Source organism: Notolepis coatsorum (genome assembly GCF_963971535.1).
Source record: "Notolepis coatsorum genome assembly, chromosome: 15".
Classification (NCBI taxonomy): Eukaryota; Metazoa; Chordata; class Actinopteri; order Aulopiformes; family Paralepididae; genus Notolepis; species Notolepis coatsorum.
In genome coordinates, this window is record NC_140179.1 from 85,812,103 (window position 1) to 85,956,281 (window position 144,179).

General features: G+C 42.3%; 2 protein-coding genes and 1 pseudogene across 5 annotated transcripts; all 3 read right to left on the reverse strand.

Moving 5' to 3' along the window:
• Nucleotides 1–27,950: 27,950 nt before the first annotated feature.
• LOC311242126 (thyroxine 5-deiodinase-like) lies at nt 27,951–31,285 on the reverse strand (annotated as a pseudogene). The gene is made up of 2 exons: nt 31,176–31,285; nt 27,951–28,745 (listed from the first exon to the last, which is right to left on the reverse strand). The product of its transcript is annotated as a thyroxine 5-deiodinase-like (transcript).
• Nucleotides 31,286–45,430: 14,145 nt separating this feature from the next.
• On the reverse strand, nt 45,431–58,070 carry slc35e3 (solute carrier family 35 member E3). The gene is made up of 7 exons (XM_084330761.1): nt 56,930–58,070; nt 55,845–55,955; nt 54,673–54,732; nt 54,494–54,592; nt 52,505–52,587; nt 49,652–49,736; nt 45,431–46,280 (listed from the first exon to the last, which is right to left on the reverse strand). Exons 1-7 carry the CDS (start codon nt 57,329–57,331, stop codon nt 46,179–46,181), a joined length of 942 nt encoding a protein of 313 aa, XP_084186887.1. The 5' UTR covers nt 57,332–58,070; the 3' UTR covers nt 45,431–46,178.
• An 8,073-nt stretch (nt 58,071–66,143) lies between these two features.
• On the reverse strand, nt 66,144–115,447 carry nup107 (nucleoporin 107). 3 transcript variants are annotated; one of them, XM_084330092.1, is made up of 28 exons: nt 115,428–115,447; nt 115,231–115,325; nt 112,495–112,580; nt 110,266–110,367; nt 110,046–110,152; nt 109,304–109,439; nt 107,589–107,692; nt 107,039–107,154; nt 106,771–106,819; nt 104,079–104,150; nt 103,535–103,623; nt 101,327–101,402; nt 101,021–101,134; nt 97,794–97,884; nt 94,536–94,615; nt 94,071–94,130; nt 87,746–87,891; nt 84,227–84,275; nt 82,821–82,890; nt 81,965–82,080; nt 77,072–77,261; nt 75,822–75,928; nt 75,318–75,420; nt 74,968–75,128; nt 70,269–70,394; nt 68,574–68,687; nt 67,976–68,143; nt 66,144–66,384 (listed from the first exon to the last, which is right to left on the reverse strand). In XM_084330092.1, exons 2-28 carry the CDS (start codon nt 115,236–115,238, stop codon nt 66,277–66,279), a joined length of 2,748 nt encoding a protein of 915 aa, XP_084186218.1. In that variant the 5' UTR covers nt 115,239–115,325; nt 115,428–115,447; the 3' UTR covers nt 66,144–66,276. The 3 variants fall into 3 exon arrangements, with proteins under 3 accessions (XP_084186218.1, XP_084186216.1, XP_084186217.1); XM_084330090.1 differs by having other exon boundaries at nt 94,536–94,618; nt 115,428–115,446; XM_084330091.1 differs by lacking the exon at nt 115,428–115,447 and having other exon boundaries at nt 94,536–94,618; nt 115,231–115,332.
• Between the last annotated feature and the right edge of the window lie 28,732 nt (nt 115,448–144,179).

Here is a 144,179-nt window from a genome sequence, read left to right on the forward strand (position 1 = left end):
AATGCTTTGAGTGACAGCCACCCACCAAATAGCTCCGCCCATCTCGCCGTCAGAGATTAGGTTTCAGGTTACATACAAATATGGTATGTCATAAATATAGAGATGTAGCAGTACTGTCTATCTATATATATATAATATGTTACCATGAATTGAAATTGGGGGACCCTGATGTAAACAAGACGAAAGTCTTTCTCTGGTCTCCATCATAGCAGTACTGAAGCAATACAAATATGGTATGTCATAAATATAGAGATGTAGCAGTACTGTCTATCTATATATATGTTACCACTATTTGTAAAAGCCACAACCACGTTACCATATTTGTAATAATGTAAATCATTGTGTCGTTGTACATATTGTGTATACACCGTTAGAAGCTAACATAGCTTAGCTTGGTAGCTATTGTGCTAACAACATATCCCAACGTCCGGCTCGCTGGCCGGCATGCACGCCCGACACAAAATGGTTCTCTCCTCTCTGTACACCCCCGTCCCCACGGGTACCCTGCCGGGGAGCCCATGGACGCGACAACGGCGGCAGCCGTAGGGTGCTCGAGCCCGCCGTAACGCTAGTGGTACACAATAGCTATGAGCTAACTAACGCTACGGCCGCCGCTGTTGTCGCGTCCACAAGCTCCCCGGCAGGACACCCGCGAGAACGGGGGCACACAAGGAGGAGAGAACCACCCCAAATCGAGCACTCATGCCGGCCGACAAGCCGGACACCGCGGTTGTTGTTAGCACAATAGTAGCCCACTGTGATGCACCGAGTGGGCCACCATTGATCAACATGCAGCGATGTGTAGCTTGCATGATGCGTGTGCAGTGCTTTGCCACACAGGTCTGAGAAGAGGACCTGCACATGATAGCAACCGGGAGCGTCGCGGAGCATTCAGCCTGCTGGCTACCTAGATCCACTTCAACCAGCCGAGCGTCGGGAGCTCCAGCAGCTTGTCGATGTGCTAATAGCCTGGAGCCAGCTACCGTTAGCTTGCAGAGGCTCCAGCACACCGACAAGCTGTGTAGCCAGCAGGCTGAATGCTCCGCGACGCTGGTTGAAGTGGATATAGGTAGCCAGCAGGCTGAATGCTCAACGACGCTCCCGGTTGCTAACGCCGGCCCCGGCTGGTGCTAAGTAGCTAGCGATCGCTCCCGAGTCCCGAGAGCTAACGCCGGTCTGTCTGTCGAAGACCGAGGGAACCGCATCAGGCTTCAGCTGATTAGTGATCTTCTGGACAAACCTTCCACCCTGCAGGTAGCAAGAATGGAGGCGGGCATTACTAAAACCACAGAGCCAATCACATCACCGTGCGCTATAAACAGCGCCCTGTGACGTGCACCAGGTCGTCAAATCAACATGACCTGATTTACTAGAGGCAAAGAGGGGATGGGCTGTAGCTGAGGAATTCGCCAATATAGTATTTAGGCCCAAAAACACATTGATACGAACTCCTATTACTATAATACAATGCTAGAGACTGAAAAATGACATTTATAATGCATAGCACCTTTAAGTATGTTTAGCATGGTTACTTTCACAAAGTGGATTTATACTTTACTCCCAGAAATGACAATAAAAAGCACAACTTCACTGATGTGTTCTTACAACCAAAATAACCATAGAAGCGGCAATTTAAACCCCCATTTGAAATGTTATATTGTCATTTAGCTGACGCTTTTATCCAAAGCGACTTACGAGTTCTGTACGACAAGTCAGACCAAAGTCGTACAAGTCAAAACAAAGTATTTTTGTTTTGTTCTTGATTTATTGTGATGTTTCTTCTTGACTTGCTTAAAAGACGTGTCCGGCCCATGGGGACATTAAGGTGTGTTGTCAGGCCGTATAACTTTGATTTAGTTATACGGAGGTAACGTTAGGCTACAACCGAACACCCGACACTGAGTCCGATAACCTCTTTATGCCCTAATATTGACTCCCTTTTCATTGTTTGTCTTTTCTCAGTTTTACGCTGCCCTGCAACCTTTCTGAAGTTCCCACCTTGGCCCCAGCTCTATTGAGCTCTACAGACAGACCTACGAGTCCCTCTCGTACCCTGACAAGGACTGGTGAGAGACCACACGTCTTCTTCCTCTCACTCAGCACCGGTCCAAGATTCAATTCAAGATTCAAGAGATTTATTTGTCACATGCACATCTAGACATGTATTGAAATGAAGGTGGCCATGCCCGCCTTGATTGTGCAAAAATAAAATAATAAGATAGAATAGATAATAAAATAGATATGATAAAGTAATGAGAATAAAATACAATAAAATACAATACAGTGCTAAGCTAAGAAGCATTGTAACCAGGCATGTGCACACATAGAGCCCAACGGGTGCGCAAGCACCTGCCCTTTTGTGCCTCATAAAAAAGTGCCTTTTTATGCCAATTATTTTTACCATATTTTCTTTTTTACCTCCATATATAGAGAGTGATCTGCAATCTTTTTTTTTTTTTTTTTTTTTTTATTATTGCAAAACAAAAATTATTAAAAGTCAGTACTCAACACATAATGCATAATGAAACTAACAGTCAAGGTGGTTAAAATTACATGCAAGTACAGAAACAAGACAAAAAAAAAAGTCTATAATAATATTTTAACCGTATACAGTGTATATCCAGCGAAATTAACAATTATACAAATGCTTATATAGGACATACCCCTAATACCTATTTTCTAAAACCCTACATACAGCTCGAACCCCCCCCCTCCCGGACCCCTCCTTGGATAGTACTTCCATTATCCCTCACTCCTAACCAGACACTACCATTATAAGCTCGCTTTTATTCTCTCCACCACTTCTACCCACATTGACATTTTGGATTCGTTGAGACCCAGAATTCTTGCTGTAGATATTTCTTGATATATCACATCGAGATATGTAAGAGACCAAACTTTCCGGCACATTTTTTCCGGTTGAAACCAGCGTGATGCGATCAGTTTTTTAGCTACTGTGATACCCGATAAGACCAATCTCTTTAGCTGTGGATTTACTGCAAACTCAAAAACATCATTTAAAAGCAATACAGAGGGGTGTACTGGTATATTCCAAGATACGAGTTTTGATAATTGATGGGTCACATCTTTCCAGAATGCCTTAACTGGTGGGCAGTCCCAATACATGTGCATAAATGTCCCTTCGTCTCCATTTGTACATTGGGAGCATTTTGAGTCCTGTTTCAGGCCCATTCTGTTCAGTCTTATAGGAGTCAAGTATGTCCTGTGAATATAGTTAAGATTGATTTGTTGATGGTCCGGGTTCCTTGATGTAAGACGGACATTTGCCCATGCTTCTTGCCAATCAAAGTCACTTTCCAGGTCTGGAATATCCCTCCTCCAGACAGTGTCTAGTTGAAGGGTTTCATACGAGGACGTTAGTAATTGATAATAAAAACCTGATACAAAACCTCACAATGTTTCTCTTTCATAGAAAAATTTGTGGTATCTGTGGTGTTCAACTGGTATGTGTAATGGAACACCGTGAGACTTCAAACATAGGCGTAACTGTATGTAAAAAAGCCATGTGGACTCGGTGAGGTTAAACTTTGTGCATATTTCTCCATAACTACAGAAGCCCTGGTTATTAAAAATATCCCCTAATGAGTGTATGCCTTGCTCTTCCCATATAGGGAATCTTATAGGACGTTTTCCCATTAAGAGTGCATTGTTATTGAATATGGGAGTGTGATTATGCCATTTTTGAGGGTTAGGATATTTTTTTTGTGTTTCCCGCCATGTTCGGATTGCATGGGTAATTATGGGGCCAAATTTCCGCTCACAGTGCTTGATTGGAAGTTTAGTGTGTGCTATGTCCTTCAGTCTCTGTGGGGCTACTATGTTTTCTTCCAATTCTCTCCAAGATACCAAAGCCTGGGGATCAAACCATATTGTCAATGGTCTTAATGTGAAAGCCTTAAAATATTGTAAAAAATCTGGAACTGCCATGCCACCGTCTGCTTTATTTCTCTGTGCGGTGGATCTTTTTATGCGAGGTGGTTTGTTATTCCAAATAAATTTGTATGTGGAGGAGTGTAATCTTTTCCAGTAGCCCTCTGGAGGGGGTAACGGTAGCATTGAGCTGATGAAGTTGATTCTTGGTAATACATCCATCTTAACTATTGATACCCTTGCCTGTACTGAGTTTTTAAGTTTTGCCCACCTGTCCAGGTCGTCTTTGATTTTGTTCTGTATTTTTGTGTAATTGTGCTTCACCGTTTGTCTTATGGTGGGAAATATTTCCACACCCAAGCATCTAAAATGTTTTACCATGGGTATCGCACCTGGGAGGGTTGTGTCTTTTTTTGCATGGATGTTAAGTGGAAGGAAAGCCGACTTCGGCCAATTTATTTTAAATCCCGATAAATCACCAAAGTTCTCTATCAACTTGAGTAGATGAGGCAATGTGGTGTTGGGGCTTTGCATGAACAATATTACGTCGTCCGCATATAAACTAATTTTATGTTGTGTGCCCTTGATTACGATTGGTTCTATGTATTGGGATTGTCTTATATATTGTGCTAAAGGCTCTAATGATAGATCGAATAGTCCGGGACTAAGAGGGCAACCCTGTCTGGCTGAGCGTGATACCGGAAAGATTTCAGAGATGAATGTGCCTGTTGTAATCATGGCCGATGGGTCCTTGTATAATACTTTAATCATATCAATGAACCCTTTTCCTAACCCCATCCTTTCTAATACTGCCCATAGAAACGACCATTCCAGCCTGTCAAATGCTTTCATAGCATCCAGGGATAGCATCGCCTTAGGTGTGGTGTCCTCTTTGTCTGCATCTAGTACGTGCAGTATTCGTCTTATGTTATCATTGATCAGGCGACCTCTTATGAAGCCAGTTTGGTCCGGATGAACTAAAGACGTCATATGCTTTTGCAATCTGATGGCTAATACCTTAGAGTACAGTTTGACATCGGTTCCGAGGAGGCTTAAAGGTCTGTAACTACCGCACTCGGTGGGGTCTTTGTCTTTTTTGAGAAGGACTGAAATGAGTGCGATATTGTGGTGTTTATGGAAGCTCCCCTCCTTGACTGAGTATAAGATCATATTTAGTAATAAGGGTCCAAATATGTCCCAACAAGAAAGGTACATTTCTGATGGGATACCGTCTCTTCCAGGAGCCTTACCATTTTTCATTTCGGATATGGCCTTCTTGAGTTCCTCTAATGTGATCGGTGCTTCTAACTGTTTAGCGTCGTCCTCCGAAAGTTTAGGGAGAATAATTTGATTAAGATATGTGTCCAATTTGTTTTGATCAAAGGTCGTTTCTGAATTATATAAATCGGAGTAGAATTCTTTGAATGTATCGTTTATTATTTTGGGGTCTGTTACAAGTACTTGTTGTTTTCTAATGGCAGTTATATCTGCACATTTTGCATTTATTCTTAATCGCATGGCTAATAGGTGACTAGGTTTAGAACCTTGGAAATACTGCTGTTGTCTTGTGCTGCGTATTTGCATTTCCGATTTTTGTCTGTATATTGCATTGATCTCTGTTTTTAGAACGTTAACTTGATTTTCTAGTCTAGTTGAGTTGTTGTATTTTAAAGAATTAAATAACGTTGAGTAAAGCGTTTCCAGTTCAGACAGTTTTGTGCATTGATTTTTGCGCAATATGGAGGAAAATCTATCCGTGAAATCCTTGATCATACCCTTTACCGACATCCATATTATTCTGGGGTCTTGCACCGCGTTTGCATTCTCCCGTAGGAATACTGTGAGAGCTTCTTTGAGTTGTGTAATGAATTCCTTGTTGTTAAGCAGCATAGTATTAAAACGCCATCTTGGGGCCCGGGAAGATAGTATACCAAATGTTGCTTTTAGGATTAAATAACAGTGATCTGAAAGCGCATTGGGTATCATTTCCACTTCATATTTATCAAATAGTCTCGGGGATGCAAAGACATAATCAATTCTGGATAATGTGTTATGTCTCGCCGATCGACAGGAGTACTTTCGGGTCGTGGGATTAAGTGAACGCCATAAATCAATTACCCCTGTAGTCTTTGACCAATCTTTTAATGCTTTAGATGAATTTTTTTTGTTCGCTGGAAAAGGCGAGGTAAGATTTGTCCATCCTTGGATTCCAAATGGCATTAAAATCCGCACCTATTATAAATGAGTGCTCGGGATGGTTTAACATTTCATTGGTTAGTGAAGTGAAGAAACCCACTTCGTACAAATTTGGGGCATATACCGCTGCCAGCGCTATTTTCCTGTTATTATATACAATCCTAGCTATAGTTATACGCCCCTCAGCATCCGACCATACCCCTTTTAATTCGATATTTAATTTACGTCTGACGACTATGGCTACACCTCGAGTTCTCGTACCAAAAGAAGAGTGACTAATATTATGGTATGTGTTATCTGCTAACGTATCTATGTCTTCCTCTAAAATGTGCGTTTCGCTTAGTAGAGCCACGTCCACATGTTCTTTTTTCATCAGTGTGAGCACGCTTTTGCGTTTGTGTTGTTTGTTTATCCCACCAGTGTTCCATATCATTATATTCAAACTAGCCATAATCTATGCATGTTTTTGTGTAGTTTTTGGTAATGCTTCTGGAGTGCGAAGCTACAATAGATGTACATCCAATTATTGAGGTCCCATTGAGAGCCGAGCTTAAAAACATATATATATATACAAATAAAAATCCCCTATTTTCCCCTCACCCAGAGAGTCGTACAGGCCTGTGTTCCAAAAACACATCCTCCGTGTATGACTTTCTCCCTTAGTCCACCGGATTGCCCAAACTGAGCATTGTAATCCTAATCTTCCTATGCTAATTGCCATAGGATCTAACATTTTCATTCTAATACAATAGAATGTCGCTTTTGGTCTTGCACCTTCCCTTACTGTAATGAAATATTGTGAAAAATGAAAAAAAAAGAGAATAAACTTTCATCGACATATTCATTTGAACCCTCTACTTGTAGGAAACATCAGGAAAAAGGAAAAGATTGTAGAGAAATATTGACACCTTAATGTGAAGAACAATGGAAAAGAACAATGTAAGATAAAAGAAAGAGAGAAAAAATAGAAATAATAAAAAAAAAGATAAAGATAAGGAGTGAGAGATAGAATAATACTCAACGTGGAGAAGCCACTAGAACCGAATTGAGTGATTAGATAAAATAGAAAAACAGCCTTTTAGAGCTTCAATGTGCCAGTCTCTTCATCAGTGGAGTGATTACTTAAATTGTTAGAATAACCTTGTTGTGTTCATACGTTTAGGTGTGGTTGATTTTTTAAAGTATTATTAAGGTCTGAATGAACTTCAGTCAATTGATTATATGCTATGTTTATACACACCGGATGTTTAATGTTAGAATTGCAAGCCTTCGTTGTCATGGTGCTTTATATTCTAGAAGGTTGTAGAATACACTAGTACTAATAGACTGTTGTTGTGTTCCAGAATGTTCTAAGTGACCCAGGGCAGTCGAGCGATAAACCCAGAATATTCCAGATTGTTCTTATTGCCAATGATATGTTCTTGTCTCCCCGGAGACCAGAGGTCTGAAATTATAATGTATTACGAATCGTATTATACACAATACGTATTGGTGTAGACGGCCTGCATATCATCTGCTACTTTTGATGAACACAATAAAAGTCATTCTAATACTGATATACACAGAGAAAGAGGGAGATGAATCGGCTTATCTGTTTTCAGACAGTGTCGTTCTGCCTTGGGGGATCTGCTCCATATCGAATCCAATATTCCTCAGCCTCTTTAGGTGTGTGTAATCCAATCCTACGGCCGTCCCTGCCCACGATCGATAACAGCGCCGGGTATGTTAGCCTTGGTCTGAGGCCAGACTTGAACAATTTTTGCATCACCTCCTTGTATGGTAGACGTCGAGCGATGGCGTCTTTGCTTAGATCTTCGTAGATAAATATTGAATGATCACCATGTTTCAGCTTCCCACGTTGGATGCGAGCAATTTTGATGATGTCATCTCTTATTGATGTCTTCCGCAGAGTAACAATGATGACTCTTGGCCCGTTGTTTCTTTGCTCCCGAGAACCGATTCTGTAAGCTTGGTCCACTTTCGGCACTGTGTTTGGAAAGTTGTTACCCAAAATCACTGATAGCACTGTTGGAAAGTTGTCGTCTGCGCAATTGACTGCTTCATCAAGTCCTACAATGCGGATGTTATTTCGCCTGTGGTAGCGTTGGGTTTCGAGTAGCCTCTCCATCGCTTCATCTTTAACCTCTTGTATTTTCCTCCGGCATGCTTCTTCCACCCTTTCTATCTCTTTTGTCACCTCTGTCATGCCAATGCAGATGGTGTTCTCGTTCACTTTGACTGCCCGTGTAATATCTGTCACCGTATTCTCCACTGTCGTGATTCGCTCGGACTGTACAGCGACCGCTTTCTTAACTTCTTCTAATTTAGCATCGATGTGTTCGAGTTTAGCATCGACGTGTGCTTTGAATTCATCTTTGAGTTCCTCGATGTGTAATCTGAAAGCGACCATCTGTTCTTTCATCAGGTTAGTCAGTGAGTTGAAATCGGGTGGTGTGATTGTACTGCTTGTGTCAGTTGGTGGTATAGGTGCAGTGACGATGCCGATGGATTTGTCTGCTATTATCTTCTCAAAATCAACTGCTATATCTCTCACGGAGCTTGTTCCTGTCGCTCCTGTTATGTTGACAACTATTGTCTCCCTGTCGGGGACAATAGTCGATGGTCTCGGTGTATTCTCCTCTTTATTCGCCTCGTCGGGGCTTGTCGCCAACGGATCTTTATCCGCGTCGCCTTGAACGTTTCTTCTTGATCGTGTTTCAATCTGCGCCGCTGAAGTTGCCGTTTCTTGTTTCTTTCCCGTCCTTTCCTTATCCTTAACCATGTTGTCTTTTGATATAGTTAGTAGAAGGTCTTATCAATACATACGATGTGGTCTAATCTCTTTTGGTATTGTCCAAATAAGGTTTTTAAACTAAATTAACGTTGACGGGAGCGGAGCTATTGCCAAATGCGTGCGCTACATGTTGCAGCTAAACCGGAAGTCAAGTGATCTGCAATCTGCTTGGGTTGGAGGTGCAATTCCTAACAGCCTCAACCATATGGATAAAAGTTCCCATATTATGTGCAGTACACAAACTAAAAACAGATATTACATTACACAAACTAAAAACAGATATTACATTACATTACACAAACTAAAAACAGACATTACACAAACTAAAAACAGATATTACATTACATTACACAAACTAAAAACAGATATTACATTACATTACGCAAACTAAAAACAGATATTGTCTGAATTACTAGAAGAAAGAAATGCACCACCTTTGGCTGATAGTAATTTATAAATTTCTTAGGATTTCTTTTGGTCTAATAAATGTTTTTTTGTATTTAATTTTTTTATTATTTTTTAAACACAACATAAAATTAGACATACAAGCATTAACATTAAACATCCAGTGAAATCACCATTTTAAATAAATGTAGTATACGAGATATACACCTAATACTTGCTATCTAATACCCTACATACATATGCTCTCGCTCGCCCACCCCCCCCGGACCCCCACTTGGATAATCCATCCATTATCATTCGTTCCTAACCAGGCACTACAATTCATATGCTAGCTTTTATTCTCTCCACCACTTCTAACCAGATTGCAATTTTGGCTTCACTGACACCTAAAATTCTTGCTGTAGATATTTCTAGATAGATCACATCGAGATATGTAAGAACCCATACCTTCCGACACATTTTTTCCGGTTGAAACCATCGTGATGCTATCAGCTTTTTAGCCGCTGTGAGACCAGATCAAATTAATCTCTTTAGCTGTATAAGGGCTCCATACTGAAAAACATCATTCAACAGCAATACAGAGGGGTGTACAGGTATGTTCAGAAATAAGAAATTTGATAATTGCTGTGCCACTTCTTTCCAGAATATCTTAACTGGTGGGCAATCCCAATACATGTGCATAAATGTACCCTCATCCCCATTATTATTATAGGAGTCAAGTATGTCCTATGAATATAATTAAGATTAATTTGTTGATGGTCCGGGTTACGTGACGCAATTCGAACGTTTGCCCAGACTTCTTGCCAATCAAAATTTATTTCCAGGTCTGGTATATCCCTCCTCCAGACTGAGTCTAGGGAGAGGATTCCATACGAGGACGTTAGTAAGTGATGATAAAAATCTGATACGAAACCTCTCGATGTCTCTCTTTCATAGAAGAATTTGTGATATCTGTGGTGCTCAATTGGTATCCTTAATGGGACTCCATGAGCCTTCAAACAAACCAATAACTGTGCGTAAAAATAATATGTGGAACTGGTGAGATTAAATTTTGTATGTATGTCTTTATAGCTACAAAAACCCTGTTTGTTGAAAACATCTCCTAATGTGTGTATCAAATCAAATCAAATTTATTTATAAGGCCCGACAACACACGTTAATGTCCCCATGGGCCGTACAAGTCTTCTTTAAACAAGTCAAGAAGAAAACATAACAATAAGTCAAGAACAGAACAAGAACACCATAAGGTCCAACAAATTTAAAATAAATGCAAATAAATGAAAGAATGCAAGCACTCCCAGACATACCCCACGCGAAGGTAAGGAAAAACTCACTAAAACCTAACAATAGGGAAAAATGGAGAGGTTGCTCGAATTCGAACGTCACTCTCGTAGATTTAATATCCGTATAGTGGGATTGGATGAATCAGTTAAATGCACAGACGACTCATTTCCATCAGTGTTAGTTGAAATTCTAGGCAAAGAAATCCTCCCTACAATACCGATGGTGGATCATTGTAACAGAATCGGCACCCGAGACCCCAGCGGCAATAAAGTAAGAGTGATTATTGCTACTCTGCGTACAACTGAAGTGAGAGACGCGATCATCAGGGATGCACGTAAGCAATGGGGGAAACTGAAATATAAAGATAAACCAGTGTCGTTCTACGAAGATTTGTGCAGGGAGGCTATAAACCGACGAGCCCATTACAAGGATGTGATGCAGAAGCTCTATAAGAAAAATCTCCATCCCAGCCTACGCTATCCAGCGTTTCTTTCCATTATGGGGGAACATGGAAAAAGGATCGGGATACGCTCGCCTGAAGAGGCCGAAGATTACATGAAGGGGCCGTGCGCATCACCGACCCGTCTCGGATGACAAGCTTATTCATCCTTTTTTTTATTTTTTATTTAAATTTTTATTTGGTCTAATAAATGTTTAAGGTTCTTAGATGGATCCCCTGCTGCCTCCTCCTCCTCCTCTTCCTCCTCCTAATCCTCCTACTCTTCCTCATCTTCCTCCTCCTCTTCCTCGACTTCCTCCTCCTCCTGCTCCTAATCCTCCTCTTCCTGCTCCTCCTCTTCCTCCTCCTCCTCCTCCTCCTCCTCCTAATCCTCCTCTTCCTCCTCCTCCTCCTGCTCCTAATCCTCCTCTTCCTAATCCTCCTCTTCCTCTTCCTCCTCCTCCTCCTCCTCCTCCTCCTCCTCCTCCTAATGCTCCTGCTCCTCCTCCTGCTCCTCCTCCTGCTCCTCCTGCTCCTAATCATCTTCCTCCTCCTCCTCCTCCTCCTCCTCCTCCTCCGCAGCGTACTGGCTCATATTAAATGGCAGGCCATGCATTATGCAGCAGCTTAGGCCACAGCGCTGGGTCTTCATGTCCTCGGCTACAGTCCACCTGTCGCTGCTCCGGTCGTAGTGCTCCACGTTGGCGATGGTGTGGTTCCGGTCATTGTAGCCTCCGACCACGAAGAGGAGGTCGTCCATCACCCCGATGCCAAAGATGCTGCGGGGGGTGAGCATGGTGGGCAGGGCGCACCAGGAGTCAGTCAAGGGGCTGTAGGCCTCCGCGCTACGCAGGGTGTTTTCATGGTCCCACCCTCCCACCTGAGGACAGGACACATGAGAGGAATGTTTTAGTGTGTGGTTAAGGCAGGCAGGCAGGCAGACACTGTATTAATCCATTTAGGGAAATGAGGGCATCACAGAAGCATTGAAAGTCAAATGATACATATCTATCAAAATATCTAGTATAAAGGATTTGTCTCTGTGTGCACCTACCGCATAGACTTGTCCTCCGTACGCAGCGACTCCCACTCCGCCACGCTTGCTGCTCATGGGGGCGATCAGAGTCCACTGGTTAGTGTCTGGGCTGTAGCACTCAGCTGTGAACAGACACCCTGTCCCGTTGAAGCCACCACAGATGTAAACCTGTAATAAGAAAGAATATTCTAATTTAGTTTATATATTCCATTTGATTTCATTCTACTTTAATTGTCTGTTAATGTTGATGCACCAAAGGACCCAGACACATCTTTTGTATGTGCAAGCTTACTTGGCAATAAAGACATTTATGATTTCTGATCTAACGTTCCTTGAGTTCATCTACCACCCTGTGTTCCTCAGTTCCACTCACCTTGCCCTGGAGGGCTGCGGCGCCGGTGAAGCTCCTGTCCTTCAGCATGGGTGAAATCATTGTCCACTGGTCGGTTTCAGGCTTGTAGCGCTCGGCGGCGTTCAGTACCATGTGTTTGTCGTACCCTCCCATGGCATAGATACAGCCGCCCAACGCGACCACGCTGAGGTGACAGCGGCGTGAGTGCATGGGAGCCACCTGCAGCCAGCTGCGAGTGACGGGGTTGAACGTGCACACACTGCTGAGAAACTCTCCGCCGCCTACGCCGCCGACGTAGTAGACCAGACCGTGGAGATAAGAGGTGCCGTGGTTGGTCCGGGGACTCTCCGCCTCAACACTCACGTCTATCCATCCACCGGCTAGGATATCGTAAGCCTCCATGGTCGTGCTGCCGCAACTCCAGCCTCCAATGGCCAATAGGACCTCCTGTGGCAGGCGTGGGCGGGTCAGGGGGTTTGGGAGCCTGTCGGAGCCAGGGGTTTTCAGGACGCTGAGGATGAGGGCCCTGCAGTTGTGGCTGTCTCTCACCATAGGGTTGTTCTGGACATTGTTCAGCAAGTAGTCAGGCCTCATCAAGCCCATGCGAACCTGGGAAGAGACAAGCAGACAGCGGGTACAACTTAGACATCGGTTGTAGACGGTTTCTGTTGCTAGGGAACAGTTTGGACCCAAATGTTTGAGAACCACTGTACTAGGGAACCTAGTGTTGTTTTAATGTAATGCACAGTAATACAATTAGTTACCTTGGACAACAGCAAAGGGATGTGTGTTTTACGATCCTCACAGGAGTGGTCGATCCAACGGAGGATGGCCTCGAACACCGTCTCCTCATTCTTCACGTTCAGGTCATCCCTCTCGATGATGTCCACCATTTGCTGCAGGGACAGCTCCACAAACTCCTGTGAGACGTGCAACATCTCCTCAAAGTGGCACACGATCATGAGATGGGCCTTGCGCCTCAGGTCAGGGCAGCAGTAGCAGTCCGGCAACCTCCAGATGCCGACACAGTTTTCCAGAGACAGCTGGCCTTCTAGGAAGTCAGAGCACGCTTCTACTATGCCAGTGACTTGAAGCTGGTCTGCAGCCACCAGAAGCTCTTCCACGTTCTCTGCTGTCACCGGCACAACGCGTGTGTAGGCGTACTCTATGATGATCTGCATCATACCCGGGGACACCCCAGGGATAGTGTGGACTGCTTTCTCTGAGTCACTCCAGCGATTGAAGAGGGCTCTGTGGGATGCAGAATATAGAGATATCTGATGAGTAAACAGTAAGCAACATTCTGTCCTGTGTAGTAATATATTTTCACTGTAGAAGTATAGGGTCTTAGCACAGTAGAAGTATAGTATCTTTTTACAGTAGAAGTACAGTATAGTATCTGTTTACAGTAGAAGTACAGTATAGTATCTGTTTACAGTAGAAGTACAGTATAGTATTTGTTTACAGTAGAAGTACAGTATAGTATCGTTTTACAGTAGAAGTACAGGATAGTATATTTTTACAGTAGACGTACAGTATAGTATCTGTTTACAGTAGAAGTACAGTATAGTATCTGTTTACAGTAAAAGTACAGTATAATATCTGTTTACTAACCAAGCTAACCTGAACCAAGCTAACCTGAACCAAGATAAACTTACATGAAATAGTGACTGCATTCACCCAGGATTTTCTTGTGGGCGTTAAACTCAGTGCTGTTGACTTTAATAACCACATCACATAAGATTCCCTCCAGACACAGTTCATTCATTGTACGGGACATTGTTTCCTTTTCCATGTGGGGAAAATTAAATTGTATCTACAAAATATATTCAAGCTTACAGACAAGTAGCCGGAAACAACAAGTGATATCTTCACTTGTCTTCTGAGATCTGAGAACTTCTGAGAGAATTGTTGAACACAAATGTTCTAGAATGTTCTATTATGACATCATACTGTGACATCACAAATGTCTAGAATGTTCTAATATGACATCATACTGATGTCATATTAGAAACAGATGTTTCTAGAATGTTCACAAATGTTCTAGAATGTTTGATTATGACATCATACTGTGACATCACAAATGTTCTAGAATGTTTGATTATGACATCATACTGTGACATCACAAATATTCTAGAATGTTTGATTATGTCATCATACTGTGACATCCAGTGATGGGAATAATGGCATTATAAATAACGGCGTTACTAACAGCGTTAGTTTTTTCAGTAACGAGTAATCTAACGGATTACTCTTCCAATCTTAATAACGGCGTTACCGTTACTGCCAAAAAATGCGCCGCGTTACTATGATTGAAGCTGTTTTTTTCATCAGACAGATCTCTGCGCAGAGAAGCAATACTTTTTTTCCTTGGTTAGTGGGCAGTGCGCGATTGGCTGAGGTTGAGTAAAATGTCATGGTAAGCCAATCAGAGGTAGAGGTGGGCGGGTGTTCGAAAGAATCCAGAGTCTGACACACAGCGACAACACAAGCGACTCAGTCAACGACAGACCGCGGTTCTGTGTACGTTTTGATAGTTTGTTTAGCGAGCCCAAATAATCCAAAACTAATCCAACGAACAACGAGCAGTCAACGACAGACTTCACTCTTGTGTTAGTTGTGTTGCAGCGCAGGACACTACAGTAGTGGAGGCTACAGCCTTATCAACAGTGCTGCACTTCCTGGTTTAATAGCACAGTCTTCAGGTGGTCAGAGATATATATCTGTATGTCATGCATGTCTTAAATGTCATGATTAGATTAGTAGATGATTAGATTAGATTCTTATAACTGTATGTTGTGTATGTCATAAATGTCATGGATTGAAAATGGGGGACCCTGATGTAAACAAGACGAAAGTCTCTCTGGTCTGCATCCCCTTAACAATTGTGTGTATTGAGCTGTACTGTACTGTACCCATTCTGCAATCTGTTAATTAAAATGTTCAATCAATCAGTATATATTTGTTATTTATTTTTGGTATAGTGCTTAACAAGCATAATTTAATGTTGCCCAGTTGTTTCCTGTTGAGCGGCAATACATATCAAAAGTTCCAAAATATCTATTGTGTTTGTATTTGTATATCTACATGGCATTTGATTGGAGGCTAGTCTCACTTTGTCCCACAGCAACATTAAAATAGTTTAGATTTGTGTATGTTGTTTATGTAACAAATGTACTTGAAAGTAACACAATAGTTACTTTCTGAAGTAACTAGTTACTTTTATCATTTGTAACTGAGTAAGTAATTGAGTTACTTTTTGGAAGAAGTAACTAGTAACTGTAACTAGTTACTTTTTAAAAGTAACTTGCCCAACACTGGTGACATCACAACGGAACATGTTTGAGTTGCATTTGAATAATTTAAATAATATGTTGACATTAAAAAAGAACAAATAAAATGATAAAAAAAAACTACATAAAACAATGATACAAATTATAATAAAATATTTAAGTAAAATGTATAGAAATAAAGAAAAATAAGACAATGAAATAAAGATAATAATTCATTTAAAAGCTATTTTAAAAAGGTACGTTTTGAGCAGTGCCAACCGAGTCTGCTGTCCTAACAGACTTGGGGTCTGTAGGGTAAGCACTTATTCCCTCCGCCCTGAACATTTATGGAGATGTATGGGCATTTTAAGTCAGTGATAAAAGTGTCTTTCAAGGATAAGTGAGCTACCGCACTGATTATTATAGTTTAATATTCAATATTTGATCACCAAAACCCCCCAAAAAGCATAAAAAGGCCCCTCCCCACCCAAAAAGGCCCCCCAAAAATAGCACAGGCCCAGTGCCCTTTTCAGCCTTTGAGCACCTGCCCCTCTAAAGTCCTGTGTACGTCCCTGAGCCACTGTGTAAACAACTGTATCATCTATCACAAAATGTTACGTTATTGGCATAGATTGGAGCACAGTTAGTGTGTCTACCTTCTGTGAACATTTAGCAACAATCCCTGTTGCAATCCGATCCAAAATGGCGGAGCCATCCATTAAAAGAATGGAACTGCACATACAGTAGATTTCATTCACGGTTCTTCCTGCACTATCCTGAGATACTAAATCCAAATTGAACTCTGCCATTTGAAAGAGGAGATTTGGCCCGATCCATAGATGTGCAAGTTGGCTATAATAAGGTCATTTATAGGCCTGGTATTCTATATTCTATAATAATATTTCAAATGGCATGTGTCCGGATGGCATAATTCAGTACTGTATCTACAAAACATTATGTTTCATCATCTTCCCTTTATTTATTTGCTTAGATTTCTTGTAAACATGATCTCAAGAAGGTGCTGAATGAGCTTAGTGGCCGTTTTTCATGTCTGGTCATTTTTAGCATGGTGTTATTTAATGTCAAAGTGTCCCACCCAGGGCCGCCTGGGAGAAATCCGAGGCCCTGTGCGAGATTTAAACAGTCAACATATTCATAAATAATAGCGCTGCCCGAGGCTGGGCATGATACAGTCAACATATAGCAAGAGAGAGAGCGCGAGAGAGCTCCCGTTCTACAGTCAATATACAGTGTTATCGCTGTAGACCCGGCAATGCCCCTGACCCTCCACCAGAGCAAGGCCAGAGAGAGAGAGATAGAGAGAGAGCATGTCTGTTTGTGTGTGTGTGTTAGAGAGAGAGCATGTATATGTGTGTTAGAAAGAGAGAGAAATATATAGAGAGAGAGCATGTCATTTTGTGTGTTAGAGAGAGATATAGAGCATGTCTGTGTGTTAGAAAGAGAGAGAGAGAGAGAGAGCATGTGTGTTTGTGTGTTAGAGAGAGAGAGCATGTCTGTGTGTGTGTGTTAGAGAGAGAGCATGTATGAGAGAGATAAGCAAAGATGAGCCCCTAAAGGATATTCAACTTTTAATGGAATAACAAAACAGAAGGAAAAGATAACTTCACAAAGGCAACATGAATATACATAGATCCAAAAGGACAAAGATCAACACTTAAATCCAAAGAGAAGAGGGTCTATACCAGAGAAAACAAAGTAGCAAGGAGCCAATGGCCGACATCAGCTAAATAGGCTAACTGCAAATAGAGTAGCCAGGTACTGACACCAGGCCACACACAGCTTTGGCCAACGCTACCCAAGCTACACAAAGAACCAAGACAATTCACACACAGCACATGTCGTATCACCAAATGTTGTGAAGTAACATATGTTTTGCCTGGAAAAAAACATTGTTATTAACAAAACATTCGGGAGGGGAAGGAAGGAAGAGTGGGGTAATGTCCAATGGACATCTTACCTGCACCAAGGAACACGCAGGGCGAAAGGCCGCAACACAGGTCTCCACGTTGACGAAAGGCCTCTCGCTGGCGGGACAAAAAGAAGCTATGGCCGGAGCCTTGTCATGGTGCAGGCCCGACTACATCTTCTGTCAAAGATGATGTCGTAGTCAGAGTGCCAGGGTCTGCTATTCTCACGGCTAATGTCAATGGTCGTAGCACAAGCTAACAGCTAACTCTAGGCTAACTGATAGCATCAAGCTAACGTTCCCAGCCAAGCGAAAACGAGCAGCTAACGTCGTAGCTAAACAGCTAACTGGCTAACAGTTAGCTCAACCCGGCTATCGCTAACCACTAGCTAACGCAGAAGCAAGCTATGCGGCTACCACTGAAAAACTGTACAACGTGAGAAAAGCAATACAGGCCAACACTTCAGACAGCCGCTGTGTTTTCCTCTTCTCATCCGAAGAGGGAAGGGAAAAAGAAGGCAATACACGTCCCACTACAGAGTGGTGTTTATCATTACACATGGGCAAAACAGAGTCCATTCTCTTCGGTTCAAATAACAAACTCAGCAAGACCGACGGCTTCTCAGTTACAGTGGGTGACAATATTGTCACAAGGAAAGAAGATATTATCTACCTGGGTTCCATCCTAGAGGCAAATCTTTCCTGTGACAAAATGGCATCCAATGTAATAAAAAAAGTCAACCAACGAACACGATTCTTGTACCGGATCTCCTCACTGGTAAACAAGAATACCCTGAAGACTCTAGCAGGAGCACTCATTCAAGGGTACTACGACTATGCTTGCACCTCATGGTACCAAAGCACCTCAAAGGCGCTAAAAACAAAATTACAAACATCTCAAAACAAACTGGTCAGACTACTGCTTGACCTTACTCCTAGAACCCACCTCACCCCTGCCCACTTTGACAACCTAGGATGGCTTAGAGTAGACGACAGAGTACAGCAACTTGCAATGGGCCTGGTCTACAAGATACACTACACGACCAAGGTACCCATGTACATGACAAAATACTTCCCAAAGGTCAGTGAATACCACGATCACAACACCAGAGGGAGCTCCACAAATCATGTTAAACCCAGATTCGGCTCAAACAAGGGACTAAACACGTTTCGCAATTATGCCACATCAATGTGGAACGCCCTACCCAAAGCTGTAAAGGAATGTGAATCACTACCCACTTTCAAAAACACTCTCAAAAAACACCTAAGGGAGACTGCAACTCGAAACTGGCCCCTGTAAATGTCCGAACACAACCCCCTCCAATGTACAGTAAATTACCAAGTATGGTCTTGTCAATAATCCAATGTACAGTGTTGTTTGTACAGTTGTACAGTGTCCCCCACCCACCCCTCCTACCCAACCCCCCCCCCCACCCACCCAACCACCTCCAATGTACAGTCCCCCCCCACCCCCACCTACCCAATCCAATGTACAGTTTCTACGCCTAATGTATATACTCTTTTCTTTCTGGACTCTTTTTGTATCACAAACAGTACTGTAATTGCAAATCTGGTATGTCATAAATGTATAGATGTAGCAGTACTGTCTATCTGTATGTCATGTATGTCATATATGTTACGATGAATTGAAAATGGGGGACCCTGATGTAAACAAGACGAAAGTCTTTCTCTGGTCTGCATCCCCTTAACAATTGTATGTATTGAGCTGTACTGTACTGTACCCATTCTGCAATCTGTTAATAAAGTTTTCATTCATTCATCATTCATTCATTCATTCATTCATAGCGGTGCCGGCAACAAGTCCCTCGCAGACTATAGCCGACTTGAGCATGGAGATATTCTCATAATGAATCACCAAGCTCACCTCCCTCGCACCAGGTGCTGACACCAGGCCACACACCGTTAGCTACTACAACAGCTAGCCGGCCCGTTTGGCTCCAGAGAGAGAGAGAGAGATATATCCACGGCGGGAATAGAATAGAGTGCATTAAAAACTCACCAAACGTCCAATTGTCTCGACGAGTTCCTTGAACCCCTGGCGGAGGGAGAGGGTGTTGCCTTGCGGATCAGCTGCTCCATTAGCTGCGCTTGTAACTTGTCGCGCTCGACTTCGCGCTTGGTGAGATCTACTTCTCTTTGGGCACCGGCAGCGGCGCGCTGGGCGTCGGCCCGGTCTCTTGCCATATTCTCTTCCGTCTGAAGGCGTCTCATCTCCAGGCGTGTGCGCTCTTCTTCGCTCCGTTGTTGCGCTTGGAGTTGTTCGCGCTTGCTAAGCGCCTGTGCTTGGAGTTGTTCGCGCTCGCTAAGCGCCTGTGCTTGGAGACGATCGCGTTCACCCTGAAGTCGATCGCGTTCGGTAGAGGCTGTCAGGCTGACGAGGAACGCCTGTTGTAGCATCCTCTCCGCTTCGCTGGGGGAAGGCGGTTGTGGAGGTGAGCCGCTCCGGCGTGAGCCGCTCCTGGGGGTACTCGTTGGGGAGTCCTGGAGCTCTATTTCCTCGGCGCTCTCCTCCTCTTCTTCCGTGCAGAGTTCTCTCTCTGTAGGGTTGTCTTCCTCCCGGGGCTGGTCGGGGACTACTTCTTCGGTAGTGGCGGGGGGTAAAGGCATGTCAGCTCCCTCCTGGTCCCCACCGTGAGCTTGGTCAGTTACATTAGAACCTACTAGGGCCTCTGTGGTCGGGGAAACCTGGTCGTTAAGGTCAGACATAATTTTACTTTCTACTTTTACCGCGTTTACCGTTTGTCGAAGGCTAGGTAGTTGACTGACAGTGTAATCCTCTAAGTACTGAGGTGGCTGTCGTCTGCGCCGCGGGCGTTCTAGGTTAGGAGGACCGTTTCGTGGAGTGTTCATCATAGGCCATTTCAATATTAATAACACTATATTAATATTACACTAGTTACCCTCCGGCTCGAAGGACCAATTGTAACTGAGGGGTACAATTCCCTGACTGTATTGTTAGATATGGTATTTAATACCACTACCTCTTGTACTTTAACTTCTGGCCATCCAGTACATGATATAAATATGATGAACACTTTCCCACCTGATGAAACGAAGTCCACACAAATGTACAAATCGAATATTTAATATAGCAAAAGGTATATACAACGTTCACTTGTTTACACTTATGATTTGAAATGCACTTGTATGGCAAATGAGTATTCGTAGGTAAATCAACATTGAATGTCCAATCTCTGGTTACGCAGGGAGTAAGTATACAACCTGTTTCTTTAGGAAACTATAGCGATGGTACTTAAATGATTATAGCTGGATACACTAAGGGGGGGGGGGGTCCCGCTGGTTGTAAGACAGTAGGAGGGGGGGGTTAGAGAAGCCGCTGGCGGTATCCCATCTGGCCGACAGTTTCTTGGGAGAATTCAAAGTCTTGAACACGGTGCCCACAGAACCTCGGTCCGCAGACGAATACAGCTGGACCCTCTGGTGGACGGTAGCTGCCAGTCCACAACGGAGAGACGTGAGGCGACCTCACTGGTGTAGAGCACCGTCTCACCTTGACTCCTCTCCGGGGGGTAGTTCCAACACTCCGCAGTGTTGGCCGTTATCCATGGAATAATCAAAGCACCCAAAGCATAATCCAAGCCGTGGAAGGCTCGCCGTCGTCCGGGTAGAGTAATCCAATATACAGGTCCAGTCGCCCTGGCCCGGAGCTCCTCGGATGCAAGCACCACTAGTGGTCTGCCCAGCCTGGTTAAGCGTCCAGATAACGTCAGGAACGATGGGGGTACTGATAACTTTATAACTCTAACCGAACGATGCACCATACATAAATAGACTATTATTAGCTTAATAGAATACGTCCAACTCGACGGTATAGTGCCAAACTATGACTATTCAACTATTAATCCACACGATATCTCAATGCCTATTCTGAGGCCAAGTAGGCCTTACTACACCACACGTGCGTCGTGGGTGAGGCTTCGCGTCTGTTACTCTGTTGGAGGGTAAAGAACTGGACTAAAAGAAAGTTCTACTTTACTTGCGCCATATATATATGCGCTATGAACAAATAGTACCATTCGTATTTCACCAGACGTATTCCTACGCGGAACCGGGGCTTGCCACGACATGTTGGGCGGCACGATTGAACTTGAACCTAGGGGTATGGCTGATGGCGCCAGGTTCTCGTCCAATGGTGGAATGAAACTATTATGGGCTGTTTAGTAGACTAAAGGGATATTCAGTGCATATTGTACAAGGAATATACAGGGGATATCAAACGATATACAAATACTATTTAAATATATATAAATAAATACATATATTCGGTTTAATCTGATCCTTCACAACACATACCTTATTCACAGCTGAAGTATTCAAATATTAAAGCAGACTATCCAGAATAAGAGGGCACACAATACGAACTGTAATACCTTGATACATGAATCTTTATGTTTAACATATTAATCCTACCTGTTTACATTGCCTGGTCCTGACACAGGTAACGCACTTGTTATTGTTTACAAAGAAACTCTTACAGAGTATTGCACAACCATTCCTAATTTCAATTTTGTTCATAGCTTATTAAGCTTTCTCTAAAAGAAGGAGGATGTAATATTCATGCTTTGAATATATCTTTACTATATTATTCATGCTGTGAATATATCATTTACGACAGGCGCGCCAGGCGCACCTTGCTTATGTATACATGACCCTGGAGTAATTCACTTCATGTATTTCAAATCACGAAAACGACTGTGCTATGTTTATTCACATCTGTAGCAGTAGGCTATGCTATTGTATAAAATAGGCTACAGTTTATTAAAAATGATTAACACCATTGATCATCTATTGTGTGTCTAAATGCAATATGCAGACATGGGCTGTAGACAGGTAATAATTCTCTCAGTAGTTAAGTGTTGTTGTAGTACCACTTTGTCACACACGAGGGAGCACTTCTCCATATAAACTAGCATGGTGCTAGTAGGACTGGGGTCGGTCTGTCCTTCATCAGGTAGGTAGGTAAATATATCCACATTTAAATACATATATAAACATTGCCAAGAGAGGCGGGAGGCAGTCATGTGTTGTATTGTTTAATTTTCTACCTAAAATCACAGGGATTGTGTTAAAACTGCTGTGGGTATCAAATAAGGAGGAGTAGATAGGAAGGCTGAGAGGGAGACACAGGAGAGAAGGTTCTTTATTGAGACAGTAGGAAGGCTGAGAGGAACTGGAGTGCTAAAACTCAAACTTGTGATGCCATCAAGTATAAACTCTGGAGCTATAGACAATGCATTTGGAAATATGGTATAGGTGACACTGAGAGCACCCAGGGGAATGTTCTGAGTATACACATACATTTTCTGTTTCAGAAGTGAAAACACTACCATAGAATAAAGCATATTTGAGTATAAAAACTCAAACAAACATTATGTGGGTCCACAAAATCATTCTCTCATTCGTTGTCTATAGGAGCAGCTCCAGACTTTAGACCTGATAACATCAAAAGTTTGTTCGCCTTGGGAGAGAGTAGCTCATGTTCACAAATCTTGATTGAACTTTCTATAGGCCATGGAAATAACATAATGGAATTCTTAATTCTGGTGATGTTCCCCTTTAAAGACAAATACAGTGGATGTTTAGCACCATTTGTTTTTCACAACTGGATTTAGCTTAAATGTAAATGTTCAGGTTAGGCCTTTCTTCTTACTTCTGCTTAGGCTACAAGTGACTTTCACACTTGACACAAACCACATCAGAATAGAAAATACAGTGGGTTGTGAATAGGCTTAGAGACTTGCACTGGAAGAAATATAAGAGGGAGCTGAGTTCAGGGGCGTCGTTCTGGTATGGCAAGGTATGGCACTCGCCATACGGCTCAATACACACAATTGTTAAGGGGATGCAGACCTGAGAAAGATGTTTGTCTTGTTTACATCAGGGTCCCCCATTTTCAATTCATATCGACATACAGGTATTTAGTACCGATACATGTTAGTCTTAGACAAAGTTAAATTATGCCCTTCGCATATCTTTTCTGGATATACATTTTAAATAACCAGAGGCAACACTAAAGCAGCACTGTAATGTATCGTACCCGAGGCAGCCCAAATCTTCTCAAAGATTTTATCATAAGTGTGCCTCGACTTCATTTCAGTAGATAGTCTCAGAAGGAGGTCAGTGCGTGACCCAGAGGAATCCAATTTACATTCTTTACACAGCTTCCGTATCACAGAAACCTAAGACATGAAAAATATATAAGAAATAGCCAGTGTTTTAAGTTGTAAAATGTTAATCAATGCACAGAAATAAATCTTCATTAGGCTAATACTATATAGTTTACACTTAAAAAGAATATCAACCTTCTGTTTGTAGAGCTCGTTTCTGAGCCTGTCTTCCGAGACTGTGATTTCCTGCCCCTCTACTTGTTTTTGAGGACGGACTTTCTCAAATTCAGTGTTGATTACTATGTTGGACCGGCGGGTATTTTTGCCTATCCATGGTGCCCAAAAGTGATAGCTGGGGGGAACTGCAAATGGGGTTTTTTTTTTTACCTTTGCAATGAAAAGAAAATAATAATGTCAGGAATAGAAGTTGCTTAACAAATTGATAAAAGGAGATGTCGACTAAGCGCTGTGCGTTACCCGTTACTTTATTTTATTTTTATTTTTTATTTATCCTTTATTTATCCAGGAATGTCCCATTGAGATACAATATCTCTTCTTCCAGGGAGTCCTGACCAACACGGCACACAACAAGTTTCAACATAAAACAGGGCATTAAACAAAAAACATACAATTCAAATATAAATACAGAAGGCCATTTGTGCAGTGGCAAGGAGCATAATCAGATCAGCAATAGCATCAGGTAAAACAGTTACATGTTTCATAAAGGGCTAATCGTAGCATACCTTTAAAAGCATTCACAGTAGGAAGTGCCTCTAGACAAAGTTTTACTTGCAGCGTATTCCATAAAAAGGGAGCATAGTGGGAGAATGCAGCTTTACCAAGCTCTGACTGCATCAGAGGAACATTTAAAAGCATCCCATTTGCTGCTCGTCTGGTATTAAAAAAGCAAGTATAAAAGGACAGAAGTCTGGAGATATATAAGGGCAGCTTACCTAGCAATGACTTAAGGATAAAAATCAACATGTGTGATTGTCTTCTTTGGTTACAAAACCATGACCAATCATATCCATAGACAGTGTCTTCCAGAAGTACATACTTGTCCACGCCACGAAGCCCCGCCTCAAACCCGTCCACGCCACGAAGCCCCGCCCAGACGTTGGGCTCTGTGGCTCTGCAGATATACCCTACTCAGCCAGCTAGCGTTGATGCTATTCAATGCTCTATCATACCCAACTAACGTTAATGCCATTCAGAATTTATTAACATAGCTACAACAACACACAGTAACGTTAATATAATTACATGCATCATTGTTTACAATGAACGTAGGGCAGTTCGAAAGGACTGGACACGGACAAGTTGTTAAACAGCAATCAATTTAATATAACAGGTAGTTCGAGCTGCATTTTCGTGCTCTCTCTCCTCCTGCCGATTAAATTCAGCAGCTCTTCCTCGACCTCGAGTGCCTGTAGCTGCCTGTATTTGCACAAAGGCGTCCATCCCTGCTGCTAGCTAACGTTAAAACGAACCTAAAGTTACACAAGCAGAATACATCACAAATACTTCCGGTCGGGGGATTTCAAAATAAAAGAGCGACGTCTAAAAGCACCGTAAATACGTTTATTTTGTACATTATCTAACGTTAACACGAACCTAAACTAACTTTAGATTAGTTTAGGTTCGTGTTAACGTTAGATAATGTACAAAATAAACGTATTTACGGTGCTTTTAGACTTCGCTCTTTTATTTTGAAATCCCCCGACCGGAAGTAAAAATAATGCTTCTTTTTCAGCTCGTTATCAATGGGTTGGTTGAGAAGGGAAATTTCATCTATCTAGGGAACCTAGCTACATCCGGGGTACAATTTTGCATAGGCTGCACATCGATGTTGCAGAAGCATAAAGGCAGAGTGTCTGCAACACCGTTGCTTTGTCGATGTTGTGTTGCAGTTGCTTTGCAGTTTCTGTAGCATGCAGAGGCCAACCCATACTTTTTGTGAATGTGTTTTTGATACATTCTGTTGAACACACACCTCAAAACCGTATCTAAGGAAAATTGGCTCAATTGCAAGAAAAGTAATAGACAGTTATGATATTACATTCTGCATAATTCGTATGCAAAATATTGTGGTTCCCTGCTTTAGTCTGTTGACACATTTCTATAAAAAAATGCTTGTGTAGTCCTGTGTCATACCTAAATGTCATATAACTGAATTGTATAGAAACAACTCACCAAGCGGTTAGGTGGCCGAGCGGAGATTGCGTTCGTCACCAACCCCGGAGCTGTGAGCTGGATTCGCCTGTTCGAATCCAGCTCACAGCTCCGGGGTTGTCACCAGCTTGGCTGGCCGTCTGCACTAATACAATTGGCTGTATTAGAGGGTGGGAGAAGCTGGCGGGGTGGGTCCGGGTCGTTGTAAACAGCGACTCCTACAGTTCGGTCGGGGCGCCTGCTAAGCGCGGATAGGACTTGAGGGGGATAGTGTGATCCTTCCACACGCTACGCCCTCTCGATGAGAATCCGCGCTGCCAGGTGAAAAGAAGCGGTGATTGGCTGGACGTGTGTCGGAGGAAGCACGTGGTAGCCTCCACTCTCCCAGATGATCTGACTGTGGGGGGTAAGTGCGCAGCGACCAGGAAGGGACTGGGAATTGGCATACGACTAACATTGGGATGGGAGAAAATCGGAGGAAAATGGAGGGGGAAAAAGATCAATAAAAAAAAAAAAAAAAAAGAAACAACTCACCAAAAGTGACTATTGCACAACTGATTTGACAAATAAAATCCACCAAGGGAGGGAATCCACCAAGGGAGGGAAACCACCCCTTCACCCCCCCCCTCCCTCCTCGCCATACCTTGCCTTTTACTGAAACGACGCCACAGGCTGAGTTGCTCTGCTTGTACATCATGCATATAGAAAATGACCACCATATCACAATGATGCTAGATTGGAATTGTGGACCTTATTTAACCTGCAGCTCAAACATGGCTTACACCCAAGAGTCTTTTGTTTTGATGCACGAGCAAGTCCTGAAATGATCTTCAACTCACACTAAAAATCAATACTCCACTGTCACATGGACAATTTAAAAACATGATCACAAACCTCCCCACCTCATATGTAAGCGTTTAAATGTCTCTTTCTTTGCTTATTTTTTTCTTTTCACCTGTGTTTGTCCTATTCATGCTAATCTTTTTTCCCTTGTATATGTATTTTTAACTGTTTGAACTTGTAATCTCGAAGGCATTGAAAATGAGGGTAAAACCTCAATGTCCCATTTGAGAATTAAAAGGTTTCAATCAATTATATATTGATCATGCAAACCAATTTCGATTCCATAAGCCTATATTGCATTGGTGATTTTGTCACACTTGTGCACAGTAGGCTACTACAGTTGTGAATTTGTGATATTTTGTCTTTTTTGGTCAGCCAACTTTCCTTACGGCGAGACACTACAGGTGAATAGGGTAAAAGATTTAAGATATCACAATGAAACTTCCCCAGTTGATTACTTATATTAAGACAAGACTTTTTTGTATTACAAGTTTTCTGAAATTGTATGTTTAAATATGCAAATGAGGCAAACATATTTGAATAGATATCACTATGAAACTTTACCAGTTTGTTATATAAACTAAGAAAAAATATATTGCAAGTTTTCTGAATTTTATGTTTATATATGCAAATGAGGCACTTCCCCATTAAATATGTGCACATTTATGGATGCAATAAGGCAAAATGAAGTCAAATAAACAACTAAATGTGTGTTATTGACGTTTTTTTAAGACATGTTTAGGAAGCAAAATATAACAATCTCAAAATCAACAAAAAAAATTACCAACTGATAAATAATGAACGAATGAATGAATTTAAATCAATCGATCAGGTTAGCAGTGTGGAATTGCTTATGGTGGAAGTGCAAGCAAATAACTGCAACTAAAGAAGAACAAGAGACAAGAAGAACTTTCACATTGTGTTCCATCGCAGAGACGTGATTCAATCGTTGTGTACCTCACATTTATTAAACAAAACATTTGTTCAATGAAACATACCACCGTTTACAAGGTTTGGCAATTGATCATTGAGGAAAACCTCGTGCCAACAGTATCCTACTCCCGTGTCAGAACATCAGTATCGGTTTCCTGGTCTTACCCTTTAAAAACAGAACTTCACAAGAACACTAGAGTAAAATATATGACAAGAACAACATATAACAGTCCAACTCAATCGTTTTTAATATTGAATCATTTTTGTTTTCCTTTATTTTTTTTCTTCTTTTTCTTTTTCCCTTCGCTCCTGTTTAATTGCTCGAGCCAGTCTCGAAGCTCGGAGATTCGGTAGAACTCTGGACCCCTGCCCCCTTGATACACCACCCTCTTGTCCCTCAAAATGTAAAGCCTCTCTGAATAGGCTCCATACGCCTCCAACGCGTCGTTGTCCATATTATCCACCACAACGTTGCTCCCAGGCACTACTGAGAGCCACAGCTGAGCGGCTTTCAGTCTGTCCTCCAAACAGAGGTGTTTGCGGATCTGATGAGGAGCGTCCGAGGTCACCCACCCGTCCGTCGGATGCGCCTCTTCAATATATACAAGTAAAGAGTCTGCGATGTCTGCGTACTGGCTGGCGACGCCGTGAAATGCAGCTAAGCGCTCCATGAACGGTGGTCAGGAGCAACTACCAAAGTTCAGGATGAGTGGTCTTCTCCCTTTCATATAGTCTAGAATCCGAACCCTCCTCTGCGCCTGGAGGAGGATCACCTCGGTGTTGGGTGCCGTGTACCCGAGGTGCGCGGATTTGAAAAAGTCTATTGTTTGACCGTACCACACGGACCGGAGAGACTCCAGGGTAAACATTTTGTTGGCGTCGGACACGCACAGCGGCGGATCGTCGGGACCGTCCTCCTTGCCCATTTTTAGCAGCACTTTTTTCCTAATCCACAGGAAATCCATGAGCCACAGCATGAGTGCCGTCCAGAAGAAGCGCGGCAGCAGCAGCAGAGCCCGCACCATTTGGACACCGCGCATCTCGCTCCCAGCCTGGTGAGGGATGAGACAATTGTAGTTTATCAGTCACCTCAGTTGGGTCATTCTCATGAAATCAATGATTTACCATGGCCGTGATCTTTTCTAAATAAAGGTTAGCATTTATTCAAGTAAACAAAACATAATATTACAGATAAAAATTTGCTCTTTCTTGTACAATGAGTTGTTTACTCATAACAATTAATTATTTTAATATTTTAGTACATTTTGTGATTAAATTCTCATTAGCGCAATGCGTCCACATTGATTTCTATGGACCATTGACTTAATTTTATATTTAATAAACTCAAAATGTTTCTCTAAAACTTTATTAATATTGTTTATTTATTTGTGTCATCAAGGAAATTCTGATGAATTATACAATTCATAAAAAAAATGATTTTTTTGTGGAAAACATAATGTCCATGGATGCAGTTCTCATTCTCCGCAACAGTTTTCACCTTCCTGTTAAGACTACAGTATTTTTTTAAATAAAGTTTTATTGTCCCATGATGCATCACAAAGAAGACAAGCTAGAAGATGGCTACAAGGTAAGTGAAGTCACCTCAATGGTTAACACTTAAAAGTTCTAACTTCCCGCTTCAGCCCTTGTACACGACAAAATTGATTCTCATTGCTGAAACATGAAGTATTACTTGTTTGAAAAAAGTTTTTATCATCAATATTTGATCAATACAAAGGTTAATACATTCCTAACATGTGCCATGACATTTTTTTGCCGATGTCATCATGGCTTCTCCATTGTTAGCTAAAAATGCTAACTCCTCTCATCCTTCTCATATACCGCAACATTTTAATTAATGGGTGTTTCGGTAATGAGAACTTCTCTTTCGGCAATGAGAATTTGGTAACACATCACATAACTTTGTCATTAAAATTCGAACAGGCATTATGCTAAATAGAAAACACTGAATGCCATCTTGGATTTGACCCCTCCCTCCATCAATGAGCCAGATGCTGCACAGGTACCGGAGCAAGAGGGAGGCCTACCGGTACCACCAAGCCCTCCAGAACTGCCATCACACTGCCCAACACCAGAGCAGACGTCCACCCCCCAAGCAAGAAGAAAAAGGAGGATGCAGGATGTCCAGGTAGTACCAAGCCCTCCCGAGCCACCTTTGAACTGCCCAACACTAGAGCAGACCTCCACCCCCAAAGCAGGAAGAAAAAGGAAGGCAACTATAACCTCACTGATGTCAAAACTGAGGGCGACAAAAGATCAACTGGAAATCCAGTCCCGAAAATACTCTAACCTAACGAAGCAGCTTAGAAGGCTACAAGAAAAAACAAAAAAGGACCAGCACCTTTGATAGGCACCATTGAGAAGAGAGCCACCCACCGGAGAGAGCCCAAGACCCTGCCCAAGAAAAAGTGGAGTAAAAAGAAAAAAAACGCCCGGCTTGGTCCAACTCGAGTTGCTATAACTTTTTGGAAAGTTCGACTTTAAACAAGAAATGTTGGTCATAAGGAATGCATGGCAGAACATTCTAGAACATTTGTGATGTCACAGTATGATGTCACAATAGCACATTCTAAAACATTTGTGATGTCACAGTATGATGTCATAATAGAACATTCTAGACCATTTGTGATGTCACAGTATGATGTCATAATAGACATTCTAGAACATTTGTGTATCTATTCAATAATTCATAGATCCTCTCCCGTTGGCGTGTAGCTTATTGCCAGCGGAAGAGTGCGTCGCGTGCTTCCGCGTTTTCCCTGATTGGCTGCGACGCCCATGTGACCGCGGCAGCGCGAGAGAGCGGCAGTGCGGAAATAGGCTGTCTATTGACATTCTCTAAGACAAACTCTAACCTTAACCAGCTCCTTAACAGCACCTAAACTTAACCCTTCTAACCTTAAGCAACTCCGAAACAATGCCTAACCTTAACCTTAACCTTAACCATAACCAACTCCAAAAGAATATTGCCATTCTCTAAGACAAACTCTAACCTTAACCAGCTCCTTAACAGCGCCTAAACTTAACCCTTCTAACCAACCAACTCCGAAACAATGCCTAACCTTAACCATAACCAACTCCTAAACAATGCTTAAAGTTAACATGCCTAAACTTAACCGGCGAAAGAATGCATGTTAAAAAAAATAATAATTGAAGGGAATCGAACTTGGACCGCAGGATCCACAGCACGGCGGCATAGCAAGTGAGCTAAGCGTCGAATGAAAATCATCAGGGATTACGGCTACATAATGCCGCAAGCTCTGCCGCTCCGCTCCGCTCTGCGGCTGCCGCGCTGGCGCGGGGCGTGTCGCAGCCAATCAGGGAAAACGCGGAAGCACTCGGGAGCACTCTTCCGCTGGCAATAAGCTATAGGCCTCCCGTTGGCCGGCGGTGCACAGGCATCACCCACACCTTCACAATTTCCCCGCGCGGACAGCTAGCTAGCCGTTGTGGACACTCACCTTGGGCATCTTGTTTGAGAAATGCAGGCTTCAGTCTATGTGTTGTTTAGTCCATCTGTCTGAACAGGACTGATTAGTCCTGTTTCAAGATGCACAATGAGATCTTCTTCTTCTTCTTCTTCTTCTTTAGAATTTCCGGCAGTGTAGACGCATCGTGGCGTATTACTGCCCTCCGCAATTCTTTTGATGGTCTCTTCTTCTTCTTCTTCTTTCTTGGCGTATTTCTTCCCTCCTCAGTTCTTATACTACACTAGTGGTGTGCCATATTTAGGCCTCTTCAACACACACTTTCTCCTTCTTCTCTGCTCCTCTTGCCTGTCCAATACTAATAAATACACTAACGCTATATCCTCTGGTACAACTCTGAAGCATGCAGAAATGTCAGCACTGCCTACACTACAGGCTACAGGGACTTCTGCATAATTTCATCAAATTCAGACAAAATAAGTTGTTTACACGGATTATATAAATTAAGCACCGTTATGGGACTATGGCTCTGATTACTCCAAACTTCCACTGCCACACACTCAAGGTTAGATGTTATGTCCAATGCCCTATACTGGATCCCTTCTCTAACGAAAGTTGCACACCCTCCGCCTTTTCTATCAACTCTGTCTTTTCTTAAACACTCATATCCTGGAATAACAAACTCAAGGCAAGGTTTCAGCCACGTCTCCTGAATGCAAATTAACTCAGGTTTCACTATGACTTCCTCCACAAATCTTTTTAACTCCTGTCCATTAGCGATCAGGCTCCGGGCATTCCACTGAAGAATAAAGAACATCAGTGATCTAATCCACTTTCTTCTTCCTCCATGCTGCTGGCCCCCTCACTCTCCCTGTCTGTTGTCCGCCCCCTCCTGCCTCCTGGCCGCTCCTTCCGCTGCCCACTCTTGCCTATCTGCCCACTTTTCTTCTCATTCTCCTTTGCCCCTAGTGCACACCACTGTTCACCCCCACTTTTCTTCTCATTCTCCTTCTTCTCCTTCTCCTTTGCCCCTAGTGCACCACTCCTGCATATCTGCTGTTCACCCCCACATTTCTTCTCATTCTCCTTTGCCCCTAGTGCACCACTCTTGCCTGGCTGCTGTTCACCCCCACTTTGCACCTCACTCTCCTTTAGTACAGTATGGATTTCTTCTCCACTTATCCCTACCCCCAAAAACCTCCCAGCTGCATCAGCCACCGCTCGGCAGGCGTCAGACTTTGTGTCACTGTCCTTCACTCTCACCAGCACCTCTACCATGAAAGCCAGAAACGCTGACTTGGTCATTATCACCACATCAGCCTGAGACGCGGCTGGCAGACCAGGTCCAGACCGAGGAGCGGCGGGTATAATAGGAGGCGCGGCTGGCAGAGTTGGAACAGATTGCTGACTCCCCTGCTGCACCCTGTTCACCCCCTGTCTCCTTTCCTTCTCTCTCGCAGTCGCAACTGACTTAACTGCCTCGGCATATGACACCTTGTTCTGATCCCTCACAGTTTGCACTTCCTTGGCCTGAGCAACATGTGCACACCCACGAAACGCTACATGGTGTTCCCCTCCACAGTTACAGCATTTGGGAACCTCTGCCTTGCACGCCTGGATCTCATGATCATCGCCACACTTCGCACACCTCTGTTTCGCCCTGCAAGCCCCTGCAATATGCCCGAACCTCTGGCACTTATAGCAGCGCAGGCTGCGCAGCGGTGGTCTTACATACTCTCTCACGCCGTACGACATGCTCCCTATATACACCCTGACTGGTAACACAGCGTCTGCAAATGTTACCACTACTGGCGCTCCTGAGCTCCCCTCCCTTGCCTTGAATCTATAGACACCAATGACCTTTCCTCCCTTGATATGACCCTTAATGTCCTCCTCGGACAACTCACCGCAAACCCCATAAATGACTCCTTTTAGCCCCTGCTGTCTCTCTCTAGGGATAATTGTCTCCACCCCCACCTTCATCACCGTTGTCAACTTCCCAGCTGCTTTGAACTGTTCTGAATCCTTGCAACATACTCTCAGTACGCCGTTTGACAATATTTTTGTCTCATATCCTTGTCCTATCTGTACATCCAAACTTTCTGCTAGCTTTATTGGATTCAGTGCGCTAAATCCAGCTGTGTCCGCCCCTGCCTGACTTTTTAATCTCAACAAGACCACAAACTCTTCACTGCTACCCATTTTCACAAATGTTCTAGAATGTTTGATTATGACATCATACTGTGACATCACAACGGAACATGTTTGCGTTCCATTTGAATAATATAAATAATACTGTTTGGTAAGGCTGTCCCCGAAGCCTGTTTTTGGGATTCAAAGTTCGTCAGGGTTTTTCGAACGGACGTTCAAACCTTCGTTTTTAATAAAAAAAAAATATATATATATATAATTTTCTTTTATATCCTCAAATAAAGTGATTCATCTGATTAAATGAGTCTTTTTTCATTCAGTATTCAATATTGTCTGATTCAATATTAACATTCAGTATTCAATAGTGTCTGATTCAATATTAACATTCAGTATTCAAGTAGAACAGCTAGCTAGCCGTTGTGGACACACCTTAGGCATCTTGTTTGAGCAATGCAGGCTTCAGTCTGTCAGTCGTGAATCTTCTGAGATTTTTTTTTAATTGTTCTATATATATAGAACACAAATGTTCTAGAATGTTCTATTATGACATCATAATCAGTAGGGATATCATCTTTTATTGGTCTATGTTGACCACGCCCCCATGGTTCGGCTCCTCCCCTTCAGAATGTGATCCTTAGGCCGCGCCCCCTCTTTGTATCTTTTGAACCGCTTGTCGTAGAGTTGACTGAACCACACTTGTAATTGGTGTGGGTGACACTAATGTTCTAGAATGTTCTATTATGACATCATACTGCGATATTAACAAATGTTCTAGAATGTTCAAATATGACATCATACTATGACATCACAAATGTTCTAGAATGTTCTATTATGACATCATACTGTGACATCACAAATGTTCTAGAATGGTCTGCCATTCATTCTTTATGGACCAAAAGTTCCCGTTTAAAGTCGATTTGTAGCCAAACGGTGCGGTGAAACTTTCCAAAAAGTAATAGCAACTCGAGTTGGACCGAAAAAAGCTCTGGCAGGAGTTACTGGACAAAAATCGGGGGAATAAATAAATAAATAAATAAATAATATAGATTACAATAGTGTGGGTCACCCACACTAACTATAGCCAGGGGCGTAGCTGGGGGGGGGGGGTAGGTTAGGATGATTCCAAGGGCCCAGCACTGAGGGGGGCCTCAAAAAAAAAAAAAAAAAAAAAATTTACAAGACATCACTCAGGTGTATTATTGATGCTCTCATTGATACTATGTTTGTTTCTGAAGTGTGTGTGTGTGTGTGTGTGTGTGTGTGTGTGTGTGTGTGTATGTGTGTGTGTGTGTGTGTGTGTGTGTGTGTGAGATATATATAGAGAGAGGGGGGGCTTTGGTAGACTATTGCATTGGTCCATTCATTGAAGATGAACGCAATGCGACATCCTTTACTAGGCTCACCCACCAACAGTGCAGGTGCTGAACTGCTGATCCGAATGTATAGGTAAAAACCATATTATGCGTTTTCATCAATAAAAAAATTGCCAAAAAAAATTCCGCTTGCGCGCTTACGCGCGCTCGCATTCACCGGGGGCCTACTAATACATTCTTTCATGGGGCCCAGAATCTGGAGCTACACCCCTGACTATAGCTGTAAGTACACCAGGGAAGTGAAAGACACCCACTTTGGTGGCGGGAACCAGCAAGTGACGCTTCATACTGGGGTCAAATACCTGAGTGGGGGACGTGTGGAGTCTTTTGCCTCTCTGTCAGCGTCCCTAAAGCATGATGCTGTTGCAACGTGGGCTCATCTTAATCCAGTGCTCAAGTCCATCCGGGAGGAACATCCAGAAGTGAAGCACATCCATTTTATTTCGGATGGACCCACCTCCCAGTACCGCAACAAGACAGTGTTCTATCCGGCCTTGACAGTGCCTTTCATGAGAGGGTTTGAATATGTCACCTGGAACTTCTCAGAGGCATCTCATGGCAAGGGTGCCCCTGATGGGGTAGGGGGTGCACTCAAGAACCTAGCAGACCGGCTTGTTGCTTATGGAACTAGCATCCCAGACACCAACACACTGCATGAGCAACTGGCAACACACTCATCTGTAAGGCTATACATGGTAACAGAGGATGAGATCATTTCGGCCCAGGATTTGATTCCTCCATCCCTGAATACAGTGCCCGGGACTATGAAGATTCACCAGGTAAGTCAATGTGACATGAGGTTGAACAAGTTTGATTGATTGATTGAACACAATAGATTGTAGAATGGGTACAATACAGTACAGCTCAATACACACAATTGTTAAGGGGATAAGGGGATGCAGACCAGAGAAAGACTTTCGTCTTGTTTACATCAGGGTCCCCCATTTTCAATTAATAATGACATTTATGACATACACAACATACAGATAGATATATCATGGCATTTATGACATACATGACATACAGATATACTGTTACAATTGTGACATACACAATATGCAAATATACAGTACTGTTAAACAAAAATATATACATACGAGGGGAAGGAGACTGTACATTGGGAGGTGGTGGGTGGGGGGGACGGGGTGGGATGGGATGGGAGGGTTTGGACATTTAAGGGAGCCAGTTTCAAATTGCAGCCTCCTGTAAGTGCTTTTGAGAACGGTTTTGAAGGTGGGTAGGGATTCAAATTGTTTTACGGCTGTGGGTAGGGCATTCCACATTGATGTGGCATAATTGCGAAACGTGTTTAAACCCTTGTTTGTGCCGAATCTGGGTTTGTTACATTCAAGCCTACAATATGGCTTGTCAAGGCCTTGAATGCGACGTGGTGGACACAGGACACTGGACAAAAGTGTATCAAAAATAACTATTTATTTACACAGCAATTTACTAATAGAACAAAATAATAGGGGAGCTGGGTGCTCCAGACTCCATAGTTCAGGATATAAATGAAGCAAAGCACATGGTCAAAAATAGCACAGCAAAAATTGCCAAAAGGGTGGAAAGGTCTCAGAGCACAGATGAAGGAGCACTTCTGGTGAGGTTCTGGAGACCAAGTGATGAGCGACACCTGCAGACTGCACTCTGGCCTGCTTACATAGGGCGTGGTGCCTCAATCACCACACCTGTGACAAATACAAGAAGCGGCCATTTTAAACACATGGAAATGACAACAGAAGTGTGTATCAATTAAACCACCAATTAGTGACAGCACACTTAACCACAATGTGAATATGCACCACAGACAGTAAGTATCCCTCCACCATGTGAAAGTAATACGTAACAGGGTTGAACATGATTTGTGGAACTCCCTCTGGTGTTGTGGTCGTGGTATTCACTGACCTTTGGGAAGTATTTTGACATGTACATGGGTACCTTAGTGGTGTAGTCAGTGTATCTTGTAGACCAGGCCCATTGCAAGTTGCTGTACTCTGTCGTCTACTCTAAGCCATCCTAGGTTGTCAAAGTGGGCAGGGGTGAGGTCAAGTAGTAGTCTGACCAGTTTGTTTTGTAATGTTTGTAATTTGGTTTTTAGTGCCTTTGAGGTGCTTTGGTACCATGAGGTGCAAGCATAGTCGTAGTACCCTTGAATGAGTGCTCCTGTTAAGAGTGTTTTAATTAATTAATTAATTGTCATAAGTTGGCTTAACTTGATTGATTCATATGCTTTTTTAATAAATTTATTATTTAATTTCTGCTTATAGCTGACATCTACAAAACCAGGGGTAATCCAGACCCGCAGCGTATCCTGCTTTTGCGGCAGTGCATGCGGATGCTTTCTCCCAAAAGAGTGCTCCTTCATAGGAGCGAATGTCGAGTCAGATACGGAGAATGCAGAGCCAGGACCAGTTTTGGAAGTGGGAAAGTGGGTCCTTGTGGAGTATGATGCAGAGTTGTTCCCTGGCACCATCACACCGGTATATGTAGAACTAGTTTTAGATATGGACACTAGGTTACTTGTTAATGGTAAATCCTGAGTCCTGTTTTGTACTTTTTCTTTTACCTATGTCCTTTACAGATTGTGGATGATCAATATGAGGTTGACACGATGAATTGTGCTGGAGAGAACAAATTCTACATTCCATCTCGGAGGTTCGATGGAGAGAAAGTGTGGTATTACTTGGACGACATCAAATGTGTCATCCCGGAGCCACTACCTGTCACATCCTCTGCACGTTATTTTAGTGTTTCAGCTGAGATCTGGGCTAAATACACAAAGAAGTGTGTCTAAAACACTGGTGTGTGTAAATGCGTGTTGTGGGGTGGGGGGTTCTACAGGTCTAAGCATGTTTTATACATGAATGAATGAATGAATGAATGAATGAATGAATGAATGAATGAATGAATGAATGAATGAATGAATGAAAACTTTATTTAACAGATTGCAGAATGGGTACAATACAGTACGGCTCAATACACACAATTGTTAAGGGGATGCAGACCTGATTGTTTGAGTTATTTTTTGGTATTTAAAGCATTTTTTGAAGTATATGACCTGAACCAATGATTGTTCTATGGAAAAGGTTTTATTTGTTTTTGTTATTATTCTCTGTATATTGATTGCATTTTATTGTATTTTTAAACAGAATGTTGTTAAACAGAATAAAGTTGTGAGTTGAACAAATGCATTTTTTCTTAATTTGATTGAGAGGATATGCAAATGCCTTAGTTGCAATTTTATGAAAGCATCCAGTCACTGTAGTCAGTGAGCGTTGGCAAGCCCTGAAATAATCTCTCGTTAAAAAGGTTAACTTGACAAATAAGATAAGATAAGATAAGATATTCCTTTATTGATCCCCTTGGGGAAATGCAGGCATCATAGCAGCATGGGGGAAGGGGGGGGGGGGGGATGGTACAGGTAGTAAAAACAACACAGGCAGTTTAAACATTGTGATGTTAACTAGTACTGAACCCAGGCTCTATTTAAACATTGTGATGTTAACTAGTACTGAACCCAGGCTCCATTTAAACATTGTGATGTTAACTAGTACTGAACCCAGGCTCCATTTAAACATTGTGATGTTAACTAGTACTGAACCCAGGCTCTATTTAAACATTGTGATGTTAACTAGTACTGAACCCAGGCTCTATTTAAACATTATCTAGCATGATGTTAACTAGTACTGAACCCAGGCTCTATTTAAACATTGTGATGTTAACTAGTACTGAACCCAGGCTCTATTTAAACATTGTGATGTTAACTAGTACTGAACCCAGGCTCTATTTAAACATTATCTAGCATGATGTTAACTAGTACTGAACCCAGGCTCTATTTAAACATTGTGATGTTAACTAGTACTGAACCCAGGCTCTATTTAAACATTGTGATGTTAACTAGTACTGAACCCAGGCTCTATTTAAACATTGTGATGTTAACTAGTACTGAACCCAGGCTCTATTTAAACATTATCTAGCATGATGTTAACTAGTACTGAACCCAGGCTCTATCAGGCAGTCACTGCAGTCAGTGAGCGTTGGCAAGCCCTGAAATAATCTCTCGTTAAAAAGGTTAACTTGACAAATAAGATAAGATAAGATAAGATATTCCTTTATTGATCCCCTTGGGGAAATGCAGGCATCATAGCAGCATGGGGGAAGGGGGGGGGGGGGTGGTACAGGTAGTAAAAACAACACAGGCAGTTTAAACATTGTGATGTTAACTAGTACTGAACCCAGGCTCTATTTAAACATTGTGATGTTAACTAGTACTGAACCCAGGCTCCATTTAAACATTGTGATGTTAACTAGTACTGAACCCAGGCTCCATTTAAACATTGTGATGTTAACTAGTACTGAACCCAGGCTCTATTTAAACATTGTGATGTTAACTAGTACTGAACCCAGGCTCTATTTAAACATTGTGATGTTAACTAGTACTGAACCCAGGCTCTATTTAAACATTGTGATGTTAACTAGTACTGAACCCAGGCTCTATTTAAACATTATCTAGCATAATGTTAACTAGTACTGAACCCAGGCTCTATTTAAACATTGTGATGTTAACTAGTACTGAACCCAGGCTCTATTTAAACATTGTGATGTTAACTAGTACTGAACCCAGGCTCTATTTAAACATTGTGATGTTAACTAGTACTGAACCCAGGCTCGATTTAAACATTGTCTGGCATTAGAGTTGGGTACCGTTCACATTTGAACCAATACCGGTACCTGTACCAGTTCCTGGAATTTGGTATCGGTACCCAACAGTACCTTTCTTCGGTATTTAACTCTGAAAAATATATATTTCTCAATTTCAACATTTTGTTATTTATTGTTGTAATACACACAAAATAATTGCATGACCATGTATTATGTTTTTAAATGTTTAAATATCAACATTATCTGGCCATTCTCAGTAAATATGATCAAACTTCTCTGACCTTGTCTGGTCTTCCCAAAGATCCAAGAGATGGGACAGTAATATATATATTTGTGGGAAAAGGCTCCCTCTCGTCTATATTACACTATTATACTAAACATGTAAATGTACCGAAATTTGGTACCGATTGATCTAGCATGAATCGGTACTCTGTAGTACCGATGTGATTTTGTCAGTACCCTTAAAGTTCGGTACCCAACCCATGATGTTGACTATAGTACAGGCCATCATTGCACTGATCTCTTTAGTATTGAGGAACTTAGCACTGTGCTGCATCCTCTCACCAGGCTCCAGTACAATCCAATGCGTCAAGTGTTTTAGCTTCAAACGACCATGATGTAATTTTCTAAAACAGGAAGCTCACAGTATAATCAGATGTGTCCTGTTATGTTCTACTGAGGATTCTCTATGGTTGTCAATCATATTATCGTATCAAACATGAGTTTCATAGATCAGTACCTGGTAACTACCGTAACACAAGACCTCCTAAGACCCACCCCCTCTTAATGTACAGTCCCCTCCCCATCATATGTATACTCTGTCAGGATCTATGGGTAACAGTACTGTATATTTGAATACTGTATATGTCACAAATGTATCAGTACTATACCTGTATGTCCCTATGCCATAAATGTCATGTATGTTGTGTATGTCATAAATGTCGATATGAATTGAAAATGGGGGACCCTGATGTAAACAAGACGAAAGTCTTTCTCTGGTCTGCATCCCCTTAACAATTGTGTGTATTGAGCCGTACTGTATTGTACCCATTCTGCAATCTGTTAAATAAAGTTTTTCATTCATTCACCTATGGAACTCATTATGTTTGATACAATGTCAACAGTAGTTACTGTGGGTGAGGGGAGATTAACAGGCAACCTCCTCATCACAAGCCTGAAACCTCAGGTCTCCATCACTCCCATGAAGATGTTATGTTATTAATAGACTGGAATCGCCGAGTTGCAAACACTCACACATACTTATAATAGTGTCTCTGTTAGTCACTGGTATAGCAGGCTTGTTGGGTGGGGAGAGATACTCAATGGCAGGTCTGTGTGTGTGTGTGTGTGTGTGTGTGTGTGTGTGTGTGTGTGTGTGTGTGTGTGTGTGTGTGTGTGTGTGTATGTGTGTGTGTGTGAGAGAGAGAGAGAGAGAGAGAGAGAGAGAGAGAGAGAGAGAGAGAGAGAGAGAGAGAGAGAGAGAGAGAGATGGAGCGACAGAGAGAGAGAGAGAGAGAGAGAGAGAGAGAGAGAGAGAGAGAGAGAGAGAGAGAGAGAGAGAGAGAATGTGTTTACAGTACAGACCAGTATGAGAACACTAGCTCCTCTCACCTGGGCTGAGGAGGATTATCTAAAAACACACTTCTGTTACACTTTAATTTACATTAAATTATTAGTTATCGGTTATCTCTGATAACAATCAAATGTAGAGGTAATTATGTAAGACTAGACCGTCAAACATGATACTTGGTTATATCTGTACTAAGGCTGTCAAAATGAATGCTTTAACTCTGGAGATTAATTTAAATTTATTAAAGCATTAAAATGAATTAATCTAGATTAATCTATGGAGTGAAAAATCTTCAATCTTAGCGCAGCGGAAAGAGGTTAGCTGAGTCAATGTTGATGGTTTTTGTAAAGGCCATATGAGTGTTTTGGTTATTATTATTATTTCAAATAGAAGGATATGATTTATGGGAATGTTATGATTTATCTGTGAGCCAAAGCTATATATATTTCGGTTATTGTATTACATGAATGTTTAATATTGATCGGATTTAGATAAAGTCATTGAACCGTCGTATTTGTCATAATAGGGCATTCTGGAACCTAGAACCTTCTAGAGCAGTGGTCACCAACCCGTCGATCTTGATCGACTGGTCGATCTCTGAGACCTTCCCTGTAGATCTTTCCCTGAAAAAAATAAATAAAATTTAGATCTTACCCTGAGAGTCCACATTACAGTTCTACGTTTGTTTTGATGTGAAAAGTGATGCTGCACTTAGCACTGACTGAGAAAGTACACATTACAGTTCTACTTTTGTTTTGATGTGAAAAGTGATGCTGCACTTAGCACTGACTGAGAAAGTACACATTACAGTTCTACTTTATAAAATGCTAATTGTAAATATGTTTGTCAATGTTAATAATATGAGAAAGTCCACATTACAGTTCTACTTTTGTTTTGATGTGAAAAGTGATGCTGCATAAGATGACTGCACTTCGCACTGACTGAGAAAGTACATAATAGTTCTACTTTGACGTTTTAATGTTGGACCAAAGCATTGCATGTAATTAGAATACAGGCAAATAAAAGTCATTTAGTTTTAAAGTACAATCTTGGCTGTCTTTTTCTCTCAACGCTTCAATAGGTAGATCTGGACTTTCTGAGTGAAAGACCCCAGGCGGTCAGGGTGGGGGGTCAGACCTCCAACACCATCACCCTGAGCATCGGGTCCCCCCAGGGCTGTGTTCTAAGCCCCCTGCTGTACTCACTCTACACACACGACTGTGCGGCCAAGTTCAGCTCCAACTCCATTGTGAAGTTCGCCGACGACACGGTGGTGGTGGGGCTGATCTCGGACAACGACGAGAAGGCCTACCGAGAGGAGGTTGAGGTACTGGAACGTTGGTGCCAGGACAACAGCCTGCTCCTGAACATTGGTAAAACCAAGGAGCTGATCGTGGATTATAGGAGAGGACAGCAGGAGACACACACACCACTGACGATTAACGGGGCTACCGTGGACAGGGTGAGCAGCTTCAAGTACCTGGGGGTCCACATCTCAGAGGACCTGACATGGTCAACACACATAGACACAGTAGTAAAGAAAGCGAAGCAGCGCCTCTACCACCTGAGACAGTTAAGGAAGTTCAGAGTATCGGGGAAGATACTCCAGTCCTTCTACTCAGGAGCTGTAGAGAGCATCTTGACCGGAAACATCACTGCCTGGTATGGGAACAGCACGGCACAGGACAAGAAGGCCCTACAGAGAGTGGTGCGCTCAGCCGAGCGTACCACGGGTATTGCGCTACCTCCCCTGCAGGCTCTATACAACAAGAGGTGCAAATCCAGAGCCTGCAGGATAATGAAAGACCCCCACCACCCCAATAACAGCCTGTTCCAGCTGCTGAGGTCAGGCAGACGCCTGCGAACTCCAGCTACTAGGACGGAGAGGCTTAGGCTAAGCTTCTTCCCCCAGGCCATCAGAGCCTTGAACAATGAACATTGAGAGACACAGAAACTGAACTATCCACACACAAGCACATACACGACACGCACGCTGAGCACGCTCACACACTAGCAGCCACTTTAACACTCATGCCGCACACACGCACACTTATGGCCAGAGGAAAGGCCACTTAAAGTAGTATAGCATCAGGAACAGTGTATTGCACTACTAAAGCTACCTAGCATGTCCTATATGCTCTGTAAATACTAATGTACAGATACAGAGATGGCACACCATGTACCTGTTTATTGCACTGTTTTATTGGATTCTATTAATATGTTGTACCACTGTATTTTATTGGATTCTATTATATGTTGTACCACTGTATTGCACATCGTCGCGGGCAAGACCAGCCGCATTTCATTGTATACCTGTATGCCGTGACAATTAAAACTCTTGACTTGACTTGACTACTCACGAGTAAGTAATTTGACCAGTGGAGTGGAGCCCCGGCCCGCAGTTTTGTTGAACATTTGTATTTCACAGGAGAGAAACTATTCAAAGAAAGCTATTAAAATAGTATTTGAATCTAAATATACTTTCTTTGTGTTGATTTTACATTAATTCCATGATTCTACTCAAGTAAATATCTGTTACAAGCTTCAGTTTTATGTAGAAACATGCTATTTTTAATCTAGATTAATTACAGAAAATTGTGAGATTAAATTTTTTTTAATCTATTGACAGCACTAATCTGTACATGATAGCCATGTACAATAACTATTATACTTTATATATATATGTATATAACCGTTGGATACATCTGCATATATCCCTGTATATTATATCTATATCTGTATATATCCCATAACTACGTTTACTAGTTATACCACTGGCCAGCATGGCGACTACCATAGTATATTTATACCCCTTTCACTTTTTATATATGCGTCACTGTTTAGCACGTATTACTAGTAGTTTGTTATATATATCACATTTAATCATTTGTATATTGTTGATGCTCTTTACTGTTACATTTGCACTCTGGTTAGATGCAAAGTTATTTTATTTGTACTGTACCTGTGCTGTACGATGACAATACATTTGAAACTAATCAAATTTAATTTAATTTAATATCTCAACCACAATGCCTGCTAAAATAATCACAATATATTTTAGGAACACAATCTCTCTCTACTAATAAAGCAGTGATGACTATCTATACAAAAAAAGAATCAGTTCTTCAATAGAATATATTTTATTTTATTTTAATATATTTAATTGAATGGCACATAGTATTAAAAAAATTACAATCAAAAACAAGTAAAAAAAAACAAGCTAAAACAGTTTGTTGACGTGTTCAGATCAATTCCCTTCACATCGAGTCGATTTCCTTTAACATTCAAATGCTAAAAACACCTGACGCCTAACAACCTAAACAGGAGATGAAAAACAACACTATTTGTGATTGATCTTCCAAGATAGTGATTTTTGATAATCACATGCCCGGGCAATGTGCCTAACAGCAACTAAAGGCAAAATCAAAATGTATCTGAGTAAGAAGTTACTATGTCATAAATCTACAGCAAGTAACTATACTTACTATGTAATAAGTCTACAGCAGAATGTCTCTGGGTAACTAGTTACTATGTAATAAGTCTACAGCAGAATGTCTCTGGGTAACTAGTTACTATGTAATACATCTACAGCAGAATGTATCCGAGTGTAATAAACACCAGTGTTGAGTCATGCTGATGCCCTTTATAAACCACCATGTATCATCATGTCTGAGAAACATCTTCATTGTCTTGTAAGTTTTGCTGCCTGTGTATCATCAACTTCAGTGGTGATCAACCAATCAACTATTTGGGTCAATGTAGCCAGGCAACGCTCCTAGCAACAGGCAACACTCCTAGCACCAGGTAACGCTCCTAGCAACAGGCAACGCTCCTAGCAACAGGCAACACTGCTAGCACCAGGCAACACTCCTAGTAACAGGCAACGCTCCCATCAACAAGCAACACTCCTAGCACCAGGCAATGCTCCTAGCACCAGGCAACTCACTCTGGATTGTCTTTACAGTCAGCAGATCATCTGATCTGGGCTTCAAACGGTTAACAATCATCACATGTCTGATTCCTGTATGAAATGTATCCAACCGCTTTAATACTAAACTAAATGCTAAGCTCCTCGCCCCTACTGAGATCAGGTCTGGTAGTAGTCTGGTCTGGTAGTATTCAATGTGTTTGTACAGTAGGACCCATGTCAGGTCTGATGTCTCTAGTCCAGTGAGGTCTGATGTCTCTAGTCCAGTGAGGTCTGATGTCTCTAGTCCAGTCAGGTCTGATGTCTCTAGTCCAGTAGGTTATAAATGGTCTTGACAGGACATGACAGAGAACCTGCTGGTCCAGATCTATTCTAATACTACCAATCTTCTAGCTGTTCTCATATGAACATGTAAAACTCTATTTTATACATGAACTTAATCAACTGAGTAAAGCTTGTCCCAGTTTGAAATGAATCACAATGCTTCAGTGCAGCAAGAAACACAAGAGCATCTAAGCACCAAGAGAGATGTCTCCATCCCTCCACCCCCAACTTCCCCCTCTCTCCTCTCCATCCCTCCCCTCCTTCCCCCTCTCCTCCCTTCTTCATCCATTATCTTGTTATTTAAAACAGAAGCTTGTTCCATCTCAGGTCTGGAGTGTTTCTACATCACCAACAGAGTAGTTTTAATAATGTGGTTTCAGTTCACATTGTGCTGTTCTGTCTGTTGTTCTGTCGGCTGTGTTTTGTCCGTTTGTTGTTCAGTCTGTTTGTTGTTCAGTCTGTTGTGTTGTTCAGTCTGTTGTGTTGTTCAGTCTGTTGTGTTGTTCAGTCTGTTTGTTGCTCAGTCTGTTGTGTTGTTCAGTCTGTTGTGTTGTTCAGTCTGTTTGTTGCTCAGTCTGTTGTGTTGTTCAGTCTGTTGTGTTGTCTGTCAGTTGTGTTGTTTCGTCTATTGTGTTATCCGTTATGTCTCTTCTGGACCATGACATCATCGTCTAGTCCTCTTCTGATCAATTTGTACCGTATGAAAAAATTATAATAATAATAAGTTGTACCGTATGATGATGTCATGGTTTAGTCCCATTCTTATTGGTTAAAGGCTGACCCCGCCCACAGGGAGTCATATGACCATAATGACATAAAAAGAATAACAATAATAAATAAAGGAGCAGGAAATCAGGTATAGATGTGAAACGATCTGCATCGACACCAGTCTGACTCCATTCAAAATCAATGGCAGCCGTGAGTCTACCAAAAACCTCCAAAACATCCCAATGCTGTAACCAGTGACCTTCTGTGGTAAAACCAGCTAATGGCAGGAATCCCTGGAGCTGATTGGCAGGTGGATGGGCCTATGGCCTCTGAATCAGGCGGCTTTTCCCCTCCTCCTGTTCTGCCAGTTTGAAGTGGGTGTAGGCCAGGATGCCTGCTAGTGTACAGAGGATGCCCACCGCCTGGGGGGAGGGGGGGTAAGAGAGAGAGAGAGAGAGAGTCAAGTCAAGTCAAGAGTTTTAATTGTCACGGCATACAAGTATACAATGAAATGCGGGTGGTCTTGCCCGCAACGATGTGCAATACAGTGGTACAACATATAATAGAATCCAATAAAAAAACAACATTGTGCAATAAACAGGTAACAGGTAACATGGTGTGACATCTCGGTATCTGTACATAGTTATTTACAGAGCATATAGGACATGCTAGGTAGCTTTGGTAGTGCAATACACTGTTCCTGTTATTCTAATTTAAAGTGGCCTTTCCTTTTGGCCATAAGTGTGCGGCATGAGTGTGTGCCCGCTCATGTTAAAGTGTTAAGTGGCTGCTAGTGTGTGAGCGTGCACAGCGTGCGTGTCGTGTGTGTGTTCATGTGTGCTTGTGTGTGGATAGTTCAGTGTTCTGTGGCACTAAATGTTCATTGTTCAGGGCTCTGATGGCCTGGGGGAAGAAGCTGAGCCTAAGCCGCTCTGTCCTAGTAGCTGGGGTTCGCAGGCGTCTGCCTGACCTCAGCAGCTGGAACAGGCTGTTATTGGGGTGGTGAGGGTCTTTCATTATCCTGCAGGCTCTGGATTTGCACCTCTTGTTGTATAGAACCTGCAGGGGAGGTAGTGCAATACCCGTGGTACGCTCGGCTGAGCGCACCACTCTCTGTAGGGCCTTCTTGTCTTGTGCCGTGCTGTTTCCATACCAGGCAGTGATGTTTCCGGTCAAGATGCTCTCTACAGCTCCTGAGTAGAAGGACTGGAGTATCTTCCTCGATACTCTGAACTTCCTTAACTGTCTCAGGTGGTAGAGGCGCTGTTTCGCCTTCTTTACTACTGTGTCTATGTGTGTTGACCATGTCAGATCCTCTGAGATGTAGACCCCCAGGTACTTAAAGCTGCTCACCCTGTCCACGGTAGCCCCGTTAATCATCAGTGGTGTGTGTGTCTCCTGCTGTCCTCTCCTATAATCCACGATCAGCTCCTTGGTTTTACCAATGTTCAGGAGCAGGCTGTTGTCCTGGCACCAGCGTTCCAGTACCTCAACCTCCTCCCGGTAGGCCTTCTCGTCGTTGTCCGAGATCAGCCCCACCACCACCGTGTCGTCTGCGAACTTCACTATAGAGTTGGAGCTGAACTTGGCCACACAGTCGTGTGTGTAGAGTGAGTACAGCAGGGGGCTTAGAACACAGCCCTGGGGGGACCCGATGCTCAGGGTGATGGTGTTGGAGGTCTGACCCCCCACCCTGACCGCCTGGGGTCTTTCACTCAGAAAGTCCAGTACCCAGGCGCTCAGGGCGGAGCTCAGACCCAGCTCGATCAGCTTGTCCACCAGTCTGGTGGGGACTATGGTGTTGAACGCTGAGCTGTAGTCAATGAACAACAGTCTCACATAGCCCCCCTTCTGACGGTCAAGGTGGGAGAGGGTGCTGTGCAGTACCTGGGAGACCGCGTAGTCAGTGGACCTGTTTGTCCTGTATGCAAATTGCATAGGGTCCATATCACTGGGGAGGGAGGCACAAATGTGGTCCTTGACCAGCCTCTCAAAACATTTCATGACCACAGAGGTGAGTGCCACCGGTCTGTAGTCATTTGGACATGTTGGGGAGGGTTTCTTCGGTACAGGGATGATGGTAGACATCTTGAAGCAGGCAGGGACCACTGACTCCGCCAGGGATTGATTAAATATGGCGGTGAACACCGGGGCAAGCTGGTTGGCACAGGACTTAAGTATGCGTCCTGTTATACCATCTGGGCCAGCAGCCTTCCTGGTGTTCACCTGCATAAATGCTCTTCTCACACTGTGTACCGTCAATGAGAGAGCGTCCCCGCCCCCCCACGGATACCCCCCCCTCCACAACAGCCGGCGCACCAGTGACGTCACTAGCCGTTGGGCTAGCAGTGCCACTGTTTGCACCAAACCGCGCGTAGAAGGTGTTGAGCTGGTCCGCAAGGGAGGGGGCGCTGACTTTGTAGTCAGTTATAGCCCTCAGTCCCTGCCATAAGCCTCGTGTGTCATTCTGTGCCATTTGTGCCTCCATCTTGTCGGCATACGTCCTCTTAGCAAGTTTGACAGCCTTGCGCAGAGTGTAGACTGTTGTCTTGTACTCTTCCATGTTTCCTGACTCTCTGCCCCGGTTATAAGCAGTGGTGCGAGAGTTCAGGGCTGCTCTGATTGTACTGTCCACCCATGGTTTCTGGTTTGGGAACACCCTCGCCTTCTTTGTGGGGACGATACTATCAGCCAGTGTTGTTATGAATGACACCACAGCGTCTGTGTAATCGCTGACGTCACTGTTACTCCTCCTGAACATTCCCCAGTCGGCGATGTCTAGTGCGTCCTGAAGCGTGGCCTCTGATTGGTCGTCCCATTTTTTTTACCTCACGTGACACGACGGCGTCACGTGATCTCTGTTTATATGCTGGGACCAGCAAGATGGCGGCATGATCCGACGTGTTTGTTGCTCCCGCTAATGGTGGAGCCGGTACAGCCTTGTATCCGGCTCTGAACGGGGTGTAACAGTGGTCGAGTGTATTTCCTCCCCTTGTGGAGCAGACGATGTGCTGGAAGAAAGACGGCATGACTTTCTTCAGATTCGCCTGATTGAAGTCCCCGGCTACGATCATGGCTGCGTCCGGATGCTTGATCTGGTGTGTGTTCAGATGTTCGTGTAGTTCCCCTAGCGCCCTGCCGACGTTCGCCTGGGGGTGGATGTACACTGCAGTCATGATCACTGCAGTGAATTCGCACGGAAGATAGAACGGGCGACATTGGATCGTGAGGTGTTCCATGTCGGGAGAGCATGAACGGGAGAGTATCTTCACCTCCCCGGGGCTAGTCCAGCCGTTGTTGGTCATAAGGCATAGCCCCCCGCCGATGCTCTTCCCGGAGGCTTCTGTACGGTCCGCTCTGAAGATGGTGAAGGAGTTGGAGGGAGAGATGCTGTGATCGGGAGTCACTGTTTTCAGCCAGGTCTCCGTGAAGCACAGGATATTGCATTCCTTCATCTCTCTCTGGAATCGGACCCGCGCTCGTAAATCATCCATCTTACTCTCTAGCGAAGAGTAAGAGAGTGAGAGAGAGAGAGAGAGAGACAGACAGACAGACAGACAGGTAGACAGAGAGAGAGAGACACATACAGAGACAAATACAGAGAGACTAAATGTCTGGTGAGATCACAGCTGATAGTCAGAGGTTCTACTTCTAGAGGATACTTCTAAAAGCAGAGGGGGCGGGGCCATAGAGACAATACTTATAATAAGCAGAGAGGGGGCGGGGCCATAGAGACAATACTTCTCGAAGCAGAGAGGGGGCGGGCCTGTAACCAGAGGGGGTGGAGTCTCACCTGGTTGAGTGAGATAGGGTCCTGGAACAGAATGTATCCACCTATTAGAGTGAAGCAAAACTTAAAATGACCAAACATATTATACCTGGACACATAGTTAAGGATCTATAATATAATATATTATAATATAATACAATACAATACCATATAATATAATAATAGTGCCGTCAATAGATTAAAACAAATTAACTAATTAATCTCACAATTTTCTGTGATTAATCTAGATAAAAAATTGCATTTTTCTATTTAAGACCGAAGCTTATAACTAGGGATGCTCGATATTGGGTTTTTTACCGATACCGATATACCGATATTGTCCAACTCTTAATTTCCGATACCGATATCAACCGATACCGATATATGCAGGGTTTCCCCCCCAAAAAACTGAATAATTTCATGTAATTAACATTACATATCTCTTGTTGTGGAATTAACACAACATTATGCATACTTTTGACAATAAATAAAATCAGAATTTGTTCTTACTTGCTTGCCTGGGTAAATAAAGGTTCTAGAAATGTAAACATTTTATATATTATATATATTTTCCGATATCACATTTTAATGCCGATATCGGCCGATAATATCGGTAGGCCGATAATATCGGATATCCCTACTTGTAACAGATATTTACTTGAATAAAATCATGGAATTAATGTAAAATCAACACAAAGAAAGTATATTTAGATTCAAAGACTATTTTAATAGCTTTCTTTGAATACAGTTTATCTCCTGTGAAATACAAATGTTCAACAAAACCATCAACATTGACTCAGCTAGACCTCTTTCTTATATCCGCGGCGCTAACAGAAATAAAAACAACCCAGGCCTATGTTAAAGTGCAGATTGGCTTAGAGGACGATAATGTCTTGTATGAACTACCAGTAATGTCTGGGAGTGTTGCTTTTATTTACATTTTATTTTTTGGGACCTTGTGGTGTTCTTGTTTTGTTCTCGATTTGATGTGATGTTTCTTCTTGACTTGTTTGGGGAGGACGTGTACGGCCCATGGGGACATTGACGTGTGTTGTCAGGCCTTATAAATAAATTTGATTTGATTTAATATAAATCATATTAACAACAAAAATGTGTTCCATCTTCAGTCAGATGATTTTCAAAAAGGTGCATGAGTCAATGCAAAAAAAAAACAAGCAAAGATTCTGCTGAAAGTTCAGAATGTTGAACATTTTTCACTCCATAGATTAATCTAGATACATTTTCTTTAACGCTTTAAAGAATTTAAATTAATCTCCAAAGTTAAAGCATTAACATTGACAGCCCTAATAATAATATATAATGTAAAATAATAGCTAAGAATTAGGGATGCACCGATCCGATATTGATATCGGCCCGGATGTCACTAAAATAGCTGGATCGGGTATCGGTAAAAATATATATATAAATATCGGAGTTCTTTTTAAATATTTATAATAAGAAATAAAATAAGAAATAACAATTCAGTACATTTATATCTACGTGTGTTAATTTGTTACATTTAGTTTCACCAAGTTAGGAAAGTAATGTTTTAAGTCAAGCCTGATGTTGCCTTGCACAAAAGAATGATCCCAGTCTCTTCCACACAGTGAGACATAGTTTATTAATTGAACAATGGGTATTTACATTTATTTACCCATGTAAACCCATACATTTACAGCGACTTACACGTTCTGCACGATCAGGACGGGCACAACTCTATCAGCCGAGTGACGATGTTCATCAAAGTGTTGAGTGCTACAGTGTAGTTTAGGGCAGCGGGCCGTGCACCCCCTGTCACCTCCCGACCTAGCTGACGCACCCCCCAATGGGTTTCCGTTAGAAAAAAGTGTTGCTGGTCTCCGTGCACAGATGAAGCACACCTGTGTCAGACACGCCCGAGACATTATTGTTTATTATTATTATTATTATTATAACGTATGTTTTTTATTCAAACGTTTCTTGAATTTCACGATTTACACAGTGAAAATCCCCATTTGAAATAATGTATATTAGTTATATTTATTAGTAAAATAACAACATAGCACCGCCATTAGCCTTTTCATGGCACGCACCACCTAGAGGGCGCTCGCGCACCACAAGGGGTGCGCGCACCACAAGGGGTGCGCGCACCACAGTTTGGGAACCACTGGTAGTATATTAGGACAGGACAAGTGCATGACAGTAAGGTTAGTTAGGGTTAGATTTCTTTTCATTTCAGATAATGGTATGGGTATCGGATCGGTACTCGGAATAATATTATATCATCAGCATTATGTTATATCTGGGATACATACACTAATATTAACACAATCTCTCTCTAAAGATGAAAGGATACATATACACTAAAATTAACACAATCTATCTCTTTCTAAAGATAAAAGGATACATATACACTAATATTAACACAATCTATCTCTTTCTTTTTTTTTATCCACTTTTTCTCCTTATTTTTTCTATTTTTCTCCCATCCCAATTTCGTGCATCCAATTCTCCCCTCCCCTGTCTTGAACGTTGCTCGACTATGCCCCCCACTGGTCGGTTGTAGAGAGGATAGAAGCCTTGCATCACGTGTTCCCTCCGGCACACGAGGAGGCAGCCTGTCACATCTTTTCACCTGCCAGCGCGGACTCTCATTGGCGAGGAGTAACGCGTGGGAGGCTCACACTACCCTCGCCATTTCCTGTCTCTGCTATGCAGGCGTCGTCTCCCAACCGACCTGTAGGGGTCGCTGTCCACAACGTCCAATCCCCACCCATCGACTTCCACCCGCTGACTCTGCCAAATGAGCCAGTACGACGGCCGGCCCAAGCCGAAGGCAACGCTGAGACTGGGATTCGATACCGGACAATCTATCTCTTTCTAAAGATGAAAGGATACGTGACAGCAGACGTGGTGCCGATGATCCAGTAGATCGACAGGTTGACGAGGAACGCTATGACACCCGATAACAGCACCATCAACTAGGAAACAATAAATAACAACAAATAACAGTAATTAACATTAATAACAGGTTGGTGGACTTGGATTCATCAGCTGCTCTGAGGCCTGACGCTGGTGTTACATTATCATCTTTAAAACATCAAAGTGTGTGTGTGTGTGTGTGCATGGGTGTGCATGGGTGTGTGTGTGGGTGTGTGCGTGTGTGTGTGCGCGCATGGGTGTGTGCAGGGACCGAAACTAAAGCCCGCCGCCCGCTAGGGGCGCTCAGTTTTTACCTTTGGCGCTTGACACTTAGAGGGCTGCCCGCCGTGTGGCGTGTAATCAATCAAGTTCATAGCGATACTCTTATTTTGAAAATCTGTGCGGGTCTCATTTCCGCTCCAAGCGCATCTCCAGTCATAATATCGATGGCTCCGGCAGTTAGCAACATTAGGTTCGTATGATACTCTTATTTTGAAAGAAACCGTGGCAACGAGTCATATCCGCCCAGCCCCTGCAGCGGGATACTATTGGCTAAGGGCTTCTGCTCGCAGTGCTCGTGTCAACAACACAGAGGCAGTCTGCTCTAGTCTAGAAGAGCGGACCTCCATGAGCTACCGTTACTGTTTAAACAATGACCCAGTCAACTATTCACTTTTAGTTTAATACATGACGAGGCATTGTCTAACGGTATCTAGCTGGCTAGCTACTGATAGCTGCTGATATCAACAAATGCTCCAGCAATAGTCGACTCGAGTGCATAATACCTCCGTTCCCTCGTTAGCTAGCTCACGTTAGCTAGCTCACGTTAGATATATCTGTCCCAGTAAACTAAATTGTCTTAACGTTATCTACCGGGCTAGCAGTAGCTACAGATAGCTCCTGATATCAATGTCTTATAACATTGATTGAATGCGTATTCTAGCTGAGGGCATGTTGAATGTGAGTTTACAAAAGGACCGTAACGTTATACCAATAGGGTCCAGCTGCATCGCCGGAGAATCCTTGCATGCTGAATGTAGGGTCTAGCTGAATATAGGGTCTAGCTGCAGGGCCGGAGAATCCTTGCTGGAGCTGGAGGCTACTCAAGTATACACACAGACAGTGGAGCTGTTTGCAGATAGCGAGCATTTTGACTTATTGCGTGGTGGTGATGTCTCGCAGATAATACAACTACAAGTATGATTGTATAATATATATTTTATTTAAAAAAAATGTTTTATATAAAATATATATATTTTTTTTTAATAAAAAAAAATTTGGCAGGTAAGAAATATGCTTGGCGGGTAGATTCTTCCCATCTACCCGCCACTGGCCGGTGAGTCAGGGCCCGCGTCCACTTGGCGCATATTTCTGACCGCACGCATCTGTTTTCAATGTATTCCAATGGGGAGGGAGCGCATGCGGCCGCATGCGGTCGCCTCTAGGAAGTGCGCTGCCGTCGGCTTCTTTTCTCAGCTTTTTTGTGCGGTCGAAAGTTGAAACTTTCTCAACTTTCAGAGCGATGCGCTGGGCTCATTTTCAGACAACCAATCACAGCCATTCATCTACCACTCTGTAACCTGACACCGGAGCTGCCTGCCTGTCTGGCTGTCTCCCACAGACCATTGAGATTCGCGACAAAACTAATAATAATAACTACACGAATACACTACTAAAAAGCTAATAAAAAGCAAAGGGCGAACTGTGGTGTCAGGCAATAACTATATATATAATTAATATACAATAAAGTTATTCAAATATGCTATAATATGTGCAAAACCGCGGCATGGCTGTAGATTTCGTTCTGTCATCTACAAGATGCGCTGCATGCCAGCGCTGCCGGCGCACTCCCAGCATGTTTCACGGAGAAATATGCACTAGGTGGACGCGGCCCCTCAAAAGGTTAATTTCGCTCCCTGGGTGTGTGGGTGGGTGTGTGTGTGTGTGTGGGTGTGTGTGTGTTACCAGTGCAGTCGGGGACCAGGGTCCAAATATTCCTCCGTCTCCGGTGAGCGGCTCAAAGCAGGGAACCAGACACAAGAGGAAGGCTGAAGACAGAGGAGCCTGGAGGAGGAGAATACTATTAATACTATTATTACTATTAGTAGTATTATAAGTAGAAAGGACACTAGGTAAAGACTCACCTGGTAGAACAGCAGCTGCATGGAGTTCACCTGAAGCTCATGTTGCTTAGCACCTACCCACTGAGAGACATATAGACATAGAGAGAGAGAGCGAGAGAGAGAGACACAGAAAGAGAGAGACACAGACAGACAGAGAGACGGAGAGTCGTTTTTAGAGTATTTGGTTTCATAGATTTCAGAGTCATTCTTTCTTGAGATTTTAACCATTACTTAACCAGGCAAGTTTGACTGACTACACATTCCCAACTGGGAGCCGCCCAGTGCAACCAGTCTGACACTGTTGACCACTAGGAGCTGCCCAGTGCAACCAGTCTGACACTGTTAGGAGCTGCCCAGTACAACCAGTCTGACACTGTTGACCACTAGGAGCTGCCCAGTACAACCACAGTCTGACACTGTTGACCACTAGGAGCTGCCCAGTACAACCACAGTCTGACACTGTTGACCACTAGGAGCTGCCCAGTACAACCACAGTCTGACACTGTTGACCACTAGGAGCTGCCCAGTACAACCACAGTCTGGCACTGTTGGCCACTAGGAGCTGCCCAGTACAACCACAGTCTGACACTGTTGACCACTAGGAGCTGCCCAGTACAACCACAGTCTGACACTGTTGACCACTAGGAGCTGCCCAGTACAACCACAGTCTGACACTGTTGACCACTAGGAGCTGCCCAGTACAACCACAGTCTGACTCTGTTGACCACTAGGAGCTGCCCAGTACAACCACAGTCTGACACTGTTGACCACTAGGAGCTGCCCAGTACAACCACAGTCTAACACTGTTGACCACTAGGAGCTGCCCAGTACAACCACAGTCTAACACTGTTGACCACTAGGAGCTGCCCAGTACAACCACAGTCTAACACTGTTGACCACTAGGAGCTGCCCAGTACAACCACAGTCTGGCACGGTTGGCCACTAGGAGCTGCCCAGTACAACCAATTGACTGCTGGCACCTGGTTATAGTAGTTGATGAAGGAACAGGGCACCTTGGTTCAGGGATTTGAACCAGCAACCTTCAAGTCACCCGTCTCCTCTCTGACCCGCGGGTTCCAATAGGCCTACCGGGAGGAGGTTGATGTACTGGCACGCTGGTGCCGGGATAACAGCCTACTCCTGAACATTGATAGAGGCTAGAGAACAGGACTGAGACAGAGAGGTATTCTCACCACTTGGTAAAGTGAGGTGACCAGGACTCCCAGCGAGGCGAACACAGTTCCCAACAGGTTAAACCGCACATCGTAGTAAGAGTTCAATATCACTCCTATGGTTATAGGAACCTAGAGAGACAAAGAGCGGTAGAGAGAAAGAGATAGAGGGTTGACAGATGTAGCCGGTGTGATCTTAACTGCGTTGTGTTTAGTCGATTCGACCCCTGTTAAGGGATCGCCCTGAGTGGGAGTTGAACCCGGATCTCCCGCGTCGCGGGCGGCATCACAGACCACTATACCAAGAAGTGAATTCACGGGTCTGGATGCCTCTGGGGAGTGAGTTTACTTGCAGCACCGCTTACCATCCACAGCCACTGAACTACTTGTACCATCGTGACTGTGGATATACTGCGGCACCTCCGTTACACTCACCCCCCTAAACTCACTCCACCCAGGGCATCCGGGTCACGGCACCACATGTAGCCGGTGTGATCTTGTTGCGTTGTGTTTAGTCGATTCGACCCCTGTTAGGGGATCGCCCTGAGTGGGAGTTGAACCCCGATCTCCCGCGTCGCGGGCGGCATCACAGACCACTATACCAAGAAGTGAATTCACTTCTTGCGTCCGGGTCTGGATGCCTCTGGGGAGTGAGTTTACTTGCAGTATCGCTTACCATCCACAGTCACGATGGTACAAGTAGTTCAGTGGCTGTGGATGGTAAGCGGTACTGCAAGTAAACTCACTCCCCAGAGGCATCCAGACCCGGAAGCAAGAAGTGAATTCACTTCTTGGTATAGTGGTCTGTGATGCCGCCCGCGACGCGGGAGATCAGGGTTCAACTCCCACTCAGGGCGATCCCTTAACAGGGGTCGAATCGACTAAACACAACGCAACAAGATCACACCGGCTACACAGAGTATTTGTATAGAGTTCACGTCTTGATTTAAACATGGTGAGGTGAATAGTAACCATCTCTCTCTCACACACACATCTCTCCCTCTCACACACACACACACACACACGGACTCATAGACAGAGGTATCAGCACACAGATAATATGTTTGTCTGTGTAAATATATATATATAAACAGGCATACACCTACCAGTGTTAGTTTAATCTTGGTGGAGAAGGTCTTCTTATAGAAGCCAGTCTGTATGATAATAATGACTGGAGTGGTCATGGCTTTGGCGAGCTGATAGGTCCCTATGGAGTTATTCTGGAGAGACAGGTTGGTGAACGCCACGAAACCACAGAAGCTCAACGCCAGCCAGATGATCTTCCTGGGCTGCAGGCTCTTAGGCGAGAAGATGTCCATCTGATAGCAGTAATACAGGCCCAGCCAGGTCATCACGAAGTGGACAAGGGTCAGGGTCATGTTGGGGAAGCCATAGTGGACGTAGATCCACTTATTGATGAACACGATGCATATGGACGAGAAGAGGTTCACCAGCAAACCAGTGATGATTCGACCGTTGGAGAATAAATCTGATAGGCGGCCTGCCATGATTATGTTAACTTAGATATACCTATCACAGATATCTAGATACGGATATATATAATCAGATTATATAGATATGAATAAATATACATATCAGATATCTAGATACGGATATATATATAATCAGATTATAGATATGAATAAATATCAGATATCAAGAGAAGTAACCAACAGTACCTGCTACTTCCTCTATAAATCAGCCAGTCTGTTGCTAAACTCTGCTAAAGTTTGCCGAGAGTCTAAACTGGGTTAAAAATCTTAAATTAGTCTTAGTCTAAACAGCTGCTAACTAGCAACTAGATGCTAACCTGTTAGAGAGACTAGTTAACTAGAAGCTAAACTATCAAACCAATGTTTACTTTGAAGTAAAACCTCCCGAGAACTTAGTTTGCTGAGAGAATAACTGGTCAAGTCTTAGTTAGTATTAAGAGTCTAAACATCTAACTAGTAGTAGCTATAGATGCTTAACGTGTTAAGATACGAGTGGAGACTAGTTAACTAGACTAACTAGCAGCATTAACTAACTCGGCTGGTGAAACTATCTCTCTCTAGTTAACCGTGATGACATGTCCTGTGTGTGTGTGTCTCTGCCACGCCACCAGGATCCTCTGTCTCCGGGCTGTTCGAGTCCAGGGGTCCGGGGGGGAACGTCCGTTTCTCGGCTCGTCGCAAAGTCAGGTCAGCAGCACCGATGGGGTCCTGAACCTGGTTCTGCGGCTGCGCTGTCGCGGGTCGGGGGTGCGTCTTCGTCTGCTCTGGTCTCTCTGCCGTCTGTTGATATGAATGAGACAGAAGAGCTCTTCTGCTCTGATCGGAAACATCTGCTGTGGTTCCCTGCAGCGCCCTCCTGTGGCTACAGCTCGTCATTAAGATATTAGTCTCTAGTCTAGATAGACTGATTGATTGATTGATTGATTGAAAACTTTATTAACAGATTGCAGAATGGGTACAATACAGTACAGCTCAATACACACAATTGTTAAGGGGATGCAGACCAGAGAAAGACTTTCGTCTTGTTTACATCAGGGTCCCCCATTTTCAATTCATCAGGACATAATGACATACATGACATACAGATATTCAGTACTGCTACATCTATACATTTATGACATACCAGATTTGCAAATACAGTACTGTTTGTGATACAGAAGGAGTCAAGAAAAGGGAGTATATACATTTAAAGTAGAAACTGTACATTGGAGGAGGTTGGGTGGGGTTGTGTGGGGGGGGGTTGGGTACATTGGGATATTGTCAACCATACTGGGTAATTTACATTGGAGGTGGTAGGGGGGGGGGGGGAAACACTGTATAAACAAGCAAAACTGTACATTGAGGGGGGGGGGGGGGAACACTGTACAAACAAGCACAATTGTACATTGGACTAGGGGTTCACAAACGTTTTCCAGCTCCAGACCCAAAAGAGAAATTTGGTGTTTCCCCGCCGGGACGCGTGCACCCAAACTTACAAAAATACATCATGGATTGCCATAACATACATTTATAAACGACTGATAAAGAACACAACAAACCCATGAATTTCAAATGTCTATGAAATGTATTTATTTAATTATAAAAGTGCATCACGGCAATAATCAGAGTGTAATGTTAAGTTGCTCACCACCTCATAACGTATGTACATACAATTTTGTAACACTTTTCAATTAACAAACATGTTCTACTCTCCTTTCTATTTATCACCCCTCTCCATTTCTTACCCCCTCCCTCAGTCCCTTGACCTTAAACCCCGCGACCCATTTTGGGAAACGCTGGTCTAGACAAATAATGTTTTCTAATGTCTTGATGTCTCAGAATAATATGCTTTATGTTTTCTAATGTCGATGTCTCAGAGAATAATAGGATTAGATAAGATTCAAATGTAGTCATCATACAGCACAAGTACAGTACAACAAAAAATAAGTTTGGCATCCAACCAGAGTGCAAAATGTAACAGCAAAGTGCAATAGTAATAGTTCAAGTTTCTTTAATAGTTGTCATACGGAAGTACAGAATACTTTTATACAAAATGCTTCTTACTGTTACGCTCCAGAGACTGTGCTAGACAAGATAAGTATGAAATAAAATAAAGTAGCATGTAAAAAGAAGTAAAAATAGAGGTCAGTGGTCAGTATCTGCATCGTTCGATGCAGACTAGAAGTAACTGAGTTACCATACATACAATATACAATATACTATGCAATATACTAATATACAATACTATAGTGCAAAGCAGAAATGGGATGAGGTACAATTTACAGTAAGGTGTACGAGTTGTAGTGCAAATCCTTTACCAATAAATATAAAGTGTGTTTATGTAGCAGTCTGGAAAATATGGTATATTATTCAGAACTTCTGACTGTGTTTATATCCCTTTTTGTACACAAAGACATTCTAACTAGTGTCATTGATTCACACGAGCAATGACACAAACGTCCCCTTCCGAAGAGCATTGGAATACGGATTATAAATGACAGTACTGATTCATATTCTACAATGCGTCTCCCCTTGTGACTGGCAGGCGGGACCTGCAGGGGGCAGTAGCAGGCTGAGAGTGGCGGAGAGAGCTGGGAGATGATAAAGGGAGGAGTCCAGCGGAAGTCGCTCTCTTCGGCAGTGAACTTGACAACGAGTAGTCGCTGCTAACGGGGCTCTGGATAGCCCTCTTGCTGACGTTATGCCAGGGGGCCCCGTAAGAGGACAACGGGTGATAACGAGTACTGGCTAGTGGACACGATATCCTAGCAGTACCAGCGGTATTATATGAACAATGAGTGCAGAGCCAGGCACTAGCAATCGAGTTATAGCAGTTACAGTGTGCGGTATAGGTAACGTGCGGTTAAACAATTATCCAAGTCTTTAAGTACCGAGTTATAGTAGCTACAGTGTGCAGTATAGAGCGCGCGCCCCAGGACGAACGTGGGCCAACAACCAGTCTGCTCCGGCTGACTTCGACCAGACCTGCGATCGGCTGCCTGCGTTCAGCCTGCCCCGGAGGACTTCACTCAGATCTGCACCAGGCTGCCTGCGGCCGACGGGAGTTCCGCCCATCCAACAGGGGTCGCCATCACTCAGTACATGCTCTCAGCCGGCGCTGCCTCTCTGCCTAGCTCCGCCTGCTGACATCCTCGCGAGAGCGTTCGACGCCATCTTGCCTCCCGGACAACAGTGGAGTGGCGAGGCGGCCATTTCAGATGAGTACAAATGAGCATTGATGCTCCCGATTCCATATACAGTACACAGTGTGGTGCAGCCCGCGGGCGAAAGTAACGTTGCTACTACCAGTTCATAGGGGTACCCCGAACAATATATGCCGGCATTAAGATAGGACTTTATAGGTATTTTGTGGGCTCACTCTTTTATTTCATTCCTTTTCTTTGAGCGTGATAAGGCGTGTATTTCATAAATAATTCCCGTTCAGTGAATCCCTTTATTCTCTTCCCTATGCTCCCCCTTCCTTCCCCATATTCTCAACCGGGGACAGTATGAGTGTAATTCCTTAGAGAAGGTAAATACTGTGTTCCGCCCAGACGTGGGCAGCGTTTAGTCTGGGTACCTGAGAGCACTTGGTGCCTGGGTGTAATACGATAATTGATTCATGTCATTGATTCATGCCAGTGTAATTATTGTATGGATACCCATGGTGCAGTAATCACCAGACGTAGCATTGTTGTAACTAGGCTGAGTTACAATACATTCATCCAGAACGGGAGCACTGTGTGCGTGTCTTTTATTATTCCTAACCCTAACCTTAACCCTTTGATGCGGGTAATATATTTAACCTTAACCCCTTCCTATTCTACCTTCCATTTCTATTGTAAGGTTTCTGGTGTCACTAAGGGAGGGTACTGCTTGCGGGGGGAACCAAGTTATTTCTCTACCATCCGGTCATTAGGTGTGGGAGGGCAAAAGAGACAATCGTGGAGGGTGAGGGTGTGTTGGGGAGTACTGCTGACTGCTCCAGAGAGAGGGAGGAAGACCAGAGTACCGGACCAGGTTTGTAAATCCTGGGCCTCATACATCCCCACTGCCAGCCTCCAGTTGACGCTCCGGACCCCAAAGACGGAGGTGCAGCTGGCCAGAGTGCAGACCCGGCGCCATGGGCGGGCATTGGGGGGCCTGGCCCGCCCACTGAGTCAGCTGTGCCCACCCTGATTTTTATTTTTTTTCAATCAAAGTCGACTATCCAAATGCTTAGTCGGGGACAGCCCTAGTGGGCACTGATGTCAACAACACTACTGAAGCTAGCACGGCACTCTGTGAGAATTGGTTTTCTACCCTCAAGAACATCTTTACAGAACATCGCCTTAGTATGCTTCATCGACGCAAGGCCAATTTAATTCAGTTGGCATTTGAGAAGGACTTAACAAAAAAGTTCAGGAATGAGTGGAGGGGCAGTGTTTTAAGAAGATTTCACTCTGTCCCCAAACGCCGCTTGCCGCTCTACTAATGATGGTGAGTAGCCTGTGGAGGAATTTTGTTTGCTTTTTTATGCACTTTATTTTGTCAGTTCAGTTTGTCAGTGAATTCAGAAGTGTTGAATAAATGGAGACTTTTCAAAGATATAGAATAGAATAGAATAGAAATGTATTATCCTGAGGGGAATTTGACACTCCAAATCACTCAACATTAAACATTTAGACAGAACAAGTCACAAATAAGAATAACAAAACAAGGCGGTTAGGTGGCCGAGCGGAGATTGCATTCGTCACCAACCCCGGAGCTGTGGGCTGGATTCGCCTGTTCGAATCCAGCTCACAGCTCCGGGGTTGTCACCAGCTTGGCTGGCCGTCTGCACTAATACAATTGGCTGTATTAGAGGGTGGGAGAAGCTGGCGGGGTGGGTCCGGGTCGTTGTAAACAGCGACTCCTACAGTTCGGTCGGGGCGCCTGCTAAGCGCGGATAGGACTTGAGGGGGATAGTGTGATCCTCCCACACGGCGCTACGCCCTCTCGATGAGAATCCGCGCTGCCAGGTGAAAAGAAGCGGTGATTGGCTGGACGTGTGTCGGAGGAAGCACGTGGTAGCCTCCACTCTCCCAGATGATCTGACTGTGGGGGGTAAGTGCGCAGCGACCAGGAAGGGACTGGGAATTGGCATACGACTAACATTGGGATGGGAGAAAATCGGAGGAAAATGGAGGGGGAAAAAGATCAATAAAAAAAAATAATAATAATAACAAAACAAATGGCCTAAGAATAGAATAAAATGAAATAGAATAAAAATAGAATAAAAGATACAGTAAATAAATACAGTAAAAATATACTGAAGTCTACAGTAGGTGTAATATTGCACAGTGCTGTTTAAAAAGTAAGAGTCCAGGAAGATGGTAACTGTCACTCTGTGCTCAGTGATACAGTGAGGCACAGTGATGTATTGTATAGTCTGATGGCTGTCGGAATGAAGGACTTCCTGTGCCGTTCAGGGCTGCATTTAGGTAGTGTGAGCCTATAACATGCTCCTCCTGTCAGCCAAGTCTGTGTATAGTGGGTGGGAGGGGTTTTCCCTGATGGCCTGGAGCTTAGCAAGGTTCCTCCTCTCCGCCACCCTCGCTAGAGTCCAGCTCCACCCCAACCACGCTACTGGCCTTCGTGACCATCTTATCCAGCCTGTTTGTGTCCCCTGCTCTCAGTCCGCTGCCCCAGCAGGTCTGTTATCCGTTCAGTCTGTTTTTGTATAAGTGAATGTTCTTAAGATAGAGAAATTAGATTTTTCAATTGCCTCTCTGCTGTTTAGTTCAGCACTGTGGGCAACGCCAAGCAAGCCACAGCACTGTTGTCCCAGCTGAAACGTATAAAAGGGAACCTGTGTTGAAAAACCATTGTGCCCCCCCGAGAACATTTTATGCCCCCCCACTAATTTGTTTCTGCAGCCTGGTCTGCCAGAGTGCTACTGTGTCTCGCTACCTATTGACCGCACACCACAGTTCCCACGAAGCAGGGATAATCCACCCTGCTACATTTAGGTGATCTAAAGTGTGGAGAGTGGGTGCTGCAGTGTGTTGTTTGTTTAAAGTGAGTGTGTGCGTGTGGATGCGTGTGCCGTGTGCATTTGATGGTTGTTGCATAGTGTTTATTGTTCGTTGAGCAGCCTGATGGCCTGGGGACAGAAGCTTCTTCTGAGTCTTTCTGTGCTCGCCTTGAGACTCCGGTATCGCTTGCCTGACCGCAGCAGTTCATAGAGGCAGTTGTTCGGGTGGCTGGAGTCCTTGATGATTCTCTTAGCCTTGCCCCTGCACCGCTTGTTGTAAATGTTCTGGAGGGTGGGAAGCCCCCCTCCAATTGTGCGTTCCGCTGAACGTGTCACTCTTTGTAGTCTGCTTCGGTCTTGTGCAGTGCTATTCCCAAACCAGGAGGTGATGTTGCCAGTCAGGATGCTCTCTATTGTACATGAGTAGAAGTTATTAAGGATCTTCTGACTGACTTGGAACTTCCTTAGGCGCCTGAGGAAGTAGAGGCGTTGTCGTGCCTTCTTCACAACACTGTCAATGTGTGTGGTCCATGTCAAGTCCTCGGATATGTGGGCTCCGAGGCAGGGTGCGAATCATGGGGGAGCTGGGGTAGCCATGGCTCCCTTAGATCAGACTTCAGCTCCCCTGAAAACATGATTTGTGAATTTTTGGGGGGTCTCTAAAATACTGACAATAAATGCTATTTTTGCCATGCATTTCAAATTTTTCTGTAATTTTCTGTATCGTCATCATCGTGTATAATAATAAAATTCGGCTATTTTGATGTATTAATGATTTGCGCACAAATTCACCGTAATAGACAATAGCATAAATCTGGTTGCGGGCGGCACTGCAGATATACCCTACTCGTAATACGCATGCAACATGCATGCTATTCTTGCGTTTACCATTCGGAGCGTGGCGGCGCTGCACTGCAGTCTGCACTCTGCAGGCACAAATAGACGCATCCGGGATAATGTCAAAAGTTAAACGGAATATCAAAGAAGTTCTAACCAATTTTGATTTTACAAAGGCGGCGAAGCAACCTGCTGCGGGGACTACTTCTGTGACATGCAGATTTTGAGAATTGGGCAGACCATCAGGGCAGGTAGGTGGCGATAATGTTGCATTTTTTTACTACTGGAGATGAGGAGTGACTTTTAATAAAACTGCAAGAAAAACAAATGTAATTCTCTCAGCGGCAGTGAGCTGGAGTCTCTCACTCTCTCTCTCCCCGCGGGCGTCTCTCTCTCTCCTCTCTCTCTCATTTCTAAGCGACAGGCGCTCCTTTTCCCAGCGCCGCGCCTCGGCGGCAGCGTTTGGGGCATAAAGTTGAAACTAGTTCAACTTTTGGAGAGGGGCGCGCTCATCAGGTAACTCTTTTCGACTGACTAATCAACATTGAGGAAGTGGCAGTTGCCGCGGCAGTTGCGAGTTTGCGCCCCCCCCCCCCGCTCCCCCAAAGATCCTGCTATGGTTCGCACACTGCTCCGAGGTACTTAAAACTGTTCACTCTCTCAACCGGTGCCCCGTCGATGCTGAGGGGGCTGTAGTCCTTGACCCCCGACCTCCTAAAGTCCACAATCATCTCCTTTGTTTTGCTGACGTTCAGGGAGTCTGTTCTCCTGGCACCATCCCGCCAGGACCTTGACCTCTTCCAGGTAGGCCCTCTCGTCGTTTGCAGAGATCAGGCCCACCACTACGGTGTAGTCAAATTTGATGATTGTGTTGTTGCTCCACTGAGCCACACAGTCATGTGTGCACAGGGAGTAGAGGAGGGGACTCAGAACACAGCCCTGTGGGGCCCCTATGTTGAGGGTGATGGATGAGGAGGTGCAGTTGCCTGCTCTCACCACCTGGGGTCTGCCCGTCAGGAAGTCCAAGACCCACTGGCAGAGGTCATAGTTCAAGCCCAGGTCCCTGAGCTTGGCTATGAGTTTGGAGGAGACTATGGTATTGAATGCTGAGCTGTAGTCGATGAATAGCATTCTCTAATATACAATGTACAGGTGATTACAATGGAATATATATATATATATAAATGAGTACTACTGAGTAATAATACTAATAAGAGTTAGTATTATGTAATGAGAACAAAACGGAAATTCAAATAATCTGCCCCAAAACAAAAAAATAAACATTCATTAAGAAAGTTGAAACAACATATTACTGAGAACTCTACAGTTAATGTCATAATACGGAGGTTAAATTCCCGCTCCTCCCGGGCAGCATGTCGAAGCGTCCTTGAGCAAGACACTTAACCCCTTGCTGCTCCCGATGAGCAGGTTGGCACCTTGCATGGTCGCCTCCGCCGTCAGTGTGAGAATGTGCGAGTGAACGGGTCAAATGTGAGGAACAAATAGTAAAAAAGCTTTGGATAAAATCGCTATATAAATGCACCATTTTACAGCGACTCCTACAGGTCGGTTGGTGCGCCTGCGCAGTAGAATCAGGAAGTGTCGGGGGCAGCGTGAGCCTCCCACGCGTTACTCCTCGCCACTGAGAGATCGAGCTGCGCAGGTGAAAAGATGCGACTGCTGTTACCTCAAGTACCGGAGGGGACTTGTGCTATGTATGACTTAGTCCACATTGCAGCCGGCTTGTGGGAGGCAAGAAACAGCGTTCGTGACAGGGGTGGGTTGAATTGGATGATACGAAATTGCGATGGGAGAAAAATATAGAAAATGGGAGAAAAAGTGGATAAAAAAAAACAAAACAAAATGCACCATTTTACCATTACTAAGAACTCTACAGTTAAACACCATATTACTATTATTAACACCACATTTAAACACCATATTACTATTAACTATACAGTTAAACACCATACTGAGAACAGTGAACAGTTAAAACACTCAAACAGGACATAAACAATAGTCTTTTATTAGGTAAAAAAAAAGAAATGGAGAAAGTGTGTGACAAATATGCTTACAAAAGTATTAAAGAAGTACAAATTAAATTATTTGTGTATGTGTGTCGTGCTGTGTATGTCTCTCTGTGTGTGTATCATGGCTGTAGCTCGTAGCCCAGGGGGTCCAGGCCTTTATCCAGCAATAGCAGAGAACATTCTCTGATCTTCAGAAGTAACTTCCTCAACTCATCTTTAGAAAACACCTGAGAGATAGAGAGACAATATATATATATATATATATATATATATATATAGAGAGAGAGAGAGAGAGAGAGAGAGAGAGAGAGAGAGAGAGAGAGAGAGAGAGAGAGAGAGAGAGAGAGAGAGAGGGAGAGAGGAGAGGAGAGGAGAGAGGGAGGGAGGGAGAAGAAGAGGATGAGTGTCAAATCAACATTCCTTGAGAGAGCTTGGCAGAGGCTGCTGACGCCCCGTCTGGTAACTCCCTACACTCATGTCAACACAGTCTCTCTCCAGAGATGCACAACTGGCATCATACAAGGTTGCATACAGAATCGCCAAGTGTAAGAAACCACACGATAGCTGAGGATCTCATCCCCTCCCCGCTGCTCTTGATATGGTGTCCACAATGATTGATGAGACAACCGCTGCAAAATTTTATTGTATCCCCCCCCCCCCTAACCCTGTCCAATGACACCATTGCAAGACGTATATGTGACATTTCGAATGATCTGGAAGAACAACTCACGGAGTCACTGAAAGACAAACGTTTTGCAATACAAGTGAATGACAGCAATAAAGACTGTTTGCTTATTTCCCATGTGTTCGCTTTGTAAATTCCCAGTCACTGAGTGAAGATCTGCTGTTTTGCAAATATGTCAAAAACAGAGCGACAGCTGATGAGCTCTTCAAAATTATTGACAGTTACCTGACAGAACATGGACTGAAATAGGAGAACTGTGTGGGCTTTTGCTCTGACGGTGCGCAGGCCATGGCAGGGAAAAGGAGGGGGCTACAGCACTCATCAAGGGGGTCTCGCCAAACGCGTAATGGACGCACTGTGTCCTTCACAGAGAGGCGCTAGAGTCAAGACAGCTTAGCCCTGAGCTGAATGAGGTTGACAGAAGTTATAAACGTGGTAAATTTCATCAAAACCCGACCCCTGAAAGCGCGCCTGTTCTCTGCGCTGTGTGAGGAGATGGGAGCTGACGATTCTGCGGTGCCGTTTCACAGCGAGGCAAGGTGGCTCTCGCGAGGGAAGGTGTCGCGAGTCTTTGAACTACGAGAGGAGATTCTGGTGTTCTTGGAGGAGGAGAGCATGCACCTGAATTTCCCCAAGGGGATCAATAAAGGAATATCTTATCTTATGCAAGAAGCTGCAAGCAAGTTCAATGATGAACCATTTCTGATGAAACTGGCCTATCTCAGCGATGTCTTTGGAAAGCTGAATGAATTAAACCTTCAACTTCAAGGTATGTTGATATTTTTTGTCTTCTAGTATCCGTCATGTCTACTCTAAACTGTATGCTGTTCTGTTTAGTAGTGTCTGTCTGTTTGTCACTAAATGTAACTATGAATTGATTACAAAAGGACCCCAATTGAAACAAGCCATTGGCTTTCTTGGGTTTTTTAATCCTATTTAGTTGACCCTGTACTGTCATGTGATTTTTTTCTTGCAAACATCTAAAAGATATTTTGGTCCGCCAAAGGGGGGCCCGACAGAAAAAGTTTGAGAAGCACTGCTGTACAGCCTGTACAGGAAGAGGAGTCTGTACAGTTCGGTACGCAGCCCTAACCTCATACAGTCTGTAGTGGTGTGACACAGACCACCCGTACCTCATATAGTCTGTACTGGTCAGAGGCGATGATGTCAGCCAGTCTGACGGCCTCCTGGTAGCGCTGGCTGGTTTGAAGAACAGAGAGCAACAAGAAACTCATCCTGGGAAGACATAGAGAGCGCAACACTGCCATCTGGTGGCCACGGTCACTGTCCTCCACTGCATCCTGAGAGGAGAGAGGAAGTGGGAGAGGAGGGGGAGGAGGAGGAGGAGAGGAGAGGGGAAGGGGGGAGGAGAAAGGAAGAAAGGGGAAAAGAAGAGAGGAAGAGGGGGAGGAGAGAAAATGAGGGGAAGAGAAGATAGGAAAAGGAGAGAGGAAGAAGGAGAGGAAAAGGAGAGAGGAAGAAGGAGAGGAGAAAAGAAGAAAGGGGAAGAGGGAGAGGAGAGAGGAATATAGGAGAGAAGAGAGGAAAAGAGGGAGAGAGGAGAGGGGAAAATGGAAGAGAAGAGGCGAGGAGAGGAAGAAAGAGAGGAAAGGAGAAGAGAGAGGAGAAGAGAAGAGAATTTATTCAGTCTACCAAAGGACCTTACCCGCGCGCACACACACACACACACACACACACACACACAGACACACACACACACACAGTACAGACCTCCCTGGTGTCGACCATCCATCCTCCATCTACAAACAGCAGCACGTTGTAGATCCTCTCTTTGACATCTTCAGTCAGCGCTGAGAGACGACCCAGCCAGTTGTCATAGTCCAGCTGTCATATAGAGACCAGTTATATATAGTTATAATATATACACCCAACCAGTTGTCCTAGTCCAGCTGTTATAGTTATATAACTAGTTATAATACAGTTATAATATATAGACCCAACCAGTTATCCTAGTGCAGCTCCTATGACAAAGACAGAGACCAAGTATAGCTATAATATATAGACCAAAGCAGTTCTGTAAAAACAATGCAAAACACAGGAAAAGTATGTTGCTGCTGTTAGGCTGAGGAGCCAAGAACAAAGAATTGCACTCCTCTATGCTGTTGTAACGGAATAGGGATGTGACAATAAAGCCGATTCTGACAATATATTAGGGCTGGGCGATATGGCTTCTAAATGATATCGCGATACATGATATATATATATCGCGATATTTTGACATTTCCTCTAAAGCACTTAAAATGCTTGATTTAACCCTTTGATGCATACAGTCATGCCAATATGATGATTATAATAAGTCCCTGCAACATATGTTTGCATTATTAAACCATGAAGATGCTTTAAAAAATAATTAAATGAAAATGTACTGACACACTAATAAAAAAATGTATTTACATCTAAGACAATTTATTGGGTGCCTAAGACTTTTGCACAGTACTGTGTTTTCTATCCACTTTAGCCAAACACACACACACATATATATATATATATACACACACACACTACTGTGAGAAAATAATAATCACACACAAAGGGATAATGGCTTATAGCAGACTTAATGATTTTAGAATATTTCAGATAATGAAATTAAATGTTTATATCATCAACTATCCAGTTAGTATTTATACTGTAATGTTTGGCTACTTTAAATCATTGAATGTAGAGAGAGAGAGAGAGAGAGAGAGAGAGAGAGAGAGAGAGAGAGAGAGAGAGAGAGAGAGAGAGCCCCCAGGTTTTGTTCTAGGTTTGCGTCTTGATCGTCTAAGCTGCCGTAGGTGATGTCACACTCGAATGTAAACAGGAAGTGCTTAACACACGGAGATGGAAACTGGATGATATACAGAAACGAATAACCAATACATATGAAGTTATGTTTAAACTTCTGTTGTCAAGCGTCGTCAATATAACCCACCCCCTTTCCTCACGAATGGAACTAGTGTTGTGGAGTCCGCTTTGAGCGTTTTCCAGGGGTAGCAGCTAACGCTAGGTAGCTTAGCCTAGTCATCATGGATAACTTGGTTAGCAGCTAACGTTAGCCCATTGCTTGCGTCAATTAAATTGCATGTTATTAAAGGTCCGCGCTGGTCTGTCTAATGAAATTACAATTGCATGTCATTTAAGGTCCGCGCTGGTCATGTGTCTATAATGAAATGAGAGGACAGCTCTGCGCTAAAGCTAAAGTCTCATCAGCCGTGACAACATATACTCGATGTTCACGATATACAAATGTACTACATCTCATGTAGAACAAGCCACGATACATCGAGTATACTCAATATATCGCCCAGCCCTACAATATATATATATTTATAGATTATATGTTATATATTTAGATTAGATTATTTTAATCCAGCTAAAGTCATACATACCTGGTATAAATAAATACAACTGGGCGGAGCTACATACCTGATATTCCTTCTCTTTCATCTCATGAGCCACCAGTTCTGTGAACTTGGCCTGGGGGGCGGGACTTGGCTTCTGGGGGGTGGAGCTATTGTGGCTGAACCAATCACTGAAGGCCTCGTGTGCCTCCTGCAACACAGAACACACATGATCAGAACTGTCTGAATGCATTCTTTACTGTTTAACAAGCTCAATAAAACAGAACAAACATGATCAGAACTGTCTGAATGCATTCTTTACGGTTTATCAAACTCAATAAAAAAAAGATTTATTGGATTCTTTCCAAACTCAATAAAACAGAACATGATCAGAACCGTCTGACAAACTGCTACAATACATCTTTATCAAAATAAATAAATAAAATGTGGTTTAATTAAGAGGTTAACCTATTAAGCCCTAACCAACGATTTGTTATGTCCATTTATGTAGCATTTATCAACATGTGCGCCGCCATTTTGTTGCTGACGTCACAGAGATGGTTTCGCCCGCAGCCTCCCACGTACCTAGCTACTACTACTACCTGCAGCACGCTGTAGCAATATTATTAGGCTCATCAAATATAGTTATTCATAAAAACACATTTATGTAATATTTTACAGCATTGAGCAACCCCAACAGGGGGATGCTGCATGCTCTGTCATCTTTGAGATGGCGAGACCTGCAGTTGGCACCGGAGATGGCGAGACCTGCAGTTGGCACTGTGTGAGGCCACGACATTTGAGCAAATTAATAAGCAAAACAGAATTGCTCCACCTGCCGGCCAAATCCTCCCCCCTGACCGACCTTTCCATCACAGTCGAGAATGCAGCTGTGACCGCGTCCCCGACCGCCAAGAACCTTGGTGTTGTCCTCGACGACCAGTTGAACTTCTCTGCTCACATCGCAGCCTCCCCCCAGCCACTGCCACTAAGCCTCTTCAACTCATTCAGAACGCAGCGGCCCGCCTGATCTCAAACCTACCGAAGTCAGCCCATGTCACCCCACTTCTTAGGGACCTGCACTGGCTCCCCATTGCTGCACGTATCCGCTTCAAGGCCCTCGACCTAGCATACCGTGCGGCAAAGGGAACCGCTCCCGCCTACCTCCGGTCAATGGTCTCTGACTACACACCCTCAAGACCCCTACGCTCTGCATCTTCTGGCCGCCTCAGACCTACTCCTATCCAAGCTCCGGGAGGGTCATCAAAGAGAAGTCGCCTATTCTCAGTCCTTGCCCCACAATGGTGGAATGAACTACCCACCCCAGTTAGGACAGCCGAAACCCGTACAATCTTTCGCCGTCGACTAAAGACGCACTTCTTCAACCATTATCTGAATAAAAAATAAAAAATAAATAAAAAATCTAACCCTAACTAACCTTACTGTCATGCACTTGTCCTAATAAACTAACCTACACTGTAACACGCAACACTTTGATGAACATTGTTGCTCAGCTGATAGAGTTGTGCCCTTCCTGATGACTTGTCGTACAGAACTTGCAGAACGTACAGAAAGTCGCTTTGGATAAAAGCGTCAGCTAAATGACTAAATGTAATAATACTGCATGTTCTGAAGGTCCAGATTAATAATTAGAAGGTATAGATTAGGCTATCACCTAAAGTCTGTTGGTTGCTATATGAGTTCAGCCTCAACCGAACTCAGTCTAAAGTTCAAGTTCTTTAATAGTTGTCATACAGAAGTACAGAATACTTTCATACAAAATGCTTCTTAGTGTTACGCTCCAGAGACTGTGCTAGACAAGATAGTATCAAATAACATAATATAGCATGTAATTTAGAAGAAGAAAAATGAGGTCACAGTGTTCGGTATAGACATATGTACAATGTTCTGAGTTACCATATAATATACAATACTATGCAGTGTACTAATGTACAGTACTATCTAGTGCAAAGCAGAAATGGGATGAGGTACAATTTTAGGTACAATTTACAGTAAGGTGTACGAGTTGTAGTGCAATCCTTCATCAATAAATATAAAGTGTGGGGAGTGGGTGCTACAGTGTGTTTGTTTAAAGTGGGTGTGTGCTATAAAGTGTGTGGAGTGGGTGCTACAGTGTGTTTGTTTAAAGTGAGTGTGTGCGTGTGGATGTGTGTGCTATGTGCGTTTGGTGGTTGTTGTTGTGTAGTGTTCATTCATTGTTCGTTTAGCAGCCTGATGGCCTGGGGATAGAAGCTTCTTCTGAGTCTTTCTGTGCTCGCCTTGAGACTCCGGTATCGCTTGCCTGACCGCAGCAGTTCAAAGAGGCAGTTGTTCGGGTGACTGGAGTCTTTAATGATTCTCTTAGCCTTGCCCTTGCAACGCTTGTTGTAAATGTTCTGGAGGGTGGGGAGCCCCCCTCCAATTGTGCGTTCGGCTGAACGTGTCACTCTTTGTAGTCTGCTTCGGTCTTGTGCAGTGCTATTCCCAAACCAGGAGGTGATGTTGCTGGTCAAGATGCTCTCTATTGTACATGAGTAGAAGTTCTTAAGGATCTTCTGACTGACTTGGAACTTCCTTAGGCGCCTGAGGAAGTAGAGGCGTTGTCGTGCCTTCTTCACAACACTGTCAATGTGTGTGGTCCATGTCAAGTCCTCGGATATGTAGGCTCCGAGGTACTTAAAGCTGTTGACTCTCTCAACCGGTGCCCCGTCGATGCTGAGGGGGCTGTAGTCCTTGACCCCCGACCTCCATAAACGTCTCTTCTTTCTCTGTTATCCTCTGCCCGTCGCCGTCGGCAGATCGATGCGGGAGTATGATATTCCTCCTCTCCCTTGGCAACACCACAACACCGTTTCCAACTAATAACGGCACTAACGTTACCACCACATCGCTGTAGCAAAACACCTCTCTCTCCTCACTTTTATTCTCCAACTAACGGTTATCTTTTTCTCCGTTCAATATGTGTTGAGTGGCTCGGCTGTATACAAAACTAACGGTATAACTTTGTCTCCGTTCCAATGCGCGCTGTAAGCAGCGGCGATACAAGGAGCATATATGGCCGAACAATAAAACACTATCAGGTCAACAGTAACTGTAAATATATATCTTACAAATAAAACTATATATATATATATATATATATATATATAGAGAGAGAAAATACCTGTCAAACGGTAACGCAGGTGTCCTAAGGCGAGCTCAGGAAGGACAGAAACCTCCCGTAGAGCAGAAGGGCAAGTAACAGGTGAACGTGAAAACGCTGTATTAAATGAGCCTATTATGGGATCCACGCGAGCTTTCTACCGTGGGTACATCTGGGCAACTTTTACTCAATCACTTCTAGCCCCGAAAATGCTTAGAAAAGGAAAGCCGACAGCGTGTAAAAAAACCTCGCCGAAACGGTAAAGTGTGCCACGGGCGCACCGTGATTCCGATTTGCCTGAAAATATTCACGGGATAGATGAGAGCGTGGGCCAACTTTTTGCAATCGATTATGTGTCTCGATTTTGCTCCCACGCGCTTCAGCTGGCTGTCACGATGGAGTGCTGTCACAGAGCAGCATAAAAGACGTTGCACTTTTACGCACTGTTTAGCCTATATTTTACGCGCTGTGTTTAGCCTATTAAATAGGCTAATTGTTTTTTCAGCCTGTTATTAGTATTAACTTCTTTAATTCACACCTCCCCAGTTTGCAACAACGCAACAGCCAATGTTCCGAGACATATTTATATATTTGTATAATTGTTAGGCTATTTGAATCCACCATTTAGGGCTGGTGTATTCAAATAGCCTAACAAATAAAATGTAATATGTCTCAGAACATTGGCCCGCAGATGCACCACTGCAAACCAAAGAAATGTGAACTCAAGAAGCCAAAACGAAGTTTAGCCTGTTTTAGAAGGCTATAGCCAAAGTTGCCTTTTACCACCGCTTATATTTTACGCACAGTGATTAGCCTATTAAATAGGCTAATTGTTTTTTTATTCGTTTTAACTTTCAGCCTGTTAATAAATGTGTCGTTAATTCAGTATTTAACTTCTTGAATTCATATTTATTTAGGCTATGTTAATTAAAAACACAAATGTTATGGACATCTCATTTAATTATCTGCTTATTTATTAATGCTTCAATTCATTCAGAAACGTTGCAGCAAACAATCCATATGTGCATTTGTTTACATAATGATAACGTACATAAATAACAATATTATTGAGGGAGGAAAAAAAGGAAACTGATACCTACTTCACCCTGTTAGTCAAGTTGAACTATCGCTCTGACTCAGACTGTGGGGGGGGGGGGGGGGGGGGGGGATGTCTTGCAGATAATACAACTACAAGTATAATTATATAATATATATTTTTTCTGTAGGTAACGTTACATTTGGTTGACAATTTACTGACTGACTTTCACGACACTCCATATTTACGTAGCTATCTAACCAGCACTGTAAACCGGGACCCAGCCCAAACCATCACCGTGACGTCACCATCCAGCTAAATCTAAAATGGCGGCGCCCATGGCAAAAACAATTTGAGTTTTCAGACAAATAAGCAGGATTTCACATTTGATTAAAGGATCATGTCTTACCCAAGGTACACAACAAACAAACTAGGCTCATATTGTTTAACGCTTCATCTCCCCTTTAAGGGATTAAAGATTGTATTGTAAAAAGTATATTTTTTAAAACAGCCGCAGAAAAGCAAAGTGAAACATGTATTAATATCCTGATATTATATTTTGTCTACATCACCCACCCCTATTGGTTGATTGATTGATGACCTTACCAGGTATGCTCTGATACAAAGATGTTCTCTGATGGCATTCTCATCCTCAGCAGGAAGGGGTGTGTCCTGGCCAAGCGCCTCCCACTGGCGATAAATCTCTCTCATAGAATCTTCTGGAACCTTCGAGAACACTGCCTTGGCTGCATCATGCTTCTCACAGGCTGAGAGAGAAAGAGAGAGATGGAGAGAGAGATTAATTAGACAGACAGACAGACAGACAGACAGACAGACAGACAGACAGACAGACAGACAGACAGACAGACAGACAGACAGACAGACAGACAGACAGACAGACAGACAGACAGACAGACAGACAGACAGACAGACACAGACAAGACAGACATTCTAACCCAGGAACTTCCTCATGATGGCGTTGGATTGTTTGAGGGCCTCCGCTCGGTGGGCGGGATCAAATAACAGCCAATCAATGGCATCGATCTTCCTCTGATCCTCCTGTCAAAAAGAATACACCAATCAGATCAGCCCAGAGACATTTTCCTCTTCAGTCAGTTTGAGGGCGGCCCCTACAGTCCTGCAGCAGTAATGACAGCTTCCAGACACAAAGGACACACCTCAGTATAACAAGTCACTATATGTATAGTAGCTCAAATCAAGGAATCGGATTGGTTCATACTAGCCATGATGGTATAATAACTGTTTCAGTCTGCGTCTAAGCAGCTAGTGAGGGTAGCGTGAAAGGTGCTCTATGCAGTTTCAGGGGAGTGTATTTATGTAGTTAGTAGTTGTGTAGTTCCAGCATCCAGTGTGTGTGTGTGGCGGGGGGGAGGGTGGGTGTACCTGTGTAGTTCCAGCCTCCAGTGTGTGTGTGTGTATGTGTGTATGGCGGGGTGTACCTGTGTAGTTCCAGTCTCCAGTGTGTGTGTGTGGTGTGTGAACTCTGTGTTGTCTCTCTCTCTCTCCGTCTCCACCACGAGCTTAGTCACTGCTGCCACATCTAGATCTACACACACACAGATAAAACAAGGTATTGTATTGTCATTGTGATATGAACTTGTAAAATATACACATTGCAGAGCTGCGATATGTGAATATATATATACAGTAGCTAGCTGTCGGCAGTGTGTATATATGTATATATTAGGGCTGTCAAAGTTAATGCTTTAACTTTGGAGATTAATTTAAATGATTTAAAGCATTAAAATAAATTAATCTAGATTAATCTATGGAGTGAAAAATCTTCAATGTTCTGAACTTTCAGCAGAATATTTGCTTGTTCTTTTTTTGCATCGACTCATGCACCTTTTTGAAAATCATCTGACATGAAGATGGAACACATTTTTGTTGTTAATATGATTTATATTACTGGTAGTTCATACAAGACATTATCGTCCTCTAAGCCAATCTGCACTTTAACATAGGCCTGGGTTGTTTTTATTTCTGTTAGCGCCGCGGATATAAGAAAGAGGTCTAGCTGAGTCAATGTTGATGATTTTGTTGAACATTTGTATTTCACAGGAGATAAACTGTATTCAAAGAAAGCTATTAAAATAGTCTTTGAATCTAAATATACTTCCTTTGTGTTGATTTTACATTAATTCCATGATTTTACTCAAGTAAATATCTGTTACAAGCTTCGGTCTTAAATAGAAAAATGCTATTTTTAATCTAGATTAATTACAGAAAATTGTGAGATTAATTAGTAAATTTTTTTTAATCTATTGACAGCACTAGTATATATATATTACCAGTGTGTACTGTGTAGCTAGCTGTAGACAGTGTGTATTTGTATATATATGTATATATTACCAGTTTTAGTAGCTAGCTGTAGACAGTGTGTATGTATATATATATATATATATATATATTAGGGATGTCCGATATTATCGGCCGATATTGGCATAAAAATGTGATATCGGAGTAGCTAGCTGTAGACAGTGTGTATGTGTATATATATATATATGTGTGTATATATTACCAGCTGTAGTAGCTAGCTGTAGACAGTGTGTATGTGTATATATATATATATATATATATATATATATATATATATATATATATATATGCGTGTATATATTACCAGCTGTAGTAGCTAGCTGTAGACAGTGTGTATCTGTATATATATATATATGTGTGTATATATTACCAGCTGTAGTAGCTAGCTGTAGACAGCGTTGGCGTAGCTCTGGCTCAGAGACCGTCTCCAGGTAGGAAGCGTAGTGAAAGGTTGCCAGGTCAACAGGAAGCTGGCTAACGTAGCTCGCTATCAGATCACTCTGCTGCTCGCTCACCAGCAGAGAGACATAGGCCTTCAATATGTCTACGCACACATCCTCCTAGAGAGAGAGAGAGAGAGACATAGGCCTTCAATATGTCTACGCACACATCCTCCTAGAGAGAGAGAGAGAGACATAGGCCTTCAATATGTCTACACACACATCCTCCTAGAGAGAGAGACATAGGCCTTCAATATGTCTACGCACACATCCTCCTAGAGAGAGAGACATAGGCCTTCAATATGTCTACACACACATCCTCCTAGAGAGAGACATAGGTCTTCAATAAGTCTGCACACATCCTCCTAGAGCAGGGGTCAGCAACCTTTACGATCAAAAGAGCCAGTTTTCCCGCCTCCCACAAAATAAAATGCTCAGGGAGCCGCACAACCTATTTACCCTTAAAATTCAGATAACAGTGTATAATGTTTTATATACCGTAATTCCTCTAATAGTAACCGGGTCTCAAATACAAGCCGGGTCTCTATTAATGGCCGGGTGCGCTCTTGAGCTAAGCAATTATAAGCCGGCCTCCTAATACAAGCCGGGTTACTAATATACTGAGCTGCATACTGAGCTAGTTACTTGATTTCACTTTGAAAACGTTGAAATGACCAGTGACCACCTGTAATTGCACTGTTTACTATTTCATACAGTACTTGGTTTCAATAAATGAACCCAGTACATTTTACTGGGTTCAAACTGACACAAAATGTTGATTTATTCATTATGATCCGTTTGAAAATTTGAAATATAGGCCTCCCTCTTATACAGGCCTCCTCCTAATACAAGCCTGGTACCCGCTACAGTTGAAACAAATACAAGCCGGGGTTACTATTAGAGGAATTACGGTATCCCCAAGCAGACCCCACATTTAGCATAAAATGCCTGACAAGTGCATACCCAAAGTAATTTGCGATTTATTATACTTATAGCACACAGTTTGTTGCATTCATGGAATTATAAAGCAACAAAAAGAAAAATATTTACTTTTTATTGCTGTTTTTACCTGTTATAACAAAGGAAAACCTCAAACTCTTATTAAGAGGAGAAAAAAATACTGGCTGTGTAGACCTATTTTTAAATAAAACACAGAAGAGGAGACAAAACACTGGTGTCTGTATACCGACTTTGAAATAAAACCCTGAACTATTCAGGTATATTTGAGTCCTTCCCTTATTTGTGGAACATTTATAAAATAAAAAGTAGTCCACTTTGAAAAAAGACTACCATCTGTAGACCTACTTTGAAATAAAACCCTGAACTATGCAGCTCTATTTGAGTCCTTTTGATTTGAAATCTTTATTTCGAACATGTAAATGAATACAAACAAAATAAATAACTAAACAAAATCAAAACATAACTCAAACAAAATAAATAACTAAACAAAAGCAAAACATAACTCAATTTACATGTTCAAAAAGGAGTAGGAAGAAGTATACACTTATTTAATCCTACCCCTTTTCCACTACTCAAATGAGTGTACTAATTCGACCGAACTAGCGATGGGAACATTCACTCTGAAGCACTGGTTATTTACAAACTGTTCGTTCTAAATTTATCACAGAGAAATGTCAATGGTACTCACAGTTGCATGAGGGTTTCACACACAAAACCGGGGTGGTTTGAAAGCTCGGTGTTGCTAATAAACATTTAAATTTTTTTTTATAAACTGGTCAACACTGCATTATTTCCGGCGTTGGGTGCCGGTGGAAAATCTATAAAATAAAAAGTTAATTTTTCGTTGTTCGCAAATTTCGCACCACATATCAGGCATACAGGTAAGCCTGCATCGTTAGTCATGAAAGCAAATTAATCTGTCCACGCTGAATTAAACCCTCTATTTTCCTCAGACTTTCCTTTTTTTAGATTTATCCATAGTTAGCTTACTGGGGGGTCGGAAACTCAAGATTAGCCACTTGCAGACGGTGGGGGCGCTAGAGACATGATCGAATAGACTTTTATGCGCCCGAGTCTCCTGAACACGGCGCGACCCATTCCTAATCGATCAGAACTAAATCGGCCGAGATCAAGTCCCTTTTCCAGCACCTACTCCCCATACACATGCGCAGATTGTCAACGGAGTCTGGACGACACGAGATGACGCACGAATGAATGTGGACTGTTCCATCAGAGGGGGGAGCTTCGGTGGTAGTGTGAGTGGCTACAGACCACTGCACTTAAATATAAACATTAGTCTACCTGGAGACTCAATGAGGTAATTGTAGATGTTGCCATAAGACGCGTCTGGCCATTTAGTGGGATAATTTTTTCATTATCCTGTTCGGCTGAAAGGACACTGGCCACCGAAGCTCCCCCCTCTGATGGAACAGTCCACATTCATCCGTGAGTCATCTCGTGTCGTCCAGACTCCGTTGACAATCTGTGCATGTGTATGGGGAGTAGGTGCTGGAAAAGGGACTTGATCTCTGCCGATTTAGTTCTGATCGATTAGGAATGGGTCGCGCCGTGTTCAGGAAACTCAGGCGCATAAAAGTCTATTCGATCATGTCTCCAGCACCCCCACAGCCGTAGCTGCAACCACTTACATATCGGCTCTCATCCACATTCATTCATTTGCTCGCCCCGCTATCTCCTCCCCGATTTCAATGTAACGCGGAAGTGCAGTGGTCTATGGCGATCGATAACTGGGAAATCCTTTTGGGGATCCAACCGGCCCACGGTAAGATCTTTTTCACGTAAATTACATGCTGATCAGGCCTTGTTATCATACTCAACCAGCCGATCAGCGAATGTGGCTAACGCCGTTATTGGTAATCAATAATGAGAAACGACGTCCCCCGCCACCCCCTTTCATTCATTCATGGTGGACCATGAATACCGACAATATGCATTTTGAGTTTTAGCTCTAGCTTCTGTAGTGCCGAAACACCGTTCGATTTAATGTTATTAACTTAGCGCCCTGTATCTCGCCTTCCAGGAAATATACTAGACCAAATCCCATATAAGGCTTATATTAAAGACGCTATAAAATGGGAACGTATTGATGAATTTTTTTTTTCTTTAAGCGATTTTGAAGGGACGGTTTATGGTCTCAATTGACAATGAGAATGGACAGATAGCAATACTATAAAGTATAGATTTAGCTCTACAAACAGCCTCACGCACAATGCAAGTCTGTTTTGAAATGCTGGCCTTATAGAGTGAGATTAGACGGCCCCCAATGGCCGGGAATGTGTTAAGCTAAGAAGTCTGCTAAGAAGGATATTATTTATTATTATTATTTAATTTCATTGTGTTTTTAGCCCTAGTTGCACTTTTGTTGCAACCCCAGTTATCCCATTAGTTCCCCCAAACTTAGGTCTGTTATGTTAAGCTAAGAAATCTGCTAAGAAGCATATTATTATTTATTATTATTTTATTTCATTGGGTTTTTAGCCCTAGTTGCACTTTTGTTGCACTTTGTGTTTATTTCATGTTTTTAATACATTATTTTACTGCAAAACAATTTTTTTTTTGTGGTTCAAAAATTTGGGTCACGACTTAATGACTAAGGGCGCTTTCATATAGTTTTGGTGGACTCGGTGCGGTTCTGGTGGTGAAGTTGCAACATTGTTGCATTCGTCATTTGGTTCGTCTGCATTCACATTGCAATTTGTCAAGCGCACCAAACTTTCTGAACAATGTCACACGGTCGAAAAGGGCACTCATCTATTGGACACAATGGAGAGTGGAAATCCCTCCCCTTCAGGAAGTGAAATCCGCGAAAACACAAACAGCCGCAAGAAGCGTGATAGTAGAAGAGACGTGGCATTGATCCATCGTTCGATTATAACCCATTACCGCCATCCTCTCGCTAAACAACTTGTACACCTCATTGTTTTTGTGAGTGCCCACAAGCAGCTGTTTTATTTGGTCTTCTGCCCATATGTCGATCAGGGCTTTCACTTCATCATTCGCCCAAGTCTGTCCACAAGACATGTTTACAGTGTGCTTGTTTTGCAGTGAATGGCGCGCGCCGCAGTGTTTTTTTCCCCCTTCTACCCAAGATGCACAGTTTATCAGGTGATTTGGTCCGCATTTGGTCCGATGAAGTGAACCGAGACCTATGTTTTTTGGCGGACCAGAGTTCGCGTGTTTGGTCCGCACCAGAGTTCGACTGCACATTCACACCACCCCAAAAAAGCGGACTATCGAATGCTGGTCCGATAGTCCGGACCAAACAGCTCTGGTGTGAAAGCACCCTAAGGAACATGTTGGGTCCCGAGGCTAGACCAGTTGAGAACCACTGTTTTAGTTGATGAAATATTTTTGTTGACTAAATATTTTAGTTGATGAAATATTTTTTCATTTCAGTGTCACAGTATGACATCGATCTACAAAATAAGAGAACAAAAAAAAACAAAAAAAGATTTCTGCCAGGGAGCCGCAGCTGATTGGCTAAAGAGCCGCATGCGGCTCCGGAGCCACAGGTTGCCGAGGCTCCGTTGCCAGGCTGTCCTAGAGACATAGGCCTTCAATGTCTACACATGCCCTCCTAGAGACACACACGCATAGGCCTTCAATATGTGTACACACACATCCTCCTAGAGAGACATATGCCTTCAATAGAACATATATATATACTGTATATATATATATGTAAAACTAAAAGAAGAATACCTTCAATAGAAAGAAGGGACCGCACACTCCTCAAGACTGGTTTTTGCTTTTTATTGCACAACGCGTTTCGCTTCTGCTTCCTCAGGTGCTATATATATACATGTGTGCGTGTATAGATATATATATATATATGTGTGTACCTTCAGAGCCATGCCCAGTGAGCGGTAGAACAACACCAGATGAGTCATGAACCGCAGCAGGTGAGAAGGGAGGGGCTTAGAGCCTAACAGCCAATCAGAGAACTCATCCAGCAGGCCTAGGAGGGGTGGGGGGAGTGGGGGTGGAAGAAAAAGGATTAAATGTATGTTATTAATTATGTATTAAATGTATGTAAAGTTATTATGAAGCAGCGATCAAACAATTGGAATATTATTTTTGGAATACTCCCGATCACAGGTAAGGACTATCTGACGTACATTTTTGCTTGATCCTGCAATGCTTTTATACCGATCGGGCTGATAAGCGTTTTTAGTGTTCAATACGAATGCCGTTACTCTGACAATCAAATAATCAGAAACTACCCCCCCCCCCTTTCATGCATTCATGATGAAACATAATACCTATGACATAGATGTGATTTGGGAATAGTAGCGTGTACAGGCAAGAAACGGCAACGTCTATAGTAGAATTGACGTATAAGGCTATAACTCAGCATTTCGGGAATTACCCCAGACCACTCTAAAACCATACTTATATTCACCACGGTATAACACGGGAATGTATGGATGAAAAAATTCATTCTTTTTCAAATATAGAACGATAGATAGGTGATGTCAAATGGGCCATAGTATTGTATCCATAGCTATAATATAGAATATAGTTATAGCTCTACAAACAAGGTGACGCACTCCTATCTTTTAAAGCGTGGCCTTGCTATGACGGGCTCCGTCTAATAGCTAGTGCCGAATGAGTTAAAGTAGTATTGTAAAGAAAAAAAGAAAAAAAAAACACAAAACCATCAAACATGATGGTATTTACAGGTTGTATTCTTCTTACCGTCCAGATCTCCTAGAATCACATACTTCTGGATGAGGTGATAATGCTCTTTAGTTTCCTCTAAAACTCTCTGGAACAAAGAATACAATATATATTAATAATACAGGCTGGATAAATAAACAATATAAAAATACAATGATAGAGGGCGGCTACGTGGCGTAGTGGGCAAGGCGCTCGCCACGAAATCTGGAGACGCTGGGCTCGCCTGTTCGAGCCCAGCGCTCCACATTTGCTTTCAGTTTAGCTGGTCGTCCGTACTAATACACATTGGCCGTATTAGGGGGTGGGAAACTGATGGGTGGGGATCGGGCGTTGTGGACAGCGACTCCTACAGGTCGGTTGGTGCGCCTGCGCAGTAGAATCAGGAAGTGTCGGGGGCAGCGTGAGCCTCCCACGCGTTACTCCTCGCCACTGAGATCGAGCTGCGCAGGTGAAAAGATGCGACTGCTGTTACCTCAAGTACCGGAGGGGACTTGTGCTATGTATGACTTAGTCCACATTGCAGCCGGCTTGTGGGAGGCAAGAAACAGCGTTCGTGACAGGGGAGGGTTGAATTGGATGTTACGAAATTGGGATGGGAGAAAATATAGAAAAATGGGAGAAAAAGTGGATAAAAAAAAAAAAAAAATACAATGATAGATATCTATTAATACTACAGATCAACTATTTGTGTAGATAAATGGTGTGAGCTCTTACACGCAAATTAGGTTTTAATTCTGGTTCAGATCCTCTAGCAATGCTAGAATATAAACCTCATTTGGGTGTAAGAGCTCACACAAACATTTTATGGCCTCATAAAGTCATAGCATGCGTTGACTATAGAGCAGTCCCAGAGCTTACATCCCAGTGACATCACAGATTGTCTAAAAGTAAAAAAAGAAAAAAAAAAGAAATTGCATACATGATCATAAAACATTAAAAATGGTTGTAGGAATGGTTTGGCAGAGGGAGGTACAAATGTGTATTTTTTTTAATGGGCTTGCACTGCTTATCTATCCGATCTCATTTCACGATACCTGCCCGCTCATGCTCTGCGTTCACAAAATGGGGAGCTCCTATGGATTCCTGCTTGTTGAACATTATACCTCTTTGTCTTTTTGCCAGTTCATTATAAAACCAGGGTCACGTTACGCGCAACCAGCGTGTGTCCGTTTGATCTGCGGAGTGTACTGGACTATTGAGAAACGATAAAATGTTTCCATTGGTTCTCCCAGCCCATGTGACCATTTATAGCATTTACATTGGCTATAGTGACAGACGTAGATATATGATAGATACAGCGGATTAGATGTAGTCTGCATTCTAAGAGAAAAACGACCAATTTTCAGTCTCTCTCCATCAGTCTCACCGTCTGTCCCTCTCTCCGTCTGTGTCTCTGTCTCTCTCTCTCCGTCTGTGTGACTCACCTTGGACTCTGTTCCCTGAAGATCCTCAAACACCTTCTCCATAGTCCAACTATAGAGAGAGAGAGAGCGAGAGAGCGCGAGAGAGAGAGAGAGAGAGGGAGAGATGGAGTGACAGAGAGAGCCAGGAGAGAGAGAGAGAGAGAGAGATGGAGAGACAGAGAGCCAGAGAGAGAGAGAGAGGGAAAGAGACAGAGAGGGGAGAGAGACAGTGAGAAACCAACAGAGAAAGAGGGGGAGAGAGAGAAAGACAGAGAGAGACACACACACAGAGAGACACAGAGAAGGAGACAGAAAAAGATGGACAGAAAGAGAGGGGAGAGAGTGAGAAACCAACGGAGAAGAGAGAGAGAGAGAGAGAGAGAGAGAGAGAGAGAGAGAGAGAGAGAGAGAGAGAGAGAGAGAGAGAGAGACTCTTAAAATTGAGTGGGTGACCCAGAAGTGAATCCAGAGTGCCTCTTGTTAACCTCGTAGCATGGTGTGTGTGTGTATGTATGTAGGGATGGGAATTGATAAGATTTTATCGATACGATTCCCTTATCGATTCTGCTTATCGGTTCGATTCTTTATCGCTTCCCTTATAGATTCCTGCTTTATAATTTACATAAATAACCTATATAGGATAACTACACACACAAAAATAAACCCCCCCCCCCTCACATTATGCACAAACACACATGCGCATATGTTGACAACTGATAGCCTTTTCTACGTTGGAAAAGCAACAGTGATTCAACGTTGAGTAAAAAAAAAAGACAACTACCGGTACATTTCAGCTAAATTCAACATTGATTCAACGCTGTTTATGTTGACGCTGTGACATTGATCCAACTTGGTCACTGTGTCACTGGGTCCTGTGTCAGTTTGTCGCGTGTCAGTTTGTCGCGTGTCACTTTGTCTCCGTGTCAGTTTGCTCTCCGGACCGCCGTTGGGTCAAAGCGCTTATCTTTCCACGAGAGGCAAATCACTTCCACGTTTTCCAACTGAAGGCATAAAAGCACAGTTTCAGAGTTTTTTTATTCAAATGAAGATTCTGTTGAGAGAGAATCTGGTCTGGCTACGGTGTGAACAAGTTACCCCAAGTCACAAATGTGTATATTCCTCCATACTGAACGTATATTTTTAGTATAGTGTTTTAAAATAATGTATACTTCTAAAGAGTGTATACTTGCAATGTATTTCTGGTACTTTCATTCATGTGTTTAATATGATAGTCACTAATATACTGTAAATTAAATCTAAGTACACTTGAAAATGTTTACCAAACTTAAGTTGTACTTCAGTAAACGTATTAAAAGTGTACTATTTGTCAGCAAAAGTAACCAGAAATACATCAAAAGTAATACATTCAATATATTTAAGTACATCTCAAGTACACCTTAAGTGATCTATACCTAAGTATCTTTCTGAAATTCTAATGTATACAAAGTGTACTTTCAGAAAATGTAAGTACGGTATACTTTTTTCCCCCCTAAGAATGTCAAGGAACAAGACAAACATGATGTTTGAGTAGCAACATAGTAGAATAGAATGACACTGTTTGGTGGTAACACACACGCCCCCCCTCCCCAGGCCCCTGTCCTGTAAGCTATGGGCTCGTGTTGCTACACGGACATGTTTGTATGTTGCACGGTACCTACTAGTAAACAGTCAACCCCCCGTCTCTTATTATATGTGAACTAAAGAGTACAAGGTTTACACAACAGCCCCCACCCCTTTTTTGTATTTGTACCTGTACTACTACCTGCTGTCAGCTGTTATCTCTCTATGTGTGTCTGTATGAGCCTAATTAGCCAGCGTCAGCTAGCGTTAGCCAGCGCTAGCTCCGTGGCTGTTAGGTTGACCCGAATTAAATGAATGACTCGGTTCTAAAGCATTCGAGTACCGGTAGTTTTCAATCACTGCACTTAGAAACAGTCAAACAGCGGGAGCATTTCGGGAGCATATGACCAAAACCCAGGCAATTTCGAGTGTAAGGAATCAAATAGTCTGCCATGGCTACATGCTAACGCAGGGGCGCGGAAAGTGGGGGTGCGGCTGGTGCACCAGCACCCCCTGCTGGCGGGGAGTGTAACTGCAACTGCAAGGTTGTTTTGGCCTTTATTCCATTGTAATACCGAGGCTACTCAATGTCACAGAGCGGAGCGGCACTGCAGATTTACCCTATTCTTAGAATTCATTGCCAGATCCTCATAGGGGCGCTGTCTCGATAATGCAGTGTTATTAAATGGCTGTTTTTTTTTTTTTTAATGGCTGCTTTTTTATATAGCGCTTTTATCCAAAGCGCTTTACAATTTGTTACTCACATTTTACCTATTCACTCACACATTCACACACCGACGGCGGAGGCAACCATGCAAGGTGCCAACCTGCTCATCGGGAGCAATTAGGGGTTAAGTGTCTTGCTCAAGGACACATCGACATGCTGCCCGCGAGGAGCGGGAATCGAACCGGGAACCTCTGGATTGCCAGACGACTGCTCTACCTCCCGAGCCACTGTCGCCCATTAAAGAAGCGTGTAGCCGACGCATGAACCAGTTGGGATTCGAATAGACGCGGCCTGGAAGTGTCAACGCGGAACTGGAAATCCGTTGGTAAAAAAAATCGTGGCCTGGAATAGTTTTTGGGACAATTCGCAGTAAAGGAATATATCTGTCGGCGATGTTGTATGCAGGAACGAATTGCAGAGAGGGAGGACTGACTGAAGTGGAGAGTGTGTTTACTTGTGTCTCAGAAAAGAAATGTCTCAAAAACGAATATCTGATTTCTTTAATAATAATAACCTGGACTTGCTGCATATGCATCAGGATATTCTGGACTCACTGGACATTCATGTTGTCATGAAGGAGTTTATTTCCACCACTCCTGAACGCAAGACCACCATCGGTGTTCTACCGTCTTCGGAATAGGTAATGTGTGTTTATTATCGCTCCTGCTGCAATTGTTGTTGTGACAGTCAGTGACACACACACACAAACACACAGATCCTGTGCGGTGTGCGAAACGAAAGTCCAAACGCTAGTTGTTGCCGCTTGCGTCTAAATCGACAATAAATCGTCTTCTGATTAGAGAAAAAACTGCTGCATTTCGTGTGTGAACTGTCCACATGTTGGTGTTCAAGTTTGTCTGTTGTAGTGTAAAATATTGATCTTTCAAATGAATGGAAAATCACGAATGATGCGCTTCGCGCATGCATTTAATATGACGTTATCATTATTATTTATCTCTGACTCCGACCGCACCCCCAAGTCTGACTCACTTCTCGCGTGCCTGTGCTAACGCTAACGTTATTGTTTTGAAATGCGCAACTGTCGGAAAAACATGGCATCGATAGAGGAATCGATAGTCATGGAGGCATGCGATTCCAAGAATCGGACAATTAGGAACGGCTCCCAACTGGAACCGGTTTTCGATTCCCATCCCTACTTGTGTGTGTGTGTGTGTGTGCGTGTGCGTGTGCGTGTGCGTGTGTGTGCGTGTGTGTGTGTGTATATGTGTATATGTGTAAGGGGGGGTAGTTACTTGGCCTCCAGATATTCTCTTGGCAGCGTGTCCACTTCCTGCTGGGCCATGCCTGATGATGTCACTTCCTGTTCCACCAGAGTGTCGACCATCACCTTGAAGTACGCCCAAACACAGTCCTCCCAAGACTCGCACACTGCTAGTACCTACACAGTATATATACACACACACACACAGTATACATTGGGGTGTGAGATCATTATCTGTATCTGGATAGAAGACCGGAAGCGGGTGCGGTTTATACTGAAATTTTTTTTGTATCTACTTATTTATTTAGTTATTTAATTTAATTATTATTATTATTATTTTTTTTTTATCTTTTTCCCCCTCCTTTTTCCTCCGATTTTCTCCCATCCCAATGTTAGTCGTTATGCCAATTCCCAATCCCCTTCCTGGTCGCTGCGCACTTACCCCCCACAGTCGGTCTGGGAGAGTGGAGGCTATCACGTGCTTCCTCCGACACACGTCTAGCCAATCAACCGCTTCTTTTCACCTGGCAGCGCGGACTCTCACTGAGAGGGTGTAACGTGTGGAAGGATCACACTACCCCCCTTAGATCCTATCCGCGCTGAGCAGGCGCCCCGACCGAACTGTAGGAGTCGCTGTTTACAACGACCCGGACCCACCCTGCCAGCTTTCCCACCCTCTAATACAGCCAATTGTATTAGTGTGAACGGCCAGCCAAGCTGGTGACAACGCCGGAGCTGTGAGCTGGATTCGAACAGGGGAATCCAGCGTCTCCGGTGTTGGTGACGAACGCAATCTCCGCTACGCCACCTGACCGCCCCAATTTAATTATTTTTAATCAAGTACTCAAAAGCAACATTTTCAAGATTTCAAGCAGTTTTGGCTGGGCTCTGCCCATAAGCGATTTGAGTGACAGTCACCCACAGTGCGACTGAGAGCGAGAGAGCGAGAGAGAGTCAAGAGTTTTATTTGTCACGGCATACAGTGAAATGCGGGGGGTCATGCCCGCAGCGATTGTGCAATAATACAAGTAATAAGAATAGGATGAGAATAAGACATTTGTGCAATAATACAAGTAATAAGAATAAGACATAACCGGTATAACAGGGTTTACGTTAGAATTTTTTTTTGAAGAGTGGGATCAAATCCGGTCAGAGTTTATTGAGCTTAAAAACAATTGATAGGCAGGCTATATAAAGAATGACATCCTCAAGGCATTTATAATATTTTAACTTAAAACTAGGCTACTTTTGCGTATATACAGTCATTAATATATTCCAAATAAAATAAGTCCCTCGAGACTTCGTGCTGCTGCCGACTTGAGGTGTCGGTGGGCAGTCTGTTATAATCACATTTTTATGAGCTAACGAATTCCGTTATATTGGACATTTGTATTAATTATATCAAGCGAAGAACTGAGAAATTTGGCAGAGAGAGACGGCAACATTATCGTGGGTTTGCGTGATGACTATCTCCACCTCCCAACGACTTCAGTGCTGGATTTGCGAGAGCATGCAGCTGCAGAGCTGCAGAGCCAGCTGTGTTTTCAGGTCCGGTCTGGGGACCGCTCAGCAGCACCCCCCACCCAACAGCTGAATTGCCAATGGCTGAATTGGAGTACTGCACTGTGCAGGCACAGCTCTGTGGGTTCTGCAGCTGCATGCTCTCGCAAAACCAGCACCAAGCTCCCGCTGACAAATGTAATGATTGTTTCGTTCATCGCATAGGCTATTTAATTTTAGCCTATTTTAATACAATTCAAATAATCAAATTGTGCTTAGAGGGAATTATTTTCACCGGACATTATGACCGGAGAGATTAAATATGTCGGACTTCAACAGATTTTGACGGTCAAATACCGGTAATTACCGGCTAACGGAAACCCTGCGGTATGATGTACATAAAGTTTACAAAAAGCATGGTAAGACATGCTAAGGTCCTGCGATAGTGCAATACACTGTTAGCTACGGATGAGGCACTGGGTCTTATGTACACTACTATACAATGCTATACAATCTACAGTTGTACTATGCGTCCTTATGCTAGTTTGCTATATACATCTGTTTACTATACAAGAACCACTCCCGTTCTTGTTTTTAAAGTGACCTTTTCATTGTGTAAAGTGACCGTTGAGTGTGAGCAGCGTGTGTTCATGCTAAAGTGACTGCTAGAGAGAGAGAGAGAGAGAGAGAGAGAGAGAGAGAGAGAGAGAGAGAGAGAGAGAGAGAGCATAAAGTTATCTCTCCACTAGAGCTGCACGATTTTGGGAAATAATCTAATTGCGATATTTTTCGGACAGATATTGCAATTGCAATTACATTTGCGATTATATTTTTTTTTAAGCAGCTCCACAGAAGTTTATTGTAAAATGCGGCTTGCATCTGGCCTACGCGGTGGGTCTTTTCGGGACACCGAGCCTGAAAATGTTTCTTTTTACCTGGGAATCGATACCGGTACCCAACGGTACCTTTTTTTCTGTACTTTACTCTCCCTCTCTGAAGTCTAAACTTCACAACACACAATCTAAAACCCCTTACCTCCCTCTCCCAAACCGATCTTGTATCTCAATAGGACTTCCTGGTTAAATAAAAAAGAAAATAAGAAATTGCGATTACCCGGTATTTTATTTATTTTTTGCGATTTGCTAATTGCATCATTCCAAATCACGATTTCGATTTAAGATCGATTAATCGTTCAGCCCTACTCTCCACTGCTTCCCCGCGCGCGGGCCAGGTTGTGTGTGCCACTGCTTCCCCGCGCGGTCAAGGTTATCAGTGCCATATTCACATCAGCAAAACAGTCTAATCAGAACAGCTTAGTTGAGTGAGGGAAGATCTCGTGAACTCGAGACTAGACTGATGAGTCTATATGATAATTAGAGACACAGACCACATTGATATAATCCCCCATTGCTAGGAAACAATGCTAAACACTGGAAAAGGCCATTTATAATGCATGGGACCTTTAACTCTTTCAGTGCCACGCAGCGTTTCCGTTAGCCGGTAATTACCGGTATTTGACTGGCAAAATCTGTTGAAGTCCGACATATTTAATCTCTCCGGTCATAATGTCCGGTGAAAATAATTCCCTCTAAACACAATTAGATTATTTGAATTGTATTAAAATAGGCTAAAATTATATAGCCTATGCGATGAACGAAACAATCTCACCAAGCAGCCGGTCTAATAATGACATCCTGCTGTCAGCGCGAGCTGGCTGCTGATATATTTACGTGAAGCATGGCTTGGCAGGGTGCAGTACTCCAATTCAGCCATTGGCAATTCAGCTGTTGGGTGGGGGCGCTGCTGACACCACTGCTCTGCTCTGCCTGCTCCAAGTGCTCCATGCTTCACGTAAATATATCAGCAGCCAGCTCGCGCTGACACAGCGGTGCCAAATTTCTCAGTTCTTCGCTTGATATAATTAATACAAATGTCCAATATAACGGAATTAGTTAGCTCATAAAAATGTGATTATAACAGACTGCTGTTTATTAAGGTCGGGCAGACTGCCCACCGACACCTCAAGTCGGCAGCAGCAGCACGAAGTCTCGAGGGACTTATTTTATTTGGAATATATTAATGACTGATACGCAAAAGTAGCCTAGTTTTAAGTTAAAATATTATAAATGCCTTGATGATGTCATTCTTTATATAGGTCTATCAATTGTTTTTAAGCTCAATAAACTCTGACCGGAATTTATCCCATTTGTCCGGTAGATTGAAATCTACCGGACACTCAGACCTGCAAAAAAAAATTCTAACGGAAACCCTGGTGCCACGCCTGGTTTTCCATTTTACCGCTTGAATGCCACCATCCGCGCCAATGTTAACGTTAATATCGCCTAATCTATGTTTTAAATTATGGCTATGTGTCTAATCTGCCCATCGCATTATCAAAGACTATTTTCCAGACAGTGCTGTGAAGGCAGATTGTTTTTTTATCGCGTCGTTGCCGTTTCAGAGCAGTTAGAAAAGCACCCGTTTTGATATAAAAAACAGCTCATTCTGGAGCATTCTATGAAAATCGTCTTTTAGTGGAATATTCCACAACGTTGATATTCGTCGGCCTTTTTATGAATCGTTTTCAAATAAACGCTAGATGATCAATATTATACGTGCACGCACGCACATTACGGCCGCGCGCGGATAATCGCCTCGTTGATTTCCTCTCGGAGTTTTACATTGAAACCGAAAGAAGACATTTCACAAAACAGCTTATAACTTCATCAAACTTACTCTGATTATCCTACCACTGATAACATAGAGTCCTTACCTGACATCAGATGGTATCCAACTGGTATATTCCAATTCCTGATCACCATTCGAAAAAGTCGATACGTGTATGGATCCAACGCGACACAGTGGATCTCCATGATCCGCGGGGATCTGAGGCTCCAGAATGAACTCTAGTAACCCCGGCTGGATCAGTGAACTGGAAAATGTGGAGTACCGGATTTTTTTCCCCATTCATTTTCATTGAGTCCATTCCAAAATCACTTATGTCATCTGGGAGACGACAGGGGGCGCTTTTTTCCACAGTGATCACCGGCGCAGCTCGGCAATACTCGGGTAGGCTCGGGTGATGCAATAATTTTTCAGATCGCAAAAAAAAATAATAATAATAATTCCGAGAAATCTCGTGAGTGGCTAGCAACCACCTATAAAAAAAACACGAGAAATCTTGTGAGTGGCACTGAAAGAGTTAACCCTTTTTTATTTTTAACAATTATTGTACAATGCAAGATGGGAACATATGTACCGGTAATCAAATTAACATTAGATTAAAGGAAGCCACATTAAATCTGACAAATCTTCATTGGAAATGCAATTGTTGTGCCTTCAAAGCATCAAATTGATTTCATATTGGCATATAATTAATGGTGAATATATATTTCCAACTCCTCATACTGTACTGTACTCTATTTTTAACTAAACTAAGTTGTATGAACTGTCTGAAGTTGCCCCCCCCCCCTTTAACTGGGGGACATTGATCAATTAGAAACTGAAAGAAATATTTATAACAGTAATAGTATACATTTACTGTATACAAGTCAAGTATTCCTTTAGTAATCCCCTTGGGCTATTGTTACTATTATTATTATTATTGTTAATGTTATTGTATTGTGATGTCTTGTTCTATGTATGAAAAATGGAAAATAAAAACATTTATTAATCTCCTTGGGGACTTGTTTGCCCATTTTATTTTATTTGTGTAGATGATTACAAGCCAAAGAACACCCTTTTTGTTAAGAGTGTAGAACAGCAGACCTTTGCACACACCTCAAATTCCCGCTTCTGCGAAATCAGGGGTGTTCTTTTTATGCAGCCTGTAGACTAATATGTAGGCTGCCCATAAGACGTTGTTCTCCGACAATAAAGTTGAATCTAATCTAATATTTTGTATTCAGATGTTCTGAAAACAAAAATCAGCAGATGATTTAGCTTAGGTTTAAGCATGATATGAACTTCGGAAACTAATCTTTAAAAATTGTCACATGATTCCTACAAATTCATATTGGCCCATGGTCAAGATTCTGTTTCTAAAGTCCATCATCTAATGGATTATTCATACATAAGAATGGTAATAGCCTAAATATGGAATTCATGGAATGTTTTGCATGAGGAGGAATGAGGAGCGGACACCGCCCGGTTCCAATCATTTACATTTACATTTAGTCATTTAGCTGACGCTTTTATCCAAAGCGACTTACAAGTTCTGTACGACAAGTCATTAGGAAGGGCACAACTATCAGCTGAGTAACAATGTTCATCAAAGTGTTGCGTGCTACAGTGTAGGTTAGTTTATTAGGACAAGTGCATGACAGTAAGGTTGGTTAGGGTTAGATAAAAAATATATATATAATGTATTTCAGATAATGGTTGAAGAAGTTTTAATTTGGAGTTAGGGTCATACTGCATTTGAGCACTGGCAGCACAAGAGGCAGTAGGGACGCATATGAAACCATCCTCCCATGATGCCTTATCAAAGAGCATACAGGAATTTAATTAAAACTAAGACCTTGAACGTGCAATACTCCTCTGGTTAGGAGTGAGACACCGGCAGATCCTACACTTCCTTTCACACACCCACACAAACATGTGCACAAACACACAGGTACTGATACACAGTCGTTCGTTTAACCGCATCTGATCGTTAAACTGACATGACCGTCATGTCCAATGTAAATAAATCATATTCCTGGAATTGGCGTCAATGAAGGCTACTCTTAGTGCAGTCAATGGAGCTCAAACCTGAATAATAATATTAATATCTGTAATATTATATCATTATCCGTGCTTTCACAAATTCATATTCGGATGCAGGCTCATTCCCTAGTACACACACACATACACACCGGTTTCAGGTTGCCACTGAGGACAGCATAGATGGCTCTCTCATATCTATTCATCTGCTCCTGAAACACACACACACACACAACTGTCTCATAATTACATAATAACCCGTTAGTTTGATAACATAATATGTCTGACACTGATAATAACATAATAGTCTGATAATACCACAATAATCTGTCTGATAACATAATAGTCTGATAATACCACAATAATCTGTCTGATAATAACATAATAGTCTGATAATACCACAATAATCTGTCTGATAATAACATAATAGTCTGATAATACCACAATAATCTGTCTGATAATAACATAATAATCTGTCTGATAATAACGTAATAATCTGTCTCATAATAACATTATAATAATATAATAATCAGTGTTACATCTGACCCCAGGTCAGTTACTGTCTAATCAAAACATAATAATCACTGAAGTGTTAAATCTGACCCCAGGTCAGTTACCTCCTCAGCCATCCTCCAGCAGCAGGTCCTCCAGATCGCTCGGTGAGGATTCCCTTCTACTGGCTGAAGCTCAGTACAACCTGCTGTAAACACACATTATATATTTATATTGAGGTCAGTAGTTCATATTTAAGTCAGTAGTTCATATTATTAACCTCTTAAGCGCTAGCCATATTTTCAGAAACTTGCCTAAAAGTACATACCCAAGTAAATGGAAGATTGCTCTGCATGTTCTCGGTATCTAGGGACATCTATGGACCTCAGGGAATGTATTCCCAGTGTCCGAAATATTGCGTCCGTTACTAGGCTTGAGTAAATTGTAATCAACCAAAGGAGAATATCAATTATTATTATATTAATAAATGTTTCATCTTTGACGGTGAATAACACCATGCTAAGATTGACCAGGCGTGAAGGATTCATTCAACACTTTTCTTGAGATTAAGTGTACAAAAAATCTAAACAAATGAATAAAGGGCAGATGATTTACAGGTTTTTTTTGTAGATACAGTACTGAATTTTGCCATCCGGACACATGCAATAAATTGCCTTAAGTTATTATGGCCATCTATGGATCGGGCCAAATCTCCTCTTTCCAATGGCAGAGTTCAATCTGGATCTAGTACCACTAGGCACCTGTAATAGGGCAGCAAAGGCCGTGAATGAAATATACTGTAAGTACAGTTACATTTTTGTAGACGTTCACAGAAAGGTAAAGAAACAAAATAGGTTCCATTTTGTGGCAATAACGTTCAGGTTTGTTCGACCCGTGAGACATAATCACGAAAATAATGTAAACAATTTATTTCAGAGCTGGGTAGTGTAGTTTTATGAAATTCAAACGCCCTGGGTCTCCTCTTTTTTTTTTTTTTAAGCTTAATTTTTTAGCGTTTATCGCTTTTCTGGTCAAGCATGACCGACAGTTGTAGGGTGAAACGGGAGAGAGAGCAGGGGAAGACATTCGGCAAATGACGGCGAGTCCGGGAATCGAACTTGGAGTCAACCAGATCCGTGATGCAGCGCGGTATTCCGCGACGCAGCGCGGTACAATCCGGTACATGGTGTGCTACTGGAGCACCCCGAGGTCAGTAGTTTTACCTGCGTTTGTATTAGAGTCTGTAGTTTTACCTGTGTTTGTATTGAGGTCAGTAGTTTTACCTGTATTTATATTGGAGTCAGTAGTTTCACCTGTGTTTATATTCAGGTCAGTAGTTTTACCGGTGTTTGTATTGAGGTCAGTAGTTTTACCTGTGTTTGTATTGAGGTCAATAGTTTTACCTGTGTTTGTATTGAGGTCAGTAGTTTTACCTGTGTTTGTATTGAGGTCAGTAGTTTTACCTGTGTTTGTATTGAGGTCAGTAGTTTTACCTGTGTTTATATTGGAGTCAGTAGTTTCACCTGTGTTTATATTCAGGTCAATAGTTTTACCTGTGTTTGTATTGGAGTCAGTAGTTTCACCTGTGTTTATATTCAGGTCAGTAGTTTTACCTGTGTTTATATTGAGGTCAGTAGCTTTACCTGTGTTTGTATTGAGGTCAGTAGTTTTACCTGCGTTTGTATTTGAGTCAGTAGTTTTACCTGTGTTTGTATTGAGGTCAGTAGTTTTACCCGTGTTTATATTGAGGTCAGTAGTTTTACCTGTGTTTGTATTGAGGTCAGTAGTTTTACCTGTGTTTGTATTGAGGTCAGTAGTTTTACCCGTGTTTATATTCAGGTCAGTAGTTTTACCTGTGTTTGTATTGAGGTCAGTAGTTTTACCTGTGTTTGTATTGGAGTCAGTAGTTTCACCTGTGTTTATATTCAGGTCAGTAGTTTTACCTGTGTTTATATTGAGGTCTGTAGTTTTACCTGTGTTTGTATTGAGGTCAGTAGTTTTACCCGTGTTTATATTGAGGTCAGTAGTTTTACCTGTGTTTGTATTGAGGTCAGTAGTTTTACCTGTGTTTGTATTGAGGTCAGTAGTTTTACCTGCGTTTGTATTGAGGTCAGTAGTTTTACCCGTGTTTATATTGAGGTCAGTAGTTTTACCCGTGTTTATATTGAGGTCAGTAGTTTTACCTGTGTTTATATTGAGGTCAGTAGCTTTACCTGTGTTTGTATTGAGGTCAGTAGTTTTACCTGCGTTTGTATTTGAGTCAGTAGTTTTACCTGTGTTTGTATTGAGGTCAGTAGTTTTACCTGTATTTATATTGGAGTCAGTAGTTTCACCTGTGTTTATATTCAGGTCAGTAGTTTTACCGGTGTTTGTATTGAGGTCAGTAGTTTTACCTGTGTTTGTATTGAGGTCAATAGTTTTACCTGTGTTTGTATTGAGGTCAGTAGTTTTACCTGTGTTTGTATTGAGGTCAGTAGTTTTACCTGTGTTTGTATTGAGGTCAGTAGTTTTACCTGTGTTTATATTGGAGTCAGTAGTTTCACCTGTGTTTATATTCAGGTCAATAGTTTTACCTGTGTTTGTATTGGAGTCAGTAGTTTCACCTGTGTTTATATTCAGGTCAGTAGTTTTACCTGTGTTTATATTGAGGTCAGTAGCTTTACCTGTGTTTGTATTGAGGTCAGTAGTTTTACCTGCGTTTGTATTTGAGTCAGTAGTTTTACCTGTGTTTGTATTGAGGTCAGTAGTTTTACCCGTGTTTATATTGAGGTCAGTAGTTTTACCTGTGTTTGTATTGAGGTCAGTAGTTTTACCTGTGTTTGTATTGAGGTCAGTAGTTTTACCCGTGTTTATATTCAGGTCAGTAGTTTTACCTGTGTTTGTATTGAGGTCAGTAGTTTTACCTGTGTTTGTATTGGAGTCAGTAGTTTCACCTGTGTTTATATTCAGGTCAGTAGTTTTACCTGTGTTTATATTGAGGTCTGTAGTTTTACCTGTGTTTGTATTGAGGTCAGTAGTTTTACCCGTGTTTATATTGAGGTCAGTAGTTTTACCTGTGTTTGTATTGAGGTCAGTAGTTTTACCTGTGTTTGTATTGAGGTCAGTAGTTTTACCTGCGTTTGTATTGAGGTCAGTAGTTTTACCCGTGTTTATATTGAGGTCAGTAGTTTTACCCGTGTTTATATTGAGGTCAGTAGTTTTACCTGTGTTTATATTGAGGTCAGTAGCTTTACCTGTGTTTGTATTGAGGTCAGTAGTTTTACCTGCGTTTGTATTTGAGTCAGTAGTTTTACCTGTGTTTGTATTGAGGTCAGTAGTTTTACCTGTGTTTATATTGAGGTCAGTAGTTTTACCTGTGTTTGTATTGAGGTCAGTAGTTTTACCTGTGTTTATATTGGGGTCATGATAGAGTTTCCAGCCTTCCAGTGTAGCAGCTCTCCAGGCCTGACCACAGCGCTTACATAACCTCTGGGCCTGAAGGGATGAATAGACACAAGTCTTTAACACAACCTGAAGGGATGAACAGACACTTTAACACAACCTGCATGGATAGGAGGGATAGAAGGATAGTGATGCCAACAACGTTAAATACAAGCGAGCGTGAACAGAAGAAGTATTTAAAAGTGAATTACAAACACAAAATTGTAAAATAATACATGAAGAATATTATATTGACAATGCAATATTTTATATTCAAATCACTGTATGGCCAATAAAACGATACATCAGAAAACTATACAGATCCATGGATCACAAAGGAGCTACAAAATGATGCAAAAAGATACTCTATAGATAATTGATGGTGTAACAGGCAGGCAGAAAAGTGGCAATTATTTTTACTTGAACTTGAGGACTGCATACTTTTTTTTGCAAATCTTAGCTTTATACTTTATACTGATAGCACATGCATGAGCCTGGTCTCTTTTGAAAGATAACATTCTGAAGTTACTAATGCAAAAAGGAGAATCACTTTTAGTGCTAATGAAATAGAGTAACAGAGGTTTGAACTCGAGTTCAACTTGAACTTGTGTCCTCACATTTTTCTTTAATGGTTGCAAGATTCTATATTCCATTATTCCAGCATAGAGGTATGAGCTGGAAAACACGGTTCCATAGCCTGAAGTCCTATGTAGTACAGGTCCAAATTTTATACAGAACCGTTCAGAAATTAGTCTTTGAGAGAGGTTTTAGTAAACCCACGCCAAAAAAGAAAGCGTTCCAAAATCCATTTCTTCCATCCACCGCCGTGCGCTCTGAAGTCTGAGTCACTTCTCATGTTCGCTAGTCAACTTTCACCTAGTTCCTATATTCGCACCCCCCCAAGTGGGGTATCGTTGGAAGCAGACACTTTTCGCCATCAGCTGTGATTGGTCAGTTCTGGAGAGCGTATACAGTGCGGCGGTCATCATGATGCGCGGCCTGTAAAAAGACCCTCGCCTGACATATCGTCATGTAACTCGAGAACTGAGGCACGGAATTGGTCGAGTGAGGTGGCTTTCGAACTGCGGCAAATAGATGTTTCGAACAGTACATTATATGTTTGGCGAAAAATGCAGCCCCGAGCCGGTAGACGTTGGCAAAGTGCCGTGACTTGCGCGCAAGTGCTCGTGGGGACGTATACGTCTCGGTGAGCGCTAAGAGGTTAAACAGCACCCATAATGCCCAGAATCAATCAATCTCTCACTCTAATGATTTTAAGTAGCCAAACGTTACACTATAATACTACAATAATAATAATATTATATAGATATAATAACTGGAGTTTGTTATTATACTAGCAGAATGATATTTGATTCCACATATTTATGAGTTTCCTGTAAAAACAGGAAGGTAGGGAGGGACTTGTTGTGGATATTGATTGGAGTTTACAGTAGCCAACAGAGCTCAATGTGCATTACGGTCGACCCATTAGGGCAGGGGTGTCAAACTCATTTTCACAGAGGGCCACATCAGCATTATGGTTGCCCTCAAAGGGCCAAAGACCGTATAAATGTTAATGTAATGTAAAATAAATGTAGCTACACATTTACATATTGTTAAACATGGTGTTTCTGTATTTATTACTTATTCAAGTTATACATATTGGATATTAATTTGCATAAATGTAAAAATATATGTTAGCTTATGTTATTTTAACAAATAATTTTAGTTTATCAGAACCCCATATTACTCCACCAATCAATGATCAAACCATTCAAGTAAATAACAAAGAAGAATATCATCAAATACAAGCTATGACATTAAGTTTGTTCAAAACCTTTTTGTCACAGTCAAGAGGGGCAGAACTAACAACTGTGAGCTGCAAAGAACACGTGGGACAGATGTAGCAGATGTTACAAAAACAAATGGCTGCACACAACCTTGCAGAGGCCATACATCCAACTAATGGAAGATAGTTTAATTAACTTTAATTAACAGATTGCAGAATGGGTACAGTACAGTACAGCTCAATACACACAATTGTTAAGGGGATGCAGACCAGAGAAAGACTTTCGACTTGTTTACATCAGGGTCCCCCATTTTCAATTCGTAATGAAATTGCTATTATGTGTCTGTAACTGTACTCGAAAATAACAAAATAAGGGTTGTCTCAGTTCACAACTATATTGGTCAAATTTTGGGTGTGATTTGTTTGCGTCCCTACAGCTTCTTATTCAATTGAGCGAGATGCTCGGTTATGTCACACAGCCAGTTTGCATCTGACAGTTCAGACAATATTTCTTCAACCCTTTGTTACCTATTCCGCCTGGATCTTTTTTGTATTTTGGGCTGTAAAATTGTCAAAGAATGTCTGAGGAGTAAGTGCTTTTGGCTTTTTTCCTTTGTTACCTCAGATGTTCAACATACATGTATGTGTAAGAATGTGTAATAACTAAGGCTGTCAAAGTTAAAGCTTTATTAACGCATTAACCCACAATTATTTTAACACTGCTATTTTTTAACCCAATATTAATGTAAAAAAAAAAAAAAAAAAACGTTTTTTTTTTTTTTTTTTTTGAGCTCTTGGGGGGCCACATCAAATGACGTGGCGGGCCGGATTTGGCCCGCGGGCCGTGAGTTTGACACCTATGCATTAGGGCATTACGGTCGACCCATTAGCTAGCAAGGTAATGTTGACATTTATTTATTTTAGTTAAAGAGGCTATGCGCTAGCTTAAATTACATTGGGACTCGTTCACGAAGCGATATAAGAACAGATTTAGTCTTATATTGAACTAGCATTTTTTTTTTATTATTTTGTTCTTACCTGGGATTCAGCAATGTTTTCTTATATTTGCTTTTCTCTTAGGCAAGACTAAATTCTAAGAGTGGTCGAGAACCCAGATACGAAAAAAAAGCCTACCATTGGTCAATTGCCCTCAAATACAACTTTAAAAACCCAGAACTTTTCAATAATAATAATAATAATAATTATTATTATTATAATTGATTGCGTGCGATCTGCTTCTGAAATGGATTATATATTGCTGTTAGAACAGTTAGATGCTCTGGCCGTCTCGGTGAGCGCTAAGAGGTTAAACAGCATCCATAATGGCCAGAATCAATCAATCTCTCACTCTAATTATTTTAAGTAGCCAAACGTCTCTCTCTCTCGCGCTCTCTCTCCTACCTCTTCTATCATGCCAGCTCTGATGAGAATGAAGATATTTTTCAGCAGTCTGGCATCGTCCTCTCTATCCAGGTTTGCTAGGGGGCGCTGTTGTCTCAGAGGAGCATCTGGGTCCTGGAGGACACACACACACACACACACACACACAGGAGGTCAAACTGTCAGCTCTGGTGTGAGATCAGACGTTAAAAGGTCAACCATATCAGATGAACAGAGCTACAGTCCAGTGTGTGTGTGTGTGTGTGTGTGTGTGTGTGTGTGTGTGTGTGTGTGTGTGTGTGTGTGTGTGTGTGAGAGAGTGTGTACCAGTTCAGTAACTAGAGGAACAGTGTATCCAGAGGTTGAGGTTCTCCTCGTCTTCAGAGCATGAAGAGTGTTCTCCCTAGAGAGAGAGAGATAGAGAGTCACTTTAACAGCAGGGTTTTAGGACAGCAGTTAACCTGTTCCACCCGACAGGAGCGGATCCGGTCCCAAAACGGCATCTGATCATAAATCAATATTTTTCAGAGTGTTGCAAAAGAAAATTGCGATTTTAAAATCAAACGTATTAACATCACTAACATGTCATAAAAGCATGGAGAATGTATATTATCATCAATACGTTAGTTTAGCAATAGGTTAAAAGTGCCATTAGATAGTTTTACCTTCTCGATTTGCTGAAGTCTATTCCAAGACGGCGACCATTTAAAAAAATTTGAACCATGGGAATTGTAGTTTTTTTGCGGCCATTTTGTCGAGGGCATGCATAGCTGTGGATCAGCGTTGGAATTATTTCGAACTACACTTCCTGGCAAGCTCTATGGGGGTTAAAAGTTCAGCGTTCTGAATGAATTAGGTCAATAACTGTTATTATTCGGGATAATAAGCCACAAAAGGTAACGTTTTTGACAAATATTGAAACGCAGTTAGTTTCTCCTCCCTATTGTTAGCATGTAGCAACAATTAGATCTGAAATTAGTTTCAAAATGGTTGCACTGTGGTGGAAAAAAAATACAGTAAATTACAGTAGATATCATTATCTGTTCTTATGCACGCCTGGTGATACTAAATCCAAATTGAACTCAGGCATTTGAAAGATAATATATGTATATATATATAAATGTGCAAATTGGCTATAATAAGGTAATTTATAAGCATCATATTCTATATTCTATAATAATATTTCAAATTGCATTGGTCCGGATGGGAGAATTCAGTACTGTATCTACAGAACCTTCGGTTTAATAATCTTCCCTTTATTAATTTCCTTAGATTATTATTATTATTTTTTATTTTTATTTTTTACACACAATCTCAAGAGGGTACTGAACGAGATCAGTGGCAGTTTTTTAAGTTTGGTCATTATTATCATGGTGTTATTCACTGTCAAAGATGCAAAGAAAAATCATAATTCATATTCTCCTTTGTTTCATCACAATTTAAGCAAGCTTAGTAATAGACACAATATTTCTGACACTGTGAATACATTCCCTACGGTCCATAGATGTCCCTAGATACCAAGAATATGCAAATAGACCTTGTAGAAGTGGAGCAATATTCCATTTACCTAGGTATATATTTTAGGCGAGAATATTCCACGGGTGAAACAGGTTAAGGGCCTGTGTTCACATTGGGTCTTTATCTGATATGAAGCTCTGACATGGTGCTAGAAGCTCTAACGTGATGCTAGAAGCTCTGACATGGTGCTGAAAGCTCTGATGACGAGTTCAGAAGTTTTCAACTTAAGAAGCGTTGGTATCGGTTGCACAGAAAAGGCAGAGCGTTCCAAGAAAGGATGTTGGGCACAGAGCTTCGTCTCTAGGCAGACGCATGCAGTGGAGTATCTTACTACCACTCTCCAAATATCCACCAATGCTGTTCGATTAAGATTGCATCGGAGTATGGTGCCAATCGTTTTAGCATTTTCCATTCACATACATGAAACGGTTAGCATTTGCTTAAACGTTTTGCTATAAACTACCAAATGGACCCTACTGGTTAGAAGCTTGACTAATCTACTAACTAGATCACCCAAATCTTGTTTTAATTTAACTATAGCACCCGGAGTAAGAAGCCATGTGTTCTAGCATTTTCCATTCACTTACATGAAACGGTTAGCATTAGATCTGCTGTACGACGCTGTACTATACTATACTACACCAGAGGCAGAGTGGTTTTTATGTTTGGTTCACAGAATTCTTTGCGGAATGTTCTTAATAATGTACATAAGACCCTAAAAGACAAAGTTAGAAGGATATTGTGTGTTTCTAGTCGCTTTACAGCTGGCTGAGTAGACTACACTCTCAGACAGACAGGCAGGCAGACAGACAGAGAGACAGACAGACAGGCAGACAGACAGGCAGAGAGACAGACAGAGAGACAGACAGAGAGACAGACAGAGAGACAGACGGGCAGACAGACACAGACAGACAGACAGACAGGCAGACAGGCAGACAGACAGACAGGCAGAGAGACAGACAGAGAGACAGACAGAGAGACAGACAGGCAGACAGACAGGCAGACAGACAGTCTCACCAGTAGACGTGTTTGGCGTAGTACTCGATGTTATCAGAGAAGTCTCCAACCTGGTCCTTGGCAATGCTCTCCAGCCAATCAACAACAAGCTGAAAAACAGACAGGGGTTGGTCCTGGTTGTCGTGGTAACCACCTCTGGTTGTCATGGTAACTAGCTCCTGCACCGATCTGTGACCATCCGCTTGGTCCAAACGGACATTACCATGAAAACCAGACTAGACAAGCCAGACCAGGCATTGACATTCACACACTGTGTCAGTCAGTCAGTCAGTCATGGACAGTCTCTATGGTAGACCAGCCCTCTGAAACTTGACTGTCCTGTTATGCTTGTCTTGACCTTGTTTCTTAATATCCTCCGAGACAATGCACACATATTCACATTCAGTTGATTCTAACTTTTGTGTGTGTGTGTGTGTGTGTGTGTGTGTGTGTGTGTGTGTGTGTGTGTGTGTGTGTGTGTGTGTGTGTGTGTGTGTGTGTGTGTGTGTGTGTGTGTGTGTGTGTGTGTGTGTGTGTGTGTGTGTGTAATGTATGTATGCGTTACCTGGCTCTGTCGTAGGACGGCATCCCGCTGGAAAAGTTGGTCCACTACAGCCTTCTCACTCTCACTGGGTACCTGCACAGTTACAGTATAGCAGATATAAGAGCCAATGGTAGAGTGGTCTGGATAGAGACTTTGTGGTCTGGATAGATATATTGTGGTCAGGATATATATATTTGCCATTTTTGTATTAATAGTCCATGTACTGTCTTGTTCTCTATTGTTATTATTATTATTATTTTTTAACATGCTTAGTGTGCACATTGTAAGAGCCAGTGGAGAAACATTCCACTGCTCACCATACTGGTATGATGTTGCATGTGACAAATAAAACCTTGAACTTGGGACGTGGACTTGAACATCAATCATGTAAATTTAACCATGCCATCCAATAAATCAGTGATCAGTTGCACTATTTAACCCTTTCACTGCCGCGCTACCAAACCGGTTAACCCTTTCACTGCGGTGACACACATAAGGTTAACCCTTTCACTGCCACACGACAGAAGGTTAACCCTTTACTATCACACAAACGACGGCGACCGTGATAGTGATAGTAAAGGGTTCACCTTCTGTCGTGCGGCAGGGAAAGGTAGTGATGTGACGTTTGAAGCGAGGCATCGATGCTTGTGTCGAGTAATCCAGGCATATTTAAGTGGAGCGTGTATCGAGGCGTGTATCGGCGACGTATGTGATGGCGTCCGAAGCCTCGCTCCGCGGCCACCGATTCAGGAAATGGCTTCGGGGTTGGTGCGCAATTTAACACAATGGACATTTCCTATCCCTTCACATTTGTCGACATAGGAATTCATTACGAGTTTCTTTGCATTGGAGAATCCCCTGGAGTAGTGGGAAAGACAAATAAATGTGTATCCTAATAATCCTAACGTATATATGTAACAGATGCAGGGGAGGAAATTAGGCCACTTTACTGGCCAAATGCTAGTATTTTTTACGTTTGGCTGGTAAAAAAAATCAGATACCCGCCAGTTGGCTGGTAAGCCAAAAAGTTAGTTTCCTCCCCTGCTGGCGAGTATACAAAAAAATAAAACATTCTGCAATCACTGCACTGGCAAACGGTGCGCGTCTTCTGAGTGTTCGCTTTAGTTGACAGTGCCACGAGAGCACTGCACAAGACCACCCGCGGACATATAATGTTTAATAAACGTTTGCGCAGTACTGGCCAACCCGCGGACATATAATAATAAAAGTCCCGCGGTACTAGGCTAGCCATCAGGAGCACTCGCAAACAGATAACGTTAAACACAGCAGAAGATGGAAAACAGACAGACTGACCAACGGGGAACTGCATCCAACCCTAGTACAACCCTCGAGTATAAGTTACTAAGGACACATTTAAATCACAGAGGTGTAATGTTAGTCTACTGGAACTGTATACAGTGGTTAGCTTCTAGTTAGAGTTTTAGCTATAGCTGCTTGCTAGCTAACGTTAGCCCTGTGTGCTCAAAGCAGCCAGCTAGGTGTATCTGTTATGACTATAATGTTTCCAAAAAAGCACCGGACTACGACGTAAGGTTAGACATTTTATTTCATGCTCAAAAGCCCCTGGCTTGCACATCGCAGTCACGAAAGGGGCTAGCTCAACCAGTGCACTGTGCACAACAGCACACCAACCCAACTAACGTTACCACAACACTTGACGGTACTTCACAGCACTGTCGTAAGACCACCGTGCTGTCTTAAAGGCACAGTGTGCCTACCCAGATGCATACACAACATTGACGCGGCTTGACATACAAAGAAGTAATTATCACAATTAGCGATTTTTTTTGTCTGGTAAAAAATCTGTTTGGCTGGTAAAAAAAATCAGATACTCGCCAGTTGGCTGGTAAGCCAAAAAGTTAGTTTCCTCCCCTGAACAGATGGTAGCGCGAGGCACTGTCACTGTCAGTCACGATGGACTTCAAGCGGTGTGAAGTGACTGGCGAGTAGCGGTACTGCGAGTTAAACTTAAAAAGACACTAGACACGATTTAGGTGTGAATTCACCGCTTGGTGTAGCGGTCTGTGCTGTCGCCCGTGTCACGGCAGAGCTGGGTTCTAAACTCCCTCGGGGCATCGAAGTTAAACACAACGCAAAAAGGTGACCATATCAGCTCCGTTACATATAAACTTGCTGTAATGTCTAACTTGCTGTGCCTAATATGATCACATCTGTATGATCCAAATGCAGGACGGCATGTCGATTTTGAGTTGCTTTTTCTAAATAAAAATTAATGAAGCAAGCACTTTCTCCTCTGTCCCTGCTATCATGCTGTTAGAAAAACAGACACAATATTATTTGTTTATTGGCATCATCATCACATCAACACATCAAAGCTTCACACATGGTATAATTATAATCACTCTGCCTGTTCTACATTTATTGTCCACTTGATGGCACAGTAGAGCAAATGAACCACCATGAAGCTTCAACACATGTGTGGAACTATTGGATGGAAAGCCTCAATGCTTCATGAAGCTTCATCTCGCCATCACTAGAAAGGGTTAAAAAGGGCCGTGTCTGCACCCTAGGCATATACACACAATATGGCACATCTACCGCTGCTCCACAGAGCGATGAGCTGCCAGCACCTGTCCTAATGGAGCCGTGCAACACAGAGGAGCCAGACCAGACGCTCAAACCCCTTGTGTGTGTGCGTCTCTCTCTCTCTCTATCTCTCTCTCATACTCACAGCTGTGTCCATCATTATGTCATCTTCCAGCGCAGACTGGACACGATCCCTGGAAACAGACACAAGTTTTACTAACAGACAAACTGAGACAGGTTGAGAGAGAGGGAGAGGGATGTATGTATAGATAGATAGATAGATAGATAGATAGATAGATAGATAGATAGATAGATAGATAGATAGATAGATAGATAGATAGATAGATAGATAGATAGATAGATAGATAGATAGATAGATAGATAGATAGATAGATAGATAGATAGATAGATACCTATACAGAGAGGTAATCAGTCTCCAGGTTATAGTCTCTTGCTGTAGAAGCCACTTGGCTCCTGCTGTTTTACTGTTCTGACCTGCTCTGAGGACCAGACACTGGAGAGTCTCCACCTACACACACACACACACACACACACACACACACACACACACACACACATTATCTATCTATGCATATATCTATATATATGTCTATCTCTATATATATGTCTATCCATATTTCTAGATACTGTATCTCTATCTATCTATACCTGCATATGTTACTGTACAGATACAGATATAGTATCCGTAGATACAATATCTATACCTGTACATATCACTTACCTACTCTTACTAGTTACGCTGCTGGCTATTATGACTTACTACCATAGTGTCTTTATACATGCATCACTGTACATAATAATACTACAACTCTGTACATACATCTGATCTGTTGTACTGTACTTGTGCTGTATAATGACAATACATTTTAATCTAATCTATCCATCTACTGTACCTCTATATGTCTATCTCTCCATCTACTGAATGTTTGATCCTAAACACACCTTGTCCTGGCAGAGGGCCTGGTATTCTTCCAGCAGGTCAAACACCACCGAAGAAGAATGTTTCAAGAAGGAACCAAGGAACTCTGGGAAAAGACTTGCTGCCGCTGAAGAGGGGAGAAGAAGATGTTAAGTCAGATTTATTTGAGAAGAAGAGAAGAGAGAGGAAAGAGAAGAAAGGGAGAGATGAGAAGGAGAGGAGAGGAGGAGAGGAGACAGGAGCCTAGAGGAGAGGAGAGAAGAGAGGGGGAGAGTAGAAGAGAAGAAAAGAATAGAGTAGAGTAGAGTAGAGTGAGTAGAGTAGAGTGAGTGAGTAGAGTAGAGTAGAGTAGAGTAGAGTAGAGTAGAGTAGAGTAGAGCAGAGTAGAGTAGAGTGAGTAGAGTAGAGTAGAGTGAGTAGAGTAGAGTAGAGTAGAGTAGAGTAGAGTAGAGCAGAGTAGAGTAGAGTGAGTAGAGTAGAGTAGAGTAGAGTAGAGTAGAGTAGAGCAGAGTAGAGTAGAGTGAGTAGAGTGAGTAGAGTAGAGTGAGTAGAGTAGAGTAGAGTAGAGTAGAGTAGAGTAAGTAGAGTGAGTAGAGTGAGTAGAGTAGAGTGAGTAGAGTGAGTAGAGTAGAGTGAGTAGAGTAGAGTGAGTAGAGTAGAGTGAGTAGAGTAGAGTGAGTAGAGTAGAGTAGAGTGAGTAGAGTAGAGTGAGTAGAGTAGAGTGAGTAGAGTGAGTAGAGTGAGTAGAATAGAGTAGAGTAGAGTAGAGTATAGTAGAGTAGAGTAGAGTAGAGTAGAGTAGAGTGGAGGAGAGATTGGAGGATTTGATTCGTCTTAGGGCCCGGGTCCACCTATCTCATATTTATGGGCGCAAGCGTCTTTTTTCAATGTATCCCAATGGGGAGGGAGCGTATGCGGCTGCATGCGCCGCCTATAGGAAATGCGCTGCAGTCTGCTTCTTTTTTCAGCTTTTTTGTGCGGCCGCACACAGCGGTTAAAGTTGAAACTTTCTGAACTTCAGAGCGATGCGCTGAGCTCATTTTCAGACAACCAATCACAGCCATTCATATCTACCACTCTGTTTGTAACCTGACACCGGAGTTGCCTGCCTGTCTTGGCTGTCTGTCCCACAAGAGACGGGCCATTGAGATTCACAACAAAGCACAAATACACTAATAATAACTACACGAATACACTACTAAAAAGCTAATAAAAAGCAAAGGGCGAACTGTGGTGTCAGGCAATAACTATATATATAATTAATATACACGCATTAATATGCGTTGTGGACAGCGACTCCTACAGGTCGGTTGGTGCGCCTGCGCAGTAGAATCAAGAAGCGACGGGGGCGGGGCCCCTCCAAAGCCCAGACCCCCGCCGCTGAAAAATCGAGCCGCGCAGGTGAAAAGATGCGACGGCTGTTACCTCGAGTATCGGAGGGGACTCGTGCTATGTATGACTTAGTCCACATTGCAGCCGGCTTGTGGGAGGCAAGAAACAAACGTTCGAAGACAGGGGAGGGTTGAATTGGACGATATGAAAATTGGGATGGGAGAAAAATTGAAAATTGGAGAAAAAAGTGGATAAAAAAAAATGCTATATGTGCAAAACCGCGGCAGGAAAAAACGATAAAAAGATGGCTGTAGATTTCTTTCGGTCATCTACAAGATGCGCTTCATGCCAGCACTACCGGCGCACTGCCAGCGTTTTTGTGTGATAGGTGGACGCACGCCCTTACCGGCCTCTCCCGGGTCATCCTCCTTAAGGAGGGCGGAGCCAAGCTTGGTGATATCTTCAGTGAAGGCGCTGGTATCGGCCAATCCAGACAGAGGAGATGGATAAAGGCTGTTGGTCCAATCACTGTCATCCAAGTTCTACACACACAGACCACACAAAATTAACACACACACATATTTACTATCTGATGACCAATCTGAATGTCCCCTAATGTGTGTGTGTATGAGTGTTTGTCTCACTAGGCTACTGACTCCAGCATGGGGTGTATGTATGTATGTATATATATATATATGTATGTATGTATGTATGTGTGTGTGTGTGTATGTATGCATGTATGTATGTATGTATGTATGTATGTATGTATGTATGTATGTATGTATGTATGTATGTATGTATGTATGTATGTATGTATGTATGTATGTATGTATGTATGTATGTGTGTATGTATGTATGTGTGTATGTATGTGTGTGTATGTATGTGTGTATGTATGCATGTGTGTATGTATGCATGTGTGTATGTATGCATGTGTGTATGTATGTATGTATATGTATGTATATGTATATGTATATATATGTATGTATGTATGTATGTATGTATGTATGTATGTATGTATGTATGTATGTATGTATGTATGTATGTATGTGTGTGCATGCGTGTCTCACCATGCTACTGACTCCAGCATGGGATGTATGTATGTATGCATGTATGCATGTATGCGTGTGCGTGTGCATGCATGTCTCACCATGCTACCGACTCCACCACGGGGGGTGTGTGTGAAACGAGGAGTTCTTCCTACTGTTCCCAGAATGGCCGAAACATCTGGGTGATACAACACACTCCTAGGAGTCACTGAGAGAGAGACATACAGGGAGAGAGAATGTATACTTGTCTTACAGGTCTAGAAGAAAGGTGTATAAGTGTCTGTGTTATTTGTGAGTGTGTACATTATGTGTGTGTCCTACCAGCCTGTCTGAACAGTGAGCCAGGTGTGTGTCTCAGCTGGGGGCGAGCCGGTGTTGCCATGGAGATAGCAGGGCTGTCGTTGCTAGGCGAAGGGTCTGAGTCTGAACACCATCACAGCTCAGGAGAATAATGAATAAAACATGTAATAGAACAATAATAATAATAATATATAGATATAATAATAACATACTGGAGTTTGTTATTATACTAGCAGAATGATATTTGATTCCACATATTTATGAGTTTCCTGTAAAAACAGGAAGGTAGGGAGGGACTTGTTGTGGATATTGATTGGAGTTTACAGTAGCCACTGCCAACAGAGCTGAATGTGCATTACGGTCGACCCATTAGCTAGCAAGGTAATGTTGACATTTATTTATTTTAGTTAAAGAGGCTATGCGCTAGCTTAATTACATTTGGGACTCATTCACGAAGCGATATAAGAACAGATTTAGTCTTATTTTGAACTAGCATTTTTTTTCTTATTTTGTTCTTACCTGGGATTCAGCAATGTTTTCTTATATTTGCTTTTCTCTTAGGCAAGACTAAATTCTAAGAGTGGTCGAGAGCACTCTTACCCAGATAAGAAACTCTTACCCAGATTTATATATATAAAAAAAGAAAAAAAAGAAAAAGAAATTGGTCAATTGCCCCCAAATACGACTTAAAAAACACAGAACTTTTCAATAATAATAATAAATTATTATTATTATTATTATTATTATTATTATTATTATTATTATAACTTATTGCGTGCGTTCTGCTTCTGAAATGGATTATATATTGCTGTTAGAACAGTTAGATGCTCTGGCCGCCAAGGCCGTACGCATATTTAGAGATAGCAGACTACAGAGAGTGGCCCGTTCAGCCGAACGCACAATTGGAGGGGGGCTTCCCACTCTCGAGAACATTTACAACAAGCGGCGCATGGGTAAGGCTAAGAGAATTATCAAAGACTCCAGCCACCCAAACAACTGCCTCTTTGAACTGCTGCGGTCAGGCAAGCGATACCGGAGTCTCATGGCAAGCACAGAAAGACTCAGAAGAAGCTTCTATCCCCAGGCCATCAGGTTGCTCAACGAACAATAACACTATGCAACTTTTTTGTCTGGCGTATAAGTGACAATCATCATTAGTTGCAGGCCTAATATGATATACTATATATAGAACATAGATATCATATATAGATACATAGATATATTGATATATAACTGGACTGCGGTCCATGTATGAAAAGTGATATATACATTAGTTAATATTTATTATTATTATATTGTAAAAACAATTATGCACCGAAATGTCTGTAAGTCTCGACGACATTGAAAATTAGGGTGACCTCAATTGTCCTTTCGAGAATAAATAAAGGTTTGAATGACAGTTGGATATCACAACAACAAGCCTTGCTTTTTCCCATGGCACAGACACAGGACTGACCCCGGGGGCTATGCATCACTCCATCTATCAGTGCCATCACCCACTCAGTCACTCAGTTACTCACAGACGATCTGGTAGGACAGTTTGTGACATTTTGCAAGAGTGGCTCAGGAGGTAGAGCAGTCCTCCTGGGCAGCGTGTCGAAGTGTCCTTGAGCAAGACACTTAAACCCTAACTGCTCCCGATGAGCAGGTTGGCACCTTGCTCTGGCTTGTCGTTTGCGTTTACCATACTAAGTATGAGGCTATGCTAAATTACAGGTAATCTCTGTGTTGTGCGTGGGCTGAACAAACAACATCCAGCCCTTTGCACAAGTAATATTTTGGGAGGGGGGGGGGGATTTTTCTGCATGGGAAAAAAAGGTTCCTCACATGCATTCCGTTAGTGGTTAAAGTAACGTTGTATTTGTTTGGTACACAGCGTGTACTGAACCAAAGATCCCATACTGAAACAGTTCGGTACGACTACGTGTACCGTCACACCCCTAGTGGATGGTCTCTATATAGAGCTTCTAGTAAGTGGGCGGCTCATCTTGCTGAGACAAACGCCTGATGCAGGTCACTGTGGTTTGATTATTTCCCATTCCGTAGTCTCTTCTTGTATTGGTTTGCCCTCCTGTGGACATAACACGCAATAACACAAGCTGAAAGATGGTCCAAATCTGACACGTAATTCAATATTTGAAATTCTAATGAATACGGATAACCAAACAACATTTTTGGCCAATGTTGACAGACCTACTGAGAGCTCAATCGGAGGTCACAGGGAGGTCACTAGTAGGGTAAGAAGGATACAGGTGAATCGCTTGAAGCTGCTCCTCATCGCCGCTCTGGTGTCCTCTACATCTCGGACTATTGGAGACAACAAATCATCCTGACTCCTAGAGAGAGCGAGAGAGAGACAAGAGTGTTCACGTGAGTCGTATCCTGGCCAATATCATCATAGCTCCTAATCTAGACAACTATGTTGTTATTGACAGTGTGACAGTGCCCACAGTTGTCTCTAAACAGCCATGTTTATAGAGTGGAGGACATGCTGCTAAACTGAGTCTCATCCTTGGTCTTTACCGGTTCCTTCCTTGCAGCAGAAAAGGCTCCAAGAAGTCGTAGAATCCATCCCAACCTACTCCCAAGCGCTTGCTGCCACTTTGCCTCTTCACAATAAAAGTTCTGGGAAGTGCACAGTTCTCAGATATAGTATACTGCAGCCCCTTTCGTGACTGTGATGCACAGAGTGCATCCACAGTCACTTGCTCCTCAATAGGAAACCAACGTATGTAATGACCATGAAGGACTGGTTCTGGCCGAACCGTTCGTTATACAAGTATCACAGAGAAATTTCAAAGGTACTCACAGTTGTACGAGGGTTTCGGACAAAAATACGGGATGGTTTGAAAGCTCGGCGTTGCTAATAAACATTTTAAATATTTTTTATAAACTGGTCAACACTGCATTATTTCCGGCGTTGGGTGCATGATGAGCGCAGGCGCACCATGCAGCCAACGCCGGAAATAATGCCGTTTTGAGCAGTGTTGACCAGTTTATAAAAAATATTTAAAATGTTTATTAGCAACGCAGAGCTTTCAAACCATCCCGTATTTTTGTCCGAAACCCTCGTACAACTGTGAGTACCTTTGAAATTTCTCTGTGATACTTGTATAACGAACGGTTCGGCCAGAACCAGTCCTTCATGGTCATTACATACGAAAGGGGCTGCCTACAGTATACTGAATTATATGCCTATAGCTAATTTCATACAGACATAAAACAAGTAATCATCTGTTGGAACCTGTAGTTAAATATCAGATGATGAATCAATGTAGGAGCTGCAATCAAAATAATAAATTTTATTTGTAATGCGCTTTACAGTTGCGGGGCAAATCTCAAAGCGCTACAGTTAAAAGAACTTAAAAACTAGCGAGAATAAAGGAAAGAAAGAATATAAAAATAGGGAAGACAAAAACATAGAATAACATAGAGAAACATATAATAAATAAAACTGATAAAAGAAATTGGTAAAAGAACATAAAATGTGTGGAGTAAAACATTTGATAAAAAGTCAGAAGGCTCTACTAGTAAAAAGGTGAGTTTTGAGGCCTTTCTTAAAAGCATCCACAGTCTGTGGTGCTCTCAGGTGGTCAGGGAGAGCATTCCACAGACTGGGAGCGGAAGAGCAAAAAGCCCGATCTCCCATAGTGCAGAGATTTGTCCTTGTGCGCTGGAGGAGGTTTGCCTGGCCAGAGCGGAGATGTCGGGAGGAGGAGTGAGGGGTGATGAGTTCTTTGAGGTATAGGGGGGTGTTTCCATGGAGGCATTTGTGGGTGAGCAGGGAGACTTTGAACTCAAGCCTGAGTGAGACAGGGAGCCAGTGAAGGGACTTGAGGATGGGAGTGATGTGGTGGTATTTCCGCACTCTCATCAGGATCCTAGCAGCGCTGTTTTGGATACATTGTAGCCAACATACATACTAGTTTTGTAATATCTGATGAACTGTGGCTTCCCTGAACTTTTATTGTGAAGAGGCAATGTGGCAGCAACAACCAGTTAGCTAAAAAAAATGTACTAAAATGTACTTTATCTAAATCCAATCAATATTAAACCTTGATATAATACAACAACCTAAATATATAGCTGTGGCTCTTACAGTATGATATGAAGCAAGTAGCCCCTTTCGTGACTGCTGATGCACGCCTTGCTTTGAATACAGCTTTATTAGCTTGCTGTATTTCAAAGCAAGGCGTGCATCAGCAGTCACGAAAGGGGCTATGAAGCAAGCATATATATATATATATATATTATATACACAGCAGAGAATGAGCAAGATTATAATTTCATCATATCTCATATTCAGGCTGGTCATAATGATCTCAGCTCAGCTGTTATAAACAGAATAGTGTTTATATGAACCAACTCAAGAGACGTAACATTATCCAGCATGGAGACGTTTAATATGACTAATAATAGTATTCTACATCTATGAGAGGACAGTTAGCCTGTTGGCTTTAGCATTAGTTGTTTAATATGACTAATAGTATTCTACATCTATGAGAGGACAGTTAGCCTGTTAGCTTTAGCATTAGTTGTTTAATATGACTAATGATATTATTCTACATCTATGAGAGGACAGTTAGCCTGTTATCTTTAGCATTGGTTGTTTAATATGACGAATGATATTATTCTACATCTATGAGAGGACAGTTAGCCTGTTAGCTTCAGCATTAGTGTAATATGACTAATAATATGATTCTACATCTATGATAGGACAGTTAGCCTGTTAGCTTCAGCATTAGCCTGGATTGGGACTGGTGACAGTTAGCCTGTTAGCTTCAGCATTAGCCTGGATTGGGACTGGTGGACAGTTAGCCTGTTAGCTTCAGCATTACAGGAGCCTTCATTAGACTGCTGGATAAACGTTAGCTAGCTAACCTACAGATGGTATGATATAAAATAAACACACAATCATTCTATGAACATACAACAACTAACAGCTTGTAAATAAATACATATATAATATTAAATGTGTTTCTTTACCAGTCCATGTTGTCTGTCCGTAAAGCGTTGTGGTAACGAGAGTTGATGTTGACAACTGTTCCCGCTGTCGAGGTCCACTAGTAGATCTCAGGTGTCTGTCCAAAAATTTGATTGAAAATTAGGTTTATAATTGTTTGAAATATCAATATAACTTAGTTACCAGATGCTCTAACAGATTAAATGTGTAATATATTTACAATACGGCAATACATGCCTAGGTCTTGTTGTCTGTTTGGTTCAGGTTGTAGTTTACTAGTTCGGTCTGTTGTTGATTACTTTGGGCTGCCGAGGATTTCTTCTTCTTTGACAAAAAGGGTTTGGTGACAAAACGTGTTGGTTCTTTACTTTCCCCGCCTGGCGGGTAGAGGAACTACAGGAGGCTCATTTTAAAACGACCTAACTAGTGACCACTTGTTACATTATTTTGTATCTTCTCATTTACGACTTCCCTGAATCTATGTCAACAAAAAAAAAATATATATATATTTAAAATTAAAATAAAGTCTAAAATCTAAATGTTTATTTCCAACACCTCTTTCTTCCCTTGTATTGAATATTGTTTTGGTGGCTACACACCAAGTTATACATGTATTGTTTCCTTCCATACCTGGCTGCCCCACCCACACCCAAGAGTAAAACACTTTTACAATCTGAACAGTACATTGGGTAGGCAGTGTTCCTGGCTCCAAGAAGTACAGCTTAATCAAAGCGAACTAATTTGCTTCTGTGCCCTCTGTGTCCCATTAATGACATCACCAAGGGCAATAATTCGGAACAGCTAGGCTTGTTAATCTAAACCGTCGCCAAACTACAAGGAGGATCTATGTCATTTTCATCCAGTGCCTAAATGGTCAAATGGTAAATGGACTGCATTTATATAACAGCTTTATCCAAAGTGCTTTACAACTTATGCCCATTCACACACTGACGGTGGAGGCAACCATACATCGGGAGCAGTTAGGGGTTAAGTGTCTTGCTCAAGGAAACTTCGACCGGCCTCTAAATTGAACCAGGAACCTTCAGATGACTGCTCTACCTCCTGAACTACTGTCGCCCCAGAAATAAAATTTCAGACCAGATCCTTAGAAAGACTAAACAAAACCCTTTTATATAACATAGCCATGGATGTCAGCCAGTGGTTCAAATCAAACTGTTCTAATAACATTATATAGATATTATATAGTATATAGTATGGTATACTATAGTATATTATATAGTACATCTAAACTTACTGTGGGACTACTGTAATGTCTTCTGAAAAACACATTGTACAGCTTTAGAACAAATAAATAAATAAATAAATAAATAAATAAATAAATAAATAAATAAATAAATAAATAAATAAATAAATAAATAAATAAATAAATAAATAAATAAATAAATAAATAAATAAATAAATAAATAAATAAATAAATAAATAAATAAATAAATAAATAAATAAATAAATAAATAAATAAATAATAGTAATATTTCTGTGTTGTGTGCTACTGTACTGAATGCATTGCTCATGGACTATTTCTCTGTCTCTCTTTGTGTGTGTGTGTGTGTGTGCGTGCGTGCGTGCGTGCGTGCGTGCGTGCGTGCGTGCGTGCGTGCGTGCGTGTGTGTGTGTGTGCGTGCGTGCGTGCGTGCGTGCGTGCGTGTGTGTGCGTGCGTGCGCGTGTGTGTGTGTGTGTGTGTGTGTGTGTGTGTGCGTGCGTGTCTCTTTCTCTTTCTCTCTCTCTCTGTCTCTGTTTTGGGGATGAGGCTGCTCTTCCATGACATGCTATATGACTCACGCACACACACACACACACACACACACACACACACACACACACACACACACACACACACACACACACACACACACACACACACACACACACACACACACACACACACACACACACACACACACAGAGTGAGTTGTTCTGGTCAGATACAAGGCATCTCTCTGTCTGGAGAAGGTCAGAGGGCAGAGACAGAGCGGGAGAGAGGGAGAGAGAGAGAGAATAGAGAAGAGAGGGGGATTTTCAGAATGACACATCAACACAATCTGCAGAGATGAGCAGCTAACAGCTAACAATGTTAAATTCTAACCAATACTAACAATGTTAAATACTAACCAATACTAACAATGTTAAATACCAATTAATACTAACAATGACCTTGACCTTAACTTGACCACTGTGTGTCTGTGTTTAGTGTCCAGGAGAGGGCCTCTGTGATGTACACAGTCTACACACCAAGGAACTTGAAGCTGCTGATCCCTTTAACCTCAGCCTCACCAATGTAGGTGGTGAGGTGTCTGTCCCGCTGGCGTCTAGTTTTTTACCAACCCATTTCCAGTTCCGTGTTCGCGTTCTGCAATCTGATTGGCCACTGACGTTTCTGGTCATGTGACATCTGCGCCAATCGTGTGACGCCTGTTTCTATCACCGGTTAAGCTTAGGCACTCTTTCGAAGTTGGTTAAGGTTAGAGTTTGTCTTAGAGAGGGGGGCGATAGAACGCCAGCCCTGATTCCAAACTCTAACCTTAACCAACGTCGAAAGAGTCGCCTAAGCTTAACCAGTGATAAACTAGGCGTTAGGTAGTTTGCAGGCTGTTCGAGGCGGAAATGGGCGCAGAAACAGGCGTCACGTGATTGGGCGCACATGTCACATGACCAGAAACGTCAGTGGCCAATCAGATCGTACCAGAAACGTCAGTGGCCAATCAGATCACAGAACGCGAACGCGGAACTGGAAATGGGTTGGTAAAAAACTAGACGCGTCCCGCTGCGGTCTCCTGTTGTCTTTCCTGTTAGATCCAGACTGACCTGAGGTCTGTGGTCTAAGCTGTCCTGGGCTGGGTGTAAATGACAGCTTGATCTGACTGAGAAAATATAGCAACACAGAGACTCTAACATCATAAAAGGATAATTACCAGCGAAACAAACGAGTGAAGCTCAACCTGTCTCATAGCAACAAACACTATATCTGAGAGAGAGAGAGAGAGAGAGAGAGAGAGAGAGAGAGAGAGAGAGAGAGAGAGAGAGAGAGAGAGAGAGAGAGAGAGAGAGAGAGAGAGAGAGCGTACAGTATGTGTGGCCACTTCATGACAGGGAGGTAGAGACAGAGATGCACTTCCTCGTCCACTGTGAGAGGTACACTTCAATAAGGGAAAACCACAATCCTGACATTATGAACGTAATGCCTCCTTTTTCTATGTTTAGCAATGAAGACAATTAAAAAATTCTAATGGGTGAAGGAGGAATAGCCTGAACTGAGGCCAGACGTGCAATAACTTAGAACTAGAGGTTCTGAGTAATTATGTCACTTGCACAGACTGTCATAGATACAAGATCACAATATGTATTGGATTGTTTTGTTAACTGAGTAATTTTTTTTATAAGTCTGACAATAAAATTAGCAGTTAGTAAAGTATGAATTAGTAAAGTTACTAAAGTACGATCTGATGCTGAGTAAAAATGGGTAGGAATAAATGTATACTTCTTCCCACTCCTTTTCAAATATGTTTTTTTTTATTATAATTTTTTTTATATACATTTATTATTTGAACGGCTTAAGGCTATATCTGTACTTGATGTGTGTTTGTTGTTGTTGCATATTTGAAATAAACTTCAATCAAATCAAATCAAATTCTTGACTCACATCCACTGTAACATATTGTTGGTTATTTTAGTTGTTATCCTCATGTATATATTTGCCTTAGATCCTGTATTTCTTTATTTGAAATCTTTATTTCGAACATGCATTGAATACAAACAAACAATAACAAAAGCAAAACACAACTCAATCTACATGTTCGAAAAGTGTTAGATTCTGATCAATCTGGCCAGTATCACGTCTTCTTGTGTTATCCTCTCTCCATCCAATTCCTCTGCGTTGTGTAATTTTAATGGTCCTGACGTCTCATATACTGGCTGAATACAATCCTTATCTCTCCCCGTTAGTGCAATCCGCAAACCATAATAATTCTCCACCTTCGTAAGAATTCGACACTTTGACAACGTAATACCTTACAAGGAGAAGCAGTGTTTATTTACATAAACAGAAGCCTCAGCTCAGATGTTAACAGATTGTATTGTCCTTGAAAAGTCTATTCTAATGATCTTTCGGTGTGTTCAGTCTATCGTCCTCCTGCTATTCAGTCCAATGGTGGTCAGGCCTGGTCTTTAGCCTAAACCCTCCTCGCGTTAGCCGAAGCTAATGATGATGTGTCATTCTTCCTCCCCCCCCCCCTCTGTGATGAGAGGAGAGAGTCTCTTGGTCTCTTCCCTCCTGTGGGATTCGTTTCTTTGGTCTGCCTAATACCCGGAAACACTGTTCGACTTATAGATCTTCGTCATAGCAACGATAGCCCCGCCCCTCTTCTGGTTGTCATGCGACGCGCTGTCATCACAACTGCTAATAACCTTTCACACCATTAAAACGTTTCATTAAGATGAACCTCTCTCCGCCCTGCTCTGTGCCCACACTCGCTCTTATCAATGTTGTGTCTTAGATCGGAATTCAAAACATTCTCTCTGCTCAGTGTGCTGCTATTCAGTCACCCTGCTCTACTGAACCACCGTCTCCTGCCTCCACCGCCAGCATGCACTTCGACCTCTCTGGCACCGTTACATGCTACCATCTCCCCCCAATCTATACATCACATACATTGAATAAACCCCGTTTCTCTCATTCCCCCCTTTGATTCTTAATCAACCTTCAGAATCAACAGACTACTTGGTTTTTCAATTAATTATACCCAAAAAAAATAGACTCATAACAATTAGGGCCCCTCCGTCTGCTGTTTTGCTTTATTGTTTTCCATTACACACATCACACCCAAACCAGAAAGGATAAACAACGGTCAGGAAGGAGAGAGAGAGAGAGAAAGACAGAGAAAGACACAGACCTCAACTTTTCAGACAACACACCTGAACCCTTCGGCCCCCCCCTACTTGGGTACACCGCACGTCAAATCAGAGCGCTCCCTTCCCTCTTACAGTACACCTCCCATCTTGGGCCGGTCCCGTCTCCTAGGTCAAGGGCCCCTTTCAGTGACGGCTCCTTTCCTGAGCTGGTCCCCATTCCAGGGCGCGGTCCCCTAGGCAAAAATGTCTCCTCTGGTCTGCTACTGCTCAGTGCTCTGGCTGTCCTCTCCACATCTGCTCTCCCACCGCCGCCGTCTCCTCTCTCTCGTCGTGGATGATCTGTGTACCAGGCTGCGGTGCCTGGCCCCTGCTGCTTCCTCCTCCTCCATTCTGTCTCCTAGTCGTCTCCACCGCTGTCGGTGTCTCCCCCCACTAAAAGCAGAAACACAACACCAGCAGTCGTCTGTACATTCGACTTCCCTTGTTTTGCTATTAGTCTACCACCTTCTCAACACCCATATCTATCCTACAGGGCTGTTCCCTGTTTGTTGTCTTCCGGCATGACACCCGCAACTAAACCGATTCCCACTTTTCGACGCACTATCTTCATCCCAGGTTGGCCCCTGGCGCGCACCAGATCTTCTGGTGACGTGTCTTCAAGACTCTGCCTATTTATTAGGTGTGAGAAAGCCCCACTAGAATTCAAACTCCATCTTTATTCCATAATTAACCCATTCAAATAACTGCACCTCCTCTCTCTGTGCAATTCTAATTTAATCCATTGTATAATTAAACTCTATTTAATTAACCTGTATATCAATATTATTATTATAATAGATCCACCCTCTCCCAGTAGATTAATTAGATTCCCAGATAAATCACTCCCCCACTCCGCCACTAGATGGTAGTACAGACCTATCTTCAAAAATGTGCCTGCATTATCCCACTGTCCCCCCTAGATGGTGGCAAACTCAGTCTAGAGTATTTTAGCTGACGTCACTTTCTGGTTCTTATCTGTTGTTATCTCCTCGTGGCTCACGGCCATTTTGTTGACATTTCCTCTCATCTTATCTCATCCTCCTCGTGGCTCTTTGCGGCCATCTTGTCTCGCTCATAATGGCTACTCTCTAAAACAAACGGCCGCTGCCCTTCCTTCCAAGGCCTAAAAACACTGCTGTTTTTCTCTTTTTCCTATCCATATCAGGGGACGCTTCTCCCGGACTAAACACTTGCTTATCGGACATAATACACAGTTTAAGGTAAACCCCCGATTTCGACTTTACTCCCGCCACGACAAATTCCGGCCGTCTTGAGACCACAGCGACCAGTTTAAGGTGGGCCGTCTCAGGCGACAGTCTTGTCATAACAATCCCGCCATAACAAATTTCAGTCTGGTTCAGCATTCCCCCCTCTCCTCATCTCTCTCATTATGGCTCCTTCTGCCCTATTTTGCTTTCTTTCGTCATCTATGACTGTTTTGGTTCCCTTTCAGATAACACCTTCGATTTTCAAAACAAAAACTGTGCCGCTCTGCTCTGTCCCAAAACACACTATTACAGCTGGCATTCTCTCTGTGTCAAACTTATTTACGGATGCACTATGTGTTCGTTTTTATTTGGCTTAAAAGATCAAAACAACCGTGTGTGCACAGTGAACTCACATCTTTCTCCTAAGCGCTGTTTCTCCTACAGCGCTGGTTCGCCTCCTGACCGCTCAACTCGCCGCTCTCTCCCAGGGCTGGCCGGCCTTGCTCGATCATGATTCTCCCACACACGATGACTGTTGTTGACTGTGAGCCCATTATTGAAAAAGTCTTTTTCCGTTGTTCTTATCTCTTGCAAATCCGGCTGTCATCGGCAACCAACTGTTAGATTCTGATCAATCTGGCCAGTATCACGTCTTCTTGTGTTATCCTCTCTCCATCCAATTCCTCTGCGTTGTGTAATTTTAATGGTCCTGACGTCTCATATACTGGCTGAATACAATCCTTATCTCTCCCCGTTAGTGCAATCCGCAAACCATAATAATTCTCCACCTTCGTAAGAATTCGACACTTTGACAACGTAATACCTTACAAGGAGAAGCAGTGTTTATTTACATAAACAGACGCCTCAGCTCAGATGTTAACAGATTGTATTGTCCTTGAAAAGTCTATTCTAATGATCTTTCGGTGTGTTCAGTCTATCGTCCTCCTGCTATTCAGTCCAATGGTGGTCAGGCCTGGTCTTTAGCCTAAACCCTCCTCGTGTTAGCCGAAGCTAATAATGATGTGTCATTCTTCCTCCCCCCCCCCCCCCCCCTCTGTGATGATCTCTTGGTCTCTTCCCTCCTGTGGGATTCGTTTCTTTGGTCTGCCTAATACCCAGAAACACTGTTCGACTTATAGATCTTCGTCATAGCAACGATAGCCCCGCCCCTCTTCTGGTTGTCATGCGACGCGCTGTCATGACAACTGCTAATAACCTTTCACACCATTAAAACGTTTCATTAAGATGAACCTCTCTCCGCCCTGCTCTGTGCCCACACTCGCTCTTATCAATGTTGTGTCTTAGATCGGAATTCAAAACATTCTCTCTGCTCAGTGTGCTGCTATTCAGTCACCCTGCTCTACTGAACCACCGTCTCCTGCCTCCACCGTCAGCATGCACTTCGACCTCTCTGGCACCGTTACATGCTACCATCTCCCCCCAATCTATACATCACATACATTGAATAAACCCTGTTTCTCTCAAAAAGGAGTAGGAAGAAGTATACACTTATTTAATCCTACCCCTTTTCCACTATACTCAAATGAGTATACTATTTTAAAACATAAAAAAAAAAAATATATATATATATATATATATGCAAAACAAAAAAAACAAAAACTATATATGTAAAACATGAAAGAAATCAAATAAAAATGTAAAAACCCGTGAATATCAAGTCCCTTCCTCATACCTGTACCTCGTGAACATCATTTCCTTATACATCAGTTTGAATTGTCTCATGTTTGGACATTGCTTTAGCACCACATTTAGACTGTTCCACAGTTTCACTCCACATATTGAGATGCAATGTCTTCTCATGGTAGTGCGTAAGCACTTTTAAATTGAGTTCTCCCCTCAGATTATAACCCCCCCCTCCCTATCAAAAAACAGTTCTTGAATGTTTCCTGGAAGTACATGACCTTTTGCTTTATACATTAATTGTGCCGTTTTAAATTCCACAAGATCATTTAACTTGAATGTTTTTTACTTTAAAAATAATATGTTTGTGTGATCACGATAACCTGCAATGTGAACTATCCTTATGGCCCTTTTTTGGAGTATAAAAAGTGGTTGTAGTGTAGACTTATAATTGTTTCCCCAGACTTCAGCACAGTAATTTAAATATGGTAAAACTAGTGAACAGTAGAGAGTGATTTTCTATCCAGAATGTGCTTTACTTTACTCATAACTGAAATTCTTCTTGACAGTTTAGATTGGACTTGTTTTATGTGAGGTTTCCAACAGATTTTATGGTCTATTATTACACCTAGGAATTTATTTTCATAAACTCTTTCAATAATCACATAATTTATTTTAACTTGTACTTGAGTATTTAATCTACAGTTTCCAAATAACATAATTTTAGTTTTGCTCAAGTTCAATGATAATTTGTTTCTATCAAACCATTTTTTTTTTATTTCTTCGTTTCAGATGTGATGACCTCTAAAAGCTGCTGGATATTCTCACCAGAAAAAAAGATTAGTGTCATCCGCAAATAAAATACATTTAAATATATTGGATACTTTACATATCTCGTTAATGTACAAGATGAACAGTTTTGGACCCAACACTGACCCCTGGGGGACACCACAAGCAATGTCCAAACATTCAGATTTATAATCTCTCATTGTCACAAATTGTTGTCTTTTATTTAGATAGCTTCTCACCCAGTCCAATACTACCCCCCTGATCCCATATCTTTCCAATTTCCTGATTAATATATCATGATTAATAGTATCAAATGCTTTTTTTAGATCAATAAATACTCCAGCTACATGTTTTTATTTATTTATGGAATTTGTGATTTTTTCAATTAGTTCTATTAATGCTAGTGATGTTGACCGGTGTGTTCTGAATCCATACTGGTTATCGGTGAGTAAATTATGTTTATCAATGAATTTATCTAATCTGTTGTTCTAATATTTTTGAAAACTGAGGAAGTAGAGGAACAGGCCTATAATTTGTGAAGTGGTGTTTATCTGACTTTTGCTATTTTCATTTTATTCGGAAATCGACCAGTTTTGAATGATAAATTGCAGATGTGCGTGAGTGGTTTTGAAATCCCACTAATGACATTTTTTACTATTTTCATATCTATTTCATTACTGTCTGTAGATGTCTTGTTTTTACATTTATTAGTAGTTTCTATAATTTCATTTTCATCTACCGCTTCCAGAAACATTGAACTAGGATTTCTTTCAATATAATTGACTTTTATGTCTTCAGGAGTCACTGGATCTGGGATTTTTCCCGCTAATTCTGGTCCAATATTTATATTTAATATATAAAAATATCTGTATCCATATTTGTGAGCAGTCTTTTTTCCCCCACCATTATAATAGTTGTATAATGCTGTATTGTATGTATCTGTGTGTATGAGAGAGGGATAGCATGTGTGTTTGTGTATAATGTGGGGGGGGGGGGGTTCTGTGTAGTTATCCTATAGTATATATAGGTTTAAGAGGGGAGGTCGCTTATAAGCCTTTGGGCTTTTTACCTTTCCTGCACATTTGAACTGTTCTTCTTTTACTTATTTTATTCCAGAATGTATGTTTGTAAGTGCAAATAACAATAAACAATATATTTGCCTTATTTGTACTTGTCTAATAATAATAAACTTTATTTGTATAGCACTTTATTTTCTTTCTGCACTTTACAGCTTTATTTCAGATTGGACAGGCAGAGAGGAAAGTTGGGAGAAGATGGGAGGACATGCAACACAAGTCCTGGGCCGGATTCGAACCCCGGACGCTGCGATTACACTGCGAGAGCAGCTACGTGCTCGTATAGCACTTTTTAATAGCTTTTATTTAAAAAATTTTTTTTTACACAATACACATATAAATAAACATACACATATAAATACTGATATCCATGATGATATGGAGGGACTGAGCATACCACCTGATTATGTAACAACCTAGACCCCCCATCTACATCATAATGTAGTAATTGTATGCTATAATCTTTATGATAATCAGCTGATTAAAATATACTGAATATAAAGACTAATCATTCATGATGTCATTGACATGTTAATAGGTCACCATGGCAACTAACATCAAACAACCAATAGATCACACAGCACCTGTCTGTGGCTGGCTATCTATCTATTGTGTGTGCGTGTGTGTGCGTGTGTGTGTGTGTGTGTGTGTGTGTGTGTGTGTGTGTGTGTGTGTGTGTGTGTGTGCGCGTGTGTGTGTGTGTGTGTGTGTGTGTGTGTGTGTGTGTGTGTGTGTGTGTGTGTGTGTGTGTGTGTGTGTGTGTGTGTGTGTGTGTGTTTGTTTGTTTGTTTGTTATTGGGCTAAGCAATGACTTACAATAATAATAATATAATAATATACAATACACTCACAACCACAACAACATACACACACACACACACACACACACACACACACACACACACACACACACACACACACACACACACACACACACACACACACACACACACACACACACACACACACACACACACACACACACACATAAATACACACATGCATCAATAACGTGTGTGTGTGTGCATCTTGTTGTGTGTTTAGTTATGACCTAATTGCATTTAATAAAGATTGTGTGTGTGTGTATGCGTGTGTGTTTCATGACCGTATGTTATGAGTGGTTAGCCTCCAGGCTACATGACCCCCCCCCCACCCTCAGAACACTCACACACACACACACACACACACACACACACACACACACACACACACACACACACACACACACACACACACACACACACACACACACACACACACACACACACACACACACACACACACACACACACACACACACACACACACACACACAGCTAGATAAAGGGTCAGTTCACCCAAATATAATTCAGATAACCCAAATACTATCTACTATTATAATGGACACTCTATCCCCCCCCCCCCCCCCCCCCTCTCTCTCTCTAGTCTTTAAACCAATAATCTATTTGTGACAGGAGGCAGGCGATTGGCCCATTGTGTTTGGCCGATTACCAGGTTACATGACATTGTTAATTAGCATGTAATTAAAATGACTGCATTTATATAGCTCTTTTATCCAAAGTGCTCTACATCCCCCTGCTCCGGCCCCCTCTCCGGCCCCCTGCTCCGGCCCCCTGCTCCGGCCCCCTCTCCGGCCCTTTGCCCCGGCCTGATCATGACAAAATCAAATAAAACGGACAGAATTAGAGGTCAAAAGCAAGATTGAAAAGGTGAGTTTTGAGGGCTGATTTAAAAGATGTCAGGGTGTTTGCATCACGGATATGGCTGGGGAGGGCATTCCAGAGGGAGGGGGCAGCAGCAGCAAAGGCCCTGTCGCCCCATGCAGGTCCGGAGCTTGGTCGTGGGAGGTGTTAGGAGGTTGGCATCTGCAGACCTAAGGCGTGTGACGATGGAGGATTTAACATTTAAAAAAATGTATCCTGTATTTGATTGGAAGCCAGTGGAGGTCGTGGAGGACAGGGGTGATGTGATCAGAGCGACGGGTGGAGGTGAGCATGCGGGCAGCAGAGTTTTGGACATATTGGAGTTTATCGAGGATAGTGTTTGGTGAGCCGTAGATGATGCTGTTGCAGTAATCTAGTCGTGATGATATGAATGCATGAACCAGTGTTTCAGCAGCGGAGAGTGATAGGGAGAGCAGAGACGAGCAATGTTCCGGAGGTGGTAGAAGGCCGATTTGGTTATGTGGTTCACATGGGGGAGGAAAGAAAGGGTGGAGTCCAGGATGATGCCAAGGTTACGGACGTGAGTGGAGGGGGTGACAATGGAACCATCAATATTTAGGGTGAAATCCTGGGTGTGGCTGGTGAGGGATTTTGGACCGATAATGATGATTTATTGCAGTTTAATTTGAGAAAGTTATTTTGCATCCATGTTTTGATGTCTGTGAGGCAGGTGGTGAGGGTGGAGAGAGTGGCTGGAGTGATAGTCTTGGTGGAGAGATAGAGCTGAGTGTCGTCTGCATAACATTATTTAACCTTTATTTAACGAGGCAGGTCAATTTAGAACAGATTCTTATTTACAATTATGGCCTGGCAAGAGGACAAAGGGGCCTCTCGAAGGGTAACAGGGAAAGGGGGACACACATTTTTATGAAATAAAATAGAAAGGTAAGGGAAATAATTAACACATGAAACAAACAACCAAATAAAATGACAAAGTATGTAAAAGGCTGGGTGACAGTTGCAGGTGTGTAAACAACTCTGTGATAGAGTGAGGGGGATCAATTTGTTCATCTTCAAAGTATTTTGCATCTCGTTCCAACTGCTCTCCACAACATCCTCTTGAAGTTGGCAGACTTCAAATAAAATAAAAAAAAGATCTGTATCATAATGCATTTTATATGCTAAATCTTTTTCTTCAAAGTAACTAGTAAATTATGAGTTCAGATAAATGTAGTGGAGTAAAAAGTGCAAATACAATTTAAATGCCTCTAAATTGTACAGCACTTGAGTGCAAATTATTAGTTACTTTTCAACACTGCCTGTACTGTAATGTCTGAGGGGCTGGGGGTACAAAGTATGTAATTCCCCACAATATGCTGCAGATAGCACCAGAGGAGCACTATACATGCTGACAAAGGTAATTATGGACATTTACAGGGGCCAGTTTCTAATTGCAGCCTCCCGTAGGTTGGTTCAATGCTCAGTGTGGGTTTGCTAGTTCTATTATTCATTCATTAGGATTGTGCAAAATGTATTAATTGTTGGTATTTATTATTTATTTGTGTATGATGCCTGTGTAGGGTATTTATTTTTGTAAGATATGTAGTTCTTGGTCTAAGAATCTAAGGGTTGTGTAGAAAACAAATGTATATTAATTCCAACTGAACATACCTCATTCAATTCATATAACAACTAAATAAATTCTAAACCATTCCATAATAGCAGCAGCTGTAGGCTAAACTGTCAGTCAAATCATGTAGTGATACACATTCTATTATTGGATGTCTTTTGGTGGAGGAGCACAACTTGGATTCACCACAAATGAGCTCCTCTTTACATTAGAACAACATTTAATCGGCTCAATTTTCATCTACTGGGATTTCAACGTAATTCCAGTCAAGAGCCCATGGTTGGTTTAAAGTGATAGTTCTGATTTATGTTTTTACATCAAGTGGTTTGAAATACAGTACTTGCCAGTATAGTGTAGTCATTGTGTTAGCACTACAGTTACAGTTACACTATACACAGTTACTATGCACTGGGGCGACTTCAGCCTGAGAGAGGAGTGAAGCATCAGAAAGGAGGACCGCTGTTTTCTGTTGTGGATGGCGTGTGTCTGTAATATCTTTTCAAGTGTCCTCAAATGTCCATCGCATGTTGTGGTGTGGATTAAAACAGTTTTGTTTCAAGGCCCTGTGTGCTGCTGACCGACATTGCTTCTCGGTTTGAACCTGGCCAGAACTCGTCTCCGACCATGGGAGTATTTGGCAAGTATTTCTTACCACTTAATGTAAAAGGATCCTAACTACACCTTGTGACTGTCAGTGGGGCTACAAACCTTTGCAAGGGAGCTGTGCTTGATTTTGGTGGAAAGATGTCCAACCAGTGAAAGCCCAACCTGACCTTGTATTAGGGAGCAGTCGCATTAAACAGTTATGTCTGAGCATCTGCATCTATTATTAATCGTCTGTCACTTAAAGCTCCTGTCTCTCAAGTGTCCCTCATTTGAATGTCCATGCTCAGATGTCCTAACACTCAAATGTCCTGTCACTCAAATGTCCGCCACTCAAATGTTCTGTCACTTAAATGTCTAGGTCAAATGTCCATCACTCAAATGTCCTGTTGATCAAATGTCGATTGCTTAAATGTCCATAGCTTGAATGCTCTGTCGTTCAAACTTCCATTGATAAAATGTCCTGTTGCTCAAACGTCCTCTTGCTCAAATGTCCTGTTGCTCAAATGTCTGTCACTCAAATACCCTCTCACTCAAATGACGTTGCTTAATGTCTTGTCACCCAAATGTTTATACTGTAGGCTCAAATGTCCTCTCTCTCACTGTCCTATTGCTCAAATATCCATTGCTCAAATATCCATTGCTCAAATGTCCTCTCTCTCACTGTCCTATTGCTCAAATATCTATTGCTCAAATATCCATTGCTCAAATGTCCTGTTGCTTAAATGTCTTGTTGCTCAAATGTCCATCGCTCCAAAACCTTGATTTTCAGCATGTAAATTGCAATTGAGTGACCCCATGCCCAGGTTACAACGCAGATCCTTACCAGAGGGCAGACAGACATAGAGAGAGAGATTTCGGAAAGACCGTCTGCATGGTACTGAATCATCTCTCAATCAGTCTATACAGGATGAACTTGACCCGTACCAGTTTGCGTATAGAGATCAGTGTTGGGCAGTAACTGTCATTTTATTACTTTCCCAGTAACGAGTAAAGTAAGGCTGTACAATTTCCGAAATAGTAATTACATTACAGTTATTACTAATCCAAGTATCGCTGCCTTAATGCGTTACATCGTTGCTAGAATGCAATGCTTTTTTTTTTGTCCTCCTATGATGTTAGATTGCATGTATATGCGGTATATATAAACGGCGTGCGCGCTGGAGGACACTGTGTTCACCAGGTCTGGACAGCTAACAACAGAATCTTCACAGTTTGTACTTTAACAAGTAACGTAACGAGTAACGTAACTAATTACTTTGATACAAAGTAATCAGTAAAGTAATTTTGACTACTTTTTAAAGGAGTAATCAGTAGTAAGTAACTAATTACACCTCCCGAGTAACTTGCTCAACACTGCCGAAGATGCTGTTGCTACCCTCATGCACCTTGTAACAAAACCATTATGCCAGAGTGCTGTTCATAGACTTGTCCTCTGCATTCAACACAATGTTAAGCAGGACAATAGTAAATGTCGGTTCAGAATCTTGGTAAAACAACATTTTCAACCAAAGAAATTGACATTTCCTGATAGATAGTGTGTACGTAAATGAAAATGTATGTGTCTGATAAAGAGATAGAGATATACGTAGATGAAAAGGTATGTGTCTGATATGGATATATTATTAGAAGATTGTATAATTGGTTCATATGAGATAATGTATGTAAAAGCTAAATAGTATATTATGCTGTATGTATTATGAATGAATTATGAGTAGGTATTGTTGTATTGTATTATGAATTGATTAGGAGTATGTATTGTTGTATTGTATTATGAATTTGATAAGGAGTATTGTTGTTTTAATTGTCTGTATGCCATGTGAATGTTGTGAGTGTATAAAGTCTGTAACTGTATTTTACGTGTTATGGACCCCAGGAAGAATAGCCACAGCACTGCTGTGGCTAATGGCGATCCAAATAAACTTAAACTTAAACTTGAACTTAAACAGCCAGACATACTGCTGTCCAAAATGAATCTGTCGGAGATGAACCCATATGCCATCCATCGGTGCTGTTCCTTCCTCATCAACCGGTACCAACAGCCGGTTAGGGTCAATAACGCCTACTCTCCACCCGGTAACAACTATAGCTGCATGCAGTGCTCGACAAGGATGTGTCAGCTCCCCACTGTTATATTCACCCTCAGTGGTTCTCAAACTACGGGTCGCGACCCAAATTGGGGTCGCGGGTAGGTGACAGCACATTGGAAAGTAAATTATTATTATTATTATAATTTATTTTGTTCTGGCAACATATTTTGGTTAAATATGCCTCATTCTATAAATGTGTATTGATAACATAGTGCTGTAACAAAGTTTTCTAATAAATATGCATGATCAAGTTCACCAACGTGTGCTTTTATTTTGATATTCCTTAATTCCACGTTGAAATTACGCGATACATTAAGTGTGGGGTCGCCAAAAAGAATCCTAAATAAAATGGTCGCGGTATGAAAAAGTTTGAGAACCCCTGCCGGGAGTACACCAACGACTGTGTCACCACCAGTGTGCCTATAGCCAACATCACATGATCTGGTGATTCTACACTGGTAGCACTGATGAAGGAGGGAGAGGAGCCAGACCTTTCCTTTGGACAGTGTCAACTAATTCGCTCATACAACGGAGGAGATCCTCTTCTGAGTCACACAAGACATTCATATTGCTCTGGTTACAATTCACAACCAACCCATAACATAAACATCATCATTTAAAAACCCTGGGGGTGCACGTGGACAGTGCACTGTCCTGGCCTACCATGTGGACTTTTATCTGCAATAAGGCACGGCAAATGGTTGACTTTTTAAGGAGTCATCGGGTCATTTGGAGCCGCAGTGAGGACATTGTATCAACTTCAGCTCCGCCATACAAAACATCCTGGAAAACTCCTTCCTAAAGAGCTGCGCCTATTAAAGGAACACTCCCAACATTTTGGGAAATTAGCTTATTTGCCATCTACCCTGGAGTTAGACAAGAAGATACATACCTTTTTCTTCTCTGTGCATGCAGTAGGAGTAGGAAGACGTTGGGAACTAGGCTAATGGAGGAACCTACTTCCAGTGACTGACGGTGTGCGTCTTCCTACTCCTACTGCATGTACAGAGAAGAAAAAGGTATGTATCTTCTTGTCTAACTCCAGGGTAGATGGCAAATAAGCTAATTTCCCAAAATGTTGGGAGTGTTCCTCTAAGCATATAGCCAGTGGCGGACTGGGACACAAATTCAGCCCGGGACATTCAGACGCACCAGCCCACACACCGGCCCACGCACCGGCCCCGAAACCGGCCCACACAACGGCCGTTATGAAACACTTGTCCAGTATTAAACAACCCAAGGCTGTGGCTAAGGAGTCAACATCAGGGAGACCAAATCTACACCCCGCCCCTAGATGTGCACTCGTGCACAGTGCACACACACACACACACACACACACATACATATACCGTTACTTTGGCTTTTTACTTTTTAGTAACATCTTAGTGCCTCATTAGCCTAGGGATTAAGGATACATGAAGTATTAACTACACCATAATAATATTGAGGTTTTGATCCATAGAAAGGTCTGTGCTACACAATTTCAGTTAGATTGGATTTATTGTCCTTTAATTTGGCACTCATGACATTAGTTGCTTGCCGTTTAATCAACATCGAAAGACCCCCCACTTCCTCCCAGACACCCATTCCAAGAGTCTCAGTCTCTCTCAGTCTCTCTCAGTCTCTCTGTCTCTCTCAGTCTCTCAGTCTCTCTCAGTCTCTCAGTCTCTCTCAGTCTCTCTCAGTCTCTCTCAGTCTCTCTCAGTCTCTCTCAGTCTCTCAGTCTCTCTCAGTCTCTCAGTCTCTCAGTCTCTCTCAGTCTCTCTCAGTCTCTCTCAGTCTCTCTCAGTCTCTCTCAGTCTCTCAGTCTCTCTCAGTCTCTCTCTCTCTCTCTCTCTCTCTCTCTCTCTCTCTCTCTCTCTCTCTCTCTCTCTCTCTCTCTCTCTCTCTCTCTCTCTCTCTCTCTCTCTCAATAGTGACTCAGTATTAGCAGAGTTGATAGGAAAAGGGAAGTTTTGTCTGGGCTCTGCTGAGAAGTCATGGGTCAAATAGAAGGTGTGGGGGTGACTAGAGAAGATGGGGAAGTTGGTGAGTGGTGACTACTCCCATTTTTCAGAATGTGAGGGTTCATTGGAATCTGATTATTCAGAATTCAATGAGGCAGAGAATGCTCTGATTCAGACTGACATCACATCTATATTCTGTATGCTGTTCCAACTCTTTGTTGAGGCTTTATTGAATAAAATGTTTGAATACAATGTTTTTATCGCTGCACCATTTCATCCAATAGAGAAAAACATGTTATCTTCACTAGAATTGAAAATAAAGTTGAAATCTGTGCTAGTAGTGATGGACCCAGTAGTGGGGGCAGTAAGGAAGATACAAATATACTAGGGATGTTCGATATTGGCTTTTTTACCGATATCTGATATAGTCCAACACTTAAATTTCCGATACCGATATCAACCGATACCAATATATGCAGGGTTTCCCCCCCAAAAAACGAATAATTTCAGGTATAATTAACATTACATATCTCTTGTTGTGGAATTAACACAACATTATGCATACTTTTGACAATAAATAAAATCAGAATTTGTTCTTACTTGCTTGCCTGGGTAAATAAAGGTTAAATAAATATAAAAAATTAAAATATTTAATTTTTCTTTTTTTGAAAACAGATACCGATAATTTCCGATATCACATTTTAATGCCAATATCGGTAGGCCGATAATATCGGACATCACTAAAATATACACATTATAATACACAATTTGAAAAGTAATGTCATGATCTAGGTGTCTTTTATAAACGTTTTCATTCTACTGGATGAAGCTCAACTTCATCATGGCTGCTTGCCATCTCTCTCTCTCTCTCTCTCTCTCTCTCTCTCTCTCTCTCTCTCTCTCTCTCTGCATTCACACTCACACACGCTACTGGTGGTCATGAGCAGCATCAGCAAACACAGCTGCCCTGTGGCAGACTGACGGAATCATGTCTGCTATTCAGCGCCAACCACCATCAACAACCTTCATAAATACATTCAACATTAATGGAATAGGCTAACTACCAACTTAGCTGTAGCAGTTAGCTGTTATATGCAATCACATTTGTTTAACTACGGGGTAGTAGTTGACCGAGTTGTTAGCTTAAGCTAGTTAGCTGTGGTTATTTACAAACATGTAGATGAGACTAATCATATCGAGAACATGGCTAACAGTTGGGAATTCTAAGGTACATCTTATTTAAGCATGTAAAATGGCAACTAATCAATTCAATCAATTAGATTACCAATATTATATCAACATGAAAATTTGGAAGGGAACATAATAGTATTTTATTTTAGTATTTACTATTATAATATTAGTAGCCGATTAATTTGCAGCCCGTCCTAGGTTCTGATTGGCTCTCTAGGTTAGCACTTTAGCTTCTGATGCTGTGGTGGGCACTAGTCCTAACATTGCTAACTAAACTTTTAGTCAGAGAAAAAACTTCACGAGTCACGACTATTTATGTCCACGTGCTGTAAGGAATCAGGAATACGGAAAGCACATTGTCTTGTAATAGAATGACTGAAATCACTGCACGAGCTAGTATAGGCTAGCTAGCCCTCATGAACCGGCAGACACCAACAGTAGAATATGCACTAGGCTACTGCACGCACCTGTCATGTTACTGTTGGTTCCTTCCACTTGAACTTCATCATTATTAGCAGCAGCAGCTACTCTAACGAGAGCCCTTCCTTTACTAAACATGTCTGTAATTTTAGAACATTGTTCTGCGTCTTTTACTAGCAATTTTAGTTTTTTTATTTTAGCTTTTTCAGCTCCACTTTTTTTTTTTCATTCTCCATTTCTGCGCTTCTAGGCCTACTCGCGGTTGGGAGGAAACGTGAATCTCATTCACTGATGTCTCATGTCTCATTCAAGACAAAAACAAAAGCATGTCTTTTACTTAACACCAAGAAAACAGTGTCTATGATGTTCACAAAGTCACCAGTAGAGGTCACTCACTCTAATGTGTTTCTGGGAGAGGCGGAGCTGGACATTGTACATTAATTCGGGAGCATGTCTATGTTCCCCGGGTCCTATGTTCCCCGGGTCCTATGTTCCCCGGGTTCTATGTTCCCCGCTTTGATTGATTGAAATTTTTAGACCACCAGCCCTGATTCCAAACTCTAACCGTAACCAGTTCGAAAGAGGGCCTAAGCTTAACCAGTTCGAAACAAGGCGGACATTCATAATTAATAAAATAATAAAAATTTATAAAAATGTCAATCTATTAATCAATCAAGCGGGGAACATAGGACCCGGGGAACATAGGACCCGGGGAACATAAGGATGATCCCATTAATTCAAGTATCTTGGGGTCACATTGGACTCTACATTGACCTTCAAAAAGTCATGTGAAGAAAGTGACAAACAGTCAAGTTTAACATCGAAAACTTCAGGCAGATCAGGCCCTGCCTGCCAGTTAATGCTGCAAGGATGTTTCTGCATTCAATGATTTTATCACACATCGAGTACTGTTTTATCAACTGGTCTCTTTCATATGTCACTACTCTTACACCAATAGAATTACTCTACAAAAAAGCCATAAAAGTATTTGATAGGAAACCAATTTCATTTCATCACTGTAATGTTTTAGAAAAACATAACATGCAACAAGGTTCTGCATGGACTTGCCCCTCCCCCATTGAATGAGTTCATCCAACAGAAAGCAGACACTGGCATTACCACCAGGGCCATCAGTAGAGGGGACTGTAAGGTGCCTTTTCGGTATACTACCTTTGCAAAAACTGTGTTCTCTGTTAAAGGTGGTAACTACTGGAATAGCCTACCAGTTGTGATTAGAGAGTGCACTACATACTCCATGTTCAAGACCCATCTTAAACTGCATCTTAAGGCAAACCAGAACTGTGATCATTTTTAATCTGATTTAGTTTATGCAACTTGTTTATTGTTTTATTGCCGGCCCACACAATGGCCCACATACTGGCCCACACACCGGCCCACACACCGGCCCACATACTGGCCCACACACCGACCCACACACTGGCCCACATTAGTGGCCCACAGACCGACTCACACACTGGCCCACACACCGGCCCACACACTGGCCCACATACTGGCCCACACACCGGCCCACACACCGGCCCACATACTGGCCCACACACTGGCCCACACACTGGCCCACACACTGGCCCACATTAGTGGCCCACACACCGACTCACACACCGGCCCACACACTGGCCCACATTAGTGGCCCACACACTGGCCCACACACTGGCCCACATACTGGCCCACACACCGGCCCACACACCGGCCCACATACTGGCCCACACACTGGCCACACACTGGCCCACACACTGGCCCACACACTGGCCCACATTAGTGGCCCACACACCGACTCACACACCGGCCCACACACTGGCCCACATTAGTGGCCCACACACTGGCCCACACACTGGCCCACACACCGGCCCACATTAGTGGCCCACACACTGCCCCCCCAAAAGAAAAAGAAAAAGAAAAAATTATATATTTTTTATTTTTTTTGGACCGGCCCACTTTGGTTCCGGCCCATCGGGATTTGTCCCGAACGTCCCGATGGCCAGTCCGCCACTGCATATAGCCCTCAGACGCTGCTCATGTCCTACTGTACATGGGTGGTGTAACACTGGTCAACCAAGAGAGCAGTGCAAGGAGGTGATCACCCCCCCCCCCCACACACACACACAATAATAATATTATTATAATAATAATAATAAAATTATTAATAATAAAAAATTATAATATTGCACAATCGCTGCAGGCATGACCACCCGCATTTCACTGTATGCTTGTATGCCGTGACAAATAAAACTCTTGACTTGACTTGAATAACTCCCAATAATATTATATTATGGATGTAGGATGTGTGTGTGTGTGTGTGTGTTTGCATGACACGGGACAGGTGACAGGACTAAGCATGTTCTCAGATGTTTATACATTGTATCATTGTTTGTCATTCTGATGATTACTGGAGGGTGATACAGACATTATTTTATGTTGTATTGTGTTATTCTGGTGATTGTTGGAGCATGTGATGGGACACAGATTTCTGTGTGAACTGAAAATAATCTTATCTTATCTTATTTTATTGTAAAAGGGCAGTCAACTCTCCTCCTCCCCCTGCTAGAGATACTTGGCCAAGCTGTGACAAGGTCACACCTCGGTAGTGTCATGAAAGTAATAAAACACCAAAGAAATTATCTTCTTACATATTGCATATTACATTCCTCTGATTCAAACCACTATCTAACTTTTGTCTCTGGTGTGTATTGAACAAATCCCTTTTTTAATAGGCTAATATCCATGACAGTTCATTTTGCCTTGCTTTCTTCCAGTTAATTTGAGTTGATTATAGCCTACCCCCTAATGGATACATTGTGAATTATTGCTCTTGATGAAGCCTGTATTGCCATGGCTTTAATCTAATTAAAGGTAAATGTAGTAAAATGTAATTTATTCTGTACTTTTTTCTGTGTTAGTAACCACCATCCATTTTTAGGTTTGTAAAGCACAATCCATTGCACTGTATGAATACTTGGATGATTGATTGATTGAGTGATTGATCGGTTGATCAGTTTCTATGTAAATGAGACGCTTAGAAGACAAGCTTGACGTACTACGTTGTACAATGATGTCATATTGGAGCTGTTTTCTTTTTTTTGTATTTTCTTTTTTTATAATTTTTTAAAGAAACATATAAACAAACATGACAACACACGATAAGATATACAAGCATTAATTGTCAGGGCACATCCAATGAGATCACATTTTAGTTAGTTGTCTTATATAAGATATACCCCTAATACCTGTTATCTAAAAAAACCTACACAAATTATGCTCAGCTCGAACCCCCCCCTCCCGGACCCCACCTTGAGAAGTACCTCCACTATCCCCCGCACCTAACCAGACACTACCATTATAAGCTAGCTTTTATTCTCTCCACCACTTCTAACCACATTGACATTTTGGATTTATTGAGACCCAGAATTCTTGCTGTAGATATTTCATGGTAAATTACATCGAGATATGTAAGAAACCAAACTTTACGGCACATTTTTTCCGGTTGAAACCAGCGTGATGCGATCAGCTTTTTGGCTACTGTGATACCCGATAAAACCAATCTCTTTAGCTGTGGATTCACTGCAAACTCAAAAACATCATTCAATAGTAATACCGAGGGGTGTACAGGTATATTCCAAGATACGAGTTTTGATATTTGTTGGGTCACATCTTTCCAGAATGCCTTAACTGGTGAGCAGTCCCAATACATGTGCATAAATGTCCCTTCGTCCCCATTTGTACATTGGGTGCATTTGGAATCTTGTTTAAGCCCCATTCGGCACAGTCTTATAGGAGTCAAGTATGTCCTGTGAATATAGTTAAGATTGATTTGTTGATGATCCGGGTTCCTTGATGTAAGTCGGACATTTGCCCAGGCTCCTTGCCAATCAAAGTCATTTTCCAGGTCTGGTATATCCCTCCTCCAGACAGAGTCAAGTTGGAGGGTTTCATACGAGGACGTTAGTAATTGGTGATAAAATTCTGAAACAAAACCTCTCGATGTCTCTCTTGCGTAGAAGAATTTGTGGTATCTGTGGTGTTCAATTGGTCTGTCTAATGGAACACCGTGAGACTTCAAACATAGCTCTAACTGTTTGTGAAAAAGCCATGTGGACTTGGTGAGATTAAAATATTTTTGCGTATTTCTTTATCACTACAAAAACCCTGTTTGTTAAAAACATCCCCTAATGAGTGTATGCCTTGCTCTTCCCATATAGGGAATCTTATAGGTCGTTTTCCAATTAAGAGTGCATTGTTATTGAATAAGGGAGTATGATTGTGCCATTTTTGTGGGTTAGGATTTTTTTTTTGTGATTCACGCCATATCCGGATCGCATGAGTAATTATGGGGCCAAATTTTCGTTCACAGTGCTTGATTGGTAGTTTAGTGTATGCTATGTCCTTCAGTCTATGTGGGGCTACTATGTTTTCTTCTATTTTTCTCCAGGATGCTAATGCTTGGGAGTCAAACCATGTTGTCAATGGACTTAATGTGTACGCCTTAAAATATAGGAAAAAATCTGGAAATGCCATGCCACCATCTGCTTTATTTCTCTGTGCGGTGGATCTTTTTATACGTGGTGGTTTGTTATTCCAAATAAATTTGTATGTGGAGGAGTGTAATCTTTTCCAGTAACCCTCTGGAGGGGGTAACGGTAGCATTGAACTGAAGAAGTTGATTTTAGGTAGTACATCCATCTTAACTATTGATATCCGTGCTTGTACTGTGTTTTTAAGTTTTGCCCATCTATCAAGGTCGTCTTTGATTTTGTTTTGGATTTTTGTGTAGTTGTGCTTCACCGTTTGTCTTATGGTAGGGAATATTTCCACTCCCAAGCATCTGAAATGTTTTACCATCGGTATCTGTCCTGGGAGGGTTGTATCTTTTTTTGCAGGGGTGTTAAGTGGAAGGAAAGCCGACTTCGGCCAATTTATCTTAAATCCCGATAAATCACCAAAGTCCTCAATCAACTTGAGCAGATGAGGCAATGTGGTGTTGGGGTTTTGCATGAACAATATTACATCGTCCGCATATAAACTAATTTTTTGTTGTGTGCCCTTGATTACGATTGGTTCTATGGATTGGGATTGTCTTATATATTGTGCTAAAGGCTCTAATGATAGATTGAACAGTCCGGGACTAAGAGGACAACCCTGTCTGGCAGAGCGTGATACCGGAAATATTTGGGAGATGATTGTGCCTGTTGTAATCATGGCCGATGGGTCTTTGTATAATACTTTAATCATATCGATGAATCCTTTTCCTAACCCCATCCTTTCTAGCACTGCCCACAGATACGACCATTCCAGCCTGTCAAAGGCCTTCATAGCATCCAGGGACAGCATCGCCTTAGGTATGGTGTCCTCCTTGTCGGCATCAAGTACGTGCAGTATTCGTCTTATGTTCTCAGTGATCAGGCGGCCTCCTATGAAGCCAGTTTGGTCCGGGTGAACTAAAGACGTCATATGCTTTTGTAATCTGATGGCTAATACCTTAGAGTACAGTTTGATATCTGTTCCGAGGAGGCTTAAAGGTCTATAACTACCGCACTCGTTGGGGTCTTTGTCTTTTTTAAGGAGGACTGTTATGAGTGCAATATTGTCATTCTTATGGAAGTTCCCCTCCTTGACTGAGTATAAGATCATATTTAGTAATAAGGGGCCAATTATGTCCCAACAAGAAAGGTACATTTCTGATGGGAAACCGTCTCTTCCAGGAGCCTTACCACTTTTCATTGCGGTTATGGCCTTCTTGAGTTCCTCTAGTGTGATCGGTGTTTCTAACTGTTTAGCGTCATCCTCTGAAAGTTTAGGTAGAATAATTTGATTAAGAAATGTGTCCATTTTGTTTTGATCGAAGGTCGTTTCTGATTTATATAAGTCGGAGTAGAATACTTTGAATGTATCGTTTATTTTTACAGGATCTGTTACAAGTACTTGTTGTGCTCTAATGGTAGTTATATCTGCAAATGTTGCATTAATTCTTAATCGCATGGCTAATAGGTGGCTGGGTTTGGAACCATGGGAGTACTGCTGTTGTCTTGTGCTGCGTATTTGTATTTCCGATTGTTGTCTGTATATGGCATTGATCTCTATTTTTAGTACGTTAACTTGATTTTCTAGTCGAGTTGAGTTGTTGTATTTCAGAGAATTAAATAACGTTGAGTAAAGCGTTTCCAGCTCAGCCAGTTTTGTGCATTGATTCTTGCGCATTTTGGAGGAAAAGCTATCCGTGAAGTCTTTGATCATTCCCTTTACCGACATCCATATTATTCTGGGGTCTTGCACCGAGTTTGCATTCTCCCGTTGGAATACTATAAGAGCTTCTTTGAGTTGTGTAATGAATTCCTTGTTATTAAGCAGCAACGAGTTAAATCGCCATCTTGGGGCTCGGGAGGATAGTATACCAAATGTACCTTTAAGGAGTAAATAACAGTAGGGGCGGCTAGGTGGTGTAGTGGGCAAGGCACTCGCCACCAGTGTGGAGACGCTAGGATTCGCGTGTTCGAATCCAGCTCTCCACATTGTTTTTCAGTTTGGCTGGTCGTCCGCAGTAATACACATTGGCCGTATTACGGGGAGGGAAAACTGAAGGGTGGGGATCGAACGTTGTGAACAAGCGACTCCTACAAGTCGGTTGGTGCGCCTGCGCAGTAGAATCAGGAAGTGTCGGGGGCAGCGTGAGCCTCCCACGCGTTACTCCTCGACACTGAGAGATCGAGCTGCGCAGGTGAAAAGATGCGACTGCTGTTACCTCAAGTACCGGAGGGGACTTGTGCTATGTATGACTTAGTCCACATTGCAGCCGGCTTGTGGGAGGCAAGAAACAGCGTTCGTGACAGGGGAGGGTTGAATTGGATGATACGAAATTGGGATGGGAGAAAATATGGAAAAATGGGAGAAAAAGTGGATCAAAAAAAAAAAGGAGTAAATAACAGTGATCTGATAGTGCGTTGGGTATCATTTCCACTTCATAATTATCAAATAGTCTCTGTGATGCAAAGACATAATCTATTCTGGATAGTGTATTATGTCTCGCAGATCGACAAGAGTACTTTCGGGTCGTGGGATTAAGTAACCGCCATAAGTCATTTACACCTGTAATCTTCGACCAATCCTTTAATGCCTTCGATGAATTCTTTTGTTTGCTGGAAAAGGCGAGGTAAGATTTGTCCATCCTTGGGTTCCAGATGGCATTAAAATCCGCTCCTATTATAAATGAGTAATCGGGAATGTCTAACATTGCATTGGTTAGTGTAGTGAAGAAATCTTCTTCGTACAAATTTGGGGCGTATACCGCTATCAACGCTATTTTCCTGTTCTTATGTTCAATCTTAGCTATAGTTATCCGACCTTCTACATCAGACCATACTCCCTTTAGTACAATATTCAACTTACGTTTAACGACTATTGCTACACCCCGAGTTCTCGTACCAATAGAGGAGTGACTGATATTATGGTATATGTTGTCCGCTAATTTATCTATGTCTTTCCCTAGAATGTGCGTTTCGCTTAGCAGAGCAATGTCCACATGTTCCTTTTTCATCAGTGTGAGCACGCTTTTGCGTTTGAGTTGGTTATTTATTCCCCCGGTGTTCCATATCATTATATTCAAACTAGCCATAGTCTATACATGTTGCATTGTAATTTTTGGTAATGCTTCTAGCGTGCGAGGCAATAATAGATATACATCCCACTAGTGAGGTGCGGTCCCGTTGAGAGCCGAGCTTAAAAACATACATATATACAAATAAAAATCCCCTACCCTTCCCTCCCACCGAGAGTCGTACAGGATTGTGTTCCATGAACACAACCTTTGCGTATGACTCCCTCCCTTGCACCACCGGATATCCCAGAATGATCCAATTATCCTTAACATTCCTATGTATACCATAGGATCTAACACTCTAAATTCTACCATAAGTAGAATGTCGACTGTGGCTTGGCCACTTTCCTGTAAAAAATAAATAAATAAAAATTTAAATGAGATAAAACTAAAAATAAAGACCAAAAATAAGCTTCAATTGTCATGCCCTAATCACTTACATTTTATATGAACTTGTGTAATTTATAGTAACCCATGAATAATATGAAGGTATTGAACTGAAGAGAGAGCCTCAATAAATCAGAGAGAGCGGATGAAAAAAGAAAAAACAAGTAAAAGGAAGAGATCATTAACTTAGATCTTAAAAGGGCATTGCTATGCTTAAACATCTAAAGTATAAATTGGAGAAGTAGTGGAATTATTTCCCATTAATAAAAAACAGTTTTTAAATACGTATATGCAGCATTTCCCCTGACCGGGGTGGGCGATGATCGTTGTGTAGAGTGATCTTTCTGCCGGCCGGCTATGATGGTTCTGTGGTTCTGCATCTAGATAGCTGTTGATTATTCCCCCGAGGGGCTTCTGGTAGAGTGAATGACCACGTATTGCTGATATTCCAGAATGTTCCATATATCAAAGAATGCTTAGATGTTCTAGATTATTCCAATATGTAATTTTTACATTGTTTGAATGTTCCAGTATGTTCTGGAATGTTCCAATCTTGAATCCAATATGTCCGCAATAATATAAACCCGTCGGGGAAAGCACGTAGGTCTCTCTGTCCCAAATCCTCGGTTATTAAAGATTGTACTATATGGTGACCTTGCATAACTGAGATTAAAAGGCCATTTATACACTATTCTGCGTGTTGTGCAGACAAGAATTTGGCTGCATCTTCAGGCGAGTTGAGGAGAACCCTTGCTCCTTGTTTATCGACAATGCGAAGTATTGCAGGGTATATTAGTAGGGGTCTGTATTTCTCCAGGTATAGTTGAGACATCACCGTCTTGAACTTGGCACGCAGTTCCACTACATCACGACAATAATCTTCAAAGCAGTGTATTGGTACCTCCATGTATTTCAGATTGCCTTTCATCCTGCGAGTTTCACGAATAATCATTTCTTTTATTCTGACTTGGCGCAGTATAACCAATATCACTCTGGGCTTAGCGTTATTGCCAATGGAGCGGGTCCCCAATCTGAAGCACTGTTCCTTAGGAAGGATCTCTGTTCCCAAGATTTTCTGTAATTCTGTGGCAAACTCTTCAGGGTTTGCACATCTCACTGATTCGTCCAGACCGACAATACGAATATTCAGCTTGCGTTTTTGATATTCCATCTAGAATATTTTGGCTTTCTGTTCTTCATTGATTCGCTTAAGCTCCAACGTTATTTCGCTGAGCTCCGTATTGATTTCTTTGTAGTTTCCCTTCATCTCAGCAGTTAGGTTAACGTTGTTAACCTCTACTTCATTGTAGATGCGAGCGAAATTGTTTTCGTGGGCTTCCATTACTTTTTACAGAGCCTCGGTGCGTTTAATCTGTGCGTCGGCGTCCGCTCTCAGCGCATCAATTTTGCCTTCAATAGATTCTTTAATAGCATCTACTTTTTGAGTTATTATCTTCTCCGACAGTTGTGATTGGAGGATCATTTCCTCCATTCTCTTCTCCATTGTCTTCCCCATTTCCTCCATTTTCCGGATGATATGTTCGGTGTCTGCGGAGGTGTTTGATGGGGTTGAACTTGAAGCGGCCACTGTCAAGTCTATATTTTCTGCTGTCAGCCGTACGAATCCTGATTCCTGCGGCGGGACCTCTACGACTGTTTTTGGACTCGTTGTGCCTTTCTTTGGTTTCATCTCGATTCTTTTGGTCAATATAGTTTGTTGATAGTCTCAGTTGATATATGCGTCAAGTTTTAAACGCATTAATGGTTTATAAATATGTTTTTAAAAACGAAAAAAAAAATAACGGGTGAGCAGCTGTG

Excerpts from the sequence above, each read along its gene's own strand:
- slc35e3 (XM_084330761.1), bottom strand. The coding sequence starts at position 57,331 with ATGGCAGGCCGCCTATCAGATTTATTCTCCAACGGTCGAATCATCACT. Across the intron at positions 54,733-55,844 it reads TCACCTCACTTTACCAAGTG|TGGGTAGGTGCTAAGCAACA; the intron begins GTGAGAATACCT and ends TATGTCTCTCAG. Across the intron at positions 46,281-49,651 it reads ACCCTATCTCACTCAACCAG|GCGGTGGGCATCCTCTGTAC; the intron begins GTGAGACTCCAC and ends CCCTCCCCCCAG.
- nup107 (XM_084330090.1), bottom strand. Across the intron at positions 103,624-104,078 it reads CCGTCCTACGACAGAGCCAG|CTTGTTGTTGATTGGCTGGA; the intron begins GTAACGCATACA and ends TCTGTTTTTCAG. Across the intron at positions 66,385-67,975 it reads ACCAGTACAGACTATATGAG|GTGTTTTCTAAAGATGAGTT; the intron begins GTACGGGTGGTC and ends TCTATCTCTCAG.